General features: G+C 57.9%; 4 protein-coding genes across 15 annotated transcripts; all 4 read left to right on the top strand.

The window, feature by feature from the left end:
- Positions 1 to 2,099: 2,099 nt before the first annotated feature.
- On the top strand, positions 2,100 to 28,656 carry Hmgxb4 (HMG-box containing 4). Of its 9 annotated transcripts, none has more exons than XM_013072254.3 (11): positions 2,100 to 2,324; positions 6,459 to 6,554; positions 7,165 to 7,313; positions 7,744 to 7,828; positions 8,568 to 9,538; positions 20,307 to 20,388; positions 21,793 to 21,857; positions 22,708 to 22,813; positions 23,261 to 23,430; positions 25,945 to 26,067; positions 26,520 to 28,656. In XM_013072254.3, the coding sequence occupies exons 2-11, from the start codon at positions 6,524 to 6,526 to the stop codon at positions 26,562 to 26,564; spliced, it is 1,827 nt and encodes a 608-aa protein (XP_012927708.1). In that variant the 5' UTR covers positions 2,100 to 2,324; positions 6,459 to 6,523; the 3' UTR covers positions 26,565 to 28,656. The 9 variants fall into 9 exon arrangements, 8 of the variants coding, with proteins under 8 accessions (XP_012927708.1, XP_021113987.1, XP_021113988.1 ...); XR_002394910.2 differs by lacking the exons at positions 2,100 to 2,324; positions 6,459 to 6,554 and adding an exon at positions 2,417 to 2,505 and having other exon boundaries at positions 26,459 to 26,607; positions 26,988 to 28,656; XM_021258328.2 differs by lacking the exons at positions 2,100 to 2,324; positions 6,459 to 6,554 and adding an exon at positions 2,417 to 2,505 and having other exon boundaries at positions 26,520 to 26,607; positions 26,988 to 28,656.
- A 2,609-nt stretch (positions 28,657 to 31,265) lies between these two features.
- Positions 31,266 to 51,504, top strand: Tom1 (target of myb1 membrane trafficking protein). Of its 2 annotated transcripts, XM_087192784.1 has the most exons (15): positions 31,266 to 31,406; positions 39,840 to 39,924; positions 40,489 to 40,567; positions 40,972 to 41,121; positions 41,326 to 41,460; positions 41,540 to 41,686; positions 43,815 to 43,931; positions 45,703 to 45,836; positions 46,116 to 46,149; positions 46,297 to 46,438; positions 47,107 to 47,227; positions 49,332 to 49,407; positions 50,329 to 50,388; positions 50,885 to 50,924; positions 50,993 to 51,504. In XM_087192784.1, the coding sequence occupies exons 1-15, from the start codon at positions 31,355 to 31,357 to the stop codon at positions 51,145 to 51,147; spliced, it is 1,527 nt and encodes a 508-aa protein (XP_087048910.1). In that variant the 5' UTR covers positions 31,266 to 31,354; the 3' UTR covers positions 51,148 to 51,504. The 2 variants fall into 2 exon arrangements, 1 of the variants encoding a protein (XP_087048910.1); XR_205243.4 differs by having other exon boundaries at positions 50,329 to 50,924; positions 50,993 to 51,144.
- Positions 51,505 to 64,071: 12,567 nt separating this feature from the next.
- On the top strand, positions 64,072 to 68,721 carry Hmox1 (heme oxygenase 1). The gene is made up of 5 exons (XM_004844762.4): positions 64,072 to 64,555; positions 65,542 to 65,662; positions 66,649 to 67,140; positions 67,653 to 67,752; positions 68,141 to 68,721. The coding sequence occupies exons 1-5, from the start codon at positions 64,533 to 64,535 to the stop codon at positions 68,272 to 68,274; spliced, it is 870 nt and encodes a 289-aa protein (XP_004844819.1). The 5' UTR covers positions 64,072 to 64,532; the 3' UTR covers positions 68,275 to 68,721.
- A 698-nt stretch (positions 68,722 to 69,419) lies between these two features.
- Mcm5 (minichromosome maintenance complex component 5) lies at positions 69,420 to 83,051 on the top strand. 3 transcript variants are annotated; one of them, XM_004844760.4, is made up of 17 exons: positions 69,629 to 69,741; positions 69,843 to 70,007; positions 71,246 to 71,372; positions 71,446 to 71,574; positions 72,206 to 72,378; positions 74,184 to 74,339; positions 75,281 to 75,447; positions 75,686 to 75,857; positions 76,433 to 76,544; positions 77,587 to 77,730; positions 78,046 to 78,111; positions 78,280 to 78,456; positions 78,588 to 78,700; positions 79,690 to 79,818; positions 80,336 to 80,478; positions 81,328 to 81,455; positions 81,985 to 83,051. In XM_004844760.4, exons 2-17 carry the CDS (start codon positions 69,850 to 69,852, stop codon positions 82,084 to 82,086), a joined length of 2,196 nt encoding a protein of 731 aa, XP_004844817.2. In that variant the 5' UTR covers positions 69,629 to 69,741; positions 69,843 to 69,849; the 3' UTR covers positions 82,087 to 83,051. The 3 variants fall into 3 exon arrangements, with proteins under 3 accessions (XP_087048906.1, XP_004844817.2, XP_021113986.1); XM_087192780.1 differs by lacking the exon at positions 69,843 to 70,007 and having other exon boundaries at positions 69,420 to 69,741; XM_021258327.2 differs by lacking the exons at positions 69,629 to 69,741; positions 69,843 to 70,007 and adding an exon at positions 70,099 to 70,279.
- Positions 83,052 to 104,907: the final 21,856 nt, after the last annotated feature.

Raw genomic sequence — 104,907 nt, forward strand, 5'->3', positions numbered from 1 at the left:
TTGCTTTTTATATGTTTATGTTGTATTCTTGATACTGCTATACTCATATTACTGTAATAATTTACACTTTTTAATCTTTTGTAGATGCCTTAAGATTTCCTGCATAAACAATAGTGTCATCTGCAAATATAGACGGTTTGGCTCCTTCCACTCTGTGTGGCTTTTGTTTCCTTTTCTTCCTTTGCTGCAGTATCTACAATCCAGCACTGAATGGAATCGAAGGGCAAGAGCCGCCATCCTTACTGCGTTCCCAGTGTGAAGGGAAAACCATTTAGCCTTCTACCGAGTGTGTCAGCTGCAGGTTTGCTGTGGATGTTCTTTATCAAGTTGAGAAAGTTTCCCTCTCTTCCCATCTTTAGGGTTTTTGACTTTTTTATAGTCATGGGTGCTAAATTTTGTCAAGTGTTTTTCTGCATTGACTGATAAAACCATACAAATTTCCTTCTCCAGCCTGTATGCTGACTGATTTTCAAATACTAAACCAGGCTTACAAACCTGGGACAAGTTTGTAACTCTTTTACATGTTTCTGGTTTCCCTCTGATAATATTTTAAGAAGCTTTGTGTCTGTACTCATGGAGGATATTGACCTGTAATTTTTTTGTACTGTCTTTGTCCGGTTTTGCTATCAGGATAATACTAGCTTCATAGTCAATTGGAAAGTGTTCTTCTATTTCCTGGAAAAGATTTTGTAGAACTTATTTCAATTATTTTTAAACATCTGAGAGAATTCTCCAATGAAACCATTTGGGCCTGGACATTTCTTTTTTAATTCTTTCAAGACTTTTAGAGGATGGGCTGAGGCTTTAGCTCAGTGGAGCTGTGGCTGCCTTACGAGCCCAAGGTCCTGAGTTTGATCTCAGTACCAAAAATAAATAAATAAACAGGGCCAGGAATGTAGCTCAGTGGCACTGCACTTCCCCGGCCAAGCTGCCTGGCAATCAGGAGTTCGATTCCTGGTACCAGGAGAAAAAAAAAAAAAAGAATTTTTAAATTAGCCAGGCATGGTGGTACACATTTGTAATCCCAGCACTCAAGAGGCTGGGGGAGGAGAATCATTATAAATTTCAGGCTAACCTGGGCTATATGAGTTCAAGCCCTGCCTGAACTACATGGCAAGACTCTGTCTCAACAAAACAAAACAAAATAAATTTTTACTTACAAATTCAATTTCCTTAAAAGTTATAAGGGTAAGGGCCAGGGATTTAGCTCAGTGGTTTTGCTGCCTGCTGTGCAAGCGCAAGGACCTGAGTTCGATCCCCGGTACCAAAAAAAAAAAAAGTTATAAGGGTAAGAAAAGTTATTTATTTTTGGTAGGTTGTGGTTTTTGTTTTTCTTTCTTTCTTTTCTTTCCCTTTTTTTTTTTTTTTGGTACTGGGGATCGAACTCAGGACCTTGCGCTTGCCTGGTTGGCACAGTGCCACTGAGCTATATCCCCCACCGGTTGTGGTTTTGAAGAATTGGTGCATTTTATCTCAGTTATCAAAAGGATGGTTGTGGAGTTGTTCGTAGTATTCTCTTATCATTCTTCCAGTGTATGAGTGGGAGGGTGTGGGTGCGACACTAAGGATTGCACGCAGGGCCCTCACAAGTGCTTGGCAAGTGTTGTGTCACTGAGCTAAATCCTCAGACAGGTTTTGCATCGTTTCACAGGGTTCACAACTCTGGAAGCCAATGTGCATGTCCAACTTCCGCTCTACAGTAACAAGGTCACCTGCTCCCGCTCAGACTCCTCCCGCGATGGCAGCTACAAGTCACTAAGCAGCCCATTACACTAGTGCTGCACAAGGTCCTCGTATTAAACAAAGTGCTGTACTTTGTGATGTCTGCCCACGGTGGCAGAACTTGAGCTACCAAGTTCTCCACAGCAAATCAGAAAAATCAAGAGAGAGCTTTCTGCTCATCCACTCCCTTCTGCGTGTGGGAGACCACGTCTCTGGAGACTGTCGTTAACCTGTAAATGAAAATCGTTTACGAGGGACAGATGTGGCTGATCGGGTGTGCAAATTATTTTTCAGTTGCAAACACATGCTTTCTCTCGCCCCACAGGCCAAACGCCTAAATAAAAATGCTGAATTACAAACAAGCACCACGGACGGCTGTGGGTCTGCGCGGCTCTGAGTCTCACACAGGAGAGGCGCTGCGCGCAGTGACAGAATCGCATTGGCGTGGGGAAAGCAGGCGTTATGAATCAGAACACTGGAGCAGTGTGCTACCTCTCCTCCAGCTACCTGTGCCCTGCTGAGCAAGTCCGCCTCTGGAGCCTTCCCCTGCCAGATGCGACAACCCGACCTCGCTGAGTCGTCCAAGCTTCCAGCTTCGCGAGGTCAGTGCAGCGCAGGCTCGCCAGAGCTCGCCACTGCAGAGCTCGATGCGCTCGGTGCTCTCTCGTCGCTCACTCGCTGGCGGCGCTCGGTGCTCGACTGGGCGTCCAGCGGCGCGCGCTCCCTTTCCAAGATGGCGGCGGGCAGCGGCGGCGCGGCGGGACCCGAGCCAGCCGAGTGAAGGTAGCGGCCCGGTCCGACCCCGACGGCACCGCCCCCCTCCCCCCTCCCCCCGGGGCCGCAGCACCGCCCGGGGCGCCCGAGGCCAGCTGGCCTGCTTGGGCCCGAGCCGAGGGCTGGCGTGGCGGCGGCGCCGGCGGGGACGGGGCCGGGCCGGGCCGGGGCCGGGGCGGACAGCGTTCAAACCGGGAAGGCGGGAAGGCAGCGGGGAGCAGACCCGGGTCCGGGGATCGCCCCGCCCTCGGGGGGGCGCGGATGCGAGGCCGGGGCGGGGGCCGGGACACGGAGACGGACGCGGGGACCAGGGAGGGGCTGAGCGGGTCGGGGTCCAGGGCGCGGGGCTGGGGCGGGGCGCGGGGACCCGGCCCCGGATTGCGGTCGGCGCTGCTCCTCCTTCCTCGTTGCTAGCCTTGTGTACGATCTGGTGCCTTAGCGTCGCCACGCGAACCCCTTTGTCTGCCGTGGGGACCCCGAGACCGCATCCCGCGGCGCTGGCACCCATAGCCTGGTGTCGCGCGTTCCCTGCGCCCCACTGAGCCCGCTTTTCTGCGGGAGCCTCCTCCACACAGGACTGGTGTCCTTCACGGCTGCTACTTGTAGATTCACTCGATTTTATCTACGCCACACAAGCGAAGAAACCTACGGCTCCGGCTCCGTCTCTGACGGCCGAGCTCGCGGCTGGCTATATTCCCTCCCAGCAGAATAGCAAAGCCTGAATCCCACAGGAAGCCTGTTGATTGCACACCATGCATCACAGTGTGTCTCGTCGGCAGTCTGCACAGGGGCCAGGGCTCTGCATGAAGATCTGTATCCTGGTGCTGGTCCTTCCACAGGAATGTGGATGAAGATGAGAAGACCCCATTGTGCCTGTCTAGAAGCAGCAACAAAGTATTGAGATGTACGCCTTCGTTTACTGCTCTGACAGCTTGCGTCCCTGAACGGAGTGTTGGAAGAAAAGGAAAACTGGCTTGGACTGAGCCTGAATCTTGCACTAATTTCACTTCCTGCCCATTGAAGGGTCTTATTTTTGTTTCCTCTTTTTCAATTTTCATATCCCAAGATGATGATACATACATGCCTGGTGTGGAGTACCTCAAAAAAAATACACCTTCTGCTACATGTTTAGTATTTTACTTTTTGAATTTTCAAAACAGCCAAACATCTGATGATTTTCACTTTTTCCATGAAAATTTTGGTCATCCTGAAAGTTGATGCCTGAACGTAATAATATTTTGATCCCCAACTGGATGACCACCTCTGCCTCCCCTTTTTCAAATCCTGAAGAAAAGTCCCAGAAGAGCCAACTGATAATTCACGCATTTCCCGAGTATATATTTTTATAATGGTGTGCTTTCTCCCTAAACTATTTAATAATGAACTTTTATATATGTTGTCACTTAGCACACCGAGACAAACACAATCATAAAATTATGCCTGCTTCCTGGAGTTCACAACATTGAATTTTGTAAACTCCAAAATTACAGAATTAAGGAGAATGGGTTTTAACACCTCTTACATTTGCTGTAATTATGTTTTCTAACATGAAGATCGAACCTAATTTTTCATGTCATTAACCCTCACAATCTGCTACCATGGGTAATATTCAGGAGCTAGAAGGAAGATCAGGGTTCCTCTTGTACAAACGCTGCCTGAACTCTGCCTCCCTTTCACACTGTCGGCTTGAGGCTTCTTTATCTGGTCTCATCTTTCTTATGAGTCACAGTTAACCACTGAGCTTCAGTCATGCCCTGATTTTAAAGAACCTGGAAATTGAGGTCCCCTCAGTCTGCCTGGGCTGTGAGTGATACGGTCCCTGGGGGCTTCCAGTCTCGGCTGCCCCAGTTTTTCAGTGAGTTGGACTTGTGTTGAGGCCCTGCTCTTTTTCTCCTGTGGTATTTATCCTGTAATCTGTAAAATGCTCTTCACTGTGGTGAGATTTGAACAGCAGTGGGTAATCCTAATGCATAAAGCCAGCACTAGGACGCTTTCAGTGTTGGCTTACCCCTGAGGCACAGACCCGAATTTTCTCCTTTTCATAGCTTTTTAGGTCTGCTAGTTTTTCAGGCTGTCGGCTACCAGCCAGTGCGCCTTTTGTGCTCGGCAGGGCACCATCATTGTAAGATGCTGTGGAGGTGCGTAGCTCCTCTTAATAGGTTGCTCAGCTCCCATTGTTGGTGTTGATGTCACCAGGGGAGGGCCTGCTCATAAGTCCTGGACCTGCCTTTGCTTACATTTTTAAAGTGCATTTTGTTGTTGACCATAGATTAATAGCTATCTTTATGGCACTGAATAAGGATTTTTGAATAAGGTTTTGCCATTATTTCTCATTCTTTGCCAAGATTCATTTGACGTGAAAAGCATTTAGCTGGAGTCTCAAGCTATAACAGTTCTTGGCATTATCAGCATGTGAAAACTAATATGATCTGTATATTTTTCTAATAAACTCAGTATTTCAGTGCCCCCATGAGTAGCTGTGATTCCCCATGACCGCCTCTGTGCTTTTTGGAGACGGCGCCCCTTGGGTGGGAAGGGAGGACAGTGGTCCCCATTTGAGAAAGTTCAGTATTTAAGTACGGAACATGGAAAACCAGCCACACTGTGTGTCTTATCTCTGCAGTTTTACATGAGGCCTGACCTTAGGTCCCCTCCGTTTCCCATGAAAAGACCCTTTTCCAGTTTGTCTTTAAAATGATCCACTTAATTTAGTTTTAACTTCACACTGGCTTCCCTAACCTTGAGCAAAAGTCTATTCTTCATTTCACCTTTGAGGGAAGGGAGAAAAGCTTTTTGGTGTATTTTCTATGATCATTCTTGGTAACACTTCTTTTTTTTCTTTTCTGTTTTCAGCTTAGACCTACTTGTGCATTGTATTTTATCTGACCTCAAATAAGGCTTTCTGGTTTTTTAATGGTTACTATGAAGCGTTGCCTTTGTTAACTGAATTCATCTTTCCTCTCACAAAAATTACACACAGTACTTCAGTATTACCCTCACCTCCCTGAAGGTATTAGTAATGTGTCATTGAAGTGTCCTTTGGTATTGCTACATTCAACTTACAATGCTGAAGATAAAATAAAAGTTAAGTAAATGACCAGTCAGATCAACTTTTTAAGCCTTTAGCTAGCTGGTGAACACATTTTCAGGATATTTAATGTATAATTTAAATTTCCTGCAGAGACTTCCTTCAGGGTTTGCTGCTTATCCTTAGAATATTTAAAGAACTTTACTATACCATGTGGTGTATAAGATTGTCCTCTTCAGAGTCAGGATGAACATCTAAACTTGAACACCACAAAAGAAACTTCAGAATTTAATACAATATTTACAGCATTTAAATTACAGTAATTCTAAGTAGTGAAGATCTTAAAGTCATACACATTTCATCACCAGTGGACGAGTGGCCTTTAAGAAAGGCTTGTGAGTGTTGAAAGCTGTCACATGGCCAGCAGCTCTAAGAAGCTTTCCTACTTTTATCATACTGCCCAACAAAAAAAAAGTTCTTTAATACTCCTCCACTATCCTTGTTCCTAAGTTGTAATACAACTGGTTTCCTGGCCGACCGGTCCCGACCCATGGGCAGGGCTTTGTGGTCATCGGTGTCCACTGTAGTCTGTCTTCCTCTATCTGCGTCCTGTCACCACAGCTGAACCTGACCCTCTGGTTTTATGTCAGCTTTACCTTGTCTCTGTGCTGTCAGTCCTATTGGCATTTCTCATTTTGGAAGAAAGTTCTGTGCATCACCAAATGACAACCATAATTTGTGAGTCATATCTAATTAAGTGTAGCATACTTCCTACAGTTTGAATCTCAGTATGTTTACAAACAGGAGGCAACAAGACACCCATTATTTCCTGCTGCCCTTCCGGTCAGCCCCTGGATCGCTGCACACTTTCTTCTGGAAGGTTGCCTCCACGTGATTTCACATTACAGGAGGGTTTTCCTTCTTTGTTTCTCAGACCTGGTCCTGTAGACGGAAGGAGCCTGGACAGTGACACATGCTCAAAGGCCCTGCAGCACCGCCATGGCTCATGACGACTCCGAGAAGAAAGAAGGTATGACCCTTAACCTGAGAAGCCTTTCAAAGCGGGTGTCCTCCTCAGGCCTTGCCGCCGTGGAATGAGACCAGCACTGGGCACGACAGCCTGGACTCCACGTGCCAGTCCAGGGCACTGTGCTGATGCTCAGCCTCCACATCATCCCACGCTGGGCCTGTGGAAACGAAAACCAGGACAGGGTTCCAGCAGGAGCCTCTCAGTGTCTCAGGGCAAACCCCTGCAGCACTCACCCTTGCCAGCTCCCTGTGCAGGAGGCTGGGGTAGGAGCCACGTGTGGACTCTGTGCCACAGAGCAGCGAGCGCAGCGCAGGAATCCTTGCTCTTTTCTGCTTTACAAAACTCTGCGAGTCTGTGTCCACCCACCAGAGCACAACTGAGAGCCATGTCTGAGGATGCACACTGGGCCTTTCATAGCACGGAAGCATGGTTCTGCAGGTTTGACTCTTCTGTTTGCAGCCAGGTCGTCAAGAAGTACTCTGGTCCCTCTGGATCTAGCCCAGTGTCTCAGTGGACTGAGTGAAAGATCATTTTAATCTGGAAATACGGGGGCTCTTGGTTGCCGCTTACCTTTCTCATTTCCTTTCCCAAATGAACTTGTGTTCCTCAGATTGCTTTGATGGTGATCACGGCTTCGAGGATCTAGGACTTGCAGCTGGCCGAAGCCAACGAGAAAAGAGGCGCTCTTACAAAGATTTCTTAAGGGAAGAGGAAGAGATCGCTGCTCAGGTCAGGAATTCTTCCAAGAAGAAGTTGAAGGTAAGTTCTAAACATTTGAATTAGGAAAGTTTTAAACTTACCATATTTCCAAAATGTGAAGGTAGAAGTGTCTAGAAATTTTAAAAAAGGGCCCGGGGATGTAGCTCAGTGGTTCTGCCACCTGCCTCGCAAGCACAAGGTTCCGAGTTCTATCTCCGGTACCAAAAAAAAAAAAAAGAAATTAAAAAAAGGAAATAAATGGTGCTCACAGCCACATTTATCATTTCCTGTGCTTAACTTTGTTTTTCAAAGTCAGAAACCATCCAAGCACCACAATGGTTCTAAACTGCATTTGCCTTATCGTACTTCTTTTTTTTTTCCCCCTATCCTATTTCTTCCCTTTTCTTGTACTGGAGCTGGAACCCAGGGCCAGGCTGAGCAGCATTCCTACCCAGACTGTCCTCTCATTGTCCGTCCTTGTCCTCTGCAGTTGCAGGATACTGAGCTGTGCTTCTTGGGGACGGACGTGCACAGGAAGAAGAGGAAGCGCTCCCCTGATGACTCCCACTATGGAGGTAAGGCTGGGGAGGCCAGTAGGTGGGACGAACGCATCGCTGGTTCTTGGAGTCGGGGTAGGGGAAAGGGATCCAGATGTTGCTGACTCAGTGGCCTATTTAACAGGACAGTGGTTCTTGTTCTGAGTGCCGATAAACCAGTGTGAAGGAGGAGAGGTGGAGGGCTGGTATTGTGGAGGCTTCAGCATAGAAGAACAGTCTTCATTTGTGATACACAGGTACCAGGTTCCTTCTCCCCCCAATCATCCACTTCTCTGTGCCATTGCTCTCCAGCGTCCCTTTGCCAGTGTAGTCCTGGGCCCTGCAGCCTGCATCTGGGCTGTTTCTCAGGGCACAGCCCCTCGCAGAGCCAGTGTTCTTACTGTGCTGGCCTGCACTGCTGAGAGTACCCTTGTACGGGATGAGTCTGTCCGCGATGAGGCCCATCCGCGACCTGCTCTAATCCATAACCCCCCTGACCCACAGCTGTGGCCTGCTCTTCTGGGTGCTCTCTGGTTGCTTGTGAAGAATCAGTGAAGAGAGACGACTTTAGTGGCAAGAGCGGTCTCCAGGGGCTAAGGCAGAATTTGCCAAAGCAGGCAGCACATGGGCACCACCGCCAAGCGTCAGGAACCGAAGGGGCTCCCTCGATCACTTGTCGGCCTCTTCCTCGAATTAGCTGGGTGTCTCTGGTGAGGAGGGACACTTGGGAGAAACTGCTCCTGTCTTCCTGACAAGCCCTTCTCTTGATTATTTCTAGATATTTCTTCTCTGGAATCGGCACAAAAGAAAAAGAAAAGGTCCAGCTCGCAGGCTGCCGACACAGCTATGGACCTGTTGAAAGCGATCACTTCCCCACTGGCAGCAGGTGCCCATCCCCCCAGAAAGGCAGGGGAGAAGTCCTCTGGCTCCTCCGGACACGGGGGCCACTCGAGCCACTCGGAGAGTAGGCGGGAGCACCACAGGAGGAAAGGCAGCGGGGAGCTCCCTCTGGAGGATGGCAGCTCCCACACATCCAAGAGAATGAAGCCACTCTACGCGAACACGGAGACCCTGACCCTGCGTGAGCCTGATGGCTTGAAGATGAAACTGATTCTGGCACCAAAGGAGAAGGGCAGCAGCCCCGTCGAGGAGGATTCTCTCCAGTACCCTTCTCAACAAGCCGCTGTGAAAAAGTCTTCTAGGAAGTCGGCTCGGGATGAGCACGGTGCTTTCCTCCTAGGACGTGAGTTACAGAGCTTTCTGAAAACGGCCCGGAAGAAGCACAAGTCATCCTCAGACCCGTGCTCCTCTCCTGGCCCTGAAGGCTGTGACAGGTCAGATGCTGCCCGCTTCCCAGAACCCCAGGGGGATAACCTTGACCTTTCAGGGCTCGAACCAATTCTAGTGGAGTCAGACTCATCCTCCGGTGGGGAGCTGGAGGCAGGCGAGTTGGTGATAGACGATTCTTACCGGGAAATCAAGAAGAAAAAGAAGTCAAAGAAGAGCAAGAAAAAGAAAGACAAGGAGAAGCATAAAGAGAAGAGGCACTCCAAGTCCAGGAGAAGCTCGGGGCTGCCTGCTGCTGCTGTGGGAGACATCACGGTGACGCCGGGTCCCCCTCCCAGCATGCCCTACCCTGGGGCTGCTGCTGCTTCTGCCCCTCCACCTCTCAGCCTCCAGACAGATGGGCATGGAGAGAAGAAGAAGAGAAAAGAGGAGAAGGACAGAGAGAGAGAGAGGGGAGAAAAGGTAAAATGTTTTTTGAAGGGGGTGAGGTTGCTAAGAGATGAAAGTGGTCTTCCTGAGTCGGGGGCACACAGGGGCTCTCAGGGCTGGGACCTGCTGGAATGAGGAAGCGCTGCCCGTGGCCACTACTTTGTGGTCAGAAATAAGAGCAGCCTCAGTTATTTACGGCTCTTTCAACAGTGATTCCCCACTGTGCCAGTCATAAGCTGAGGAAAAAGCTTCTGTGGCTGGTTCTTAGAATTCACAGAAGGAACCGATCCGTTTCTTCCCTCAGCAGTGCTGTCTGCCAGGGCAGTTGAAAGGTGTGCAAAGATGTCTTAGGAATTCATTTTGGAAAAACAGGTCTTCAGAATCAGTAGCGTTCTGACCCGTCGGGGCCTCAGAAGAGGCCAACAGCTTCCCGAGGGCTGGTGTCGGCCACTAGGGGTTGTCTTGGTGCCAGACATGTTCTTCCAGCACCTGAGCGCCTGCTGCTCTAGGTGCTGCCCGGAGGGACAGAAATGAACAGGACAGAGCTCTGGCTTTGGAGGCCCACTGTCCCCTGGAGGTGGGATTAAGGAAAGTCAACTGGCTCTGATTTTTTTCCGCACAACTGAGGTTTCTAACAGTTTTATTTCAGGGTCTGATGGCTGTGTCATTAAAGATTCCCTCTTTAAAAACACTGATAGACGTTTTGTCCCTGTTATCAAAGTAGTAGCTTACTTTTATAGAAATTTATAAATTCGTAATGTATAAAAAAGCAAGGAAATCTTATTCTAAGATAAATTACCAAATGTGCAAAAAAAAATAAAAAGAAATCTGTAAGGGCCTGGGTTTAGCTCAGTGGTGCCTTGCCTGACTCACAAGTGCAAGGTCCTGAGTTCGATCCCCAGTACCCCCCAAAAAAGAAACCTGTAAACGCAAAACAGTAGAAAGAAAACAATGAGTTTTCCCACCTGAAAACAACCATTCCCTTCCTTTGTTTATATTTTTGAAAAATGAAATATCCAGTAAAATCTGAAGAAAAGCTAAGAAGGGGATAACCAGGTATATTAAGAATTTGGCAATGGGGATATAATTTCTGTCTGTGAGGTGCACGTTAATTTTCCCCTGTACAGAGTACCTGGGGAGGACAGGTGGGGGTAGGTACTGGGGATGGATTCCAGACTGGGCTTGAGCTTGCAAGATCTTCCTGCCTCCACCTCCCAGAGTGCTGGGATTGCAGGCCTGTGCCATCCCCCCACACAGGTGTCTGGTAATGTGGGGAGGGAGCCGTGGATGTGTGCGGGCTCCTCAGGGAGCGAGAAGTGGAGACAAGGCCTTCTGAGCCAAGTGGAGGCAGAGAAGAGCACAGAAAGGTCACAGCTCCGGCCTTGTGTCCAGCTCTCTGGTAGATCTCCCTACTTACTGGGTGAGTGAACAGACACGAGGGCCCGGGTCCCGGCCACACATTCATGATGGCCTGGTTCAGCCCCACCCTGCCATTTCTGCTTGACCTTGCGTCAGTCTGCTCTCTGTGCCCAGTGGGCATCAAGCTGCTTTCTTGAAGTCTTGCTGCTGTTCTTTTGCACATAGAAGACCCAGAACTCAGTAGAACAGTTGGAGCTAGGATGGAAAATTGAGTGTCTCTGTTTGTGCTCACACGCCGAAGTTGTGCCTTCCAGACCTGATCTGACACCCCCTCCCCTGATACCCCAGCCCCTTCTCAGTGTGGCTTCTAATCTTCCCCGAGCCCTGCTGCCTTTCCTGAGGCACATTTCTTCCTTGTATTGGAGCTGTCTTCTGCACACACCATTACCCCTGTCTGAAACCTCAACGGGAGGGACTGTGTAGGTCACTTTAATGTGCTCTCAACTCCTCAGAGTCCTTGGTGACCGTTGTGTAAATTTATGTAGAATGAATGAACCAAAGGATGAAAACATAATATTGGAAAGATAAGTTGGGAACAGATTGTAGAGAATCTTGAATGCCCTTGGCAGTGGGTACTTTGTGGTTTATGAGCGAAGTTTGGATCTGATACAAAAGATAACTTAAAATGATGGAGGGGCCGGGGATTTAGCTCAGTGGCACTGCGCCTGCCTTGCAAACACAAGGTCCTGAGTTCCATCCCCAGTACTGAAAAAAAAAAAATAAATAAAATGACAGAGCTGTACAAGGTGGGTTAGACTTGTGACCGACCCTGCAGGAGATCATGGTGGCCCAAAAGGTCAGCAGTAAGAACCTGAGAACAGAAGTGGAGAGGCGGATCCCAGGGAGAGTCTGAGGGAAAAGTTAGCAGGACATGGGGAACTAGAAACTTCAGTAAATTCAGAAGATGCCCCTGAACACCAGGAGAGAGCAATCTCCTCAAGGTCAGGAGTCTCTCACTCCCTGTGGCGATATTGCCAGGACTTTTAGTTTATTGTGAAAACCTTAATATAAATTAATGCTTGTGGCTATCCAAAAATCTGAAATAGTCTTAATCTAAGCCCAATAATTTGTTTATCAAACAAATATTTTTAGTGTAATTACCATGTTTTTTAAACCTGACCTGGGCATAAAAATTCCGTATGAAGCCCTGAATAAGTATCTTTTCATGGGCTTTGCAGTATGAAGACCTGTCCAAGAGTCAGGGACAGGGCTGCGGAGAGAGAAAAGCCTCAGGCTGAATGTTCCCTCAGGCCCCTATGAGCAGAGACTGGAAATGCTGAAGGCCTTGGAAGGCCCTTCAACCTTAGATTGTAGGAGCAAAACTGTTAGGAAAAAAAGATGAGGGAGAAGAACAGCCAGCTGTGGAGAAGATGATAATTTAGAGGTATACACAGCAGGAGCAGCTAAGCAGTTGAAAGTGTGGGCTGTGGAGCCCCACCTCTTGGTCCAAGCCCTGGGTTGTGTCGCTAAACAGGATCTGTGACGTGTCCGTCCAATTCTGAGCTCAAGAATAGTAGCAGGCTTCCCTCTGAGGGCTGCTAGGGTCAGGTGAGGTAAAGTATAGAAGTGCTCAGGGCTGCTGGGTGCCATGTCAGCTCCTCAGGCACTCGGATGTGGTAAAGTTTCCAGGGAAACAGCCATCTTGACGCCTGTCAGCTACCTTGTGAACTGCTAGCTGGGTGCAGTTCCTAGTTTCAACAACTCTGGTGCGTGTCTTCCACCAGTACCATATCTTCACAGAGCCAAGTTTTCAGTGGCTGCTGTGATAAAAATCAAACCAGGTACCATGTGAAAGCCCACGTAGGCACCAGGAAACAAGCAGGTTTGGGGAATTGGCACAATGCTGAGCACCAGTTAGATAGATAAATCATCCTCTCCGTGGGAAGTTCCAGAGAGCCACGGAGATGTGAGACCCAGAATTCAGCCAAACAGTTGGAACTAGGGGGTGCAGTAAGTGAAGTACGTGAATGGGTAGGAGGAGATTGAGCCAGAGCAGAATGTTGTAGGACACTGGTGTTAGGGGACCGGAGCGGGAGCCGGAGCTGGAGCCGTTGTTGGAGGAGAAACTTGGAGGGGAGGGAAGGGCAGTTCCTGGAGGCGCTGGACCCCTGCTGAGGCCAGGTGCTGTGGTGCCTAGGACAGAACCCACCTCAGCAGCCTCAGCTGTCGGCCAGGGGAGAGGGCATGGCAGGGTCTCCTGTGTAGGGAGATGGGGTTCCTACTGGGAGAGAGGTGGTTCCCTGTTGAGTTCTCTTGCAGGCTGGTTTTTGGGCTTTTCCTTGCTTGTTTTATAATTGTGGTTTGTATGTTTTGAGTCCTGCTTTCTACGGAAGGTAGAGAAATCATGTGGCAGTGTCTTCCCACTAAAGATCATCACCTTGGAATGAATGCTTTTTGTCACAAATATACCTAACTTGGTTTTGCTAGGTCAGTCAGAGCTCATTGCACACACTTCAGAGCTGTGCTCTGATGGCAGGGCCAAGCAGCAGAAGTACCTGGCACCAGCAGGCTCTAGCGTGCATCCACTAACTTGCGGTGGTACATGGGCTGTCTCTCAGGCAAAGCTGGGGCTGAGTAACAGCAACAGATGGTGAGGAGCATCAGTAGCCACCTCTGGAGTGCCTGCTCTGTGCTGGGTTTTCAGGCTTGATCGGTAGCTGTCCATACCCCTGTGTGATGGAAGAAAACGCTGAGAAGATGCAGAGCCAGAATTTCAGTACAGATTTCCTTAACCCCAGGTCTGTCCTCTCCCACTGTAACCACATGGCACGTGGTTACCTACTGCCATAATGCGTCTTGACAAAGCTAAAAACAGTTTCTACGTCAAACAAAACTAGTTCACGGTCTCAGGGCCCGAGGTCTGTCCTATAGATAAGTGGGAGGCTTAAAGCAGAGTGACAAGCAGTGGGAAGCTTGGCCTCAGGTCCAGTACACGTGGGTTCCAACCCGAACCTGCCTCTTCCTGGCTCTGTTCCCTTAAGATGCTTCCTTGTTTCTGTTTGCTAAAGTGTAAAATGGGGCTGTTTCTGTTGAATTCCTTATAGCTGTAATGTGCTTAGCCCAGGGCAGGCTCAGTAGGTGTTGGCCACTGTTAGAATTGCTGCTGCTTACACCTAGAGTTCCAAAAGCGTAAATACATGGGAAGGCGCCTCTTCAGAACTTTTTGTCATTTCACATGTTACATTGACTCGGCAAGGAGGCAATTGTGTATCTAATGCTCCTCAGTATCCACCGCCTTTGGGGGAGGAGACTGCAGGCACATATTTGGAAATAGTTAAGAATAGAAAACAGGCAGGGTCTGTGAGGAGCAAAAGCAGATGTTATAGGATGGGTTTCCTTCAGCTCATTGCTCTTTGGAGAGCCCTGTGGTCACTGATGGAGGGCAAGAGGAGCCTTGTGACCCCTCTGTGGTCTACTTTTAAAGTGAGGAACCCCCCCCCCCATCATGTAAGGGTGCTGTGGGACAGGTGGAGTCAGGTACATGCATACTCAGACTCCTTCCCACACAGCAGATTTTTCCCTGTAGAAGAACAGTGCCAGGGCCGGGGATTTAGCTCAGTGGTTCCGCCACCTGCCTTGCAAGCACAAGGTCCCAGAGTTTAATCCCCGGTACCAGAAAAAAAAAGAACAGTGGCAGTCCCTTACGCACTGCTGAGAGTACAAAGAGGAGTAAAGGAGGGTTGGTCTCATGAGCTCAGAGTCCACAAGAGTCTGAAAAGCAGTCACCTGTGGTAGGCTCCAAGGGCTGAGGAGAGTCGGGAGCCGGGCATGGGCCTCACAAGAAAGAGGAGCAGGCAGAAAATAGTAAGGTGCGGGGACATCAGAGCACAGGACTTTCAGGAACCCCAAGAAGTCTTCGAGCCAAAGTGAAGCCAGCAGCAGGGTAAAAATAGCCATCCAGCAGCAGGAGTTGCTCGAGGCTGCTGTCCAGGGAAGAGTGGAGCACCGAGTAGGAGTGGGTAGGTCAAGCTGCAGTCACTCCGTGTGAAGTTCTTGGTGTGGCCCAGGTTTGTCCCTGGAGTCTCAGGTCACTGCTGGGTGGCACGGAGTTGCTCCGGGGATGGAAGCAAGGGAGGGGCTCCAGGGTGCACCCCCATCAGGGTCCGGCGGGAGTTGGGCTCCATGCTGTTCTGCTCAAACTCTTTTGTGGTGAGAGGCGGCAGGAGTGTCGTGCGCTCTGTAGACTTAGTTCAAGCTAGCTAAGGCGAGCTTTGGCCCGGTCAGATTTGGGATTTCAGTCATTTGGGTCAGAAGAGTGTCAGGTGGCTTGGAGAGTCTGGGTCCAGCCCTCGGGCATGGGGCTCCACACCTCAGATTCCTCAGGCTGCTGAAAGTTTGCAGGCATTTCCTGGACAGAGCTCATGTAACAGCGTCTCCTGCGTGATGCTGACAGCTTGTACGTTAGAGACTGAGGGGTTGCTTTCTATATTGAGTCAGTTTTTATTTTTTACGATTCATAAGCTGTGTGGTGCTTTTACTACCAGATATTCTAGCCTTTAAAATTGGATCTTAAACTAGTTAAGATGAAGGATTTTCATCAGATTCTCAAAGTTCTGTGCTCCAAAAATCAGACTCTTATTTTAAAGAGCATTAAGTTGCTTTTGTTTTGGTTTTTTTAGTACTAGGGATTGCATCCAGGGCCTTCATACTGAGCTATATTCCCACCTCTTTTTTTTATTAAATTTTATTTTATCCCATTCCCTGCCTCAAGCTCCCTCCCCTCCCTATGTACAAAAGCTTTGTTTCCATTTTTTCCTTCTGTTTTCACTTACTTTTTCCTTTTTTTCTTGTTTTTTTTTGGAGACAGAATCTCATTAAATTGCCCAGGCTGGGCTCCAATTTGCAAACCTCCTGCCTCAGCCTTCCACAGTGCTGGAATTACAGGCATGCACCACCACATGTACCTAAAAAGTTACTTTTAGAAATGGGTTGATACTGTGGCATAGCTCATGGAACATTGGAATTTCATCCAGGGTCACATGTAGTGGGCAGGCGTGTTGCAGGTGGTTGCTGCTAACAATAGAGAGGACCACGTGATTAAGGCACAGTCTGCTTCCAGCTGTGACTTGAGGGCACGGTGTGTGGCTCGGAGTCTCCAGAGATGGTCACCATTTGTTTGCCTGTGAACTCTTCAGTATGAGCTGCACCTTAGGTCCACACGGCGGGTGGGTTTGCGGACCCCTGGGGAAGGGCCACATGAAGGCCAGCAGGATGTGGCCGCAGCAGCCGTCCTCCCCACACCGTGAGAGAGGTGATGTCCTCGTGGTGTATCGGGAGCCCTGATTTATTTTTTAATTATGTTACCCACAGACATGAGAATCCCTCTTGGTAGTGGGCTGCGCGCACTGAGGAATCCACACAGAAGCTTCTTGGGGAGTAAACGTATCAGTGATCCCCTGTCACTCACTGCAGGGTGCCACTTCGGGGTGGAGTGGGTGACAGACGCAGCCCCCAGCTGAGGGATCCCTGGAAACTGCCCTTCAAGTTCAAGCCCAGCGGCTGCTGTTTACCTCTCCTGGGGTTTGGTTTTCTCCTGAATTGGAGCTTAGCATGGTTCTATCACATCTGAAATTGCAGGCTTTGGCAGTGATTGAGAAAGCCTCTGTGGACACCCATGCAGGGATCTTTGAGTTCCATTGTCATTCCTTTGGGTCAGTACCAAGGAGTACACCTCGGGGCTGTAATAAAAACACCACTTGTTTGTAAGAAACCGAAGCTGTCCTGGGGTGTGGGCCTCTGCCGCCCACATCTGCCTCCTTTGGTGCTTGGCTCCGGCGCGCGCGCAGCGTCTCATCTCGGGGCTCTGGGTTCTGGCCATGTCAGGGTGTGCTGTGCCTGTGGCTTCACTTGGCCTTGCCCTGGAGGCGTGGACGCATGGAGTGTCTTCTCCTGTGTGTCCAGCGTCTGTCCTTGGTGAGAGGTCTCTTTCGTCTTCCGCTCAGGATTTAATCATGTTTGTCTTCTTTTTTTTTTTTGGTACCGGGGATCAAACTCGGGTCCTTGCGCTTGGGAGGCAGGAGCCAGAACCACTGAGCTAAATCCCCGGCCCCATGTTTGTCTTCTTACTGTTGAATTTCAAGAGTTCTTTGTATATTTTGGATCATGCTCCTTTATCAGATAGGTCTTCTGCAAATACTTTCTCCCAGTCTGCACATTTTCTTTTCATTGTCTTAACCATGTCTTTGCCAGAGCAGAAGTCTTTTATTTTAATGAAGTCGAGCTGATCAATCCTTTCTGTCATGGATCATGCCTTTGGTGTTGTATGTTAAAATTTTATGACCAAGGCAGGTGTGGTGGCGCACACCTGTGGTCCCAGCACTCAGGAGGCTGAGGCAGGAGGATTGCTGTGAGTTCAAGGCCAGCCTGGGCTACATAGCTAGACCCTGTCTCCAAAAAAAACGCAAGAGGGAATAATAAAATAGTTTGAGGAGATCAATGGCAATTTGTCTTTTACTGTCATGTTTTTTAAAATGTAAACATTCATCATGTCTTTTGATCATGCTCCATATTCTTGATGTTCTCAATATTTAATGGTAAGGTTGATTCTACAGTTGAGAAGGATTGGTGCTTGGCTCCGGCGCGCGCGCAGAGTCTCATCTCGGGGCTCTGGGTTCTGGCCATGTCAGGGTGTGCTGTGCCTGTGGCTTCACTTGGCCTTGCCCTGGAGGCGTGGACGCATGGAGTGTCTTCTCCTGTGTGTCCAGCGTCTGTCCTTGGTGAGAGGTCTCTTTCGTCTTCCGCTCAGGATTTAATCATGTTTGTCTTCTTTTTTTTTTTTGGTACCGGGGATCAAACTCGGGTCCTTGCGCTTGGGAGGCAGGAGCCAGAACCACTGAGCTAAATCCCCGGCCCCATGTTTGTCTTCTTACTGTTGAATTTCAAGAGTTCTTTGTATATTTTGGATCATGCTCCTTTATCAGATAGGTCTTCTGCAAATACTTTCTCCCAGTCTGCACATTTTCTTTTCATTGTCTTAACCATGTCTTTGCCAGAGCAGAAGTCTTTTATTTTAATGAAGTCGAGCTGATCAATCCTTTCTGTCATGGATCATGCCTTTGGTGTTGTATGTTAAAATTTTATGACCAAGGCAGGTGTGGTGGCGCACACCTGTGGTCCCAGCACTCAGGAGGCTGAGGCAGGAGGATTGCTGTGAGTTCAAGGCCAGCCTGGGCTACATAGCTAGACCCTGTCTCCAAAAAAAACGCAAGAGGGAATAATAAAATAGTTTGAGGAGATCAATGGCAATTTGTCTTTTATTGTCATGTTTTTTAAAATGTAAACATTCATCATGTCTTTTGATCATGCTCCATATTCTTGATGTTCTCAATATTTAATGGTAAGGTTGATTCTACAGTTGAGAAGGATTTCGATGTAGAGATTTCCACAAATTATTTTTTTATCTTGTACTCTAGTTAATTTCGGGCATATGGGTAAGCCATTTTTAAAAGATTAGCATAAAATTTTGAAGTCACATTTTTAACAGACCTGCCATAATTTCCCGAGTGAGTGTCAGCTCATTCACTGCAGTTACCTTGGAAGGTACACAGAATATTTCCCTTCCTCAAAATGATTTCAGAACTTCTTTTGGAATTAAAGTCCAAGCCATCATACAAGCTTTTTCTTGTCATCAGTGTTTGTTCTTCTGAAGGGTAGTTATTTTATGGAAACGTTCAGAACTGAGGCAGGAACCTGGACCTGGTAGCACACTCCTATAACCTCTGCACTCAGGAGGCTGAGGCAGGGGGTGGAGAGTTGGAGGCCAGCATGGGCTATGTAGCGAGCCATGTTTTTTTAACAGAAGAAAATTAGGGAAGTAAAGTATCAGATCAAGCTTTGTTCAAAGCAAGATGCAACTCTGAAGTTATGAGTCAGCACAGTGTTCTGTGATGGGTTTTGGTCATAAAATCTGACTCTTAAGGCAAATAAAAATTGCCAGTTGGTTTCAAAGTGTGAAGCGTTTTGTCATTATAGTAACTATAGGACCAGCAGAGACTATCTTAGGAGATGGAAGACAGATCATCGTCTTTTGATGCTTACACATAAGGGAAATGTGGGGGGTTTGCAAAAACGCATACAGAAAACGCCTCAGTTTATTAGATTAGGGTTATAAACGGGGCATGGTGGGCACACCTGTCATCCCAGCACCCTGGGGTGCTGAGGAAAGAGGGTGCCAAGTTCCAGCCCAGCCTGGGCAACTTAGAGACCTAGCCGAGACCCTGTCTCAAATATTAACCATAAAAGGGCTGGGCGTATGGTGCAGTGTGAAGACCCTGGACTCAGTCCCCAGTATCACCAAATAATAATCATGGTAATAGCGCAGCAACCATTTCTTACACAGTAGGTCTTTCTGGAGGAAGCAACACATTTTCTTTCTGGTCCATAGTGCATGGCCCTGCAAGTCAGGGCAACTGGGCTGTGGTTGTGCTGGTGTGAAAACTGTGGGACCTTCAGCAAGTCACAATACAAATATCTTAGGGTTTGCTTTTTCTCAGCCTCAAAACCAAAGATGTGGCCTGATAAATAATCTAACTGCCCTTCCCGGTAGGAATCCTTAGGTTTTCTTCCTCTATCTATGGAGAGCTGTGAAGTAGAATACATAGTAATATAATCTTGTTTTATATATTCTTTGCTGAAATGGCTTTAAAAGTAATTTTGTTTCTCAAAACCCATCTACTACTTCTGCCGCTGCTGTGATGAACAAAGAACAAATGTGCTTCTGCCACGACAGAGCAGCAGGTCAAAGTGGCCTTCACTTAGCTCTCCTTACCTTGAGCCATGAAGATGTGATAATAAAATAATGGTAAACTACAAGTGTAATAAAAGTAGGGTTAGAATTTTTTTGGGGGGGTGGCAGTACTGGGGTGGAACAAAGGACCTTGCATTTGCAAGGCAGGCAGCGGAACCACTGAGCTAAATCCCTGGCCTGGAAAAATTTTAATTAAGATTAGAAATCATAGAGTTCAATTCCTGGTACAAAAAAAGGTTAGAAATCAGTACCAGAGAAACAAAAAGGATATAGATCTCGCTCTTGGATTTCTGGCCCCAAAGTTTATAAGGAAATGGTGTGGTTCTGATTTTCAAAGATGCACTTACTTCTAAAAGAATCCTTAGCATGGGAGTCTGGAGGCAGAATACAGGCTTTACAGATAATGAGCGTGTAGCTGCAGCAACCACAAACCGAACAATAACCTGCTAAACAAAACCCATACTTACCTCTGAGAGATAAGTATCATGGGTTAAAAAATTATCCTGTCTCAGTTGTGTGATCTTTTGTGAATGAAAAAGTATAAGTTTCCTTTCTGTTTTGTCAACATAAGTTCAGCATCGCTAAACTTGGGTTCTGATCAAGTCTCGCCTTGTTCTGTGTTCTCTGTGGCACTAGCCAAAAAAGAAGAACGTGTCGGCCTACCAGGTGTTCTGTAAAGAGTACCGTGCAACCATCGTGGCTGACCACCCAGGGATCGGTAAGAGCTCGGCGGGGCTTCCCTTGTTTTCCTCCCCATCTGCGCCTCTGAAACAGTGCCCTGAGCTGATTCAGTGAGCACAGCTTCTTCCTGTTCGAATGCAGGTCTCATCTCTCCTCTGACCTGCAGACCACTTTAGATTAGCCTTCATTCACCTTGCTGGTACAGGAGGCAAGCCTGCCACACATGTCTCTGCGTGAGCTGCCAGCGGCACATGCATGAGTCTCATGGCGCGGCACAGGACAGTCCCATCAGTGGCACAGGCTGCCCTGTGGGACAGTCTTGCATGTACCACTGGTGGTACTAGCCCCATTGTGAACAAGTTAAACTGAAAAAATGGGAAGCTGTGAAAAATTAAATATTGTAAAGTGTACATATATAAGTGTGTGTGTGTGTGTGTGTGTGTGTGTGTTCCAAGATTTTGCCATCTTTCTCATAGACCGCCCTTAGGTGTAGAGTAACCCTGCACTGCACTGTTCATGTTTGTCTCTGTGTTGTCTGGTGAGGTGAGGAAACACTGTACCCCAGAGCTCAGACAGTCCCTTGACCTGTATTATCTCACTTGCCTGTTACATACACACTTGCTCTACCCCTTCATGGGGCTGCTGTGATGTGCACCTAAGAACACTAAAGCACAGACAGCCAGGTGTGGTGGCGAATGCCTGCAATTGTAGCCCTCGGGAGACCGAGGCAAGAAGATCACAGTGAGTTTGGAGCCGGCCTGGGCTACATGGTGAGCTCAAAGCCAGCCTGAACTACATAGCGAGAACCTGTCTCAGAAAACCAGAAAGAAAGGAGGAGAGGAGATATATGCTATACAGATGGAAGGTTGACATGACACATCCTGGGGGATGCTTCTTGATTATGATAGGAAAGTTCTTTAGCTCTGACTCTTCACATACCTAGAAAAAACCTAATATCATTTATCAAATTCTAGGTAGCATATTGTCCTTAACCTAACGTAGGAGGCCTTATATTATGAGGTCAAATGAAAAGCCACCAGAGAGATGCCTCAGGAATAAGGCAATACTCTGCTCCCCGGAGTAGACTGTGTGAGCATCTGAACCTGTCTTAGGACCTCCAAAACATCTTTTTCCTATAGAAGAAAATCAGAATAAAAGTGATAGGAGTCTGGGTTGGTTTTCTGAGAGAATCTTGCAACCTTCAAATCTGATCTTCAAAAGCCTTTTTCCACCGGGCATGGTGGTGCATGCTTGTATTCCCAGCACTCGGGTGGCTGAGGCAGGGGATCATAAGTTCAAGGCCAGCCTTGACTACATAGCAAGACTCTGTCAAAAAGAGAAAAAAAGAAAAGGCCTTCTTCCAAGTTCTACCCCATCCATCTTCTGTTTTGTTAAAGTAAGCCTGTTCTGTGTTGTTTTGATTTTTATTTTTTTATGCTAGATTTTGGGGAACTCAGTAAAAAACTGGCTGAAGTGTGGAAGCAATTGCCAGAAAAGGACAAGCTGGTAAGTGCACTCTCCTACAACCAGAGTTCTCATAGCTTTTTGCCCTTTAAGTGTGTGATTCTCCTATAAACCATCCAGCGATGCAGCAGTGAAAATAGTGAAGAAGATGACCACGCAGTGGACCGAGGTGCAGCAGCGGTGTTAACAGTGCTGGTGTTGAGTTACCCAGCTGAGGGTTTAGCATAGGGAGGCTGTCTTCTGTAACTGGCTCATTTTTCCGAACACTTTACATTGAGCCAAAAGAAAACCTAACTTGGGCAGTGAATGAAGTGTTAAAGGAGGACGTGATGTCACAGCCTCCACTGCAGACCCCTGAGGGTCAGCGGATCAAAGGCTGGGGACGATCACTTGCACGGTCAGCCACAGGGTTTGCTCAGCAGGCTCCGGGTCACCCTGCTCCTCACCCACAGCCACATAGTGGCCCCCACAACCAGGAAGCCCATAAAGGACAGGTTCATATCTGAATCATGTAGTCTTTTTCTGACTGGATGGTGACTCGGCATTTACTGTGGCTTATGTCTCACCCACAGCGTGGTCTGTTAGTGCTGAGGTCGCCCACTAGCACTGAGGAATGTTCACTCTCCAGGCTTAAATATCAGTGGAACAACAAGCCAAAGGCAACTCAGGGACCTCAGCCTGAAAGTCAGCATCAGCCTCTGTCTGCCCATTCCACTCCTGCATCCTGTTCTACTATGACTGCCTTCCATTTTAAGTTTTGTCCTTTTTTCTTTTTTTGGTACCGGGGATCAAACTCAGGACCTTGTGCTTGCGAAGCAGGCAGTGGAACCACTGAGCTAAATCCCTGGTTCCTGTTTTGTCCCTTTTAATTTGCACACTGATCTGATTGCAGATTTGGAAGCAGAAAGCCCAGTATCTGCAGCACAAACAGAACAAAGCAGAAGCTACAACTGTGAAGAGAAAAGTGTCTGCCTCAGAAGGCTCTGTGAAAGTCAAAGGTAGCAACCGCCTGCTCTTCCTGCACATGCTGCCTGCCTCTGAAGCTCTGTGAAGTTTCCTGGTTTGCTGAGAAATTGGGAAAACAGCTTATACTAGAAGCAGACCTCAGTACCCACATATTATTACTGAATATTATAGGCAGCAAAAAATGATGCTCAGATTTAGAATATGTAAATAAATCGAAGGTCAGCAAACTTTATAAAGACCGAGAAGGTAATATTATAGGCCTGTGTGCCGTATGCATTCTGTCACAGACTCATCTGTCTTTTCCTACAACTCTTTAAAAATGTCAGACTATTTCTAGCTCACAGGTCATGCAGAAAGAGCCCATAGTTTTGCAAGTGCCTGGTATACTTCATAAGAAGGGAAGGTCAGCAGCAGCATTTCTGTGGTACTGAAGGCTGAAGGCAAATTTCACTTCTCCCCCACCCCTCTGTTCTTCCCAGCTCCTTCTACAGGAGTCCTGTTGCCCCAAAAGAAATCCCCACCCACCACCGTGTTGTTACCGACATCACCATCCAGAGCTCCTGAGACAGAGCCCATTGACGTAGCTGCACACCTTCAGCTGCTGGGGGAGTCCCTGAGCCTCATCGGACACCGCCTGCAGGAGACAGAGGTGAGCACAGCTCTCAGCAGCATGGCTCTGGGGTCCACCCACTCCTTCCACCTACATTCACTGAGCAGTTGCTCCGTGCTGATATGCCAGATACGCAGGGGACAGTGAAGACATCATGGCGATGAACACATCTAGAAACAGGAATCTACCTCTTGGTTCTTAAAGTTTACACTAATACCATTCTGTTGCAAAGAGAAGTTAGAATTCCCTGTAACTGATTTTTATTCTTTAAAAATGTAATGGAGATGGTACATGCCTGTAATCCCAGCACTCAGGAGGCTGAGGCAGGAGGATCGCTGAGAGTTTGAGGCCTGCCTGGGCTATATAGTTCAGGGCCAGCCTGAACTACAAAGGGAGACCCTGCCTCAAAAACAAAAATGCAACAGAAAGCCAGGTGTGGTGGCACATGCCTGTAATCTCAGCACTTGGGAGGCTGAGGGAGGAGGATTGCCACAAGTTCAAGACCAACTTGAACTACGTATCGAGACCCTGTCTCTAAAACAACAACAAAGCAATGGATGAGGTGAGTGGAAATCCCAGAGCAGTTTTGGTTACTTGCACTTCTAAGATGGTTTGGATTTTTCAGCACATTTGCGGCAAAGCTTTAAATATAGAGATTGGATTGGACCAGGACATTGAGAGTTCCTGTGTCCCTGAGAATAAGAGTAGCTGAGGAAGTCGAGGTTCTGAGCTCCTCACTGCAGCGCACTGGAGCATCCAGTGCTCTGTGCCTGCGGGAGCTCTTGTTCTAAACTCTGCTTTCAGAATCACTGAGCCTGTACAGCTGCTGCGCTCCGCTGTGCTCCTGCACTCAGCTTCCAACTGCATTGCCCTTCACAAGCGCAGCAGCACAGCAGTTCGCCTCTTAGCCCTGATAAGACAGTGAGCGAAGAAACAGCTCAGGGACAGAGCTAATCACTTGCTTCATGTGAAATGCCAGAGACCACAAGAGGTAAAGCTGTGTCTCAGTTCTTCGGTTAATTTCTTCCACTGGCATAAAAGAACTGGAACCTCGTGTAGACTCCCGTCCGAATGATTTAAAGTATTTCCAGAATAAAATAGCCTGTGACCCTTATTAATCATTCTTATGTTTCCTAAAAAGTTAGAAATGAAATATTTTGTTGTAAATACCTTCCATATTCCAAGTATTTCCATTTCGTTTAACAAGTGTTTCATACTGAGCTGTTATTTTAAGAACTTGGGGAATAAAAATCTGAATATACAATATGCCTATCAGCAGGAAACTTACAATCTACCTGGAAAGGCAGAAAGTTTATCTAGTTATCGAAACAACCCAGTTCTGAGGCCAGGGATGTAGCTCAATGGCATGGCACCTGCCTGGCAAACGAGGCCCTGAGTTCGATTCCAGGTCCCCAATAGGGAAGAACACTGCCAAAAACAAGCCAGTTCCAGTGAAGAGTTCCTATGAGAGAGTTACACATGCAACACCAGCCCCCTTTCAAAGAGGGGGACGCACTCAGACCTCCAGGGGTGCCCACAGCCATAGGCAGTACCAGGCCCCATTGTACAAGCACAGCGTCGCCATGACAGGCTGAGGGACTAAACCCACGGATGCACTGAACGAGGAGGGACTCGGGTCCCCACTGGATAGGGTTGGACAGAGTGATCTCATCATACTGTTCAGAAGAGCATGCAGTTTAAAACAGGATTGTTTATTTCTGGAATTTTGCATTTAATATTTTTTTTACCAAGATAGACTATGGGTAACTGAAACATAGAAAGGGAAACCACAGATAAGGGACCACTGCTATGATCATAAAAGAGAAAGAACTTTATAGATTCTCTAGTCCACTTAATTTTTAAGTCTTGCTGATTATGATTTACATACCGTAGAGCTCACCCTTTTACAGTGCAGAACTTACTGGGTTTAGAGCACTGGGCTCATCACTACCTAATTCCAAAACTATATTTACCCCCAAAAGAAACCCCAGGTCATTGGCAGTCATTCCCCATTTATGTTGGAGCCCACTGTTCCCCGGAGTTCAATTACTGGCCTATATCCTCACACTCAGCACTTTGCATGTACCACTTGGACTGTTATTTATGTTACAATTTTATTTCAGTAAATCTGTGGCCAGGGGTTGTGGCACATACCACTGTAATCCCAGTGCTCTGGGAGGCTGAGGCAGAAGGAATGTAAATTCAGGCTCAATGTAAATGTAAAATGTAAATTTTGCGTACATGAGCTCACAGATCTTCCCGGCAGCTCTGCAGAGCATGTTCCACTCTGTTCGCTCTTCTGGTTAAGTGATTCCCTGGAAACAGAAGATACAATGGATTGTGAGTACAGAGAGGAGACCTGGAAACGTACTGTAAAAGTTTCCCCGTTAAGCAACTTTCAGAGTAGTCAAACTAGATCCTCCTATGTCTGTGTAAGTTTCGTTCTACAGACAGAAGGGCCCAGAGTTTCTGAAAGCCACATGAAGTCAGCAAGAAAAGGGAGAGAGAGCACATCAGCTGCATGGTGTAAGTGACAGTCTCCTTTCCTTTCAGGGCATGGTGGCTGTATCTGGCAGTTTGTCTGTGCTTCTGGATTCTATCATCTGTGCTCTTGGGCCCCTGGCGTGTCTGACCACACAGCTACCTGAGCTGAATGGCTGTCCCAAGCAGGTCTTGGTGAGTTCCTGTTTCCCTTGGATGTGGGGCAGGCTCCTTGGGAACAGGCACAGTCAGGGGCAAGCTCCTGAGACGCCCTGTCGTGTGGAGTGTGATGCTGCACTAGCAAAGGCTGTGCTGGCAGGGAGACCAGAAAGGATGCCGCTTCCCAGAATAGCACTTTGGGGACAAGGAACCTAGCCCTTGAGGTACAGTACTTCCTGTGTTTCCTGTGTGCTCTTCTACACACAAAGACAGTTTCTGCTTCATTTTTACTAGGATTAAGGGAAGACATCAGTAGAATACACCCTAGCATGACGGACCACCAGATGCTGTCTCCATTCTCACCCCATCCCTCCACGCTCTGTCTGCTTTAATTCCACTTATCCTTCCTTGTCTGCCCCCTAAACAGAGAAACGTGTCTCAGAACCATGGGAAAACACTCTTCAATTGAACTCCGTCTTGTTTTGCAGTCAAACACCCTAGACAACGTTGCTTACATCATGCCTGGACTGTGACAGCCAAGAACCCTGGGACGGAACCCACCCGGCCTCTTTGCTGGTTTGTGTATATATCACTGTTGCAGACCCCTGCATTGGCCTCAGGGTGTGGGTTTGAAACTTCTATATCTATATATTATATGTGTGTATATATATATAAAATGTACAGTATATACATAGGACTGTAACTACTTTGCTTTAGTAATTTTATGAAATGGCAAAGGTGTAGCCAAAGGAAACTTTGGCAGGAATAGGGGCTTGGGATTCTGTATTCTCTTGTGGTGGATCAATCTGCCTTAGAAATCAGTGTCACTTGGGGCTGGGGGCTTGTTCCGGGTGCCGAGCAGCACCTCCTTATAGACAGCGAAAGTGTGATTTTTTTTTCCAAATCAGTTGTACCTCCAGACCCATCACTGACCATTTGCCTTACCTGTCTTATAGTCAGAAATGTAATAAGAAAGATGATGGGAGATGCCAGCTGACCAGAAGTGACCTCAGTGGGAAGTGACAGTGTCATGCCCGCTGTAGCTATCGAGATAGCTTCGGTGGACTGAGGAGGGGTCGTCCCATGCCCTACGACAGAGGTGTCCACATCTCAAAACTTACTGCAATCAGTGATACCACTGGCAGGCTCGGGAGAGGCTAAGCAGTTAGTGATTCCTGGCAGTGATAGATCCCTGAGGATGGAGCTGTCAGGGCCTCAGCTGGAGCTGCTGGTGTTCCAAGCTGACCCATGGTATTCATCTGTAAAGAGAGCTGCTGTCTCTCACTGGCGGTGCTAGATTGACCACCAAGTCCCACAGATTCTGCTGCTTAGGTTCCTGGTGGTTATGGAAGACAAATGTTGCCCCATGTGGTTCTTGAGTTCACCTTATTGGTTCCCCTGTGGGCAGATAAAGCGCTCTGCATTCCATTCCACATGTGAGTGAATTGCAAAAAAGACTTGATTCTCATGTAGGTTTATTTATATGTGTGTGTGAATGTGTATTTTAATTATGTGTATTTAACTCTAAATTCCTTAGATTTTTAATTTATGGTGTAAATTTCTGTATATATAATTTAATAACAAAAGCCTCCACCAGCAGCAGCGTGTGGAAGATACAGATTGGTCACTTCTCCCTTCCTTCCTTCCTCTGGTCTGTTCTGAAAATGCGAAATCATATATACTTTAAGGTCTCGTATCAAAAAGGAATCATTATATTGGGGATCTAATTCTTTAGAAAGAACTTCAAAGCCTTCAATAATGTCAAAAAAGTGAAATAAAAAAAATATTACCATTTCCCCGCTGCCCTTATTTCCAAAAAGCCAGATCTGTCTCGGGTGGAAAGAAGACAGTAGATGGTTTTAAATGTGGTGATTCCCTGCCTGGGCACTGTGAGGCTCTGGGGACAGTGCAGCCAGCAGCATGCTGCACGGCTCCTCCCTGCCCTAGCCAGTGTTGTCACTGAGCTGTGCTCCTCAAAGGCCCTCTGGCCACTGAACCCTCAGCTCAGAGCAGTTTTGCAGTTTAATCAAGGAAACAGGAACGTTGGGAACTGAAATCCTATCTGAACATTAGGAGAACAGAAATGTTAGCTTGCCTGTGTCAGAACCTCATCGGTCCCCAGGGAAGCTTCCTGTGTGATGCGTGACAGGGCAGCAGCAGTGCCACAGGAGTCGGGCCTACAGCTTCGTCTCATCCAGTAACATGTTCACGGGGCGTGCTTCTGTGTCTCGCTGCCAGGTGCCTCTGACCCACCCATGGCACACGTGTGACTGTCCACCCAAGGGGGCAGTCGTGCATGTGTGTACGCTCAGTGGGTCAAGGCAGCAGGAACGTGTTCAGGAGATCCTAAGGAGAACCTGATTTTTTTGGTTTTTGTTTTTGCTTTTCCTTTGAAACCCAGCCCTACTATATTTGTATTTAAGATTTGTACACATTTGTATGGTAATCTGTCTCTTGTGTTATTTGGTACTTAATAGAGGAAAAACTTTGGATTCAGACCTTCTTGCAGTTTTTATATCATTGTTTTATTTTGTTTTTTAAATTCCAGTGGTTTGACCCAAATGCCATTATGATTGTATAAAGAAATAAAATTTTGTACTTATATTAAAAATCACATTTTTAATATTTGTAGTCTAGTCTCAGCTGTCTTTTACCGAATCATGCTGATCATAGTTGCTGTGAAATTATAAAACAGCTGGTTTTCACATTCTGTCCCTACCACAATTTTCTCTAAAGAATCTGAAGTGGAGGTGCAATGACTAATTTCAGCCATTTCCTAACATGCATCTTGCTGTTTCTATGGACTTTTACATGGTAAAGGCTCTTGACTTTTACAAATTCCAAAGCCAGTGCATCTTACAGTGCTTGCTCTGTTCATTGGCAAATGGAACTGTGCACATTCTGGTGCTGGCCAACACTGTGCGGGTCATGGCAGATTCATGTGCTTGATCGGAGACTTCTGTGCTGTGCCAGCACTGTCTGGGCCTCGTCGGTGAGGCGGGTAAGGCACCTCATCTTCACAGCTTACAGCCTCACCTGTGAAACTGGCTTGTCATCCCCACCTTCAGTCTCAAAGCCAGCCAGCCTGGCGTGAATGTTCAGTAACATTGTGAACACTGAGTAGATGGAAATTGGACCTTTCAGGGAAATCCAGTGCAGACGTGAAGTGCTGAAAGTCTCAAGAATGAAGTCAGATGATGGATTACAAGGCCACGTCTTATGGAGGGGCAGCAAGAAAGAGGCCACCATACCCTGGAGTGATTGACTGTTGGTGAGATTTGCATACTTCACCTCCCTTCACAGCTGAGGAGCAGAGGCAAGAAAGTTCTGTACTTTTCATAAGTTTTTCTGGCTAGGGAATGGCAAAGCCAGAGAAGGAGCACTGGGGCAGCCAAACCCAAAGGCTTGGCACTTTCTGCCCCAACCTACTTCAGATTCAGTATATAATTCATCAGCACCCGGTCTTCTATGGTCCCAAGCAACCACGGGGATAGGACAGCTGTCTGAGAGCTTCTCCTTGCCCAAATATCCAGCTGGCTTCCACTTTTCTTGCATATAATCTTTAAACTCTGGAAGAAGCACGTCTTGATTTTTCTCTAAAAGTGTTTAAATAATAGGTTACATTTATGCAGCATGGAAAAAGGGACTTTTTTACCCTTAGCAAGGCATGATATTATTACTAAAACACTTAAGGAAAAATTAAAATTAAATACATCTTACTAAATGAGTTTGTTCATTATCAGCACATACTTTTAAAACATCAATTTTGTACTGCACTTTTTTTTCTTAAACATATTAGGGATTGAACCCAGGGTCTTTGCATTCCCAGCCTCCCCAGCCCTTTTCTTATTTGTTTACTTTCAGTTTTTTTGTTTGTTTTTTGAGACAGCCTCACTAAGTTGCCCAGGCTGAGCTCAAAGTTGTGCTCCTCCTGGCTCAGCTTCCGAAAGTACTGGAATTACAGGTGTGCACAAGCAGTGTTTTCCACTTACATCCTTATCTACAGTTTTAATAAAATTAACATACATGCAGCAGGAATGGTGGTACACACCTGTTATTCCAGCACTGGGGTGGCTGACGCAGGAGGATCACTGAATTCAAGGCCAGCCTGAACTACACAGTGAGACCCTGTCTCAAAAGAAAAAACCAGCCAGTCATGAGGGCACATGCCTGTAATCCCAATGCTCAGGAGGCTGAAGCAGGAGGATAGCCACAAGTTCATAACCAGTCTGAACTACAAAGCAAGACCCTGTCAAAAAACAAAGTCAATGAAAAAAATCAAAAGTTCACGCTAAATATACTCCACGCCATCAAGCAGTATGCTTAACGTCGACCTGAAGGGTCATCTTCAATGTACATCCCAACAGCCCAGGAGCCACTACAGAAAGGTGGGTCCCGTCGCTTACATTTCCGTATGTTAGTCATTGTGTCGTCAGACAACAGTGATGATCAAAAGAGACAGAGTACTCCAGCCCCATGAAGCACCTAGGCCCGTTGAGAAAGGGTGGGTGTTGAGAGGTTTCCCATAAACATTACCGAAACGCTTCAAAGCAGTTTTTATATTGTAGATGTTGGACCCCATGGCAACTCAAGTGAACACACGGCACTAATCATAGAACTGATCTAGTTCTCATTAGATTTTTCCACCACCCAAAAAGTGTGCCAAGTCAACTGTCTTTCAGATGTAAAATTCGCGCGACATGTGATCAATAAATGATAAAGCACCCTGCAGTGGTCGGGACTCTGCAGCAGTGACTATTGGTGCTTGTCGGTTATGCGGTGCGTGGGTCGCGTCTGCACGTGGTGCGCAGCCAGGAGGCGAAGGGAAGGCTGCGTTCACAGCTGGGAAAGGCCTGCGAGGGTCACAGCCTGGGCTCTCGGGGACGCCCTCAGATTAGGAGCAGAACTTCGTCGGGTTTTCTTCACAAAGCCATAACTGCGTTCTTCAAATCAGGTCAGAGACACCATTGACCTTCAAAAACGGTGGTCCCGAGTCCTGGACCCCATGCAGAGAAGATGGGGGCTCGGGTTTACACGCAGACGACGCGCGCGACGCGCAGCCGCACCGGGGCCCGAGCGCCACTTCCGGCTCCAAGACGCCGTCTTCCGGGGACCCTTGGGTCACCTTCCTGGAGCCCGGCTCAGCCCCCGAGGCGTGGCTTGGAGGCTCCGCCCCGCGTGCGTGGCGCGTCTGGACAGAGCCTGGCCCGGGCGCTCGGCCCCGCCCCTGTGCGCCGGGCCCGTCACGTGACTGGTCGGCCTTGGCAGCGGTTGCTGTCAGCTGATTCCCCGGGTGGTGGCGGTGGCAGCGGCAGCCGCGGCCATGGACTTTCTCCTGGGGAACCCGTTTAGCTCTCCGGTGGGACAGCGCATCGGTGAGTCTCTGGAGCCCCGCGCGGCGTCGGCTCCCGGCGCCTCTGGGTCCGGGCACCCTCGGGAGGCGCGAGGGGCACTGAGGGTGGTGAGTTGCTCCCGGCCCGGCCACTCTTAACGGGCAAGGGAGCGGCCCTGTAGCAACCCTCTACTGGGGATGGATGCTTGTGCGGGCCAATCGGTGAGGGCCAGGGCGGGCGCGTGCGGCTCCGCCAATTCGCGCGCAGCGGGGTCCCGAGTGGAGGGAGAAAGTTTTCGGGGTTAAAGGGACCGCGGTGCACCCCAGCGTCCCGAGCGCCGGGGTCCCTGAGACCTCAGCAGAAGGTCGCGTGTGCCGGTGCTGAGAGCCTGGCCCGCATGGAGAGACCGGGCGGCGCTCTGGAACTCCACTCCCTCCGGGAAGCAAGACGTTCGTTCTCTTTCGTCCGAGCTGCCACCGCTGTGTCGCGCTTGCCCCGGTCGGTGGCTCCTGTGAGCCCGTCAGCCTTCTGCCGGGAAGGCGGGGGACCCGGGGAACACACAGCTGCAGGCCGAACCTCCAAACAGCACCCCGGGAGTCACCAAAGGGGAACCCACTCCCAACACACCCACCTCGGAGCCGCCCTGCGGGGCTGGAGAAAAGGTGCTCTCATCGGTCTGCTCATCCCAAGCGTGAGACTTCTACTTCAAACTAAGTGAACAAATCTGCTTTCAAAGTCAGCCCACTGTTCCTGAGGCTTCCTGGACAAGCTCCTCTGGCTCTGGGCTTCAGCTAGTGGAGAATTGCGTTTCTCCTTACCCTGGAGTATTGTGTTTCATGGGAAAGAAGACTTCAAGAGAGTACTCCGCATCTGATACCTTAGGGCGTGGACCAAGGTTTGCTGCTTGGAGGAGCTTCCCCTGGGGACCTACCACCCGGAGAGCTGCTGCATGCCCAAATCCTCTGAGGCTCCTTAAGGTGCAGTGACAGGGCCCCAGTCCAGTTGATCCCTACAATTTGCATTTCTAACAAGTCCCCAGAGGTGATGCTGGGCTCAGCCCATCCTTCTCACCCTGGACCCAGGGGCACCTCGTGAAGCAGAGATGAACCACCCTTGAGCCCCTGAGAGTTGAGCCAAAGCCTAAACTGCTCTAGATTAGGGTTATGTAAAGAAGGACCATTGTCTGCACTGACCCCCTGCTGTCCATGTTCGTTTGTATGTAGAGGCAGAAGTACTGCTTATTGGCTGTGACTGTTCCGTGTTTCAAGGTGAAGTCTTGGCCTCTTTGTATGTAGAGACAGAAGTACTGCTTATTGGCTGTGACTGTTCCGTGTTTCAAGGTGAAGTCTTGGCCTCTGCGGGCCTGGTCTTAAACTCCTGGCCTCGGGCCGTCCACCGCCCCAGCCTCCCTGCAGCAGGAATTCCTGTGCACACTACCCTGCTGTGTGATTGCTGTGACCAAGGGCCAGTTGCTCCTATCCTTGCACCAGGCCCCTCTGCTGCCAGAGTGAGACAGTCTCTCCTCCAGTCTGTGTTGAGAGCACAGCCTCGGAGGACGCTGTCCCTGCAGGAAGGACAGTGGATTCTGTGACACTAACCCACGGAAATACTTGACCCACAGAGTTATCATCCAGCCGGCACACACCTGATGCTTGTGGGTCACACTGCTGTGTGCCCTGCAGAGCTGTTTCTGATGAGTGGAGCAACACTGCCTCCTCTCAGAGGCTGTCCTGACCCCTGGAAGCCTGTCCTATGCTGCTGCCCCTCGGCTCCCTAACTGAGTGCATTCTTCTCCCTGGAGGATGACAGGAAGCCCCATGACTGCCTTGTTGCACCAATACCTCACTGTCCTGTTCACACTTGTACACCTCTCCCTTCTCACCCAGCCTGAACTCTTTTTGTTTTTCAGAACTAGGGATTGGACAAGGGTCTTTACACTAACCTATATTCCCAGCACTTTTTTTCCTTTTTTTTCGTTTGTTTTTATTTTGGTACCAGGGATTGAAGTCAGGACCTCATGCTTGCCAAGCAGGCGCTGGTGCCACTGAGCTACATCCCCGGTGCTTCCCCAGCACTTTTTTAATTTTCAGACTTTGAGACAGTGTCTTGCTCAGTTTCCCAGGCTAGACTTAAGCTTGGGATCCTCTTGCCTCAGCCTCCTGCAGTGCTGGGACAACAGAGCCTACCATGTTTTCCCTAGATTGTGGTTCTTGAGAACAGGACTATCTCACTTACCTAGCTGTCCATCACCTAGCATGGTATTGGTACCCACAGGAAGGAGGAAAGGAGAAAGGAAAGTAATACATCTATGGGTAAATACCGTATGCCAACCAACCATGACGCTAGAATTCTGGTTATCACTCTTCGAGGTGACCCTGTGAGGTTTTGTTTTTTTTTTAGTTTCACCATCAGTCAGTCTGAGGCCAGCTGGTACTTCCTAGGGTCTCACAGCTACTCAGGGCTGGAAACCAGACCCGGTCTTCTTGCTTCTCATGACAGTGCCTCGGGCTGCTCCGGCCCCACCCTGAGTCTCCCTCATCCACCTTCCAGGTTGGGCTTGATCAACCCACACAGGTCAGGTGAGGGCGGGATGCACTGCCTGGGTTTGTGCCACCCCTAGGTCCAGGTCACTTCCAAGGGAGCAGCTCGGGCCAAGAGGGTCCCCTGCCCTCAGTGCTTCTGACAAGGCCCGCTTCTTTTGAGGATTTCAAGCCCCTCCCTCTCAAGGATGCTCTGAATCCAGATCTCACTGGCTGTGTTTGAAGACCGGTGTCAGAGAACCTCAGTGTCTGGGAGTGTCTCAGTCTCCCAACTGGTTGTGAAATCAAACTGCAAATCCAGAGAGTGAAGGTGGGCAGTCCAGGGGACCAGCGTGCCACTCGGGTCGGTGGACGCTGGATGAAGAGAGAAGTGCTCAGAGCTTGGGAAGGGAGAAGGTAGAAAGAGCTGGCCTTGGGTCCCCAGAGGCCTCGCCAGGGAGCCACAGGAATAAAGCATGGAAATGTGGGGCCCCTGGAAACTGGGTGGACAGTGAGGACGTTGCAGACACCAGGCCGAAGGGCTGGAGATCTAGGCTGGCACCAAGTCTGCTCTTGACTGTGCCCTGTGCACTGCCCATTGCCTGTCTCTGCCCAGTGACCCAAGACCCCCCCCCCCAGGAAGGAGGGGTACAGGCAGGCTGATCCTGGCAGGAAGACAGAAACTGAGGCACTGAGGCTATGGAGAGGCAAGAGAACTGATTGCCAGGCCTGAGGGGCAGGAGCCTTCAGGGCCAGGAGAAGTGGGTATGAATAGCCAACCCTGGAGCCAGTCAAAGATGCAGCAGGCCACCTTATTGGGTAGAGAGTTGCCGTCGATGGAAGCTACCGGAGCAAACCAGACCAGAGCCCTCAGCTCCTCCCCTAGGCCCACAGAGCAGAGCGAGTGCCCTTGGTCTCTGTTACAACTACCAGCGCATTGCATAAACAACCTTGGAGAGGAGGAACACGGGTGTGGCCTCATACTAACAAGACTGGTACTCAAAGGTCATGTCATGTTCACCTGCCATGAGACATGTTAGCCTTTGGCTTTCGTTCCTGCCCCTTAAAAGTATGAAGACTGTCTGTTGCTCTTGGGCCACACAGAAACAGTGCATGTGGGACACGGGGCCAGACCTCTGGGTCACGGCAGCTGGCCAGAGGCAGAAGCAGGGAAGGTGTGTTTGTTCCTTAAAGTGGGCTCCAGAGCACCCATGCCCGGAGTGCTGGAGGACCGCTGGCCTTGGCCCCGAGCCGATCGCTGCCTTAGCCAGAGTGTGCCTGGAAAGCCTGCTGTCTGAAGCATCCGTGTCCTGATCCATGCTGCAGGGGCCCGGCGAAGCCCAGGTCTCTGGCTTGAGAACAACACGCTTGCCCCCGACAGGGCTTTGCACCAGCGGCGCGCAGTGGTGAGGCCGGGCCAGCTTACAGAAGACAGGTGGCCTCAGCAGCCCTGCTGGCTGGGCCAGGTTCCCTGACTGTGCCAGCTTCCAGCCCATGAAGTGAGGCCACTGCTGGGCCTGCCTCGTGGGCTGCTGTGTTGGGTGCTGCGAAGTACCTGGCCCCTCTTGCCAGGCAGGAGGCAGCGTGGGATTTTCCACCCTGTGTCAGCATTCCTGGGCAGGGCTGAGGAGCCAGCCCAGGCCCCGAGTCTGGGTTGGTCTCTGTCCCTGCGGGCCGGCTGGCTCTCGCATTCACAGACAGCTCAGGTTCCGAGTGTGGGGAGGAGTCGATGCGCACTTGGAATTAAGGCCTCGGCCTAACTCTGGCTAGACGTTGAATAGGTTTTGTTCTCCCTTGAGCTTAGAGAAATAAGAGTAAAATCCAGGATTTCTGCTCTTCTGGTCTCAGAAAAAACAAACCCTCGGCGCTGTCTGATTAGGTTGGGGCCCTCATCTGTGGAGAAACGGGGTTTCAGGACAGGTTGATTCTCTGCCTAGTTCCGGAGTTCTGGACCTAAACCCCACTGTCCAGATGCCAGTCCTCAGCACCAGGCTTAGGTTTATATCCACCTCAGTCCACCTTGGGTGCTGTTGTCCTTTAACTGGCTCACCTGTATTATATGACCTCATCCGTGTAATTATTGCCCTGAAATTGTGGCCCTGATGAGCTAATTTGTGTTTTTTCCGTTCTGCGTTGAAGTGAACGGGTAAGTCTACATGCCTTCCTGACTGCCCAGAGCCCCACCCTGGGGAACGCATTTTCAGTCATTCTTGGCTGCAGCTTGAGCAGGGCCAGTTTCACCTCTGCCCAGGGAACTGGCTTCTGGTGCCCCCCACCCCCCAACAAGGGACTTGGGGACATGAGAAACATGGCAGCTGATGGAGGGCTGGCATGGGGCTGCCTGCACAAGGACGAGGGGAGGAAGTGGCCGGGGGGAGAGGCTAGCCAGACCTCAGGGGCTGGGACACAGTTTAGGGACAGACAGAGGTGTTGGCTGACACACTTCAGCTCACTTAGCTGGGTACGGTAGAAGGAACCACTGTGCCGGCTAGCAGTGTGTCAACTTGGCTAGACCACCAAATATTTGGCAAAACATTCTAATGATTCTGTGAACGCGTATTCTGAATGAGAGCGACCCAGGCATGGTGGTGCACACTTGTAGTCCCAGCCTCTGGGAGGCTGAGGCCGGAGAGTTGTAAGTTCAAGTCAGCCTGGGTAACTTAGCAACTTAGTGAAACCCTGCCTTTAAATAAAAACTAATAATTTAAAGAGGTTGGAGAATGTAGTTCATTGTGAAGCCCCTGGGCTCAATCCCCACTTTCACAAAAACAAATAAATGAGATGAATAAATAAGTTACGATCAACACTGACATCCACAGGCTTCGAGTAGATGGCCCTTCATGACGCGGCAGGCGTCGTCCAGTCCTCGCAAGCTGTCCTGGAGGAGGCTGAGCTCCCCACTGCTGGCGGAGTGCCCTTGCACGTGACCTGCATCCGGCCCTGGCCAGCAGTGTGCCAGCCTACCTTGCGGGCCCAGACACGCCCCGCTCAGCTGTCTCAGGAGCCAGTTCCTTAAGTCAGAATCAGCCCCCACCCACACGCCCACGTGACACACAAGCATCCTGTCTCCGGGTGGATATGGACCCCTCCCCTCCGCCCCGCCCTACAGGTGTTGGGGTGACAGCGGCACCTGCCCGGCACCTCAGCCACCCCCACAGGCTGGTTTCCATTCTTGGTGATTTAAGAACTATAACTGGGGGTGGAGTTCAGGGATGTGCAGGTGGCTGTGGTTAAAAGCCAGGGAGAGGCGGGGGCCCTCTGAGGAAGGGCAGCTCATGCCCTGGGAAATGGGCAGGACTTTCCAGGCTGCTCTGGAAAATAGGCTGCAGGAGAGTTGCCAGCAAAAAACAAAACAAAGTGGCTGCCCCATGGGTTGGTTGTAAAGGCCTTTTAAGGGAGTGCCTGGTGTTTTCAGTCATCTTGTTTGATATTCTTGCATCAGATCACTGGGGTTTTTTTTGGGGGGGGGGGTTGTTTTTTGAGACAGGGTCTCACTCTGTAGCCCAGGCTGACCTGGAAGACCTGGAGCTCTCTATGATCCTCCTGCCTCAGCCTCCTGAGTGCTAGAATTACAGGCGTGCGCCACCACGCCCAGCGCAAGCACGTCTTTTGGTGTGGTGCTTCCTCATGCTCAGTGGCAGGCACAGCACGCTGAGGACTCGAGTGCACTGGTGACCCTGCTCTGCACAGGAGGACCTGAGCAGAGCCTGAGGCACCCCCAAGGCTGCACGGCTAATGGGTGCTCGAGCTAGGCCTTGACCTGGGATTTGCCAGGGTCCATGTCCCATGCCCCTTCCTGTCCCATGTCACTGCTGTCCCCTAGCACTGAAGGGGCTGGCTGGGTTTCCCTGAGTGAAAGCCTGGCTGTCTAGAATGAACATTTTTGGGAGCAGCTCCTCCGCATCCTGCCCCAAGGAGCTTGGTCTCTGATCAGGACGGCTCCCTCCTCCCTCGGAGGAGCTGCCGAGGCCTGAGGCAGCCTCTGTGCATGGGTGAGAACAGTTAGCTCCACGTGTGTACAAACATGCCCGGAAGAAACCCATTATCCCGTGTAACCAATATGCACTGACAAAACATTTTAAAGTTGAAAGAAAGCCAAGCCAGGTGTGGTGGTGCACACCTGTAACCCCAGCACTAGGGAGGCTGAGGCAGGAGGGAGCTACGAGTTTGAGGCCAGCTTGGCCTACATAGCAAGACCTTATCTCAAAAAGCAAAAGAAAATATTCCAAGGATGGTCAAAGTGGAAGGGAAATGAGGATTTCCATGCAGCAGCTGGTGCCAAAGGGGGGAGCGCTTCATTTAAAAAGGCCGTGGGGGGGCACATTTTGTTCCAGATGTGCCCTCAGCCTTCACGTACTCAGTCAGCAAACAGGTCCTGCAGGTTGGATGCAGCTGGTCCCATCTGGCTTCTCTGCTCCCTCTGCCCCAAGCAGGGTGGGGACTGGGAGGTTGGCAGAGCCTGTACTGTAGACCAGAGGTGCTGACTCAGCCATCTCTGGCATGGGCAGGGGATGTGTGGCATTCTGCGGGGCATTGGCCCCAAAACTCGGGTCCTTCTCTGTCAAGCCACACAGCCTCCCTTGGACTCAGCACCGAGGCTACAGCTGCGGAGGACTCAGTGGTGTCCCTGCAGGCCTGGCGAGTGTCGTGCATCTGAGAGGCACCATGTGGTGGTGGCCGCGTGGCTCTGAGGACCAGACCCCTCTGGGTTCTCTGCAGCTGTCAGCCTGTGCCTGGGCACCTCTTCGCTCTGGGGTGGGGAGGGGTCGCCAGGGCCGGGAAGCATGTCTCAGCCCAGCCCAGGGACTGGGCCCTGCCCAGGCGCAGGAGGGAATGGGGCTCCATCTGTGTTGAAGAGGAGGAGGTGGTGGGCCGGGCCGGGGAGCTGCATGGGCCGCCCACGGTGGCAGTGTGCACGCCTTGGTGCATCGCCGCCCCGCCCCGCTGTGCTGTCTGAGGCTGGGCAGACCCAGGTGGAGAAGTTGCTTCTGCTGGAGTTTCACAAAGCCGGGGCCTCACCCAGGAGATGAGGACAGGTGACTGGTGGCGTGAGGGGACCTCACCTTCCTGCAGCAGATGCCCCAGGGCCTTCTGGGCAGGATGAGGTTTCTGTGCCAGGCCCAGCCACAGCACCAGCCACAAACGGTGCTCAGTCACCTGGGGTTCAGGTCAGGAGTCAGCCGAGCTTCGTGGCAGCCCACAGGTAACCTCCCCATGACAGCGTGCTCAGCGGTGCACCCACCCTGGACCTGAGGAGTCCACGCCGGGCCAGGGCCTGGGCTGAGGGCCAGTTCCCCTCCACTGGCCTTCCTGCGGCCTCCGCCTGCACTGCCTGGAGTCTCACTCGTCCCACCCGTGCCTCTGCCCTGGCCCACTGCCGGCCGCACTGCCCTGCCAGCCAGACCTGCCCCCCCCCCACAGGGCGTCGCTTTGTGGTGCTCAGCTCCCCGCCCCACAGGGACTGCAGTCCTGGCCCCAACCCTAGAGCAGCGGCGCTGGCGCTGGTCCTTCTCAGGCTGCGGAGGGCTCCAGAGGGGCTGCAGCCAGGGGCTACTTGGGCCGGAAAGGGCACTGGGCAGGGCTCCTCTCACCTGAGGCTGCCGGCCTCCCTGTGCCTCAGTTTCCTCTTTGGTTAAGCGTGGTCCAACAGTGGACGCTGTGGGGGGAGGGGTGCGGTCGCATTCTGTCGCCAACGTGCAGAAGGCCACGTAGTGCGTGTTGTGGAAGGGTGACGTGCGGGGAAGAGGGCCGGTCTCTCCACGGCTGTCTCCGTCACAAAGGCTCGAGGCCTCTGTCAGACCCCAGAGGCCTCCTCACCTGCACTGGCTGCTGCCGGCATCAGATGACAGGCAGGACCCTGGTTTTACAGCTGGCCCTGTCCGGTCCCCAGAGAGAAGCCATCATCCTCCGACCTCTGGGTCACCCTCTGTTTGAGTCTGTCCCCTCCTTCTCCTAGAGAAAGCTACCAACAGCTCCCTGCAGAGTGAGGACTGGGCGCTCAACATGGAGATCTGCGACATCATCAACGAGACGGAAGAGGGGTAAGGGCCACTGAGGGGAGGGGTGTCCCAGGGCCCTGAGCCCAGAGTCAAGGTCGCGCCCTGGGGACGTTTGGACCATGATGCAGGCAGCCACGTCCCAAGTGGACAGAGGGCCGGGCGTGGGAAGCTCAGTCATGGCTGGCGTGCGGCCAGGCGCTGCCACCCTGCCCAGCCTCTGCCCGGCAGCCCCAGGCCAAGGCCAGCTGGGACGGGAACACAAGCCCTTTCCTCGGCTGGAGCTGGTCAGGCGGAGAAATGAAGGGGTAGAGAGGCAGCTGGGTCTCAAAGCCCACGCCTGCCGCCTGCAGTCCCTGCCTCGGCGTGTGGAAGCAGCACTGATGCAGGGCCACCGACCTGGCACCTGTTCCCTGAGTGCCGGTCGGGGAGGACAGGGCCCCAAGGTTGCTCCCTGGAGGGGCAGCAGGGCTCTGAACCGGCCCAGTGCGGGAGGGCGGGCCAACAAGCCCAGGACACCTGCCAGGCCTCCTAAGCCAGGCCCGTGGCCTCCAGTGCCGAGGAAGCTCCCCATGCCTTTGCTCACCCCTCCTTCCATGCCTCTGCCAGCCCCAAGGATGCCTTCCGGGCCTTGAGGAAGAGAATCTCGGGGAACAAGAACTTCCACGAGGTGGCGCTGGCTCTGACGGTGAGTGCCACTTGTCGCTTGTCGGGGTCTCCCTGGCCAGCTGCTCACCCTACACTGCTGCTGGCGTGGCAGGCAGAGGGGTCCTCCCACCCCAGTGGGGGCAGCACGCCGAGGCCGCTCCTGGGCCCCTAGCACAGAGTGAGCACGAAACTAGCAGCAGGCACCTGCCCCAGCCTCCACCATGGCAGTGGTGTTCAGAGGGCCCTGCGGGGCTGGAGAGCAAGGTTGCCTGCTGCCAGCCTCCACGAGGATGTCTAGCCCTGGTCCTCAGCCCTGTGCGCCCTCCAGGCAGAGCTCTGCTGGGACACTGCCAGACACGGCGGCAGCGGCAGCGTGGGCTCCCTGTCCCCTCTGCTGGGAATGCGGGAGACACCCTGAGGGGACGGGCTGTCCGGTCCCTCCAGGTCCTGGAGACCTGTGTCAAGAACTGCGGGCACCGCTTCCATGTGCTGGTGGCCAGCCAGGACTTCGTGGAGGGCGTGCTGGTGCGGGCCATCCTGCCCAAGAACAACCCACCCACCGTGGTGCACGACAAGGTGCTCGGCCTCGTCCAGGTGGGTCTGGGGCCTGCTCACACTGGGGGCGTCCTGGTGGTCACAGCCTGACGGTCTGCGCTCGATCTGTCGCCCTGTGCTTCGTGCGCGGGGTGTGCATGGAGAGGGCTGGCCAGTGGGGCAGGACTTCCGTCTGGGTGCCGGGCAGGCATCCGGGAAGAAGGTGCGCAGTGGTCACCGGCCATGTCGCTTGTCCCCTCGCAGTCCTGGGCTGACGCGTTCCGAAGCTCGCCTGACCTGACGGGCGTGGTGGCCGTCTACGAGGACCTGCGGAGGAAGGGCCTTGAATTCCCCATGACGGACCTGGACATGCTGTCACCCATCCACACGCCCCAGAGGGTGAGCGTCCCTGGGGAAGGCTGGGGCGGTTGTCCAAGAGGGGCGGCACATGGGCCCCACTGACCCGGCCCTCCCCCAGACCGTGTGCGCCTCAGAGACGGCAGCAGGACAGAGCGCTCTGGGTCCCGCAGCCAGACAGCGAGGAGACCTGAGCCAATGCCCGACTCCCGCGCCCACCCTCGCCACACTGCCCGGTGACACGGCCATCACGCCCACCCCCGAGCAGGTAAGGGCAGCCCGCAGGGCCCCGGCCAGGGCAGGCTAGGGCAGGCCCAAGGCCGGGCTGAGGCCTGAGAGGTCAAAGCACTTGCAGAGTCAGCAGCTGCCAGAGACAGTGGCAGCTCCAGCTCGGGCTGCATGCAAGTGTGGCTCTGGCTGGCGCCTCCTGAACCTGGCTGTCTTCTGGCGTCTGAGGCCCAGGTGACACTCCCGCTGAGGCATGGCCTGAGCAGCTGAACAAAAAGCAGAACTGGACTTGGCATTGCACACGCAGGGAAAGCTTTGGAGCCAAGGGCCTGTGGGCTCTGGCCATCCTTGTGCCTCGGCTTCCCTGCCCACCCTTGTCTGTGAGCTGCGGAGGCTTCCCCTGCCTGTGGAAGCCCGCACTGGCTGGGTCAGGGTGGCTTGGGTGCCGGTGTTCAGGGTTTCGCAGGCTGTAGTCCCTTGTCAGGGGTTCCAAAGGCTTAGCTGCTGCCTGTGCTGGGGTGACAGAGGCCCGGCCCTCCGGCAAGCGGCACATCTGTGTGTTACCTGGACGCTTTTACACTCTTAGAAGAGAGACATCTGTGTTTTGCTATGTGGTAGCAAGTTACAAAGGAGCCTCCCAGAGTTACAAATACTACTAGAGAAGTTTTGCTAACTGCACAAAATGATTAAAGATGTTGAAAAATTGTAAAACCCTGGGCCAGGGATTTAGCTCAGTGGCTCCACCACCTGCCTCGCAAGCACAAGGTCCTGAGTTCAATCCCCGGTACCAAAAAAACCCCAAAATTGTAAAAGCAGCTGGGCAAGTGGTGCACACCTGTGATCCCAGGTACTGGGGGTTGGAGGCTGAGACAGAGGATCACAAGTTCAAGGCCAGCCCAGGCAACTTGGCGAAAAAGGGCTGGGAGTGTAGCCAGCGGTAGAAAGCTTGCCCAGCGTGCATGAGGCCCAGGCTCCCTCCCAGCACCGCAAGAAGGATCAGGTAGTGGAAAGCCGTGTAATCCAGTGTTCCCTCCCTGGTTGTGACTTCACCCAGTTTGCCACCACCTAGCATCTGTGAGGGCTGTCTGACTGCCTCGTACTGGAAGCGTCTCACTAAGCAAAGCAGTGCCTTTGCTCCTCGCCAAGTTCTCTGTCTCCAGGGATGTGCCAGAACGGCCGGGCGCTAAGACACGGAACTCCCAGGTGCCTGTGTGGTTAGGCGTCTGGTGTGGCCATGTCGGGCTGTGGTCCAGAGCTTCTTGACCACACGTGCGAGGTGGTCCTTAAGAGGCTGCGTCAGTCGCCGAGAGTCGCATGGGCTCCGGTGTCTGGGCAGGTGTGGATTTGCTCCTGGTCTCTCTGCTCCCATTTGTTTGCCTGTAAACACAGGATAATGAGATCTGCCCTGGCAACCGTTAAACGGTAGTTTGTATTAAGTAGTCAGTCATAGCTGCTACCACATCTGTGATGATTTTTCGTGGTGATGGTAACAGTGTGGAACATGCTGGCCTTCCCCAAACTGTTGTCCTCTGGCTGCTGGACCCATGCTGCCCCATGATGAAGGGTCCCTCGGCCCCGTGGGTTTGGGGCCCGTTGCAGGGCTCTTGTCCATGAAATGCCCACGAGCTCCCACACGTCCGACACCTGCTCCAAGGCCCTGCACAGCCCTCCCGTCTGAGGGTGCTGCACCACACCACTGGCCGGGTAGACCCAGGCCCAAGGCCCGGGATCCCTTCCAGCATTGGAGCAAGTGCCGCATCTGAGTATGCGCTCATCAGCTGGTGGCCGGGCTGGGTGGGGACCGCTCTTGGGACAGCCCTGTGCCACGAGAGCAGACTGGGAGCCAGACAAAGCCCCAGGCTCTGGGGGAGGGGGCGCCCCACTCCCACTTATGAGGAGAGCACAGCCCCAGCCCTCCTGGGCAAAGCGGAGGCCGGAGCCACCCTCCAGGGCCTCCTTAGCTGCCTCTCACCCCAGGAGAGGCCAGGCCCTGCCAGCCACGCCCATAGCAATTCTCGGCTTCTTGCACTGCCTTTGGCTTTGGCTGGGCTTGGAGATGGCAGCGGTGGGTAGCACGGGCTGTCGGGTGGGGGCCCCGTGGCCTGGGCTGTGTCCCAGAGGGCAGCAGGGGCACCCTCTGCAGCCTCCCAGCCCTACCTGCCTTTCAGATCGGGAAGCTGCGCCGTGAGCTGGAGCTGGTGACCGGGAATGTGCGAGTCATGTCGGAGATGCTAACGGAGCTGGCACCCACTCAGGCAGAGCCCGCTGACCTGGAACTGCTGCAGGTGAGCAGGTGCCCTCCCCAGGCACTCCACAGACAGGCATTCAGCTGCCAGTCAGCCCTCCTGCTGTTCGGTGCCTCAGTTTCTTTATCTGTAGGGTTGCTCTAGTAGCCAGGCTGGATGTGAGAATTAGAGGCAGTGTTTCGTGTAAAACCCCCAGTTGGTGCCTGGTGCAGTCCTGGGAAAGGCTGGGGTGATGGCCACAGAAAGAACGGAAGCCATGGCTTTCCTTCCTGTGTGTCACATGGACCCTGCCAGCCTGTCCCCGGCTGCAGCAGAAGGGGCCACATTTGGGCACCTACCCACCCTGTGGAGGTTGTTCCCCATGGGCACCAGGAGGGCTGGCAACACAAGGCCCAGAAGCCAAGTGTGCCCAGCTGACGCCATAGCTTCTCTATGGCCCGGCTTCGTGTCCCTGCCGAGGATCCTTGGGTCAGGGCGGGAGAGGCAGGCCTGTCATGGCCTGAGAAGGCTCCGTGGGGCCATCAGAGGATGGGTGACGGTCACTGCCATCAGGTGGCTTCTCCAGGCCCAGCCACGGCTCACAGGGTGAGCCACCGGGGGACTCCAAAGCGATGGCTCCTGTGCAGAGCTCCCTGTGTGCTGGCTCTGGACATACCTGTGCACCGGGAAGGAAACTGAGGACAGGCCTGGGCCCTGTGGCGGGTGGGCAGCAGAGCCAAGATTTGAACCGCACTCGGCTCCCAGTGCTGCTGTTGTGACTTTGCAGGGCTGGTGAGGGCGCAGTCACGGTGTGAGGGAGGCTGGGTATTGAGCGTCGCCCCACGGGGCGGGGTGAGTCCGGGTCCTGGAGAACCACCGTGGCTGCTGCAGCAGGGCTGCCCTTGGGCCTATGGCGAGCAGCTGGCGTAAGCAGCAGCCAGGCTGCGGGCAACTTGCAAGTCTGCTTTCCGAGCAGGCGTCCACGCGCTGCTCAGTGACTCACTCCAGTCAGTGACTCCAGTCAGCAAGTGGTGGGGTGCAACCCCGAACAGAAGGAGGACAGCAGGCAGCAGAGAAACCTGGAGCCCTGCAGGCCCCTGGGTCAGTTGAGGGAATGAAATGGCACCGGTGCTGCCATTTTAGGGTTGAGACATCAGGCTGGGGGAAGGGCACAGGAGCCCAGGGCTGTCTTCGCAGCTTTTCCGTAAGTCTCAGGTTATTCCACGGTTGGCAGTTTACTTAGAAATTCACCAGTGAGCCGGGCACCGTGGCACACACCTGTAATCCCAGCACTCAAGAGGCCGAGGCAGGAGGATCGCTGAGAGTTTGAGGCCAGCCTGGGCTACGCAGTGAGACCCTGTCTCAGAAACCCAAAAGAGAAAGAAAGGGATCTGTCGATGAGAATAACGAGGCAGATGCTCACAGTGAGGGTTTCTAGGCCCTGGCTGGAGCCCTCGGTGGTTTTGGGTACACTGAGAAAAAGTTGCAGTGCTCAGCCAGCCCTGCCTGCTGTGCAGATAGCAGAGCAGTGGAGATTTCCCTGTTTTAAATTGAGGGTAGTGGCGTGTGCCTGTACTCCCAGCGTTCCGGGAGGCTGAGGCAGGAGGACCCCTTGCGCTTAGGCGGTTTAGGCCAGTCTGAGCAACACATGGACCATCTCAAAATTGATTAAGTTCATTTTAGTGCAGAACACTTGGAGGTGGAATCCAAATTCATGTAGTAGAGTCCCAAGCCCATTCCATGGAAGTCCAGTTGGAGAGCTGCCCCCACTTGACGCCAGCCCAGAGGCAAGCGAGTCTGAGGGGTGGGGTCTCACTTCCTGTCCCGGCAGGAGCTGCACCGGACGTGCCGCGCCATGCAGCAGCGGCTACTGGAGCTCATCCCACACATCTCCAATGAGCAGCTGACAGAGGAGCTGCTCATGGTCAACGACAACCTCAACAACGTGTTCCTGCGCCATGAGCGGTGAGCCCCATCCTATCCCCCAGCCTCCTCCCTCTCCCTCGCCCCAGGCAGGCTGCAGGGACCTGCGCCCTCAGCCCTGGCCCAGAGCCTGAGCTGCCTTGCCACTGCGAGTGTCCCCACGCTGCCTGCCCCTGCCTCCTGAGTGGGGCTGAGGCGCTGTCCGGGAGGAGAGATGCAGGTGTGCATGCGTCTCCCCCTGGTGGGGACCCGGTGCCTCGAGACCTGCGATTTGGGAAGCTCAGCACAGTCTGCCCCTGACAGGAGTCTTCTGTCTTACAGGTTTGAACGGTTCCGGACAGGCCAGACCGCCAAGGTAAAGGCTGTGCGGCTCTGCCTGGGGTGCGCTGGGGCCGCAGGGCGGGGACATCTCCTGAGCTCCGAGTGGAGGGAGAGAAGCTGCTGGTGGGCACGTGGGCAGAGAGGGAAGTCGGGCGGAACGGTGATAGTTTCCCTTTCCCAGACCCCCAGGGATGCGGAGCCGGCAGCCGACCCGATCAGCACAGCTGCTGACGCCACAGCCACCAGCAGCCTGGAGTCCCAGCTGGCTGGAACATGGGAGGATGGCAGGCTCACCACCCTGGGGCCCAGCCCGAGCCTTGCAGGTTGGGTGCTGCCTAGGAGCCCACAGGCCCTGCACCATGGGTCTCAGAGCCCCTGCTCCTCTGCAGTGGCCTGGAGACCACATTGTCATCGTGTGGCCAGGCCCGGGCAGCACCTGGCTCTCGCCGAGCAGGAGAGCCCTGCCAGCTAACCCTGGACTAGGCTGAGACCCGTGCAGGCCCGGGGTGCTCTCCCCGCCCCCAGCCTCCATCTCCGTCAGCGCCACCCCGTCTCACCGGGATTGGCTGTAACACTCTCCACTATCGGATCCGACACTGCACTTTCTCCTTTGGCAGTGCTGGGACTTGGCGCTGAGTGACAGCCCCAGCCCTTTTATTTTGAGACAGGGTTTCACTAAGTTAGTTGCTAAGTTGCCCGTGTGACCCTCCTGCCTCACTCCGAGAACTGGGGTCACAGCTGTGCACCGCCATGCCCAGCTTGGTACTGCACGTCTAGACAAGTCTCATCTGATTGCTGGCCTTCTCCGCTGACGAGTGTCTGCAGCAGATGGCACACACCGTGTTCCCTGTGCCCGGGCTTTCTCGGCCCGGGAGGGTGGCTGTCCCTCCTCTTCGGCAGCTCCACACCCCTCAGGCAGCTCCTGCACTGGGCCCAGCACGGGGAACTCGGGCTCAGTGGGGGGGTCTCTCTGACCCTTCTGTCCCTGCAGACCTAGGCTCCAGCAGTGTGCGGGCTGGGCTGCAGTCCCTGGAGCCCTCGGGGCACCCGGAGGAAGAGTTTGACATGTTTGCACTGACACGGGGCAGCTCACTAGCCGACCAGCGGAAAGAGTGAGTGGCCTGGCCTGGCCTGCCCAGTCCCCTGCGGTTGGAGTGCTAATCCCTGGAGAGTGTCAGGGTCCCTGAGCCTGGCTTGGTGTGGCCAGAGCAGGAAGAAAGGCACATGGCCCCTCCACCAGTCACACGTGGCCCCAGAGCCTGGTGATCAGGACAGACCCCCCCCACACACACACACACAGGGCAGGCAGCAGGGACTTGAGGACCCAGAGCCGGGGCATTGCCCCAGCCAGGTGGCTGGCATCTGGCAGCTCTAGGTTGGGGCCCAGGGGCTGTCTGATTCTGAAACAGTGTCCCCAGTATCCTTGTTCCTACTGGGTATGCCTTCTACCCTGGAGCTGGGACCGCCCACTTGAGGGACAGGCTTCCAGCAGGGAGGCCCTGGCCAGATGTCCTGGGGGCCTCCATATGCGTGGCCAGGGGAACCCTGTGCTTGTTCCTTTCATCCCCTGCTGATGACCCCAGGGCTGATTCCTACAGCAACGGGCGCTGTAGAACAGATGGAGGGTACTCACCACTCCTGTGTGCCCCCTTAGTGTCACTCTGGCCATTTAGGGACACTGCTGCCAGCAGTGCAGAGTGGGGTTCCCTGCCCACACCTGCAGGGCCTGGGGCCTGGGGCGAGCTGCCCTGCCTCCCGTGCATACTACACCCAGGCCGGGGCAGTGCAGCAGCAGGCTCCTGAGTCCTGGGGGTGGCCCATGCCTGTCCTGGGCCCCATGGGAACATTGTGCTGGAGGAGGCACAGGCTTCGGGCCCCACGTGAGGGTCAGGAAGTGGAGGGAGAGGTGCCTGCATAGGAAGGGAAGGGAGAAGGGGCCAAGAAGCCAGCTGGTGTCCTCCTGAGGTGGCAGGAGGCAGTGAGGGAAGGGTTTCCTCCACGGATTTGTCTGAAACTCCTTGGCCAGGCGGCAGCAGGCTGATCCCAGGGACCGGCCCCGCCTAGCAGGGACAGCACTCGCTGGCCTGGCCCTGAGCCCTGCCCCAGCCCCTGGCCTGGCTGCCCGCCCTGACACTGCCCCACCCCTCCTGCCAGGCAGCCCTCCCCAGTGTGGCCCAGGGCCCAGGATCTCAGCCTCTGGACGGCACGGCTCCCGCAGTACCGCCGCCTGGCCAAGGCACTGTGTGCCGGGTGGACAGCGGCTGCAGAGAGGCAGGTCCTCCCGAGCCAGGGAGCGAAGGCTCTGAGTGGGCCTCGCTGGACCCTCATTGCCCTGCCTTTCCCACACGTGCCTTGGACAGGTTGGCCGCGCCCACACAGGGCGTGCAGGCCCCGGGACAAGGTGTGCTGTCAGTCTCCGGCCTCCCTCCCCCCAGCCCTCAGCATGCAGGTGGCCCAACGTGGTCCGGCCATGGTCAGCAGCCCACTCACCTTGCTGGGAGCCAGTGGCAGGGATGAGCCAGCCGCCATGTTCATGGGAGGGTGACGGCCACACACCTCCTGGGTCCCTGGGGATGTGGGCTGTCCTGCCACACCCCAAGGAAGGTACTGCGTGGCCCCACCAAGGGCGCCCTGGCCCTTGACCGTGCCGGGCTTCCCCTCCACGCCTCCCCATGGCCATTTAGAGCCAGAACGGGGCTCTTCCGGCATTGGCCTAGGCCCTCACTCCTCACTCCTGGACAGCCCTCCCACACCCTGAGTCTGGGCCTCCAGCAGCACACACTTCCTCCCCTTCTGTCCCCACTGAGGACAGCCACAGGAGGGGCAGGGCAGGGAGTCCCTCCTCCAGGTGCACGCCAGCAGAGCCACGGTTGTGACATCTCGCAGTGGGGGTGCTGCAGAAAGGGTCCCCAGAGCTGTCTGCTCAGGGACAGGGGCCATCAGCTCTCCGAGTCCCTCTGCTTCCCAGATCTGTCTGGTTTTAGCCACTGGCAGTCTTGTGTCTGGTTCCAACCAAGCCCTCCCTCTGCTCACAGCCTTTGCTGGTGCCAGGCCCGGTTCCCAGAGGCCGGAGCTGGCCCTTCCTTCCGTGCCAGGCAGGCCTGGCCAGGGGGAGCCCTCGCTGAGCCTGCCACACTTGGGATGTCCCCCCACCTCCGTCCTCACAGGCCTGCAGCGCCGGGCAGCACCTGACGGCCACCCGCCTCTGTGTTTCAGGGTCAAGTACGAAGCCCCCCAGGCAACGGACGGCCTGGCTGGGGCCCTGGATGCCCGGCAGCAGAGCACGGGAGCAGTAAGCAGAGTCCCCGCTCCCCCAGGGGCCTCCGAAGGAGGGCAGGGCTCGGGTCAGACTTGGGATGCACCACTTAGCAGCGCGCCACTGACTTCCTCCTGAGCTTCGCCGGGCGGCTCACGGGAAGGCACCCAGGGCGCAGGCTTCAGACACGACGAGTGTCCAAGGCCAGTTCTCCCGGCCCCACCACAAGCAGCAAGCCGTGGGGGCGCACACAGCTCCACTATCTGCACACGGATGTGCACACCCATAACTGCACCTCCATACGCACACGCACCCGTGGGGCCCGGACCCAGGCTGCACCTGCCGCCCCCCAGCCCTGGACCACCTGGGCCCCTCAGGAGGAGGACCCCGCTCTATCTTCCCAAACGGCCACAGGCGCCCCCACAGCTGGCTCCCCCACACCAGCGTGCGTTGGGCGCCATCGCAGAAGCCGTCAGGGAAGGAACCCCAGCCCTGCCCCTGGAAGGCGGCCATCAGAACAGTCCAAGTCCCTGTCAGGAGGGCTGCCTGCTGAGACCACCTGCCTGGCCCTCCAGCCCCCCCCACTGCTCCCTGCAACCCTCCTGTGCCCGCTGTCATGCAAGTGAGCTTGTGGTACAGGAGACAGGACCTGGTGGCCCGACTCTGCCTCCGGAAGGAGATACTCTAGTTCCTGCCTGGCCCGGGGTCCCAAGTCCCGGGGGCCTGGGTTGGCCCTGCTCTGGCCTTAGCACCAGCCCATCCCCTGCCTGCAGCCCCTTGGTGGCATCGTGACCCCATGGCCTACCCAGACTGTGAGGATCCCATCCTGTCTGCACGACCTTATGACCTGTGCGCCCCCACACACAGCCTGGCCCCACGTCAGAGGGGGCCCGAGGGTCTGCACTCCAGCAGCAGACCGGGCCCTGATCCCTCACCTCAGCCTGTGCTTCCCTCCAGATCCCCGCCACCCAGGCCCGCCTCATGGAGGACATTGAGCAGTGGCTGTCCACGGACGTGGTGAGTCAGGGGCGTCCCTGGCCCACCCGGAGACCGAGGCGCTGTGAGGCCAGGCTGGAGGGGCCGACGCGCAGCAGGAGCCTGGCTGGGCCCTGGCACACAGCGAGCGAGGTGCCTGTGATTCTCGGGCACAGCACGGCCGCCCACATCACAGACCAGCAGGCAGGCGGCTGCCTGGGGCTCTCTCCTCCCCTCAGGGAGGGACTGCAGGCCAGGCCTGACCCCCTGCTGTTGCACCTCAGCTGTGCGTCAGGGTGTCAGCTTGCTTCCCCGGCCATGCTGGGGCAGAAGGCACCCTGGGGCCCGTGCCCAGCACCCTGCTGAGTGACTTCATCCTCCACATGGTAAAGGGCCAGCCGAGGCTCGGGCAAGCCAGGGGCCGCAGCTCTGCAAGGGGCTGAGGTCGGGCTGGCTGTGGTCCAGGTGCCTGAGCGCTGCCTCAGCCCTGAGGCCCCCTGGCCCGACCTGTGACCTGACCCGTCCTTCTGTGCCCTAGGGGAACGATGCAGCGGAGCCCACCGGCGTCACCAGCGAAGGTAGTGCCCCAGCCCCTGCCCACCCCTCCCGGGCTCGACCCCCACCCACCACCTTCTCCCCCACCTAGAGTTCGACAAGTTTCTGGAAGAGCGGGCCAGAGCTGCTGACCGGCTGCCCAGCCTCTCCAGCCCGTCGGCCACCGCCCCCCCGGGCCCCGCTGAGGGCGCAGCGCCCCGTAGGAAGGCACAGGGGAAGGCGGAGGACACGCTGTTCGCCCTGTGAGCCGGCCGCGCTGCTCTGGGGCACGTGTCTCCCTGACCGCAGCGCTGCTCCGTGAACGTGGGGTTGGGCCTGCTGCCCTCCGGGCCCTGACACGCCTGCCTCCCCACCCCAGCCCAAAACTGCTCAGAACTGGGGGCTGCTGGGGGCTGCCCTGCCCTGGTGCTGGCCTGTGTCCGGGAGGGGGCCAGTGTCCAGGCACAAAGCTGTACGTGCAGCCCCCGCTGGAGGACAAGGCTTTGGGGACACTCCTGCCACTGCCGCTCCACCCCTCCTCGGGGCTCCACCTCCGGGCCCTGGAGCTGAGCCCCTGGTAGTGACAGGCGCTTTCTGAACCCCAAATAAAGATGGAAAGCCGTCCGCCAGGCTGTTTGGGTACGGGCTGCACATCACAGTGGGGAAGGGAGCCCGCACCCCGTGGGTGGCCCCGGATGCGGCCTCGGACTGGTCCTGGAGCCTGGTCATGTCCCACTGGTTGTTGTTGGATGCGGGTGCTGCCCTCCCACAGCGTGGGTTGGAGTGGGCAGCAAGGGTCTCGAGCTACCAGCCTTCCGGATGAGCTGCGCCGGGCTCAGGAGGTGTGGCCTGGGCAGGTGGTCAGCCCTTGGGCTGCAGGCCAGGCGGGGGCTGAGGGTACTTAGGGACAGGAGCCAGCGCCCCCGCTGGGTCTGACAGGCTCGGGAGGCAGGGCCCGGCTGGTCACACCCTGCGTCCTGAGAGAGAGGAGCCTGGCGTGCTGCTGGGGGAGGTCAGCAGGGGCCAGGCCTCCCCGGTGGTCACGACGGCAGCTGCCACACTGCGTTCCCGGCCTGGGTACCGGACCTCTGTGCCTCGGTTTCCCCGCGTGTGAAGTGAGCTGCTCCCGGCCTCGCCCTCCGGGGTCCTTGGCACGCCGGGTCGGTGACCTCAGGGACTCAGAGGTTGAGGCTGTCATCCCGCCCAGCACTGCCCCCTCCGCGCTGCACCCTTCAGCTGCGGGCAGCTCCTGACTCCCGGGCTTGGACAAGGAGTTGGGGTTCAGTGAGACCCGGCGCCCTGGTGCTCCTCAGGAGGGCTCCCTCTTCCAGTAGACGCAACTAGATCCCCGGGCTGCTCCTCCCTCCTCCCTGCACTCAGTCCTAAGCTCCCCGGGCTGGGCTCCCACTGTGACCCCCCTGCCTCAGCCTGCCAGAGTGCTGCCGCGGCTGGCTTGCTGCTTCTCTTCCTGTGCCCTCCAGGTTCCCATTGTCTTTCTTTACTGATGTCCCACTCCATCATCAGGGTCACTGGTCTGTTCTCCCCACGTCTTGCTGTGGACCCCTGCTCCAGCACCTACATCGGGACAGGAAGTGAGGTCCATGCACTGCTGTGCACACGCATCACCCAGGGCACACGCAGCCCTGGTAACCCTGGCCCAGGTGCTGGTGCATGAGGCCCAGATGAGCCTGGACCGGGAGGGAGACCATCCTCTCCGGTGCTGGAGGCCGGGGTCTCCCCGCTGCGTATATATCCTGTGACCTCGGGGTACCTCGAGTGCCTTAGCTCCGCCTTCCAAGCTCCTGGGGTTCAGGCTTCGACAAGGCCCAGGGGACACTGTGAGGTAGTCAGGCTCCACACTCTGCCCCAGGGGGTTGTGGGCAAGGGTGATGCAGAGTGGATGGCCCCACAGCTGCTGCCACGTGTTGGGGTGACCCGATGCATTGCCCTCCCCCAAGCCCAGGCACCCACAGAATGTGTGCAAGGACAGGAACCAGGACTGGGGGGGGTCCCGGCTGGGAGCCCCACCAGCTGGGAGCCACCACAGTGCCCAGGGCACTGGCTGGGACTGGCCACTGCAGTTTGGACCAAGCCTTCCCTGTCCCTGACCTAGGTTTCCCTGTTTATTCAACAAGGAACATGAGTCTCAGTTTCCTGGGCACCACACCCAGGCCCCCAAAAAAGAACAAAATGCAAGGAAAACCCAACATCTGCCAAGATGGGGACAGGGATGAGGGGACCCGCAGCCGGGAGCAAATACCATCACTTGATGGTTACAGCATCAGCTCACACTGACACCAGCTCCGCCGCACAGAGCGGAGGCCCAAGGCACAGAGCCCAGGGCCACACCCAGGCCACTGCAGGCTTAGGGCGCCCGCAGGCTCTGCACTGTCCCCCCAGCTGCCGTGACAGGTCAGCAGCCGTCAGCACTGCCCTGGCAGGGGAAGGGGAGGGTCCCGCTGGGCGGCAGCCACAACACTGCCCAGGCCAATGCGGCTCTGCAGCTTGTGGCGCCCCTTCCAGTGGCAGAGCCTGCCCGAGGCTCAGACGCCAGCCCCACCTATGCCTGAGTCCACCTCCCAGCCCACCACCCCTCCTCATGTCCTCATGGGGCTCTGGCCAGTGCTTCCTGGCGCTTGGGTGGGGCGCTGTGTCCTCCGACCTCACAGCCTGTCCCAGCAGAGCCCAGGCAGCTCGCTGAGCAGAGTTCCGAGGAGAGGGAAGGAAGGGGCTAGGCCAAGGGGCTGGGTCCGCCTTGTGCTCCCTCCCAGCGAGCAAGTCCCTGGCCTCTAGACCTCAGTTTCCCCAGCAGTGCCGGGAGGGGGTGGGCAGGCCCGTGTCCACTGCCCAGGGCACGCTGTACCTGGGGGCTGTGAATTTCCACGCCAGGGCAGGGCTGGCACCTCTGCCGGTCACCAGGCACAGGAGTCACCATAGGCACCTTTCATGGAGCAGCTAGGGAAAGCCAGGCGCAGAGCTCCCTGAGCATGCAACACAGGCACCTCTTCATCTTTCCCTGCAGTGCTGGGGATGGAGCCGGGCGGGGGCCAGGTGTGCACGGCCAGGGCTCTGAGCTGCACCTCGGCCCCCGGCCCCACAGCAGCCCTGTCACCGGCAAAGAGCGGGCACAGCCCAGGCCCTGCTGAACGATGAGCAAAGAGCTGCCAAGTACACGCCTGGCAGCAAATGGCGAGCAGTTGTGTTTACTGAAGATCATGGAAGCTACTCTGGGCAAGTTCATCCCAACAAAAGGTAGGGCATGGACAGAAAAGTGGTGCTGGGTCCGGGCATGGCGGCACACTCCTGTAATCCCAGTACTCCGGAGGCTGAGATAGGAAGACCTCTGTGAGTTCAAGGCCACAGAAAGACCCTGTGTCAAAAAACTAAAAAAATGAAAAGTGGTGTGAGGGTGACAGAAAAGCGAAACACTGCATAGAGGTCACAGCACACAGAGGCAGCAGCCACACCCCTCCAAAACGCAGGCGTTCAGAATTTAAAGGATTTGCACCTCAGCCCAGGGGCCGCCCAAGTCTGTAGGTATGATTCACAAGAATGACTGACAGGATGCGGACCTCTGTGGGGCTTGTCCCCAGAATTCACTCTGCTCTTGATTAGTGCGTATTTAGGAACCCTTCACGTGCCGGGAGGTCAGGTGGTCAGGCGAGGGGATCCAAGTCACCTAAGCCTCGGGGCATCCAAGATCTGAGCTCTGGGATCCACCTCACCGGGTCGGGAGAAGGCAGTCCCTTCCTCAGCCTGGGGTTTCTGACTCAGCCAGCCCCAGCCGGGCCCTGCCACCCTCCTCACAAACAGGACGCTGAGGCCCACACTCCCCTCGCCATGAGCTCATCCCAGTCTGGGGTCGGTTTTGCCCTGGCTGGCAGCAGCACCATCCATGTTGCATCCCACAGCGTGAGTTTCCCATCCTGGTCACAGCCACCACCCAGGCCAGGGTCAGTTCTGGCTGAATGTGTCCAAGATGCTGCTGGCTTGCAGAGCCCCGGCTTCCCCACCTCCCTTACAGGGTCATCACCACGTGGTATTCTTGCCCAAAGTACTTAACCAGGAAATGCCAAACAGAACCTAGGGCAGTGATGGCAAAGCTTGTAGAGACAGTGCCCAAACTGCAACCCAGAGCCCACTCAACGATCACAAAGCCCCAACGCTGCAATTAACCCTGAATACTGAGGTTTTACTTTAGAAAAAACAACTCTACATGAACACCCTTGGTCTTTAAAACACAGTGACACCCGGGCCATAGGCTGGCCTCCACTGACAGGGTACCCAAGAGACCAGTGACTCCTCCACCTTGCGTTGGGACCCTAAAGACAGCAGCCGGGTGCCGAGGGAGGCCAGCTGCAGTGGCTCAGGGCTCTGAGGCTCCCAGCGTGGGGCATGGGGGTCACAGCTCTGCAACTTGCTCCCCAAAGTGTCCGGAGAAACACAGTAAGTGGAAACGGGAGAGGCCGGGCATGACGGTGCATGCCTGCAATCCCAGGACTCCAGAAGTTGACAACAGGGCTGCAGTGAGGTCCTGGACTATTCAGCAAGACCCTGTCTCAAAAAACCAAAAGAAAAAAAAGAGCAAACGGGAGAGAAATGCAAACCGCACAGCAGGGGCAGGCGCTGTATCCTGCGCCCTTCTGCCCTCCTCTGCCTTGGGGCGCCTGGACCTCTTCCTAAGCCCGGAGACAGTAGAGGGGATTCGCGGGGCCACCGCTAGGGGCACTGTCAGCCTCTGGCTCTGGCTCAGCCCGGCTGGGTCGTCCGAGGCCTCTCGTCCTGTGTCCTCACGGCCCTCTCTGGGCCCAGGTCTCGTCTCCTCTTCTATCAGAATGCGAGTCCTGGGGTGTATGTGCATGTGTGTGCAAATTACTTACTGGGGAGTGAAACCAGGCCTTTGCACTGAGCTACATTTTCACTACCTTTTAAAATCTTTGGACAGAGCCTTGCTGAGTCAATAAGCTGCCAGGCTGGGCTGGAACTTGACATCCTCCTGCCTCAGCCTCTCAGAGTGCTGGGCCAACGGGCACGCCACGCCCACACCCCGCTGGCCTTAGCACAGCCTCCTAGTAGCCTGAGGTCCTGCAGATCCAGTTTCAGCCTGGGGCTGAGGCCCCGCCCCCAGGCTGCCCCTGCAGGAAGACGCCTGTGCCGCCAACTCCGCTTGCCCCTCCTGCCCTGCCCGCCCGCCCGGCCGGCCTCCTCCCAGCAGCCCCACCTGCACCGTGCGGCCTTCTGGCCACAGGCTGTCCCAGGTCTCTGCGCCGTGTGGAGCAGCTGCCCTCCGCTTCCTAACAGCCGAGTCCTCCCGCCGGGGCCTCTGGCTTCAGCAGCCTCGCCGTGTGGGCCCACAGCCCCCGAGGGAGCCAGGCGGAGGCTGGGAGGAGGCAGGCGCAGGGCGCAGTGCAGAGGCACGTGGAGGTGGGCGAGGCCCCTGTCCGGAGCCACCTGGCCCACACCGGTTGCCCTGCCGCCTGGGCCTCTCCCTGGCGCCTGGTCTCTCGGGACCCTGTCCTTAATTAAAAGTGTTAATGAAGGGGCTGAGGTGCGGAGGCCCTAGGACCGGCCCCCAGGGTCCAAAAACTCAGTACAGCCAGGGGGGCGTGGTGGCACATACCTGCCATGCCAGCACTCAGGAGGCTGAAGCACAGGGTCACTGCGAGTTCCAGGCCACCCTGGGCTCCACAGTGAGTCCCCCCTCCCCCCCAAAAAAACAATCAACTACATTTTGGGACTGCAGTAGCATGAAGACTATGCCCCGGCTAGGTTCGTTGCACCTTTAACAGTATCGTGGTAGTTTTCCCTCTGCTTTTTTAAGGAAATTAGGGTCACAGGGTTTCCCAGCCCGGTGCTGAGCCTCAGGTAGGGTGCCTGCTGTTTGCCGGTTTCCCTCCTCCAGGTGGCCGAGGCCGGGCCTCAGACAGACCTCCGTGCCTCCTTCTCCGCCCTGTCTCAGTCCGCTGTTGTAAAGGCACCTGGCCTCGGGCGATCTGCAGGGTTCAGCGCCGCACAGCCGGGGCCCAGGAGCCGAGAAGCCCCTGGCGGCAGGGGGGCGGCCACTTCACAGACTCGCGCCTTTTCTGCGCAGGGAGCCCGCTAGGGGGCGCCGCCAGCCCTGCGCGCTGGACGCAGCGGACCTACGCCTTCCGGGGGCGAGAGCAGTGGGCGCCCGGGGTGCTAAGCGGGAGCCGCACTTTCCTTTTCCTGGCTGGGGCACAGAGCCGTCCAGAAATCATCAGTGGGCCGGGGATTAAGCTCAGTGGTTTCGCTGCGCAAGGACCCGAGTTCGATCCCCGGTACCAAAAAAACCCCAGAAATCATCAGTTGACGCAGACCCTCTGATACTACGCCTAGGCTGAATGACTACCCTGTGTCAAATGTTTTTTAAAAATGTGTTCTTTAAAACCGAAAGTTCAGGGGCCGGGGGTTTAGCTCAGTGGTTTCGCCGCCTGCTGCGCAAGCGCAAGGACCCAAGTTGGATCCCCGGTACCAAAAAAACGAAACAAAACAAAAAAACCCGAAAGTTCAGGATGGCAATAAACACAAGATGTTGTGAAGCAGAAGGGACGCGTCCTTGTTCCTCGGGGTTCCCGTCTGCCCCGTTGAGCTGGGGACGACCCCGGGCCGCTCTGCCCTGGGTTGAACCCCACGTGGCCGCGGAGGCCCCAGGGTTGCCCGCGTGTGCCCGATCCGGCCGGGGGCGGGCGCCTCCGATCCAGCAGCTCCCACCTCGCAGAGGCTGAGGCCGGCCCTGACCTCCCGCCCCACCTCCGGGATGCCCACGGCTGCCCCTCCCGCCCGGGGCCGCCTGTCCCCCCACAGACTGGGTGCGGTGCGGGGTGGGTAGCCGGAGCCCCCGCCTGTCCCTCCGCCCTGCACAGCGTGACCTCCTTTTCTGCTGAGTCATGGCCCGCGCCTGCTGAGTCAGTCTAGCCCAGGCGAAGTCCGGCCGGAAGTGCCTGCCGCCGCACTGGGCCTCAGCAGCGCGGCACCCCCTCCCGCTTTAGGAGCTCGGCGCTGGGGGCGGATCCGCAGGGAGGGGCGCGCAGAGTGGCGGGTCTAGTCTCGCTTCCCGCAGCCCCTCTGGACGTTTACAATTACTCCAAACCAGAAGCTCACTGTTTTGAGTGCACAGTAAAGATCAAAGACCCCAAAACCAGGCAAGCTGGTCCACGCCTGTAGTCCCAGCACTCTGGAGGCTGAGGCAGGAGGATCGCCGCCAGTCCCAGGGCAGCCTGGGCTACATAGTGAGTTCAGGGCCAGCCTACACTACAAAGGCAGGCCCTGCCTCAACCGGAAAAAAAAAGACCCCGAGATTCCCAAACCCTGCTGGAGAGCAAGAGGAAGGTCCATGGAATGTTGGGGTCAGCCCACCCCACCTGGGACCCCCAGAAGCTGGCAGGGTCCTGAAAGGGGAACTGGGGACTCTGACCCAGCACAGAGCCCCCACCCAGCCTGCGCCTCCCTGGCCTCGCACCCAAGCTGAACTCGCCTCCCCCACCCCACACCCCAGCCCATCCTGTTTTTAACTTTCTTTGGTGGATGAGGAAACTAGCCGGTGGGCCGGGTGCACAGCTGGTCAGGCTGTAACAGGCACTGCAAGGCGCAGCTTTTGTTTGTTTGTTTTGTTAAAGAGACAGGTCTGGCTTTGTAGTTCAGGCTGGCCTTGAACTTGTGGCAATCCTCCTGCCTCAGCCTCCTGTGAGTGCTGGGATAACAGGTGTGCGCCACCACACCCAGCAAGATGGAACTTTAACAGATTTTCCTGCTTTAGAGTCAAGTGGCTTCCAAACTTCCTCAGGCCGGGGGCATAAGCAGCTGCCCCACGTCGCCTCTGCCCTGAGGAATGGACAGAATGGGCAGGTCCTGGCTCCAGCAGGCCCAGCCCAGAGGTCCGGGACCAGGAAAGATGGAAGTAGCCTGAAAATGGCCATTGTTGGGAGCAATGCTACATAATTTTAGGGAAAAACCATTTGATTAGGCCTAGTTCTGCCTACAGGCCAGCTATGGCATTCTGAGACATAACTCCATTTTGGCCTTCAGTCACGACTGAGCCCTCAATGATCGGGTGATGCTGTGATTCTCCAGGACGAGAACACACCAGCTGAAGACATCCTGGGAGGAACAAAATCTTCCTCTACTCAGTTCCTCATTGTTCTTGGATTTCCGCTGCCCCCAGTCATTTGTTACACTTTGTTTATCCCGATGTACTGAACTCTCTGCAAGTCATTTGTTACTTCTGTTTCTCCCGATCTACTGAATAAAAGGTGTGGTAATCCGGGGATTTTGTCTTTGCTGCCCAGAGCAGCACTGATCAGGCCCAAGGCTCAGCTTCTTCTCCAAGTCTCATTTTTCTACCTTTCCTGTATAATAAGTTAATTCACCCTGTGCTGCCATGGCTCGCAGGAGACTAGGACTCACTGCAGAGGTCCTAGACACGCCCCCTTTCCCTGTTCCCTACAGGCCATGGTTCAGTTCTCTTTCCTCCTGCAGTGTCTCTTGCCCTGTCCAGGTGAGAATGCTATCTGAGGCAAGTGAGGCCCTCCACGTCCTCCCACCAGCTTTAGGGAAGCCCTTTCTCCTATTCACCCAAATACTGGGCTCCTGCAATCTGCTCAGCGGCAGCAGATGAACCGAGTGCCTGCGACTAAGTGCTGTAGCAAGCTGTACCGGCCGCATTCTGCCAGGGGCCCTCGGGTAGGTGGCCCACGTGGTCCTGACACCCCGGGTCTCGGCAGGGGTCAGCTCTGTCCAGAGCCTGTGTGGCCCTCCTGTCCAGCTGTAGGCCCTCCGCGCCCCACCCTGGACTCCGGGGATTGCGAGGGTGCCGAGCCCAGCACCTGGCCTGGAGTCGGGGCATCAACGTGACCCCACACATGCAGCAGCTACACAGGGCCGGGGCGTTGCAGGAGAGCTCTGGGCTCAGCTCAGGAGGATGGACCCAGCCTGGCTGTCCTCACTGGAGGAGCTCGTGGCCCGTGGGGCAGCTGGGGGCCGCCAGGCCAGTGAAGGGGACCTGCTGGGTCTGTCCCAGCCTCCGGAAGGTGGAAGTGCACGTGTACACTGTTTGTGTATTTAAAGTATACAGGGTGCTGCGTTTTGACACAGACTTTGTGATTCACAAACCCATGCCCAGGGCCCCCCATTACTCCCTGGAGTTCACCTGAGGCCTTGAGGCCCACCCTCCACTGGGAACCCATTATCTGGAATTATTATTAATTTTTTTTTTTTTTTTTTTTGGTTTTGGTTTTTTTTGGTACCGGGGATTGAACTTGAGTTCTTGCACTTGCGCAGCAGGCAGCGAAACCACTGAGCTAAATCCATGGCCCAATTATTATTAATTATTATTGTTATTTTACTATTTTGAGGTTAATTAATTTTCTTTTTTTTTTTTGGTACCGGGGATCAAACTCAGGACCTTGCGCTTGTGAGTCAGGCACCAGAACCACTGAGCTAAATCCCCGACCCAATTTTACTATTTTGAGGCAGGGTCTCACTATGTAACCAGGCCAGCCTTACACTCAGGCAATCCTGCCTCAGCCTCCTGAGCGCTGGGGTTACAGGCAGGCACCACCACGCCCGCCTCTATCCCTGGAATTTTAGGCAACACTGTAGACATTGTATCCATAATCTCCCCACCTGGAGCTAGCGGTGAGTATGCAGCGTGTTGCAGTCCTGCAGCACTGAGGCACGGATCAGTGGCTCTCTCTTCAGCCCTGAGCTTCCGCAGTCCACCTCGCAGAGAGTCATGCAAGCACCTGCTGCTGGCGAGGCTGGTTTCCAGCCTGAGCTCTTACAGACAGCCCAGACAGGCCTCAAAGTCCCCGTGGACCTTGGCTATCACTTCCCATAGGCAAGCGCACAGGTGCAGGGTCCCTGCTCACAGGGGGCGTTTGTTTAGCCACACTGTTTACGGAGTGGTGACACTCCAGGGACCTGCCCTCCACCTCCTGGCTCTCTGGCTGGAAGCCTGAAAATTACACTGACGAAAGACAGGTGAAAAGCCAGACACTGTGATGCACGCCTTTAAGCACAGCATTCTGGTTTTGATTTTTTTTTTTTTGGTACCAGAGATCGAACTCAGGACCTTGCACTTGCAAGGCAGGTGTGGTGTCACTGAGCCAAATTCCCAGCTAATCACAGCCTTCTGGAGGCTGAGGCAGGAGTATCACAAGTTCAAATCCTGCCTGGGCTGAGCCCTTGTACCCAAACAAACAAACCAAATAAATAAGAAGGGCTGGGAGCCAGGCACAGTGGCACAGCCTGTAATTCCAGCACTTGGGAGGCTGAGGCAGGATGATGGCTGTCAGTTGGAGGCCAGCCTGGGCTACACAGCGAGACCCTGTCTTAAGGGAATAGCGCCCTGTTCATGGCTCCACCTGAGGGAGCTAAGTGGGTGGGGGACTGTGGGTCACCAGCAGGGCCAGGTGCACCGGGGTCCCTGGGCAGGCCAGTCTCTCTCCCAGAGATGCCGCATGGCAGCCCAGAGCGTTTGGGATCTGTTCCTCCCTGGTCCTCAGTGCAAGGAACCCTTGGGCCTGGGGCGGATCCCGGTGGCTATCGTGGAGCAGCAGCCCTGTGCGGACCCACGGCGTCCCCACTTTGTCCACCTGTGGGGGGTGCTGGGGTGGACCCGGCCTTGGACGTCCCAGGCCGGTGCCTGACCACCAAGCTATGCCACCTGACTTTGTTTTGCTTTTTGAGACAGAGTCTTGCTGTGTAGCCCAGGCTGGCCTTGAACTAGTGATTCTCCTGCCCCAGTCTCCCAAGTGCTGGGACTACAGGTAGGGGACACCATACCCAGCTCATGCCCTTGGACTTTGACCCTCCTGCCTCAGCCTTCTGAATAGCTGGATGGCTGGAACAGATGGGCATCACTGTGCCTTGCAAGCTGTCCCTCCGGCCTTAGCCTCTGGAGTAAGTGTGTGGGGACAGCTGTCTCCTGTGGCTCTCCTGTGCATTTCTTTAGTGGCCTACGAGGTGGACAAGTGCTCTTTTCCTAGTTCCCTCTCCTGCACCTCCTTGGGGGAACTGTCTGCTCACAATTTTCACCCGGGTTTTGGGGTTTGCTTTTTTTTGAGACAGGGTCTCACTGCATAGTGCAGGCTGATCTTGAACTCACTACAAAGCCCAGGCTGTGTTGAACTCCTGGTGATCCTCCTGCCTCAGGATTCTGAGTGCTGGGACTACAGGCATGGGCTTCTGTGCCTGGATATTGGACATCAGTTTTTCAATATTTTCCCCTAGTCTCTGGCGTACTTGTTTTCTGTAATAGTATTTTTTAAAGAGCAAGAGATTTTAATTTTTTTTTTTTTTTTTTTTTTTTTGGTACGAGGGATAGAACTCAGGACCCTGCGCTTGCAAGGCAGGTGGCAGCACCGAGCTAAATCCCCGGCCCAAGAGATTTTAATTTTGATAAAGTCTAGGGTGAGCTTTTTCATGTGCATCTCTGTCTGTTCTACAGCTGGACAGACTGAGCCAGGTCCCGGGGGCCAGGACTTGAGCTGCCCTTGGTCCTGAGGCTTCCGGGCTGCTGGTGTCACTGGAGCTTGGCCGGGGTCCGGTCTTCTCCCTGGGGCAGTCAGATAAAGCAGAGGGGTGGTGGGCTGCCAGAGTTCAGGGCGCCCTCTGGAGCCCTCTCGTTGGGGCTTCTGCCGCCGAGGTCAGCTGTGCCATGGACTGCACTGTGTCCCTGCCGTCTGTCCAGCCACGGGGCCCCTGTGCCATCCAGGCCTGGCCACAGCGAGGACATGTCCTCTCAGGGTGTGGGTGGCATGGCGGGACCCTCATCCCGCCCTGCCCAGCAGGCCCCTGTTGCTGCTAGGCTGAGGCCCTCGTTTTCCACCCAGAGGGAGCTAGGCTGGGAGCTCAGCCGGCCCCACCCACAGCCCAAACCACTTCTGTTTTCCAGCCCCAGTGCTGAGTCGCGATTTCCAGCCCCTGCAGCTGCTGCATTCTGCTGTGTCATGCTTGGGGGGGGGGATTTGCTGAGTCACGGGCGGTGCCTGCCTGGCTGGGCCGGGAAGGAAGCCAGGCTTGTGGCCGGGACCCAGCCTCCAGTCACCTCGCTGTGTGTGCTGTGGCCTGTCCCTGTCCCCTTCGTCCCCGGCCTCACAGCTGTCCATTCCTTCTCCTTGGACCCTTTCCGGCAGCTCCACCTTCCGCACCCGTGGATGTGTGCAGCAGTCCCTGGGCCCCGGAGCCTCTGGGGCCTGGCTGCAGTGGAGTTGGTCGAGCGTGCCGGGCTCGATCCCCAGCGTGCACACACGTGCGCGTGCACACACACCCACACCCCCCACAACCGGACTTCGCACTTCACCTGCTGGGGTCCCTGAGCTTTCAGCTCCCACCTCAGGGGCGCAGCACGGGAGGCCGGAGGTGGGGCTGGGTTTCAGCTGCTTGGGCCGGAACCCTGGCTCTGCCGCTGCCAGTTGTGACCTCTCCGTGCTGATGTGGAGAAAGTGGAGAGGAGGTGACAGCTGCGCCCACCGCCCAGGGCCGCTGTCGGAGGCCCAGCTCGGCAGTGCCCAGGACAGCTGGCCAGGCCACAGCCCTCCCTGCAGCAACCTCGTCCACAGCAGGAGATGCACTAGCCGCCTGCCCCAAGGGGAGACTTCCGGCCTCCGGATTTAAACTCAAAGCCAGTAGGCCCGACCTGGTCACCCTGGGCAGAACGGCATTTCCGGGACGGGCCCGAGGAGGGCAGTGGCATGGAGAAGCGTCTGCCTCAGCCCTGCAGCCCAGAGAGGACAAGCAGTCGGTCACCTGGTCTCCAGGACGGCAGACCTTTCTCTGCACCTCTCTGCCCTAGTTTCCTCACCCATACGGGCGAGACAGTAACGGTTCAGCCTCATGGGCACTGAGTGCGCATCCAGTCAGTGCCCCGTGCTGAGCTCACAGACTCAGAGACCTCGGTGCAGTGCAGGCGGCCCCAGGGATGCCTGGGTGTCAGCGGGCCCTGGGCCCCAGACGGGGACCTTGCTCCAAGGCTGCCCTTAGTTGCCTTCCCTCAGATGCCGACTTGTGCCTCCACTTACAAGCAGCCTCCGTAGCTCTGCGAAAACCACCTTCAATACCAAGTGCCCGTGAGCACCGACGCTGGCACTGCGGGGCCCTGCGCATCCTCTGGGCCCAGATGAGTTAACCCAGTGTGGTGCCCACGCCACGCCCAGGCAGGGCACCCAGCGTCCCAGGCGGCAGCCAGGCGCTAAGAGCTTTGCGGGAGGCAGGCAGGGACTTCCTCCCCAGCCTCGGTTTCCCCTGTCAGTGCGTGTGACAGGACAGAGGCGGGCTCGCCAGGACTGGGAGGGTCTGTAGCGGGCGGCGGGCGTGCACTCACGGGGCGCAGCCCCTTCCCCAGGGGCTCTGGGGAGGCCCCTCGTCAGCCAGGGGCCGGGGGCGCCCCCTCCCGCCGCCGCTCAGATTTCCTGCCGGGCGCGTGCTCCGGGTCATATGACCCGCGCTCCCCCGCGCCGCCGGCTGGGGCGGGTCCGGTGTCGCAACGTCGGCAGGACGTGAGCCTCAGCGGGCGGGCGGCTGCCACGTGACCCTCCGGGCTTAAAGACCGGGGCGGACCGGAGCGACACCGACCCGCAGCTGCCACCCCAGCGCCTGAGCCGCCTCCCAGAGCCAGAGCCGGAGCCACCGCGATGGAGACGATGGAGCCGGGCAGGCAAGCAGGGCGGGAGCAAGGGAGGGAGGGGCGACCCTGGGCGTGCCCCCCCCCAGACCTCGGGACCGGCCTGGCGCCCCAGGCCCGGGGCTCCCAGCCCGCGTGGGCGCCGGGCTCTGTCTTGGGCAGCTCCTGACCTGCTGACCAAGGCGGATGCCCCCTGGGGTGGCTGTCGCGTCCGTCTCCGACCCGGCCCCACAGTGCCCAGGGCCGCTGGCGCCGGTGTCAGTGCCGTAGGTCCGAACTTGGATCCTTCACCTCCCCTGAGAATGCCATCCTGCCCGAGGGGCCGGGCGAGGGGCAGATGACAGTCCGCGCTGGGATGGGATCCGGACGCCGGACCGGAACGCTCCCAGAAGGGGACTCTTCTTCCTTGAGCACAGCCTCATTTGGGGGGCTTTTTAATGCAAACACTGTGACAACAAACAGAACGTTGAGGTCGTGAGATTTGTATCTCAAACACCAATGAAAGAAATGAGTTAAGCATTGGGTCTAAAAACCAAATCAAAGTTTAGTGTAGTGGTGCACACTTGTAATCCCAGCACTGTGGGAGGCCGAGGCAGGAGAACGGCAAGTTTGAATCCAGCCTGGGCAACGTAAGAGACCTTGTCTCAGACCGGGGATTTAGCTCAGTGGTTTCGACGCCTGCTGCGCAAGTGCAAGAACCTGAGTTTGATCGCCGGTACCAAAAATAAAAGAGACCTTGTCTCACAAGCAATGAAAAGAGTTGGGGATCTGTTCAGGGCAAAGCCTCTGGCTTTGGTGCCCAGGTGGAAAGTGACTTGCTCGACGCCTCTCCTTCACCGGGACGACTGGGGACCGGGCATCCCCGGGCTTGTCGGTGCTGTTTTTGCAGAGCTGAGGGTGGAACCCAGAGCCCGACCCCGGAGTCTCCCCACCCTGCCCAGGTTTGGGGACCCTGTAGTGTGGAGCACCTGGTGGGCACTGCACCCCACCAATGCCCTCACTGACCCCACCCTCCACAGGGCGCCCCAGGACCTGTCTGAGGCCATCAAGGAGACCACCAGGGATGTGCACACCCAGGCGGAGAACACTGAGTTCATGCGGAACTTTCAGAAGGGCCAAGTGACCAGAGAAGGCTTCAAGGTGGTACTGGGGACAGGGTGGGGCCAGGGACCCAGGGACTCACCAAGGGCGACAGGGAGGCCCAGGCCATCAGCCAGAGGCCTCTACTCTGCTGACGGGGTGCTCAGAGAGGTTAGTGGCCCCAGGAGGCCACACAGCCATTCGCAAGAGGCCAAGGTCAAGCAGCAGACAGTGCCACGTGTGGCTGCGCCCTGCCCTCGTCGGAGTGGCCAGCAGGGGTTCCCCCAAGGCAGGCATCGAGGCAGGGGCCATGCAGGTGGGGGCTGAGTCCTCCCCACCCCTGCCCGACCCTGCCCCCAGCCTTGGAGGTTCACAGCAGCCGGGGCCCAGCCGTGGGCAGGTACCCAGAGCCGGGGCAGCATGTGGCCTGGCCCCTCTGGCAGGAGCGCTGTGCTGGCCGCGGTTCTGAGCTGCACGGGACTGTCCCCTCGCCACGCCGGCCCGGGACAGAAGGGTTCATCTCCCCTTACACCAGGAGGGGCACCTTGGGCTTACCTGAAGGCTGACTGCCTAGACCAGAGAGGGCAGTGACTCACCTGCAGCCACACCGCAGAGGGTGGCCCTGGCGCTGTGTCAGCTTCCTGCTGTCTGCCCTCCAGGACTGTGTCTTCCCTGAGTGTCTGAGGCAGAGTAGCCTGGACCCAACCGCACTGGAGTGTGTGACTTTGTCCTGCGCACAGGGGGCAGGGTTAATGTGTCATGGGTGTCCCTGAGCTGGGCCCTGCAGCACGGTGGAGGCCACAGGCCGTGCCTTGCCTGGCTGGTTCCCCTCTCCCCTGCTGTGCAGCCTCAGGTTCCCTCCCTCTCAGGGACGGGCTGGCACCCTCCCGAGCTGCTCTGTGCGGGAACAGAGAGGCCTCCTCGGGCTTCTCTGAAGGGGACTGTGTTAGGCTGAGAGGTGCAGGACTGGGCTTCTCTCCGGGAACAGGTGCTGGGAGCTTGGGGCCGGGCTTGGAGGGCGGTGTCTGACCCATGGTGCCCTGCAGCTGGTGATGGCCTCGCTGTACCATGTGTACGTGGCGCTGGAGGAGGAGATTGAGCGCATCAGGGACAGCCAGGTCTTTGCGCCTGTCTACTTCCCCGAAGAGCTGCACCGGCGCCTGGCGCTGGAGCAGGACATGGCCTTCTGGTACGGGCCGCGCTGGCGCCACGCCATCCCCTGCTCACCGGCCACGAGTCGCTACGTGCAGCGGATCCATGAGGTGGGGCGGATGGAGCCTGAGCTGCTGGTGGCCCACACCTACACCCGCTACCTGGGTGACCTGTCGGGTGGCCAGGTGCTCAAGAGAATCGCGCAGAAGGCCCTGGGGCTGCCCGGCTCTGGCGAGGGCCTGGCCTTCTTCACCTTCCCCGGCATCCCCAACGCCACCAAGTTCAAGCAGCTGTACCGCGCCCGCATGAACTCACTGGAGATGACGCCCGAGGTGCGGCGCAGGGTGCTGCAGGAGGCCAAGGCCGCCTTCCTGCTGAACATCCAGGTGAGCCCCAGCGCTCCTAGGCTCCATCTGCACCACAGGAACAACAGCAGCTCGGCCTGGGGCCTGGGGCCTGGGGCCTGGGGGCTGGGGCGTGGGGCGGACACACACCCGTGCCGTTCTGGTGACCTCGGCCACGCCAGGCTGCCAGGAGCAGACCAGCCGTGCCTCCCCAGCTGGGGTGGGGGTCCCCGCGCCTCGCGCACAGCCTGCCCGGCGATGTCTCCCAAGGGTGCTGCGGACGCCTGCAGCAGGGCTGCACCATGGGGGCCCCAGCAGGGCCACGCGAGGTGTGGATGCAGTACAGGCTCCCACTGCTTCTGGCTTCCTGGGCGGGTGGGGCAAGGGTGGTACTGGGCAGAGCTGGCACCCCTTGCTGGGCCACCTCCCCTGGGCCTAGGCGGCCCTGGGTGCTGGGTGCTGGCTCGTGGCAGGGCTGTTCCCAGAACCCTTAGCCCCATTCAGCCCTGGGCCCAGGCCCTCACGTCTCAGACGCCTGTGCTCTTGTCTTCCAGCTTTTTGAGGAGCTGCAGGGGCTGCTGACCCCTGAGCTCCAGGACCAGAGTCCTCCCCAGACCCTGGGGCTCCACCACCGGGCCAGCAGCCAGGTGCAAGGTGAGGGCTTGGGGCCTGAGTTCAGGGTTCCCTCAGCCTTCGGAGTGCTTGAGAAGGGGGCCGCGCGTGGTGCTGCAGGCCTGTGATGCCAGCACTTGGGAGGCTGAGGGCTGCCGTGAGGATGAGGACAGCCTGAGTCACGCTGAATTCAGGGTCAGCCTCGACGACATGGCAAGGTCCCATCAACAAACCACAAAAAAGCCTAAGTGAGAAGCGGGGCAGCCTTCCGTGGGTGGCTCTGGGCGCCAAGGGGCATCTCCATGCCTGTTTCCTCTGGCCCTCGGGCCCAGGAGACTCTTGTGCGGAGGCCCAGTGCAGGCAGGGCTGTTAGAGACGCAGCCCTCGCCGTGGGCCCCGCGCCCACTGACCCCCCCTTCTGCTCTTGCAGACTCCAGCCCGGCCGAGGCGCCCCTGAGCAAGGCCCCGCTCCCCAGCCATGTGCCGGCACCACTGCTGCCCTGGGTACTGACCCTCCTCAGCTTCCTGGTGGCCACGGTGGCAGTGGGCCTCTATGCCTTGTGAGCGCCCATGGGCTGTGGACTCCTCCTGCCTGGGGCGCGGTGTCCTGTGGGCCCTGGCCTCCTCCACGTGTCCCTCCTCCAGCAGCAGGCTGTGGCCTCTCCCCGTGCGGCCTCTCCCTGCTGGAGCGTGTCCGGCCGGCCGCGGGAACTGGACCTTCCCGACTCAGCGCCCGGAGGCTGCGGCTGGCGGGCCCTGCCCTGAGTCTGCGTTTGCTGTGCCCGAGCCCCCGCGGGCACGGCCGATTTTGTGCCTGTCTTGTGTTTCCTCTGCCTTGCTGTCTTGCTCCTGTGAGAGCCGCCCCTCACTCCAGGCTCAGCCTGAGCCCGGAGCTGTTGTGTTCACTGTTTTTATCACAGGGCTGGGTCTCTGGGGGGACCCCGGGTGGGGTGGGGTTCCCTGCACTGTGGCACTTCTGTGTGGAACAATAAAGGGCTTCGTCTGACGGCAGCTGGTGTTTTCATGGGCTCTCGTCCTGGGCGCTCAGCCGCGTGGCTCCTTTGGATGCGGGGTGAGCGAGGGGCAGCTGCCCTGTGGATGTGAGCCCATCCTCGGAGGACAGGAAGTCACTGAGCAGCGATGGGGGCTTGGGGAGCCCCCGGGCTCTGGCTCTGCTGCTTCTCCTGAGGCTCAGCCCTGCCCAGGCGCCTGGAGCCGGGGGGAGCCCGCTCAGCACCGCGGCGGCCCTGACGTCCGTCCCTCGGCCAACTGCGGCCCCGGGCCAGGGGACGCGCGGCACTATCAGTCGACGCCGCAGGCTGGGGCTCCAGGGGACCTGGCCGGCCGCCGCCTGCGTCTGCGGAGGGCTCAGGCGTCCTCTCCCCCACGTCCTGCCGAGGGCCGCCCTGCGTCCGCACTGCGGCTGAAGGGCACTCTGCAGTCCCGGGTGGAACCAGGGCCCTCAAGCTGCACTCCGCCCGCAGCCCTCGTGACGGCTCCACCAGGTCGCTAAGCTGGGCTCCGACTTACAGCCCCCCTGCCTCAGCCTCTCGGTGCTGGGCCGTCAGGCCTGCAGCCCCGGCCCGCCCGTCGCTCTGGCTCCTGGCCTTCCCTCCCCGGGCTGAGGGTGGAGTTACTGCTCAGGACCCTGGGAGCCCCGGGCCGATCTGCCCTGCGCCATCTTTGCGCCTCTCCCGCCGTAGCTCCCAGCTCCGCTGCTTCCCTCCGGGCCTAAGTTTCGCGCCAAATTGTTCCGCACACAAAATGGAGCCCAGACAGGGCGTGGCCTGACGTCACGCACTATAGCCAATCCGCCTCTGCATTCGGCCCTGGAGGTGGGACGCGCGGGATGCAGAGCGGCCCAATCGCTGGCCGTGGTCTCCGGCGGGCCAATAGGAGCGCGCGGTGCGGACGCCAACCACGCCCCTGCTTTTCCCGCGAAAGTCGGCGCGGCGCGAAAGAGGTGCGGGTGCGAGTTGCCGTGCTCGGGTGCAACTGGCTGTGCGCGGTGCCGGGGTGCGTGAGCGTGAGGTGAGCGCAGGTGCGAGCGGCCGTGCGCGGGGCCCCGGGGCCAGGCCGCCCCGCCCCTCCGGCCCGCTCCCGGCCGTCTCCCGCAGCCCTCCCGTCCCCAGGCGCAGCATGTCGGGGTTCGACGACCTCGGCGTCTTCTACAGCGACAGCTTCGGTGCCGAGCCGGGCGGCGATGACGGGCGGGCGCGCAGGGCGCAGCTGCAGCGGCGCTTCCGGGAGTTCCTGCGGCAGTTCCGGGCGGGCGCCGGCTGCTCCTTCACCTACCGGTGTGCGGTGTTCGGGCGGGCGCGAGGGCCCGTGGCGGGTCGACGGCTTCTCCAGCCGCAGGGGTGTGGGGCGTGGGGCGTGGGGCCCGGCACCCACAGCGAGCCTGAGCAGGCTGCCAGCGCTTGCAGCTGCCGCGCGGTTCCGGCGGCTCTGTGGGGCGCGGAGCACCTGGCCCTGCCTGGCCCTCGAGCCCCGCGTTCGGGCCCTCCGCCCTGTCCCGCTGACCTTCCGTGCGTGGCGGCGACTGCAGACGGGCGGTCTGGTGTGAGCTGTGAGTGGCGGCCGTGACCCGTCTTGTTCGCTCACCCGCCCGTTCCCAGTCTGCCCTCTGCGCTCCGGTCTGGGCGTCTGCGCCCGCGCCAGGCCCTGTCCGGTGCCAGGCTGCCCTAGTCTGCTGCTGCACGACCGGCGTCACGTGATGTCCTCACGGGTCTGAGCAGTGACAGCTGAGGGACAGCTGCTGTCTTTCTGGGCCCCAGTTTCCTCACTTTCCTGACAAGGAGCCGTCCCTACCTCTGTTTGTTCATACAGTAGCTGGCCTTGAGGAACGCCAAGCACTGAGGAACGGTGTGAAAGTCACATCTGTTCTCAGAAAGCTCCTGAGCCGGGAAGCCAGGCCTGGAGGCTGGGGAGGCCACATGCTGGCGGCCTCGGGAGGAGCGTGGGCTCACGGATTGGCGCCTAGGGGTTCCCTGGAGAGGAGAGGTGGCGGCCACCGTGCTGTCACAGGGGGGGCTTCAGGGCACACTGCCTGTTAGGACGACTGGACCAGGGTGGGAGGGAGGGAAGGGGCTTGGGCCCAGGACACGTGCAGGTTCTGGGACAGCAGCGCATGAGCTGCTCTCAGTGAAGGCTGCGTCTGGCTGATGGGACAGACATGGTCTGTGGTGCCTTGAGACTCTGGTTGGAGGCCTGAGCCTTTGGTTCCCCAGAGGAAGTTAAAAGAGGGGGTGTCCGGGGCCGGGGATTTAGCTCAGTGGTTTTGCGATCCTTGGTACCAAAAAAAAAAAAAAAAAAAGAGGGGGTGTCCGGAAAACACTGGCTGCTGTCCTGGGGTTCAAGTCCCTCTGCTACCTGTGCCGCCCTGCTGTCCAAGCAGCTATCTCTGGAGGACCCCTTGGGCAGCCAGGCACCTCTGCAGGGCTGACCTGGGACTCGACGGGGTTGGGGTGTGGTGGCTGGGAGAGGGCACTGCAGCCATTGTGGGTTTCCTCTCTGCCCCTTCCTTGCCTTGCAGGGATGAACTCAAGCGCCATTACAACCTGGGGGAATACTGGATCGAGGTGGAGATGGAGGACTTGGCCAGCTTCGATGAGGACCTGGCTGATTCCTTGTACAAGCAGCCAGCAGAGCACCTGGAACTGGTGAGTTGGGCCCAGCCCAAGCCCCCTAGGATGCGCCCTGCCTGTCGCCAATGGCTTGTGCCCTCCTGTGCAGCTGGAAGAAGCAGCCAACGAGGTGGCTGACGAGGTGACCCGGCCCCGGCCTGCGGGGGAGGAGTTGCTCCAGGACATTCAAGTCATGCTCAAGTCAGATGCCAGCCCCTCCAGCATCCGGAGCCTGAAGGTGGGTGCGCTGGGAGACTGCTGCCTTGAGCAGAGGGCCTTGAGACAGGCAGCCCAGCACCAGCAGGGTGGCTCTGACAAGGCAGTCAACCTTTCTGAGCCTGCCTTGTGCCCGAGTGAATTGACTCACTTGGACAGGTGTTCACTGAGCTCACCCCTGGGCGCGGCCTTGAGTTGTTCCTGGAGGAACAACAGGAACTGCATGGTGAACTTCTCTTCTTGGAGTTTGTGTGCAGCAGGGGAGGCTGAGAAACCGGTGCTGCACCCTGCTGAGATCTGAGGTGGCTGATGGGGCAGTGAAAGCAGTCAGGAGAGCAACAGGAAAATGGGGTCTCTAGGAACAACAGAGAGGGCTTCTGAGGAGGCAGCCTGGGGTGGAGAAGGCGGGGGTACAGACAGCGGGGAGAGTGTTTTGGATAAGGGAAGGGCCTTGGCTGGTGCAGACCCTGCAGGCATGGTTCTGTCAAGGCTGTTCGGAGACCAGCACAGAGGCTGAAGGTGAGGCAGGGGCAGGAGAGCAGGCGGGGTGAGCTCATTCACAGGTGGGTGGCAGCCGTGTGCCTGGTACCGACCTTAAGAGGTGGAGCGTGTCCTGGGCTCCCTTCACCACAAGCCGCCCCTGGCTCTTGCAGTCGGACCTGATGTCGCACCTGGTGAAGATCCCTGGCATCATCATCGCAGCCTCTGCGGTCCGGGCCAAGGCCACACGCATCTCCATTCAGTGTCGTAGCTGCCGCAACACCCTTACCAACATCTCCATGCGGCCCGGCCTGGAGGGCTACGCCCTGCCCAGGAAGTGCAACGCGTGAGTGGGTGGCGAGCACACCCCAAGGCTGCTTGGAGGGCCCTCACTGGGCATTGGGTGGGGCGGGCCTGATGGGTGCCGTGTCCCTGCCAGTGCGCCCAGGGCTGACCTCTGAGGGGCACAGCATTGGGAAGCAGCATGGTGCTGACCATGTCCTGTGTGGCCCTGCAGCCCGAGAGCACAGCCAGACTCCGTGCTGCACAGAGGCTGAGCCTGTGGGCCCTCAGCTTGCAGAACCTAGAACATTCAGTGCCTGGCCCCTTACAGGGCCCTCGGCCTCTCTCTCTGCCCTGCTGCCCGCCTGCAGTGTGTATACCTTGTCCCGTGTCCCCATCGGTCTGCTCTTCGCTCACCTGCCAGCCAGGTGGCTCTTGATGCTGCAGATGTGTGGCCCTTCATGCTCCACTCTGGCCACGTCTGCCTCCCTCCCTTCGGCCCACGGCAAGGCTGCCTCCTCACCCTGCCCCCACCGCCTGTCCACCTGTCCTTTAGTCTCCTCCATCCCATGGGGATACCCGCCAGTCTCTCTCTTGTTTCTTTCTTTTCTTTTTCTGGGTAACACATCCTTGTCATTTATTATAATTACGAGGGTGATCAAAATATATGGTGAATGTTTAAAATTTTATTAAATTAGGAGACAGTTTGCTGCGAATACCTTTCAGAGTACTGTATCATTTGTGCCACTTTGTGAAGCAGTTCTGGAAGTCCTCTTGTGAATGAATGTCTTTATGAGGTATGATTAAAAAATACAGCAAAGTTTAGCCGCCTGCTGCGTAAGCGTAAGGACCTGAGTTCGATCCCCGGTACCAAAAAAAAAAAAAGTACAGTGAAAGGGCTGGGAATTTACCTCAATGATGCGGTTGCCTGCCTTGCAAGTGCAAGGTCCTGAGTTTGATCCCTTGTACTGAAAAAAACAGTGAATGCTGCTGCCCAGCACTATCCAGCAGGCTCATGAGAATATGATACCATGTTGTCATCCACCATACTGACCAGATCTGGCACTAACTTCTGGCTCCTCCCCAATGACCACGAAAGGTGAATGTTGTGAATTGATTCAGGATATTGAGGCAGCCACAACAGTTGCAACTAAAGACACAAGAGAGGACTTCAGAGCTGCTGCAGAAAGTGCCAAGGACCATAGGATCAGTGTGTTCAAACAGGGGGAGCATTTTCAGGGGAACTAATGAGAATGTGTTACTGCAATATAATTTTTTGTTTGAGACAGGGTCTCTATGGAGTCCAGGCTGGCCTTGAACTCAACTATGTAGCGGAGGCTGGGCTCAGACTCAGTGATCCTCCTGCCTCAGCCTCCCACATGCTGGGATTATGGGCTTGTGGCACCAGGCCTGGCTCTGTAATATGTTTAAGAAAGACCTTAAACGTTCACTGTGCATTTTGACCATAGGCCCTATTTTTTCATTCTCTCCTGACCAGAAGCTCGTTCCATAGAACAGGGCCTCTGTGTTTTCCTGGTGTACCTGCTCCCACAGCGGCACCTGGCTTTGCTGCAGAATTGGGTGTGCTGCTGTGCCGTTGTGGATAGGCTTTATTACACAGGGTGTGTCCAGCAGGCCTAGCCTCTCCCTGCCGTGTGAGTGGGTAGTGAGGGCTTTCCCTGGGGGACGCTGAGCCCTGGTCCCGGGGCCTGGCCTGTGCCTTGCCTGGCCCCTCATGGAGGAGCCCCGCCTGCTTGATGCACTGTGCACCTGTCCCCAGCCTGTCCAGGACCTCAGTCGCCAACCCTGGGACAGATGGGCCCCACCCTTTGGTTCTCAGGCGGCTATGGAGACCTCCTTGCCCCGCAGGGACCAGGCTGGCCGCCCCCGGTGCCCACTGGACCCGTACTTCATCATGCCCGACAAGTGTAAGTGTGTGGACTTCCAGACCCTGAAGCTGCAGGAGCTGCCGGACGCTGTGCCACACGGTGAGATGCCTCGGCACATGCAGCTCTACTGCGACAGGTGAGGCCATGCACTCCCCGCCCTGGCCTCGGGAGGCCCAGTGAGCCCGTTAGTACAGGGCTGGGCTGTGTTCCTCTTCGGCTCATCAGTACCAGGCCACCAGCCGCTGCCCAGCAGGAGAAGAGGGTGCCAGGCACTGGGCCTGGGCCCTACCTGGGTGTTCTCAGCTAGGGTTGCCGGTGCCTGCTGGTTTTGTTTTTTTGAGATAATGTCTCCCTGTGTGGTTCAGGCAGGCCTTGAACGCACTTTGTAGCCAGATTGGCATGGAACTCGTGATCCCCCTGCCTCAGCCTCCTGAGTGCTGGGACTAGAGTCGTGCGCCAGCACCCTGGGCCCCAGTGTATTCTGCGGGAGCACTTTTCTGGGGAGTAGCCTGCAGCTTTCCTGAGTTCCTCTGGGGAGGTGAAGCCTGCAGGGCTCTTTCCTAGTCAGGCAGGGGAATGCGGACGGTCTGCATCCTCCCGTGGGGAGCCCTGAAAAGGCAGAAACGGGTGAGGGCAGGCTGGTGGGTGGCAGCAACGGCGTCCCGCGGAGACGATGCTGTCACCCACTGGTTCCGCAGCAGTCGGGGCAGTCAAAGCGGCTTCATCACCTCCCAAGCTCAGGTGCAGCGGCCTCCCGGGCTGAGGTCACAGCCAGTGCCCTCGGTGCAGCGTGGGCCTGGGGGCCTTGGAGCCTGCTGTGTCCCCGTGCTTGTCCAAGAGGAGCTGAAAGGCTTCCCCCGAGCCGGCTTCGGGCCTTGGGCATGGGCAGCCCCAGTGGGGCGGTGCGGGCGGGGCCTCTGGAGGGCTGGGCTGCACGCTCCCCTCAGCAGGCTGCGCCCTGACCGCTGTGGGGCTCTGCGGCCACTGTGATGAGGCAGGGCTGGCGCCAACTTGGGGCAAGAGCGGCCTGGCCTGGCCATGTGCTCACTGCCGCTCCTCTCCTCACCCTTGATGCAGGTACCTGTGTGACAGGGTTGTCCCTGGGAACAGGGTCACCATCATGGGCATCTACTCCATCAAGAAGTTGGGCCTGAACTCCAGCAGAGGCCGTGACAGGGTGGGCGTGGGCATCCGGAGCGCCTACATCCGAGTCCTGGGCATCCAGGTGGACACGGACGGCTCTGGTGAGTGGGGGCAGGGCCCGGGAAGCGGGCAGCGCACCACCTCACGGGTGGCCCGGCACCCTCTTGTGTCCTGAGCTTGTGCCTATGGCTTCTAGCTGTGACCCTGCACTGAGGGCATTGGCTTGAACTCAGGCTCGGGGTCGGAGGACTCTGTGCAGAGGTGGACCCTGCTGCCTGGGTCCAGGCTGGGCTGTGGGCCGAGCGGAGCTCCTGACTCACACAGCTCCCTCCTGTCCAGGCCGCAGCTTTGCCGGGTCTGCGAGTCCACAGGAGGAGGAGGAGTTCCGGCGTCTGGCCGCCCTCCCCAATGTCTACGAGGTCATCTCCAAGAGCATTGCCCCCTCCATCTTTGGGGGCATGGACATGAAGAAGGCTATTGCCTGTCTGCTCTTCGGGGGCTCGCGGAAGAGGTGAGGCCAGGGCACAGGTGACCTGGCGCACAGGACAGCAATCAGGGTGGGCAGCACCACCAGTGTCCAGGCCCTCAGCCTGCTGCCACTCCCCAGCTGCTGTCCGCAGTCCTCGGTCCCCCGGGTCGGGGTCCCCACCTCAGAGAAGATGCAGAGGCAGCAAGAGCGTGGCCTGGTGGTGCCGTTTGCTCACCGGGCCGCTGTGGAGGAGAGAGGCCTTCTTTCGGAGCCTGGTTCCCAGGGAGTGGAGCGGGTAGAAGACACCTGGTGTCCTTCAGAGGCCCTGAAGTAACAGGAGTGTAGACAGTAAACAGTGGCGACCTTGCTCTCACCGGGCCTGTGGCCTGTCATCCCAGTGCCATCTGCCTTCCCCTCCCTGCCCTGGGATGCAAGTGCTGCCCTCGTTCACTCTCCGTCGTTGGCCAGGGAGCCAGAGCCAGTACAAGCGTGGCTCCCAGCCCAAGCCCTGTCTCCTGCCTGCTGTGGCTCATGAGAGGTTGGGATTGGCTGCCAGTGCCATTCTGGTGACCACTGCGCCTCAGCCTCCTGTGGTTCTCACCCTGCCCACCTGCCAGGCTCCCTGATGGGCTCACTCGCCGAGGGGACATCAACCTGCTGATGCTGGGGGACCCAGGGACGGCCAAGTCCCAGCTCCTGAAGTTTGTGGAGAAGTGCTCTCCCATTGGGGTGAGTGGCCAGGTCACCAGGACACCTTCCTCACCCCGTGACTGTGGTCCGGGGTGGAACTCACAGGCAGTACGGGTTTGGGGTCAGGAGCAGTAGGCTGGGAGTCATTCTAGGGTTTGGATCTCTTCTGCCGAGTCCCTGGCCGTGCATTTGAGGGCCCCGGTCTTGCTGAGTGGCAGTTTGCTGAATGATGGCAGTGGTGACGCATATTCACCTGCTGTGGGCACTGCAACCTGGTCATTCACAGGCACCTGAGCAGTGAGATGGGAGTGCAGTGCGAGGACCAGGTCCTCGGGGCGTTGGCCAGGGGCCTGGGCACTCTTCATGGGGCGAGGACACCAGCACTGGCTGTGGCCAGGGGATCGCACTGCAGAGGGGTGGGGCTGGGCGTTTGGATGGAGGCTTCCGTAGCCACATCTAGGGCCAAGGGAGGATTCCAAGTTTGGGCCCAGCCCATCAATAACGGGCTGAAGTTTATAGCTCATTGCAGAGGCCCTGGGTTTAATCCCCAGTGCCACAAAAGTAAGATAAAAATGGAATAAGAGACGGGAAGTTCATTTTCATCACCTGTCTTGCTGAGCGTGGCTTCACATTACTGCCACTGGTGTGCAATGCCGGGGATTGAGCCCAGCGTCGCTTGCCTGCCCTGCCCTGCCCTGTCCTGCTGCTGAGCTGCACCCCAGCGTGAAAGATCATGAGCTCCTGTGCCTGTGTGGTAGCTCCACGTCTTTATGGTTGCGTGGCTCACCCACAGGCATCTCAGGTGTGTGGTTTTGAGGGCTCAGGGCAGCACGTGTGTCGCAGGTCTGTGTGCACAATAAGACAGGACCTGTGTGGGGCGGCCTTCCAGGCCCTCCCGGCCCTGGGCAGTTTGTAGGAGCATCACCTGCTCTGGGCCTCTGCTCCCCACACAGGGCTGTGTTCGCAGGACATTTAGGCCACGTTGGGACCCTTCTCTCGGCTCTGTGTGCTGGTTCTGCCCTTGGCCTTGCTGTGAACCTGGAGCTGGATCTGTGCGGCCCTGACTCTGCCCTCCCCACAGGTGTACACGTCGGGGAAGGGCAGCAGTGCGGCTGGCCTCACAGCCTCCGTGATGAGGGACCCCTCCTCCCGGAACTTCATCATGGAGGGAGGGGCCATGGTCTTGGCTGACGGTGGGGTTGTCTGCATTGATGAGTTTGACAAGGTGAGTGGTGGGCGGGTAGTGGCCAGATGCTGGCACCTTGGTCTTGCGGGACTGGGCTCTGTGGCCTCCAGGGCATGCCTGACATGTCACCTCCAAACTGTGACTGGCGAGTGGCATAGCCTCTCAGCCTCGGTTTCTGCGCCTGGAGACTAAGGAGAGGTTGGCCAATCCCACAAGGTTGTCACCATGGTGGGAGATGACCCCTTTCTTGCCCTGGCCCAGCAGAGTCTGCCGGAGTGGTGGCTGTTGCTGATTTTCCTGCCACCACTGCCCCTGCCTGGGCGAGTCTGACAGTCGTTTGTCTGCTCCCGGCAGATGCGAGAAGATGACCGTGTGGCCATCCACGAGGCCATGGAGCAGCAGACCATTTCCATTGCCAAGGTGAGCTCCTTCCTGACCTGCCCGGGCCCAGCCTGTGCTCCCTCCTTGGCCGCTTCGGGGTGCACTCCATCGTGCCTACCCAGCCACGTGATGGTGGCAGTGGCAGGCCTACGTGTGTGTGTAAGAAGGGCCCACCTCGGGGTTCTTGGTGACCTCTGTCCCTTGCAGGCTGGCATCACCACCACCCTGAACTCGCGCTGCTCCGTGCTGGCTGCTGCCAACTCAGTGTTTGGCCGCTGGGATGAGACGAAGGGGGAGGACAACATCGACTTCATGCCCACCATCCTGTCCCGCTTCGACATGATCTTCATCGTCAAGGACGAGCACAATGAGGAGAGGGACGTGGTGCGTCCCCGGGGCTGAGTGGGCCGATAGTAGGGCCGGAGGAAGTGGCTGTGGTGGCTGTCAGCAGAGTGTCAGAGGGGCCTGCAGGGCTCTGGGGACCCGGGCAACCCAGTGTGCCCTCTGCCTCCCAGATGCTGGCCAAGCACGTCATCACACTGCACGTGAGCGCACTGACGCAGGCGCAGGCCGTGGAGGGCGAGATGGACCTGGCCAAGCTGAAGAAGTTCATTGCCTACTGCCGTGCGTGAGTGCTGCCCGCGGCCCTGCCCACCTGCCCCACTGGCACCGGCCTGCGTTCTGAGCCGCACCACCCGCCTCTTTCCCCGTCTCTGTGCAGCCTAGGATTTCGGGCGGTCTCACAGACCCCTGGAGTTGGCTCTGCCTTGTGACTTCGGACAGGTCACTCAGCCTTGCTGAGTCTGTCTCCCCAGGTTGAGCGCCGTAGGGCTTTGTAATGCTTGTGCGTGATAATGAGCAAGCGCCTGAGGGCTCCCTCCCTGTCCCAGGTTCCAATTGCTGCTCGCTTGGGTTCCAGTCACAGTCCTTGTATGCGTAGTATTTTTGTTGTGCAAGGCATGACACTGAGTGTGTTGTATATAATGAGCTTTAACTCCTCTGAACCTCAGAGGTTAGGTGGCTAGGTGTACTCTTGTCCGTTTTACCGTTGGGGAAACTGAGGCAAGGAAGGTAAGTAACCTGTGGAAGGTAGTGGAGACAGGCTGTGAATGAACCTGGGTGCCCCGTGCTGCTCACCCCAAGAGCAGAGACCCAGGCCACTCCCTGGGAGCAGGCAGGTGCTGAGCCCCCAGAGACCTTGGGGTGCTGAGTCTGGGCTTCCCTCTGGCAAGGCCCTGGTGGCCTCATTCTTAGGTTGCTTTCTCATCTCCAGCTTCCCTAATGTGGTCATCAGTTCCCAGCCCGGCCGGTGGGGTGGTAGGGGGAGTGGGCGGAAGGAAGAGGCGCTGCTCCTCAGACCCGCCTCAAGGCTGCCTGTGTGGGCCTCCGCTGTGGGCTCCGTGCCGCATGACAAGGCAGAGGAGGGCCTCACGCTGCAGCACCTGGCGCCACCCACTTCCCATCAGTGGCCCGGCCATCCTCGCTTGGGGTCTCTGGCACCTGCTCAGAGCCAGCCTGGGTTTGGTGCAGTCTCCAAAGGGGCGCTCAGAGCGGGAGGTCTGGGCATGGTGGCGCCCCGCCCCGCGCCCTGGCCCACACTGGGGTCCCGTCCTGCAGGAAGTGTGGCCCCCGGCTGTCTGCGGAGGCCGCAGAGAAGCTGAAGAACCGCTACGTCGTCATGCGGAGCGGTGCCCGGCAGCACGAGAGGGACAGTGACCGGCGCTGCAGCATCCCTATCACCGTGCGGTGCGCGGAGGGCCTCCCGGGGTCAGGCTGGGCTGGGCTGGGGCCGGGCCCACTCCGCCTGCTGGGTTCCTGCCTGGGATCTGCTTTCTGCCTCTGGCTGTCCGTGCGGGTGTCGGGCTACAGTGATGAGGCGCTGGTCAGTCCCGGGTTTGGCTCTGGAGTGGCAGACTCCCGGGTAGCCTTCACAGACGTGGAGTTTATGCCCAGTGCGGACGTGTGACGCTGGCCGGCCGGCCGGCATCCTCCTTGGAAGGCACTGGCAGCTGGGCACCAGCAGAGCCACCCTAGCCTTGGCCCAGCCAACTACTGGGGCTTCAACTGTTGCCTCTACATTCAGGGCAGTGAGGCAAGAAGGAAAACAGGGCTTAGCACTTCAGGACATTCCCTGATGTCACACACAGTGGCTGGACTTGAAACCTGCTGGCCACAGCCCAGGCTCGGGCCAGGAGGTGTGCTTTAGCAGGCAGTCTCCCGCCCTGGGTGTGCTGGGCCGTCCTGAGCACCCATGGTCCCGCAGGCAGCTGGAGGCCATCGTGCGCATCGCAGAGGCCCTCAGCAAGATGAAGCTGCAGCCCTTTGCCACGGAGGCGGACGTGGAGGAGGCCCTGAGGCTCTTCCAGGTGTCCACGTTGGACGCCGCCTTGTCGGGCACCCTGTCTGGTGAGTGGGTGCTGGTCAGGCCTGGTGCCGATGTGCGGGTGGCCGTGGAGTGGCCTCCCCGTACCTGCCCTAAACCTCAGTGCTCCTCAGGGTGGGAGGAAGTGGCTTCTTTCAGGAGTTAAGTGACTTCTGGTCCCTTGCACCCTGGAGGAGAGGGCCAGCGTCCAGAGGCCCTCATGTGGGGTCTCACTTTACCCGCAGCCCGCTCCTGGTTTGGAGAGGTTGGCCTTCCTTAGGCAAGCACTGGTGGGCAGCCCTGGGGCTGCTCCGTCCCTCCCCTGGCACAGGGATGGGGTAATCCCCGGGGCTGCGTGGTGCTGGGGCAAAAGCTGGCCAGTGGCATATTCCAGCTGAGGCCAGGAGAAGGGAGAGGGGAGATGACACAGGCAGCAGGCCAGGTGGGCCCTATGCTCTGCCCATCTGCAGGGGAGCAGCCTGGTCAGCAGGGCAGCTGCCCACAGCCAGAGCTGGCGGGCACCCTGAGCCCACCCATGTGCTGAGTGCTCCTGGGCCCCGCCCTCCCTCCCGGTCACTCGTGGTTCCGAGCTCCTGTCCAGTCTGCCCCAGGAAGTTGTTCCTGCGGTCACCTGGCTGGCTGGGCTCCACGTGCCAGAGCTGCCTGACCTTGTTGGTGACTGTCACCCCAAGACGACATGTACCCTCTGTCAGCGAGCACAGCCTTGTTAGGGTCACCCAGTCAGCCCTCAGACCTGGCCTGCCCTCCCCCTGCCCCTGCTCTGCCCCTGGGCTTTCGAGCCAGCTCTGTCCCTGCCTCTACCAGAGCATCCTCGCCCTTGCTGTCCCCGGCCTCGTGTTCCTTCTCTAACCCTGGGCTCCTGGCCTCCCCAGGGGTGGAGGGCTTCACCAGCCAGGAGGACCAGGAGATGCTGAGCCGCATCGAGAAGCAGCTCAAGCGCCGCTTTGCCATCGGCTCCCAGGTGTCTGAGCACAGCATTGTGCAGGACTTCACCAAGCAGGTGGGCCCTCCCCCGGGCAGGGCCTGGGTGGGGCACGGGTGTCCTTCAGCTCAGCAGTCACCCCTCTTGGGGCAGGCTTCATCCTTCCCTAGATACACTTCCTGCAGGGCCAGGAGGCTGGCTGGTTATTACTGTGGTGGTACTGGGGATTGGACCTGGACCTGTGCACTGAGCTGCAGCCCCTCGAGCCTGGTCTGTGGGTGAACTGCAGAGCTTAGGTTTAGGAATGACCAGAGTCCAGGGATAGGGTCATGGCTTTCATCCCAGCTCTGCTGCTGCTTGCTGTGTGACCTCAAGCAGGCAGTTAGGCTCTGTGGCTCAGTTTCTTCCTCTGTAAAATGGAGACAATCCTGTACTGTACTGGGTGTGGCGGGGAGAGCTGAGGCAGGTGAAGGCCTGTGGCAGAGCCTGGTGACAGTGGGCACTCAGGACGCTCGCTCCCTTCCTGTGGCCAGGGAGGCCAGTGCAGAAGCCTGGAGTCTGCTGGGTATGGCCACCCCTGCATCTGTCCTGTGCTCTGTGCCCACAGAAGTACCCGGAGCATGCCATCTACAAGGTGCTGCAGCTCATGCTGCGCCGAGGTGAGGTCCAGCACCGCATGCAGCGCAAGGTCCTTTACCGCCTCAAGTAAGGACGTCGTGCCACCTCGTGGGGGCCTCTCCCCACCCTGCCTTCCAGCACCACCTGCTTCCTGCCCTGTGCTGCTCTCCGCCTCTGGACCACTGCCCCACACTAGCTGGGCATGTGCTTGGAGGACTGATAATAAAGATGCTGTGTAGGGTCCCTGAGGGCTACTGTACCTCGTGACCTGTCCCCGCCTGTCCTTGGTGGCTGGGTGGATGTGGGCGGGAGCAGGCGTGGGAGCCCACAGACTGGCTGAGCTGGGCCCATGCAGCCTCCCCTCAGGTCCTTGACATCGTGCCACAGGTTCTTCTGTGTCCAGTGGGCAGGGCGAGGCCAGGTGTTCCCAGCCGAGTGCAGGAGAGCTCCAGTATGTTGACCGAGCCTGCACCCGGCCTGTGTGCTAGAGCGAGAGCCAGTAACCGCCACCGACTCCCCATGCTTTTCTGCACCTCGGTGTCCTGGTCTGCAGGCAGCTGACACAGTCCCTGTCTCTGGAGTGGAGCTGAGGGTCCTCAAGAGCTCAGCCAGGGCCCGCAGGGTAGCCAGGCGTGTGGCAGGATGCAGTGGCATTTGCTGTCCAGGGATGTGGATTCTGGCAGGCCTTAGAGCAGGGGGTGGGGACTCTTGTGACCTCCTCCCAGGCAGGCCACCCCCAAGCTGTGTGGCCATGGGACGGGGCACTTGGAGCTGACAGGAACTTCCCCAAGTCCAGGAGGGCCAGGGTCAGAGGAAGCCCACAGCATTTCATTTTGGCTGTTAACTTTTTTTTTTTTTTGGTGGTACTGGGGATCGAACTCAGGACCTTCCGCTTGCCAGGCAGGCACAGCGCCCCTGAGCTACATCCCCAGCCCTTGGTGGTTAACTTTTTTACAACATGGAAATACATAGTATGTAAACTATGAGTTTATATTTTGTTTTTTGAAATCTAGAATTCATGAAATTAAGGAAAATAAAATATCTGATCTTTGGAAATGCAGTCTCAAAATCTGAACTTAGAAACATTAAAACACTTTGTAATGTGCTTTCAGCAGGCAGTCTTTAAAAAAAGGAAGACCCAGGCTGCATGTGGTGGCATACTGTGTCATCCTGGCACTTGGATGCTGAGGCAGGAGGATTGCCATGTGTTTGAGGCCAGCCTGAGCTACATAGTGAGACCCTGTCTCAAAGATCCATGGGAAGAATGGGAGGAGGGACTGCATCTAAGCACACGGCGGCGCAGTCCGTGTTCGTCACAAGTTGGTCCTGTGCCGAGATTACAGCTGCTCAGCTTCCTGCCTCTGCTTAGGGGAGACGACGGCCTGCCCGCTGAGCAGCGGAGTCCTCTGACTCTTGCGCCTTTGTTGTGCCCTTGGGCTCGGAAGGGGTGTGTTCTTGTCTGGGTGAGAGCCTGTGTCTGCGTCCAAGGTGCCATCCCTGGGGCACTGCTGAGGGCCCTGTGAGACCCCCTGGCTCTGCTGGGTGAGTGAGGCTTGGGAGGGAGGGCTGGGCCGAGGGCAGGACCCTAGCCTGGCAGGCCAGCTGCCCTTGGGGTGCAGCAGGTCCTCCTGCGGGCTGTGAGGGGTCCTGGGCCCAGCCCCAGCCCCAGCCAGCCCGAGCTGGCCTCGAAGGGAACAACCGAGAGGGTCAGCTTTCCTGTGGTGCCTCACCCTTGTCCGCCTCTGCTGTGCCCCTCGCTTCCCCCTCACTCACCAGGGCCGCTGCTGGTGTGTCGTCTGCCTGGCCTGGCTCCCCCGCAGCCCAGCAGACCAGAGGGTTAGCAGCCCGGGTGGTCCCTGCACGGTGCCTGGGGGCGAGGCAGCAGGCTCAGACGCGCTCCCCTGCCCTCCCCTGCCCTCCCCTGCCCAGCCCCTGTGCTCTGTTCCTTTTCCTCCCTGGGAAAGGGGGTGTCCAGAGGGCCTCAGCAGCCCCGACTTGGCTGAGTGGCAGGGTGGGCGGGATGGTGAGTCGGGCGGGGGTGTTGCAGACAGCACACGGCCCTGACTCAGGCCCCGCAGCTTGCAGGAGCCCCCACTGCCCTCGTGCCTTGGGCCCTGCATGGGCCACGGGAAGGAAAGCCAGGCCGAGCTTGCGGGGAGGGAGCTGGCTCCTGGGAGGGCGGGCCGGTGCCCTGGACTCAGGTCAGTGTCCCTGTGCGTCCCTCTCTAGTGAGGGATCGGCCCGCACCAGTGAGCCCTCCTGGGCCCCTCGGCCTGGTCCTTCGCCCGCGGTTGTTGGAAAAGGGCTCTGGGTGTGTGGAGGACAGTGCCCATGAGGGGGCGCCAGAGCACCAGACACCCGGCCACAGCCTTCCCACATCCTCAAGTGCCTTGGGTTCGCTGCTGGCCCTGACAGGCCGCAGAGGGCGCCCAACACAGACAGTTGTCGCTGTTGGGGGAAGGAGCCTCCCCGCCCCGACTTCAGATGGGGAAGCCAAGGCGCAGCCCCGGTTGTACCCCAGCAGCAAGTGCAGCTGAGAGCCAAAGCCAGGGGCCTCTGGACCCGAGTGTTAGAACAAAGGCTTAGAAGTCTGGACTGGGAGCTCTTAGCCAAGTGAGATGCGCACGTGTGATCTGTGCGCGCAGGTTTGTGGGCATTGCGTCGTGTGGGTGGGTGTGCGGGTGCCTTGTTTGGCTTGGTGGTACAGGTGTGAAGACAGCAGTGACGGCTGGCCCTCAACTCCCGCAGCCCCGGCCTCCGTTTCCCTCACCGATGGGGCTGAGTGAGTGACAGTTTGCTGGGTCTTCTGGTGATGCAGGAATCCTGGGGTTAGGTGCGGTCCCCCTGCCTGGCCCCTGGCCTTGCTGTGACAGTCAGGGTGACTGAGATTGTTCCCCACTCCCATTTGTACCCCCAGAGCCCCCCAAGAAGGGGCTGGTGGCACTTGGGGGTCTCCTTGAGCTCACTCCCCACTGTCGCCTTCAGAGCAGCCCAGCTGCGCTGGGGGCCACGTCTGTCTGTCCCAGAGGTGCCAGGTCCCCAGGAGGTGCGGGCACTGTGTCCAGGCTTCCTGCCCCCGAGGGAGGCAGAGGCCTCACTGGAAGGCCTGGGTATGGTGGCCTCGCCGGACAGCGCCTGGTGCAGCTGCCTCTGGTCGCCGAGGCCTGGGTGCTGGCTGCCCCCGTCACGGGCCTCGTTGGGCGGGCTGCAGCTCCCTCCTGCGTGTCCTGTCCTCATCAGTGGAGTTTCAGGTCTGCCCAGCATGGAGCAGGCCCCACACGCTTATCTGGCACCGTTGGCTAAAACCTACCGTCCCCTCTCCTGGGCCACCGAGGGTCCCTGCCTCCAGAGAAGCGGGGGGATGGCTGCAGCCCACGGAGTGGGTGGTCAGCTTCAGGAATGCAGGCCAATCCCCTGGCTCCTTGCCTTGTGATGGGTGGGGGGAGCAGAGCCTCCCCGTGTTTTACACCCTTGTCACTCAGCTCAGTGTCACGGGTCCTGACTGGTGCAGAGCGGGGAAGAGGGTTATGACAGCACCTTTGTCTCCCGGTCTCTGGCAGTAGTCAGGAGAGGGGCAGGTATCACTCTGGTGCTCTGCTCGCCCTCTCCCACTTCCTGCCTGCCTGGGTCTGTCTCCCCATTGGTTCCTCCCAGGAGACGCGGTGGCGGCACCCGCAGGTCTGTCCCTGTCACGGGGCAGCAGGTCTTGGCGATGACCAGGGCCGACGTGCCTGGCGTGGGGTGCGCTCTCTGCGAGCATGCCTGCTGCTGCTGTTTTACCTCATTCGGCTGAATGTGCCAGGCAGCCGGCAGCCGCAAGGTTCCTGGACACTGGGAACTGGGAGAGCAGACCTTGCCCTTTGCATCGTGGGTGAGGGACCCAGAGAGGGGGTACATGCTGCCGAGGTGGGCACCAGGTGCAGTGGGGGCTGCGGCCGGTTACGCAAGCCCACCGGGGAGCTGGGGCGCTGTTTGGATAGCTCTGTGCTCGGCCCCCACACGTAAAGTGCTCCTCAGCAGCAGGGCTGCAGGGAAGAGCACAGCCAAGTCTGGGAGCTCTGCCTGGGTCCCATTGCCAGCCCTGGTGCCTGTTCAGTCTGGGCCCGGCCTGGCCCGGCCTGGCCTCCTCTGCCTGTAGGGGTAGAGGGCAGGCTGGGCTCCATGAGGATAGAGACGGGGTCAGAGAGTGGTCAGGATGGCTGGGCAGGTGCCGAGGGCGGGCTGCATTCCTGGCTGATCTCTCATCGCCCCGTCTTCCCCCTCCAAGAGGAAGGGCCCCATGAAGGCCTGGTGTGTGGGTCCCAGGCGCATTCCCTCGGCACAAGAAGACCCTGCCAGTATCGGATTGCCGTCCTGTGCCACGCACAGACAAGGCCAGGGAGGCATGCGCCTTGCTCATGGACACAGCCTGCTCGGGGGTCCCCAGGCTGAACCCAGGCCCTGTCTCCTCGTGTGGCACCATGCTCCATTTGGGGCCGCAGGGCCCTGGTGGGTGGGAAGTTCCAAGGGTGAAGTTGCCGTTGCTGGTTGTGTAACTGCTTCTGTCCTCCCTCCCTGCCCTATCCTGGTGGGCAGGACCCACAGCGGGCAGGTGGTGGTGAAGGGAGGTGTCTCAGCCACTTTCTTATGGCCTGGACACAGTACCCAGGACCTACAGCTGAAAGGGGAGGTTTATTCTGCTTCCCATGTTTAATCCGTGGTTGGCTACCTCCAAGGCAGGACTCGCGGCGGAAGGGTCTGGTGGGGAGAGCAGTCCAGCCTGGCAGAGAGAAGGGAGAAACGGGAGAGAGACGCCTCCTTCCAGGCCCTGCCCCAGTGACCGGTCACCTCTCCCACGGGACCTCTAATGCAGTCACTGTCCAGGAGCTCCACCTGTAAGCAAGGAGATGAGGCCCTTGGGGAACACCGAGGTCGAACCCTAATGAGAGGCTTCAGCTCTTCCGCCAGCAGGATGCGGGCTGGACACAGCTCCTGGCCTCCTTTCCTCTTTCAGGCAGAGTACCGAGCTGGGCCCCAGGGCAGGTCCAGGCTGCACTTGGTAACGTGTGTGGGTCCCAGGGGCAGCAGCCCTGGGACCTGAGGCCTGTCCTGGGTACTCTTTCCTTCCCTCTCCCGCTCCCCTCCCTCCCTGGGCCTCTGTCTCCCACTCTCAGGAGCCTGTTACCAGAAGTACGGCCTTGCTCAGGCTCATGGGGGCACTGCATCCCTGATTGGAACGTTGTGGGAGACCCCGAGCCAGGGACTCAAGCTAAATTGGGCCAGAACCCAACCTGCAGGACCCGGGAGACAATGGCTATTTGCTGTTTGAAGCTAAGTTTGGGGCACATATGGCCTCCAGTCGTAGACAGTGTCACATGACCCGCTTGGCTGTCACCCCTGCCTCCCATCTCCGTCCCTGGGTCCAGCCCGAGTCCAGGCCTCGTCTACTGGCTGAAAGTCTGGCCTTGAAGTCCCTTCACCCTCTCGGGCTCATTTCCCCTTGGTTAGAGTTCATGGGAAGCACAGTGCACCTGCCCAGGGCAAGGCCATCCTGTTCTCCGTCCCATCCGACCTTTGTACTATGGAGTAAAGTGGGGACAGGCCTGACAGCCCAGGTGGCAGATGGGACCAGGGCAAGAACCAGCAGGGACGGAGCTGGGCCTGGGTCCCCCCAGCTGCAAGGCAGCCTGGGCCAGGACAGGGCTCCCAGGATTTGAGTGCATTAGGCCCCTTCTGTCCAAGCACATGCCCTCCACCGGAAGCCCCGTGCCTGCGAGCCCCAGGCTGTCCTGTAACCTGAGCGTCACTGCTCTGTCCCAGGCTGAACATGGAGACGAGTCTTTGGAGAGGGACTGGGTGGGGCCCCCAGGGGCTTAGGGTCCCTGGGTCCCTGATGCTCAGCTGTTCCTAGTCTGTTTCAGCCTGATCTGAAGGCCCATAGCTTTCTTCACAGCGTGGGACAAGGTCCCTGGACGTGGCAGCCCTCCCCTCAACCAGGGCAGAACCTGCTCTTCCTCAGGGCCAGAGCCGTGGACAGACCTGGAGCTCTGAGACAGATGGCTCTGCTTACGCTGCCTCTGTCACTCCAACCAGTCTGGCCAGAGAGACGAGTGATCCAGTCTGGGTCACTTCCTGCTGAGCGCAGGACAGGGCCTACCTCCGAGGAAGTGCAGGAAGCATTAACTGCCACCCTGTAGGGCGGAGCCATCGATGCACCACACAGAATGAGGCAGTCAAGCCGCATGCTGCCCTGGGAAGGGCATGGAACTGTCCGGTTTCCACCCCAACAACGCCGCAGGTGGAGAGGAAAACTGAGGCTCAGAAGAAGGAGCAGTCACGGGCTGGGAGACAGGGAGGTGGGGCTTTGGCCCAGGCCTCCCTTGGCTGTGTGTGGAGCTGGGCTGCGGGCGACCCCTGCAGAGGCTGTGGATGTGTGGGATGGGCCTCGTGGAGAAGCGGGCTGGCAGGCTGCCTTCCAGGCTCTGCAGAACAGCTTCCTGTTGCCATGGTGACCAGCCTCTCCTCCAGCCCAGCTCATTTTGGAGCTTGGTCTACATGGCAAGGCTTCGTCCCCGGCCTCCTCTGCAGCCTGGGCCACCCGGGTCTCTCCCTGCGGGGAGGTGTGTGCGTGCCAGGGAACCTGGAGCTGCCGCCCGGATCGGGGGTCTCGCTGGCCCCCGTCCCCAGACCTGAGCCCTGAGTGCCCCTCCATGGCTCCCTGCTTCACTGGTGCTGGCACACGGGCATCCACGCTGGCCATTGAGTGCCACTCAGCAAGTCCTGCCTCGTGCAAGGCCCAGAGCCTGCGGGCTGACGACAAGGAGTGACGGGGGAGGCCGCGTACTGGGCAGCAGCATCTCCAGCCAGAGTCCCCACGGACTGGGCCTCGCAGGGGCCTGGGCAAGGCCGACTCAGAGACCTAGAGCCCCCGCCCAGTCCCTGGACTTCCCACCGAGTGCTGAAGATCGTGGTCCCCGGTGGAGACAGCTCCTCCGGGAGCCACAGTCCTGCCGAACCTCCTGTAGCCCCTGCCTGGGCATGGCATGTGGCCTGCTGCGAGTGAGCTCAGGCAACGCAGCTGGAGATGGTAGCAAGTCCCTGCTCCCAGCCTGCCCGTCCAGCTGGGTGCACCCCTTTCTGGAACTGGCTGGGCTGGCTCTGGCCGCTGGAGGCTCCACTTCGGGTTGTGTCAGCCTTGGCTCTTGACTCCTCAGGCAGCTGCAGCTCCCCAAATCTTTGGGGTGGGGGCAGGGAGGAGGGAGGCAGAGGGCAGCTGTCCCTGGGTGCTCAGGGTCCCGCCTCCCCCAGCCCAGGGGAAAGTGGGGGCTGGCATTTGTGTCCGGCAAGCCACTCGGGACGCGTGGCAGGTGAGTGGAGCCACAGGAAGCAGCAGCGCGTGCCCTTTCCCTCCGTGTGCCACTGCGTCCTGCAGGTGTCTGCCAGAACGGGGCAGGGTCAGCGTGCCTGCCCTTCAACGGCTGCGTGACCTGCTGAGCTGCTGCTGTGTGCCTCCGTTTCCTCCTCTGGAAACCGGGGCTTCTCACCTGGCCGCTGGGAGGGTTCCTGGGGGCAGCAAGGCTGAGCGGCTCAGCTTCATCCTCCAGTCCTTGTGCTTCTCCAGGCTTTCCTTCTGCGCTCTCTGGAGCCGACACCCTCATCCCCTCTTCCTCAAAGGCCCCCCTTCACCACCATTTCCTTTACGGCACCCACAGGTCTGAGCCTGTGTCCTCTGTGACGCTGCGCCCACTCGCCACCCTGTGAGACCCTCACAGTGCAGGTGGGGTCCCCAGGGTCCCAGCCCTCAAACCGTGCAGGCTGGGCTGAAAAGCTAGGCCAAGCGAGGATGGGGAGTGCAGGCTCCACAGGACACGTGCCCAAGCCCAGTGGCTGGGCCCTGGTTGGCAGGACGGCCGCAGCGGGAGCCAAGGTCCTGAGGCCGCCCGGGGGCCAGGGCTTGTGCACAGCCGCAGCCAGGGACAGCCAGGGACACCCAGGCCAGGGGAGGGCGGAGCCGGCCAGGGCAGAGCCCTGGGAACCGCAGGGTGGGCAGCATGCAGCAGTGGGAGTGGCTGGCACCCCAGGCCCCAGGTGCCTGCACCCCAGCTGCAGCAGGCACCCCTGGGGCTGGCGCTGGCGCAGGCTGTGCTGCCTCAGCCCCGAGAGCCCCTCCCCTCACCTGAACTCTGCCCGCCACCTCCTTGGCAGTGCCTTCCCACAGGCCATGGCTGGGAGCAGCCCGGGACCCGGGCCAGTGCCCAGCCACCAACTGGGGACAGGCCAGGTTGCACTCAGGACGGGAGAGAACAGCACGCAGGAGGGAGGGAGAGATGCTGGGTCTCCCTCTTGGCATCGGGAAAGCTTTTGCTGTGGCGATCTCAGTGTTTAGTGAGGTGGCAGCAGGGCCTGAGCCCCGGCTGCTGTCACCCCTGTGCCCTCTGCCCTCATGTGTCCCTCGCCCTGGCCCTGGAGTCGTGGCAGAGGGCCTGCCTTGGCCCAAGGCCCCAGGACAGGCGCATGGCTTCCCAGCGTGCGTGTCAGCCCACCATCGTGAGCTCTGGAGACGGCGTGGCCCTCAGCCCCGCCCTGCCTCCCTCGCCCCAGTGCCCAGGTGAGCGATGACCTGGCCCCGTGCTGTCCCCTGCCCCTTCCCTGCAGCTCAGGCCCAGAGCAGGGCGGTGCAGCCTGCTGAGCCTCCATCCTCAGGTCTGTTTTTCTGTCAGAGAATGGAATAATGGAATCCGCCTCCTGGGATTCTGGTGAGAATTAAATGGGGAAATCTGCAGCGAGCCAGCCCACGGGTGAATTCTGGATCGGCACGTGCTTTGGGGGCGACATCATTCCACCTCTCAGGACCTCCGTTCCTCATCTGCAGAGGCCAGAGTGAAGACTTCCCGTGGGGCTGTTGGGGTGACCCGAGCTGTGCCGGCGACTGCAGGACAGCTCCTGGGTGTCCCGTCCTGCTCTCTCCCTCCCCACCTTGGCTCAGTTCCCATGGAGGCCCCTCCTGCCACCCACTGCGCACCCTGGGGTCGCCTGTCCACCCCCAGAGAGTCACAGGCGGGGAGCTGGCCTCAGGAGTCCGGAGGGGGCTCCCTGCTGCTCCTTCTGTTCTGCGTATCTAGTGAGGGGGCCTCGGTGTCCCTGCCCCTGCCAGCACGGCTGCTCCCTTCTCCACAGCAAGGAAGGGCAGGACAGGCTGCTGACTGAGGGGACAACACAGCCCACCAGTGAAAGCCAGCTGAGGGCTGTGGTCCTCTTCCTGTGCTGGGCCAACGTGTGTCTGTGTCCCCACCCACTGGCCACCGCCGGCACCTGGGGTCCCTCTGCACCCCAGGGTGAGCCCAGGCATTGCCTTGGCAACGCAAAGTTTCCCAGTGAAGCAGAAAGTTCCACCATGGTTTGTGATGGGGCTGACACCAGGAGAAGGTTGCCAGGGCAACGGGAGTATTTCCGTGGACCTCGGGTCTCGGTGTGGGGAGACTGTCTTGCAGGCAGGCTCACCGGGGGCCTTGCTGGGCTCCATGAGGTCCTGAGGAGGGGCGCGCCCCAGCCCTTCTGGTCCCCAGGCCAGGAGCTGAGCTTGGGGCTCGCTGCTCTGGACCTCCTCTCCGGCCCTGTTCCCCGAGGATGAGGTCAGGGCTCTGGCCGTCCTTTGTCAGCAGGCCCTCGGAGTAGGGGGGAACCTGAGGTGTGACCCCAGCCTCCCATGGTGCACTGGCTTCTGGGGCCTCAGGTGCCACCCACACGCGTGGCCCCTGGCCACTTCTGCTGGGCCAGCCTTGAGGACAGCAGCCTGGACTCGGGTCAGGGCCGCACTCAGGGGCCTGGACCAAGCCCCGCAGCGATCTGCTCTCCTGGTTCCCCAGGCTCAGCAACCTTCGTGTCTGCCCAGCCCAAGCGGCTCCCCTGTCCTTAAACTCAGTCATCCCAGACGGTGCCGCATGGCCATACAGCCGCTTGGAGTTGCATCGGCTCCACACGCGCCGTGCCTCTGTCCCTCCCCACTTTCTGCCCAAGTACAGGACCCAGCCTGGCACCTTGCTGGGGTTGGAAGTGGCCAGGTAGGCGCCGCCCTGGCACCACTGTGGAGATGAGCTGCCATATGGATGTGTGGCCCGGAAGCCCCCTACTTCCTGACGCTCCTGCCATCCGTCCACACTGGGTGTGAGGGCGAGAGGTGTGTCCCTGGCTCTCCCGAGAGTTTGCATTCGGGAAAAGCCCACCTTCGGGCCTAGGTGCTGGTGCCCTGTCCTGCAGACAGAGCTGTTCTAAGTTTTGTGCCCTTGGGAGTTTGTCCTCGTGGGGCAAATGTTTCTACACCTTGGAGTTCAGCCCTGGAGGGGGTGCACACATCCTGCTGTGGCCTCTCTCCTGCCACCTTTCTGAGCCATAAGGGCGCCTCACTGTCCCCACAGGAAAGCGGGGATGGAGATGCAGCAGAGCTGGTGCTGAGGGCTGAGATGGTCTGATGGTGACCGGGCACGGGGACTGCCTCCTCCCTGCCAGGTCTCCAGGTGCCACTACCTCTGCTCTGCTGCAGTGCTGTCCTTTCCAGTGGGACAGCAGAGGGACCAAGGGACAAGAGAGGATGAGATGGAGACAGAGACAGAGACAGAGGAGTGTAGGGAACAGGGGAAGGGGACGTTACCAGAACCTCTGCAGTGAGTCCTGGTCTCCCGTGAGCGACGGCAGCACACGGCGAATTACAGGAAAGGTAGAAAAATGAGACTGAGAAGAAGCTGAGCTTTGGGTCTGACCAGTGCTGCTCTCGGCAGCAAAGACAAGAAGCCCTAGCTTGCAGCACCTTTTATTCAGTACATCTGAAGAAACAAATATAACAAATGAATAATGTAGATTTCAGTATCACATTGGGATGAACAAGGTGTAACAAAAGACTCGGTGGGGGCGGAAATCTAAGAACAATGAGGAACTATGCAGATGAAGATTTGGTTCCTCCCTGGCGTCTCCCACAGGTGTGGTCTTGTCCTGGAGATTGCAGCATCCCGGGATCACTGAGGTCTCAGTTGTGACCCGAGGCCAAAATGCAGTTATGTCTGGAATGTCCTAGCTGGCCTGTAGGCAGGAGAACTAGGCCTGCTCAGAGGACTTTTCCCTAGAATTATGTAGCATTGCTCCCGACAGAGGAGAGGAGAGGAGAGGTCAGGGTCCTGGGGGAGGCCGAGTCCCAGTGGGCAGGGACAAGTACACTGGCAGACTGGGGGCTCTGGAAGGGGCCTGCACTGGCAGCCACCCCTGCCCCTCCTCTGCCCGCCTACCCCACCAGGCACTCCCGCCTCTGCCCTCCTGTCGCCGAGTGTGGGCGGGTGCGGGGTGCCAGCGGGGGCGGCTTCCGGGGGATGCCTGGTGACAGCTGGTGCCCCGCTGTCACTGTACCCCGGGAAAGGCGGGAGTCCCAGGGAGTCATGGGTGCCCGGCTGTCGGGCCCTTGGGCGGCAGCAGGAGGTGGCGCCTGGCCCTCTGCAAGCCTCCGTCAGTCACACAGCCAGAAACCTGTGGACACCAGGCAGGACCAGCTGTCCCCTCCTTCAGAGGCGAGTTCTGGAGGTGAGGCAGGCGTCTCTGAGGTGGAGGGCACCGGGCGCAGGGCTCTTGCGGGAGGCGGGGACACTGGCCGGCCTCCCTCCGCCTCGTCCCAAGGGCCGGGCCGCCCTCCTGGTTCCAGCCTGGGCCTGCGGCTCGCCTGCCCTGGCCATCACTGCCGAGTGGGCTCCAGGCCGCGGCAGCTGTGGAGCCCTCCCCGTGCCCTCCTGCCTGCCGTGGGGACAGAGAGGGACCCAGAGTCCCGACGATGTCACCGGAGACCCTCGAGGAGCCAGGCCTGAAATCTTTCCCCAGAGGTTTCTGTTCCGTGAATTCTGAGTCCTGTGAGTCCGTGCATTCTCCACACTGGCCTCAGATAAAGAACCATGGGTCAGCAGTGCAAGAGGGGGCAGGAAGGAGGAGAGGGAGAGGGGAGGGGCAGGGAGGCCCAGGAGGTCCCAGGGTGGGTGTGGGGCCCTGCAGGTGCCAGGAGGGACTCAGGGCCTTAGCCCGGCCCTGTCCCCAGCGTCTGCAGGCTGCCCCAGGACGGTGCCCTGGAGCCTGAAGCAGGGATGGGAGTTCAGATGCCGGAACCCTGAGACTGGCACGAGGTGGAGTGTGAGGCGCTGCAGGCTGCTCCCTGTGGCCTCTCGGGCCTGAAGAGGGCCTCCTCTTCCTGTGCCTATGTCCTGATCGCCTCTTCCTTTTTAGGGGTAAGGGCTGAACCCAGGGCCTTCTGCATGCCGGGCAAGCCCTGCACCACTGAGCTGCGCCCCAGTCCGTACTTTTTACTTTGAGACAGGGCTGGGTAGGGTGCCCAGGCTGGCCTCAAACTTGTGGTCCTCCCACCACATTCCTCCTGGGTAGCCAAGATGACAGCCGTGTGCCACCATGCCTGGTCCCTAATCTCTCATAAGGAAGAGCTCACATTGGGTTTGGGTGGCCCCAAAGACCCAACTGTGCCTTACCTTACTCTCTCACGCCAGCTCCAGCTGCTCCGGGAGTGGCTGGGCTGTGGGGCCAGGCCAAGGGCAGCCGCTTCCCCGAGACACCAGAGTCTGGCTGAGGTGGGCCTTGCCTCCCCATCACCCCCTGCCCGCTCAGCGCCTCTGGTGTCCTCTGCAAGGGTGAGGCCTGGGGTGCAGACAGCACGGCAGCTTTGGGAGTCCCACAGCTTGGCAGAAGGCAAGGCTTCCAGCTGGGGCGGCACCGGAGGGCCCTGGCCAGCGCTGCCAGGTGACCTGTCTGCTGCCCCGGGGCTGCCCTGGGAACTGCTCACCCGGGACCGGGACAGTGGCCAAGGCTGCGATGGGCCAGGACACAGGCAGACCGAGCTGCCCCTGGTCTGCTCAGGCTCACAGGGGGAAGAGGACCTGGCGCCCACCTTCCCTGTGTGCGGTGGGTGAGTGCCATGCCTCCCTGGGCACCTCTCCACCCGCCAGGAGGACAGCAGCAGCTCCGCTCCCTGGCACGGTCTCGCCTGGACCAGTGCGACCTCGCATGGGCAGCGAGAGCAGTGGATGGGGTCTGGGGCTGTTGGTCTGAGTGCTGGGGAGGGAGCGGATGCAGCAGAGGAGCCCCCTTGTCGGGACCCCCCGTGCCCACCTGCTGCGGGCCTGGGGGCTGGGTCAGGCTGGGCCCGTGTGTCGGGAACAGGCCTCCTCTCTCTGCTCCCCACTTCTGTGTATTTGCTGACCGGTTTTTCTAGATAGGGCTTTTTCCTTCTTTGTTGCAGCAATGGGGATAAGGCAAGTGCTAGACCACTGCGCTGCATCCCAGCCCCTTTCATTCTGAGGCAGTTCCCACCAAGTCCCCCAGACTGGCCTTGAACTGTGGTCCTCCGCCTCAGCCTCCTGAGTGGCGGCGATGCCAGGCATCTGTTCAGCAGTCTTCAGCACGCCCAGTGTGGCCTCTCGCCCAACAGCTGTGGGGCCCTGCGCTGTGTCCAGGTGTGGCTGAGCCCTTGGCCTGGAGCCTGCAGCTCTGCCACCCCTGTTCTGCCCCTAGGGACAGGGCTGCCTTCTTGGCCCTGCCTGGCCATATCTTCTCCTGGGGCCCTCAAGTGCCACCCAAGCCTCCTCTGTCCCTGTCCGTCCCCGCATCTGCTCTGTCCGCTGGTGGCCCTGGCCAGCGCTGGTCCTCTCTGACCATTGCCATGTGGACCCTTTGAGCATCAGGGCCAACGCCATCCCAGAAGCACAGGGCCAGAGGGCACTGGCTCAGAGCAGCTCGAGGCATCGGGGCCACACCGCCAGGGGATTCTGGGCCAGAGCTTGAGTGCCCACTGGATGACAGCAACAACCAGACAACAGTGGCACCAGCCCCGTCATAGAGAGGAGGAAACAGCCCGGAAGTGATGTCCCATAGCCACAGGGAGGGCTGTGTCCAGCCGCTGTGGACACCGACAGAGGGGCCAGGGCCACCGTGGGACTCGGAGCCGCTGCTCTGCCGGGCCAGGGCCGGGGATGCAGAGAGAGGCCCCCACTCAGGACCTGCTGGCCTCTGATCGCTCTGAGCTCTCAGCTCAACCTCCCAGGGGAACGAGGGGCACCTCCTTTCCCCTCACCTGCTCTGCTCCTGGACAGGAGGAGACCAGCCTGGCCCCTGAGTACAGTCACACAGCCAGGTGCCGGCCTGAGGACGGCCAGCCCCCTGCCTGGAGTGAGCTGGGACAGGCGCAGGCCGGGGTGGAGACGGGACAGTGAGTAGGAGGAGGACGCAGAGGTGGCTGGGAGGGCTGCGGAGGGGCGGCCAGCCCCAGCCTCAGGGTGACGTGCAGTGCGCTGACTGCAGAGGCCGCGGCCCAGTCCCCACCGCCACACTGATGGCTGCCACTGCCTTCGGCCATCAGGTCTGTCCCAGAGGCTGTGTGTTTCACCTTAGCGGGTGCCAGTGGGTGGGGTACTGGCCCGGGTGGCTCGGTGGCCAGATCGAGGGGCGCTGAGGGGCCCAGCCTTCCTCAGGCGCCCTTCACAGCCCTCAGCCTCTGCACCCTCACCGGGGCGGGGCCTGAGTCTTTGCCTGCTCCATGCAGGGCCCTCTCAAGCTCTGCACCCACACTGAGCTGCCAGAGCCTGGGCTTGGGCATCATCAGCAGGCGGCACGCCCTGTGCTGCCGTGGCTCTCACTTCCAGCCCTGGCCCTGGTACACCGGGCGTGCAGTCAGTGCTCATGTGGTGTGAACACCCACCGTGGTCCTGGCTGTAGGACCGGAGGTCGAGGGAGGGAGGAGCTGCGCTCAGCAGCGGACAGCCCAGCGCCCAGCGCTCCCCTGGAGCACAGCGACTTCTTGGCACCCCAGAGGGGTTTACGGGCTGGCAAAGGCCCCAGGAGAGCTGGCGGCCAGCACTGGCTTTGAGTGACTCATCCAGGCTGGCACGGGAGTGAGAAGGCCTGGGTGCGAAGCTGCACTGCATAAAGGCTGGAACAACATGTGCCGCATTTCCACTCCGGGCGCGTCCTGAGGTTGATGACAGTGTATTTTAAAAAAATTATTTTTACTAAGCTACAAAGCGAGCAAGTCTGTAAAATGAGGGGCACCCTCTGCCAGTGCCACCTTCAGCTGGCAGGCTGAAGCACTGGGGCGCTGTGAGGTGAGCCTGGACCCTGGGCCACCAGGAGCTCCAGAGCTGGGGACCTGGCCACTGTCTCTCCACGCGCGAGCTCCGTGTGGGTGGAGGACTGCTCAGTGCTTGGGTCAGGAGGTGCTGCCCACATGCTGTGCCCTGCCCAGGGTCCAAGCAGTGGCAGCTGGGGGTTGGGGCCTCCCGGTGGCCACACCCCTGTTAATAACGGGCCCAGGCCGTCCTGGGCAGCTCCCAGAACTGATGGGGAAACCGAGGCAGAGCGGTAACTGGACTCATGTTGCAGGGCACGTTAACGCAGTCGGGACTCCAAACCCGGCTCTCAGTCCTCATTCCCCAGTGGTGTCACCTCCATCTTCCACCCGTGCCATGCTGTCGGCATCCCCACCCTCTGCAACACCCCTGGGCTCCACACAGCACCGGGGGTGGGCATTCCCCTCTGACACCCTCCCAACACAGCAGGCCGGGGGGTTGTGGGCCCTTCTGCCTCCCTCCACGCGCGGCCAACCCCATTGCTCTCCCCAGGGTGCCACAGAGCCATGGACCCAGTAAGGGCTCGGCTTAGGTAAGGGTTAGAGCACCAGAGTTAAGGTTGGGGTTGGACGCAGGTCAGAAAGTAAGTTAGGGTTAGGGCTAAAACCAGGGCAAGGCTTGGGGCTAGGTTAGGGTCAGGGTTAGGGTTAGCACTGTGGGGGGGTTAGGGAAGTGGCTTCTACTGGGCAGGTGCTCAGTGTTATCCTCACTCGTCCTCTCCTAGAAGATTTGGGGTTAGGGTCAGAGGAATGGGAAGGGGCTGATCCGCGGGAGGCCAGGGTTAGATTGGGGCGAGTATAGGTAACGGTTAGGGTTGGGGCGAGGTGGGGTTAGGTAAAGTTTAGCACTAGGGAAGGGGCTGGGCTAGGTTAGGGTTAGGCCAGTGGGCCCGGGAGGGGTGTTCGTGTCATGCCCCCTGGTCCTCTCCATGGAGATTTCCCACCCTCCCTCCGGTGGGGTCACTGAGGTCTTCGGTGAGAGAAGAGGAGGTTCAGAAGCCTGAGCTTGGAGCTGAGAGAGGAGAGTCATGGCTCTGCTGAGCAAGGAGCCTCTTTGGGAAGAAGTGATAAGAGGTCACAAGGCAGCTGGGAGGAAACAGGGGTTTTTGAAGAAGCGTGATCCAAGAATTCTTGTCCCCTTCGTAGAGTTTAAGAAAATCAAGTGAGGAACTCAAAGGATCATTTGCAGAATGCAGCTCACTTTTGTGGGTGCACCACTCAGTGGGTTTGATGAATTCAGGGTCACATGACCCCGTCACAGTCCCAGCATGGAACATTTCCATTACCTTGAATATTCCCCACGTCCTCTGCAGTCAGCCCCTTTCCACCCCCAGCCCCTGGCAAAGGTGGTTTGAACTTAAGATAATTCACCTTGTCACAGTTTAATTTCAGTCCTTTCCAGGATGATGCACACTTGTGACTCTGAGCAGTGCCCAGCCTTTGTGTCTGGCTTCTTTCTCCTGGGCCATCAGTGTTGCCATGCGAATTTCACTTGCTCCTGTTCACTGCTAAGTGCTGTTCCATCACTGGCGGGATGTCACTGCCATTTGTCTATCCACCTGCCGGGGTGGATATCTGTTTGGTTGTTATGCATAGGGCTGTAAGCATGCACACGAAAGGCTTTGTGTGTGGACATGTTTTCACTTCTCTTGCATTAAGACTTCCATATGCAACTTGCTGGGTCTGATCATCCGTGCATTTCACTTCACAGGTTTGGTTCTGACCCAGGGCTGCAGCTGCATCGAAGTTGCTCTGCACTCTGAATGAGCTGTCAGTCAGCTTCTGTCACGGTCACTGTCCCTGAGAACTTCATCTCCCATGGAGGAGAGGCTGTGTGCTGATTCTTGTGCAGAGGAGAAGCTTCCATGTTCATGGTGCACCACGCTGGGCACGAGAGGAGTAGGGTGCCGTGAGCATCACACAAGGGGGCAAAGAGAGGCAGGGAGCACGCTGGTCCCCTCTGAGGGACCACTCTGAGGGCCACCACAGCCCCTGCCTCGCCCCACCAGGCCCCTCATCATTCCCCAGTGCCCCACAGGGCCGGAGGTGGTCAAGCCCTGAGCACGTGCGCTGAGGACAACGTCTAGGCCAGGCCATGGAGGAGCTGAACTTCACGTGTTGCCCCCCCTGAGGACGCTTGCAGTTTAACCAGGAGCCACTGCTCATTCTGCACGCATCGCCCGGACCTCACGATGAGGTAGACTTTTCTCCACATGTGGCCAGCAGGCAGGAGCGGCCAGCTCAGGTGCTTGGTAGGGGCTGGCACACGTGGGACTCACGTTCCTGCTACAACCACAGGAGTTGGCCCCAGTTCCCTGACATCCAGGGTTCTGCCATGAGGAAAGTGCCCCAGAGAGGGCTGCCAGCGGCTCCACTAAATCTGTCCCTTGGGCTCCCCTTTGCCCCATAGACAAAGCAGCTGCGCCCACAGCCTCTCTCCTGCCTCAGCCTCTTGGATCAGACATGTGTGGAACGGAGCAGGAAAGGCTGGAAAGAGCTCAGATTTACACCCAGAGTCCAGGCTGCCCCTTCTGCAGCCGTGGTGACCACAGCTCTGTGACTCTACGCTCTACACACAGGGCTTCTGCAGCCCTTTTTATTGATTGACGTATTTAAGTTGGTAGAGACAAAAGGAACACAAGGGTCAGCAGAGGAAAATCTCCTGCCTGCCTCCAGCTGAACTCTCCCAGAAGACGCTATGGATGTGTGGACATATGCAGACGCACACACACGCATGCACACGCTCACACACACACGCACATGCTCACACACGCACACGTGGTAGCAGTGTTCTTTGGCTGGAGTTACAAAGGGAGAAGGCTTACGTTGGCCTCCATCCCAGCTGCCAGCCACAGTTTATCCAGGGAGAGACTGCCCGTGCTGGCCCTGCTGAGAGGCTGGGGACCCCAATCCCTCCAGGGTCCTCACTGATCTGAGAGCTTGCAGGCCCTGCCCCTTGAAGTCCCCCACTCCCGGGCCTTGGGCGGTGTGATAGCAGCAATAAAAATGCTGTTTTCACCAGCTGTGTCCAGGGCAGGGGTCTTAGAGACAGCTCCCTTCCCTATAGGAAGAACCACCCACGTTTTCTTTTAAATGGTCATGTTTTCCCGGTGTGAATGTGCCATAATTTGTGTCCTCGTTCGCTTACAGAGAGTGTTTAGCTTGTTTCCAACCTTTTGGAATACATTGATGATATTATTTCCCTATTTTTTTGCTCTTGTTTTTGCTTTTTTGAGACAAGATCTGGCTGTGTAGCCCAGGCCGGCCTCAAACTCGCTCCCTTGCTCCGCCTTGGCCTCCTGAGTGCTGGGATGACAGGCCTGTGCTGTGGTGCCCGGCTGTCAGCTCCCTACTCTGGCCCGTTCCGTTCCACAGCTTTCCAAGTCTCTGAGTCTGCCGTGAGGCCTCTGGTTCAGGCCCCCGCTGCCCGACTGGGGGAGTGCCAATGCCAGCTCCCCCTTTGCTTCCCTGTGTCCTGTGTGCTGCTTAGGGAAGGTGGCACTGCCGAGAGGCAGGGCTGGGGGGTCGTGGGCGGGGCGCTGCCCCTGCACCCTCTGCCCTGGAATTTCCCAAACGAAGCTGCTCCCAGATCACCCTGCTCCTGCAGCCCTGTTCCAGGCCCAGTGCCCTGCAGGGCCCACTGCAGCCAACCCAGCCCTGCTGCTCCTGGCGGGCTCCTCCCCTGGCTCAGTCTTTCCTCAGCGAGAGGTTGCCCCCACTGCTCGACCAGAGAAGGGCTCTCCCCTCTGTCTCTCTCTGTCTCCATCCCTGTCTGTCTCGATGGCTCAGCACTCCCCACTGAGCACATCCCCAACCCTGTGTGCCTCTTCCTGAAAGTGATTCCCACCCAACCAGAGCCCACATTAGGGATCTTTGGTTCCGTCAGCAAGGCCAACGTTCCTGGCTCCACAGGGCGGCATTTCCTTCCGTGACCCTCAGGGTTCCACATGTGGCTGGGAACTGTCCTCACCTCAGACAGGACCTGCAGGGTGATACCTGTCCACTCTACACTGCAGTGTTATCTAGCACCCAGAGCCGTTCCTGGCTGCTCTAGGCCAGCCCCAATGCCCTCATTCCATTCCTCTCTGTCAGCGACTGGACCAAGGTGGCATGGGCCTGGCTCTGGCCAGGGACAAGCAAGGGACGTTTTCCTTCTTATGGAATACATGGCCACTCAGGGGGAAGAAGCCGTGTTGGAGGAATGGGGCAAACTCCTGTTAGTTGTGGTTACTAAGACTTGAGATCCAGTGCTGTGGCAGCCGTTCTGTGACAGGAGACGGTAGGCTTGAGGCTGAGGATTCAAAGTGCCAGGATGGCAAAGTGGGGAGGACCTGGGAGACAGACGCCCTCCCTGCAGACACCACCTGGCAGAGGCGCTGCTGTCCTTGAAGCCGAGCCACTGTCCACGTGGTTTCCGGCCCTTGGACTGTGTGTCTTCCATGTTGCGGTGAGGACTCTGGTCCTGCAGCAGCTGTGGGTTCCAGAGTCCCTGCCCTGGCTCCTGATGTGACTCAGAGCCCAGCCACATGGAGGGGCAGGTCCCCTCAGAGCCCGGGGAGCCCGGTGACTCATGAGGACTCCTGGGCCTCCTCTCGCGCAGCACCCTCCCCGTGCCGTGCCCCAGTTTCAGGTGTATTTTTAGTGGCAGTGAGGTTGCACAGTGCATCACCCACTGCCACAGGTCTCAGCGTCATCTGCTGGGCACAGTGGGGGCACAGACCCCAGATCCGGAGCCACTGGCTTGGCCGAGACCCAGCACCCCTGTCTCCAGGCCAGGCGCGAGTTTGACCGGGAGCAGAGTCTCGCTCTCAGGGTCCCCTGGTGCTCTCAGCTCCCGGGAGGAGGGCAGAGCTGCTGCGCGAACCTGGGCCTTGTGGGGAGGGAGGTTGGGGCCTCCGGCGCCCCGCTGAGACTCTTGCTAGGGTCGCAAAACCAGCTCTGGAAGCTGAGGCAGGAGGATCATGAGTTCCAGGCCAGCCTGGGCAACCAAGTCAGACCTTGTCTCAAAGGAAGACATTAAAAGGGCCAAGGGTGCAGCTCAGTGGTGGAGCTCCCTGGATTCCGTCCCAGTTGCACAAACACACACATCCCACACACGTGCACGCTCATGCACACAGACACACACATGCATGCACACGAACGTGTGGAGACGGAGCTGGGGACAGGCTGCCAAGTCCTCTAGGGCAGCGACAGCATCCGGTGTCCAGAGGCCCCGGGCAGGGTGCTGCGCACACCGCTGGCCTGCCCGACGCGCCCTGTCATGACTTGGGGCTCAGTGGCCACCCTGGGCTCACGCAGGCCATGGTGGCAGGTGTGAGGCTTGGCTCCAGTGTTCCCGGACACCACCTGGCCTGCAGCGGCCCCACACAGCCGGGACCCCGTGTGCCCTGCACAGCTGCTCCGCCCCCAGGATGCTGCACCCCTCTTGGCTGCCAACTGCTGCAGCTGTGCCTGGGCATCGACACCTCCTGGGTCCCTGCTCCTCACCGCTGGCTGAAGGGCCCTCCTCCTGTCACCGTGCAGGTGGATGCTGTGGCCTCTCCTCAGGGTCAGGCCCCCTGTCTCTCCCGGTCAGCGGGGCCTCCTTCTCCTCCTCGTCTCTGATGGGGCAGGGCTGAGGCCCCCAAGCCTGGCTCTGCGGGGTGTGGGAGTGGGGTGGTTGTCGGCGCCCCAGGGGAAGCACCCTTGGGGCCTGGGCTGGAGACCCACAGGGCAGTGCTGGCCCAGGCTCTGCCTCCGAGGTCTGCATGACAGGGAGGGAGGCTGGGAGGTGGCCAGAGAGGGCCTTTTGCGAAGGGCGACAGTGACCTTTGCGAGTCAGCATGAGGGAGTGAGCAGGGCTCCTGTGGAGAAGTTTCCAGGTCTCGGGAGGGCTGACCCTGTGTCAGGTTGAAGGGCCACCAGGGCCTGCTCAAAGGTGGCCCCGCGAGCGCACACTTGGGACCGCTCTGGCTCTCACCTGCCCAGCTGCTCTTGGCCTGGCAAGGGGAGGCTGAAGAGCCAGGGCCCAGTAGGCCGGTGACGTGGCCCAGGACCTGCAGCGCCTAAGTGGGCCACCTCCCGCCAGCTGATCTGACGCGAGTGATCCGCTCCCCGCCTGCTTGGGGACCTGGTGGCATGGGAGACTCGACCTGACACCCAGAGGTTGGAGACTCCCGGTTTACAGAGCACTGGACAGGAAGAAGCCCTGCAGGCCCTGCTCATGACTCCAGCTGCAGGCATAGCCCTTTCCCAGCCAGGTGGCTCCACGGACGGGCAGGGGCGGCCTGGCCCTCGGCACTCAGCTCTGCAGCTGTGGGCAGCTGTCTCAGGTTTCCAGGCTTCTTCCTGTTGTGGATTGTCCCTGTGTTGCCCATCAGCGGGGCATCCACCCCTCGAGCATCCTAAAGGCAGAGTGGGCCCTGGGCCCATGCCCTGCAGCCCATGCACAGCCTCTCCTCACACTCGGGAGAAGGCAGGGACCCTGCTCCGGATCCATCTCCAGGGCCTGGCTGCTGGTGTCGTCCTCATCCTGTACCACGTGGCAGGAGCCAGGCCCATGTCTCTGTGTTGGGAGCAGGCCCGAGTGACCTGGCCTCAGGTGGAGCCATGCTCAGGAGGCAAAGTCTGAAAGAGGAAGACTCCTGGGCAGAGCTGGGCTGAGCTGTGCTCAAGAGCAAGGCCTGGCACACGCAAGGGCCTGAGCGCAGTGCCCAGCATTGTGTGTGTGCACACCACACTCACACACGCACACACACAAGCACACGTGTGCACAGAAAGGAACCCATCTCCATCCCATCCTTTGACTCACACTGATGAGGGCTCTGCCCTGGCCTTCCCGGTGTCCATCCTGCTGTCTTCCTTGCCCTGCATTTCCTGTTCAAGACCCTGTGTGCCTCTCTCCTGCAGACCTGCCCAGCCTCCCCCCAAGTCTGGTCCCTCCCTTCTGGCCTGGACGGTCCCTGTTTATTTCTGACCATTTTTTAAAAATCACAAAACCCTGCTAACAACAGGCTGCACAAGGCTGAATTTACTTGTGTGTGCACACATGCGAGTATGAGTGTGTGTAGCAGAGGAGGTGGGCTTTATCTACTTTTCAGTATGGGGACTGGGCCTAGGGCCTTCACACTGAGCCGCATGCCCAGCCCTGTTTTCATTTCCTGTTCTGAGACAGGGCCTTGTTGAAGTCCTCGAGCTGCCCTGGCTGCCCTGGAGCTTGCCGTCCTCCTGCCTCAGCCTCCCAGAGTGCTGGGACGATGGGTGCACCGCCCCAGGCTTTGCCCTGATCTCTCCATCCCCCTGGTGGAAGCAGAGGGCGAACCCTTCCTGTGGGTGTGGAGGACGAGCCGGGTTAAGAAGCACTGGGTGCACCGCAGGCCCTCGGCCAGTCTCAGCTGTGACTCAGTTTCCTGGGCTCTTGGGGCTGCATGTCACCTCTCGGCACACTTGCCAATGGAGGGCACTCCCGCCCAGGGAGGCGTCAGGCCCCAGACACCAGTGCTGCTTCCCTTCATTGCCTCCGCAGGTGCCTTGGGCTCACGTCTCGGCTGTGTGGCCTGGGCCCTGACATCCCACGAGCCCGTGAATGGGGACCTGATGACTGGGTCCTGTGCTGGTTGGGGTGAGGAGCCTGGGTGCCAGGTGCTGTCCGCCTCAGTTCTCAGCACCTCGGCACCACAGGCTGGGCCAGCAGATGTCCTCGCTGCAGCGCCAGGAAGCTGAGGCCCAGTGAGGTTACAGCTGTGGGAGCCAGGGGCTCCTGAGGGTGCTGGCCGGGCCCTGTGAGCCTGGACTCAG

Source organism: Heterocephalus glaber, unplaced genomic scaffold (genome assembly GCF_053883595.1).
Source record: "Heterocephalus glaber isolate CG9 unplaced genomic scaffold, H.glaber_assembly_v1.0 deba00001572, whole genome shotgun sequence".
In the NCBI taxonomy this organism is placed as follows: Eukaryota; Metazoa; Chordata; class Mammalia; order Rodentia; family Bathyergidae; genus Heterocephalus; species Heterocephalus glaber.

Bases quoted from the DNA above. Each gene is read 5' to 3' on its own strand.
- Hmgxb4 (XM_013072254.3), top strand. From the start codon at position 6,524: ATGGCTCATGACGACTCCGAGAAGAAAGAAG. The intron at 6,555-7,164 runs GTATGACCCTTA...TGTGTTCCTCAG, and splicing joins CGACTCCGAGAAGAAAGAAG to ATTGCTTTGATGGTGATCAC. The intron at 21,858-22,707 runs GTAAGTGCACTC...ATCTGATTGCAG, and splicing joins TGCCAGAAAAGGACAAGCTG to ATTTGGAAGCAGAAAGCCCA.
- Tom1 (XM_087192784.1), top strand. From the start codon at position 31,355: ATGGACTTTCTCCTGGGGAACCCGTTTAGCTCTCCGGTGGGACAGCGC. The intron at 46,150-46,296 runs GTAAAGGCTGTG...TCCCTTTCCCAG, and splicing joins GGACAGGCCAGACCGCCAAG to ACCCCCAGGGATGCGGAGCC. The intron at 50,925-50,992 runs GTAGTGCCCCAG...TCCCCCACCTAG, and splicing joins CACCGGCGTCACCAGCGAAG to AGTTCGACAAGTTTCTGGAA.
- Hmox1 (XM_004844762.4), top strand. From the start codon at position 64,533: ATGGAGACGATGGAGCCGGGCAG. The intron at 64,556-65,541 runs GCAAGCAGGGCG...CACCCTCCACAG, and splicing joins GAGACGATGGAGCCGGGCAG to GGCGCCCCAGGACCTGTCTG. The intron at 65,663-66,648 runs GTGGTACTGGGG...GGTGCCCTGCAG, and splicing joins TGACCAGAGAAGGCTTCAAG to CTGGTGATGGCCTCGCTGTA.
- Mcm5 (XM_087192780.1), top strand. From the start codon at position 69,560: ATGCAGAGCGGCCCAATCGCTGGCCGTGGTCTCCGGCGGGCCAATAGG. The intron at 76,545-77,586 runs GTGAGTGGCCAG...CCCTCCCCACAG, and splicing joins AGAAGTGCTCTCCCATTGGG to GTGTACACGTCGGGGAAGGG. The intron at 81,456-81,984 runs GTGGGCCCTCCC...CTGTGCCCACAG, and splicing joins TGCAGGACTTCACCAAGCAG to AAGTACCCGGAGCATGCCAT.